The sequence below is a fragment of the Gobio gobio genome (assembly GCF_949357685.1).
Source record: "Gobio gobio genome assembly, chromosome: 22".
Taxonomy (NCBI): domain Eukaryota; kingdom Metazoa; phylum Chordata; class Actinopteri; order Cypriniformes; family Gobionidae; genus Gobio; species Gobio gobio.
In genome coordinates this window covers 40440077-40584255 of record NC_137118.1, presented here as the reverse complement: position 1 = coordinate 40584255, position 144179 = coordinate 40440077, and the positions used below count along the sequence as shown (strand labels likewise).

Genomic DNA, 144179 nt, shown 5'->3' with positions numbered 1-144179 from the left:
TTCAATAGGGAATCAAATATAATTGCTTTAGCTTTGGAAAGCACTGATTTACATGACGTTGGGTGAAATCTGAAAAAATATATGACATAAAACCCCTCTAATCAGCGCTTCATGGGCATCTCCAAACGTCATTGTCCACTGTGGAATCGATGCCTCCTGTTTGCCACCATCTTATGGCTTTGGCAGTGGAGACTGAGAGGGCAATCCCAAAATGTCTGCTGGCACACACACACACACACACGTCGCGCGCTTTGCATATGTCACATCACAATAGCTGCCCGTTACCATGAATACCAATTTTCTAATTAGCACCATTTTCATTGGTTTAGCACCCTGAGCTCCAGCGTATGATTGGTGGTAATCGCACTGCATGGAGATCCTCAGGAGATTCGCTTTTGATGAACGTTTGGCATCTTGTGTTTTGATTCGACGTTGCATGTATAAACCACAGCGATAACAAACATGACTTCTTTAGCTTTGTATTTCAGGCTAAATGCATTTTAAGTGCCTACATATGAGAATGAATTCTCTGTGCACACATTTCAAACATGCTCACATTGCACAAAGAGAGGAATTTCGATGACTTTTACGGAGTCACATCAGTGGCGTGCGTGCAATATAAGCAGAAGAGGAATTGATAGATGGCAGGCATGAGAAACGCTGTTAATTATTCATTCACATTTAAGATATTCATGCAACAATAGGTGCACTTGTGGAACAAATATTTTTTGCTAGTGGCCTTTATTCTTTTTCGACTACAATCCAATACTGTCCATTAAAAGTTAATGCATAACATTTTTCTGGTGTACTCTTAAAATAAAAAAGTTCTTTATTGGCATTGATGGTTCCATGAAGAACCTGTAAAATCCATGGAACCTTTCCATTGCACAAAAGGTATTTTAAAGTGGGAAAATGTTCACAGCGACTTATTTTTAAGAGTGTTATTTTTTACAACAAAGTGAAGGTTATGGGTTTGATTCCCAGAGAATGCATATAGAACAAATTTAGGTTGCTTTAGCTAGAAATGTCTGGCAAATGTAGATTTTAAATTTTTTTTTCGGACAGTCACACTACACTTTCCATGCCATTGACTTCCATTCATACACATGGAAACATGCAAAGAAGTCGAGGCATTCTAAAGTTCAAGTTTAGTGAATTCTGCGATCACGTGAAGACGTGTGAGCAATGGAAGATCAATACGGCATGACCTCTCGGCTAAATGAATGGACAAAGTATGCACATAACGAAAAAATACAGGGTAACACTTTATTTTACAATGTAATTGTTATGTTACTATAGTAATAACTATAAATTATGCATACATGCAACTAACCCTAAACCAAACCCTAACCCTATAGTAAGTACATGTATATTACCTAGTACTTAAATGTATATCTACACTGTAACAAGAACACCTTAATATAAAGTGTAACCAAATACAGGGGAGTACACATTTTACTTTTTTGATTTATTATGGTTGCACTTTATTTTACAGTACATGTACTTACAGTGTGTACTTACCTAAGAAAATACTGGGGTAACACTTTATTTTACAGTGTCATTGTTACATATGTTACATGTACACACAGAGAAAAAGGGTGTAAACATTTTTACCTGTAGGAGTACAACAGCTTGTCACTGGGGCAGTACCCTTAAAATGACATATTTGTACCTTTTTTACCCCAAAAAGGTTCATAGTAGTATCTTAAGCAACGTATTTGTACTCTACCAGTGACAAGCTGTTTGACAAGCATTTTGACACCGTTTTTCTCTGTGTTGTTACTAAATCATGCATAATTCCATGCAACTAATCTTAAACAAACCCTAACCCTACATGTAGTAACTTAATATTACTCAGTACTTAAATGTATTATTACAGTGTAACAAAGACACCTTATAAATAAAGTGTAACCAATACTGGCTATTATAAGCTAACTACAGGGTTTAAGGTTAGGTTCAGGGTTACTACCTAGTTATTACTGTTATTATAGTTATTGTAATAAGTACATATGTATACATGGAAACAGGGCTGTAACATAAAATGCTACCATTATTATTTGTCATATGTTGAATTTATGTTTATAAAAAAAGATCCCGCAGTGTGTAACATAATATCGTGAGCGTATAGTGTCAGTAGATATTTCACAAAATGGTTCTTTTAAGAACTGATCTCTAAAAGGTTCTTTGGGGAACCAAAAATGGTGCGAAAAACCCTTTGTTTTTAAGAATGTATGGTGTAAATGTAGCTCAAACAGTAGTACGTGGCACTAACAGAGTCAAGGTTACGGGTTCGATTCCCAGGGAATGCATAGACTAATAAAATGTGCATCTTGAATACATTTAGGTTGCTTTGGATAGAAATGTCTGGCAAATGTGAATCTAGACGTCATCTGTACCTCTGACATTGGGCTCACCATTATATAGTAAAGCCAACAGACTAGTAGACACAAAAATGTGTCTTTATTGTGGGTGTAACATGAAATCTCTGTGTTTCTCTGTGTGTGTTAGAGGCAGCTGGAGCTCGGAGTCGCCTGCAGGAGGAAGTGGAGGCAGCGCTGCCTCGTGAGGCTGATGCAACATGAGGTGAGTGGAGAGCCAGAGGGCAGAAAAAGGCATGTGAACATCCTCTGCGGACCCATCCATAGATACATGCACATGTGCGGGTTTGCTCAACATGCTTGTAGCATGTTTGAGATTTATTTTCCCAGTGGACACACACAATACAAAAACACAAAGATATTCATGCAAATGACCAATACGGACTAGCTACGAGAGAAACACGGGCAAAAAATAATAATATTGCGTGGTTCAAGTTGAGAGACACAACCCTACTGGCTGTAAATATTATTTTAAAGATAAGTTGCAGTGTTAATTGCAAAATCATGACTTTGTTGCATTATATAAGAATTATCCAGCTAATAGGAATCGTTCTGGCAAGCTTCTCTCAAAGTAACGCTCTTCCGGTAACGTTAATAGAATGTTTGTTCATAGTTATTTGGTCTTTAATAATGTTCTCAAAATGTTGAAACGTTTAAGTTGGACGTTCGTCTAACATTTTTTAAAGGTTACTACTTGTTCCAGAACATTCAAAAGTAACGTTCCCATAATGTTTGCGAAAGGATAAAATAGAATGTTCCCTTAAAGGGATAGTTCACCCCAAAAAAAAAATTCCCCTCATTATTTGCTCACCCTCAAGTTGTTCCAAACCTGTATGAATTTCTTTGTTCTGCTGAACTCAGAAGAAGATATTTTGAAGAATATGGGTAACCAAACAGGCCCAGGGCCACACTGACTTCCAAAGTATGGAGAGAAAAAAAAACTATGGAAATCAATGAGGTCCATCAACTGTTTGGTTAGCCATATTCTTCAAAATATCTTCTTTTGTGCTTAGCAGAAGACTTTAAACATTCAGGGAACATTCACAAATAACGTTTTCAAAGCGTTATGAGAACGTTAGAGAAACGTTCTTAGAATATATTTTCGTTCGCTGGGTACTTCGGTCAGGAGAAATGTTTATCGAGCCAGAAGACTCAACAATCACGGTGTGTGTGTGTCTGAATCAGGGTGGTTTAGAAAACCAGGCCAAAGGCAACATTAAACCCCTGACCTATTTCTTCAAATCAGGTCGGTCGTATTGGACCGTTACATTAGACTCCAATTGAAGTTCTCTGTGATAGCAGACTTTAATGATGTGATATTTCGGTTGTAATTATGAAACGGTGAGTCCGTGTGAAGCGTTTTGTGTGCGTGTTTGCATGGAAATAGGGTTAGTAATAGAATAAAACAGCATGCAAATATCAATACGTAACAACAAAACAGTTCCGCATTAAATAGATTCATATTTTTTCTACGGTTAATTTGTTGATTGTTGCACCGCTGTGCAAATATTAACAGCTCAGCTTTCATCAAAATCATGTTGTCCAAACGTAAATGTGTGTTTTTTGTGTGTGTGAGGTGGATTTGCACGGGTTCCATCTCTCTCCTTTTTTTTTTTTTTCCATGGTTCCCACCCAGGGAACAAAAGGCATGTGCATAATAAAATCATGCAAATGCATGCAAATTTCAAAGCCAAAATAGGGGTATGGACTTGGTGCTTTCCTTTGTGATGCAATCATCCCCCTCACTGTGTACTTAAAGTGCTGGGTTAAGCAGGAGACAAAATGCTTTGAATGGAGCAGAAAAGAGAACAAAAAAGAAAAACAGGTGTCTTTTCCTGTGCGCTAATGTTTTTTTTTTTAATGTAAAATATACATAAAAACATTGCTAATTATTGCTATTTAAAAAAATGCATGCACACACTAGCTGTATAAGACAATGTATATATTTATACACAAAAATAAAGGTTCCAAAAAAAGCAGGTTGCGCCATAAAAGAAGAGTTTTTTTTCTTAGTGTGAAGAACATTTTAATCATCTTTTTCAACCTTTTGTCGGTTGGAAAGGTTCTATGAATGTTAGTGTAATATAATGTGATGTTACATTCTCAGAGCAGATTTATGTTTGACTTTTAGTGGTGGTAAAAGAACAAGCACAAAATGCTTTCATATTTAGGCCACGTTGTAAACGTTTATCGGCACGTCTGTCCTTTGGCGCGTTAAGCTGCGTACAAACACAAAGTGGGTCTTCATACTCCAGACGAGAGGGGCTTCTCTCTCAGACACAATATGGCGAGATGTGCACAGGCCCAGCGTGCAGACAGACGCCTCACAAGCTTCTTATAATGCGTGTCGACATTAACATTCTTGCATGTCTAATGCCGGGGCTCGCAGCAGACACACGGTGTCCGGAGAGCGTGTGAATGGGGCCGTTATAGACAGCGCCGTCTTAATGATTTATTAATCTGTGCGGGCCTCATTTGAATATCGGAGCCTGGATGCTGAGCAGCTCTGCTGGGCAGATGGGCCGACTGCAGACGTTCAGTGTGTGTGTGTGTGCATGTCGCAGTGCTGACGGCCATACATGACCACAGAAACACTCACTGCATGCTATTTCAAAATGCAAAGTGCCTTCACACAGTTCATGTAGTGAGTGTTTTCAGTGTTGTTTGTTAATCAGTTGACACATTCATGAATTGAAGTGTCATTTTGAGTAGATTGATAAACTGACGCATTAGAAATTCAATTGAATGGGCAACGCTTGAATGCAAAAAAATCTTTATTGACTGCGTTTTAGATGATGCATTGAGTTTTAGCCCAACAGATATCATGTTTTCTTTTCTTCTGTGTTAAATGGCCTTCTGTTCCAGTGTGTGAAACTGGATCTAAATTTGCATGCTCTATAATACCAGGAACTTTAAACCCATTTTACCCAGGGATTTAATCTGAAATGTGTTATGTGTGTATCCAAATAATTGATAAAACATGGCTGGATGAATTATATGTACCAATATAAGTGAACGGAAACCATTTTGTGTATGTTCTGGTACAGTATAGCTACATGCAGCGCTTAGATTTAACTGATAAACTTATTTCCATTGCTGTAATGTATGCTGTGGGATACAGTATTCAAATATCGATACAGCTCTACCTTTCAAAAGTTTGGGTCAGTAAAAAAATTATCATTTTCAACAAGAACAAATATGTTTTTATAGCTGTTTTTTTAGCTTTCCATCAAAAAAATCCTGAAAATAATTGTATCAGCTTTCACAAAAATATTAATCAGAACATCGTTGATAATCATCATATTATAACGATTTCCGTAGGATCGTGTGACACTGAAGACTGGAGTAATCATGCTGAAAATCAAGCTTTGCGTCACTGGAATAAATTACATTTTAAAATATATATTAAATAGGTAACAGTTATTTTAAATTGTAATATTTTTTCCACAATATTAGTTATTTTACTGTATTTTTGATCAAATAAATATAGCCGTAGTGAGCATTAGAGGCAAGATAAAACATTTAAAAAAAATCTTACAGACCCCAAACTTTTAAATGGTAGCGTGCATTTATAATGTATTAATTTGAGTGATTTATGTAGCAATGCAACATATCTTTTGCATTGGCAAATGTCAGTTCTACGAGGTTACATGAGCAGTGAAAGGGCCTGAACATTGTGAATTATAAACTATATTTAACGCATGAGGACATAGTCAAACTTTTGTTAAATTGATGGATATTGTACTTCCTCATATTAGCAAGAATTTGGATGACTATTGAGCATACTAATGCATCCTTGTGTTGGTATGTACATGTGTAAAATTCGATAAGAAGTAATATGATGTGCAAACACACGCAAATCCAGATGTGACAGGAAAAGCCATTTTCAGCTTTTGCTAAACTTACATTAGATTACAAAGAAGCATTTTCACTTGATAGTCTCAGAAAACCTTTTGCACTTGACAAATAAAATATCCGCAGATGGTGTTTCAAACGCATGTTTTGGGATGCTTTTTTACAATACTAAAGTTCGAGTCCCTACTCTTAACGTCTCTCTGTTGAAGTGAGTGGCGATTATGCGGCGATATTTCAGCCCTATGAGAGACACTGCTCTCTCTCGGGTCCCATGATGGAGTTCTGTGTTAAGAGTGGTGATGGAGAGGAAAAAGTGAAGGAGGGGAGGACAAATTGGAGGGGGCTTACGGTGGCCCAGTCAAAGGGTCCATTGTGCTGGGGCGAGGAGCAGAGTTAATCAGGAGACCCAACAGTAATCAACGGTAGAGTTTGGGTCGGACAACTGCTTGGGTAAACATCCATTGTTCTTGGGCTGAGGTACCAAACAATGCCAGCATTGTCCCCGGGTCTCTCATTAGGGTGTGCTGGGGGTTACGAGCTCTCGGCTCGGGCTGTTAAGAGCCTCGGAAGCGGATGGGAACCAGAGGGGTAAAGCCGAGTGGAGGGGGAGAGGAACAGGCCTCTCACAGTCCCTTCGCCACAAAACCTTTTTGGCCATGGGCCGCACAAGCCGCAGGAAAGAGAGAAAGGCCAAGCTTGTCATGACATCTTCACGTCAAAATCTCACGGAAGGCTCTCGTTCGAGGGGGGGGGTGGGGTGGACGTTCACAACAAGAGAGGATGATGTGAAAATCAATTAGAGAAAGGAAGTTATGGCCATCTATAATCAATATGAATAAAATCCAGACAGTGTCTTCACTAAATATAGCCCATTTTCATTTTGTTGCTGTTTAAAAGTTGTTCATTTAAGCAAAACACCATGTGAGGCTCTTTTAACTTTTAAAAATCAACTGTTATATAACGACAAAAGCAAAAGCCTACTATTAGACAATATTCAAAATTATCAAATGTATCCTATTAATAATAAAAAAAACCTCAATAAACTGCCAAGTATAACTGTTAAAGCTTCACTGTGTTGCTACACCATGTGAGGCTCTTTTAACTTTTAAAAATAACTTAAAAAACGACAAAAACAAAAGCTATACTATTAGGCAATATTCAATAAATTATCAAATGTAAGCTATATATTAGTTATAAAAATCTCAATGAACTGCCAAACACCTTGTAGGCCCTACGCGTTTGTTAAAAACTTACAAAATGTCCTTAATAAAGAGATTACACTAAAAATCTGTTTTTCAAAACGTGTTTTACCTCACCCAGATTCATTGTAAGCCTATAATACTATTGTAGCGATGTCGGGGAGGATTTGCTGGGAATTTGCATACTTCCGTCATTCATCCGTTCGTCATTTACGTCATGTCCAAGAGTCTTGTCAAGTAAATAAAGAAAAAAGATTCGGTTATAGCACGTGTATAGCATGGTGGTGTGGAAGGTGGAGGAGTTTTGAGGTTGCAGACGTACAGAATTCATCAAAACAACGTTCCTCCGCAAGTAACTTGCAGTTGTATGATTCAACCACTAGAGGGCCGTTACAGGTAACATTACATAAATGTGCATTAACATACAAGGTTGTGCCTACATAGCCTATACTAGCGGTTGTTTTACATCAGCGTGGTCTTTAAATTTCAGTTTATTTAACATGGTGGTGCAAAAGTAAAACTGTACAGGGGTGAAAATCCTGTTCAGTGAAATCAAGAAGTTTTTTTTTTCAGAGTTTTCTCCATTTCGTTTGTATGTGCCTTTGTTAGCAGTGCTGCGGACGTGGATTAGCTGTATCTTATGTTTTCCAACATAACTGTCAAAAACACTCTTTGTACATTTTGAAAGCAGCAAAACAGTTCTGAGTGGTTGGCTATTAACTCAAGATTTTTCATAACTCGAGATGCTTCATATTTTACTATTTGTAATGTTTCCTATTAACTAGCCTATGAATCATACAAATATTCAAATTAAAGGTCCATATGTCAGAAGGATGAATATTAACAAAACTGTAAATGCTTAAATTATGTGGAAACGTCCAAGATAGCATAGACTTGGCTATAGCCTATAGGTATATTCACTATCCAAAGCATGTGACACTGACAGCATCATTTTTTAATAGTGATTTCTGTGTATGTGTGTGTCCTGGTTAACCCCATGAGGACAAAATATTCCCACAAAGATGGCAATATCCAAACTCCTTGTACTCGTGGGCACATTTTTTTGGTCCCCATGAGGAAAATAGCTTATAAATCATATTAAGTGATGTGTTTTGTAAATGTAAAAATGCAGGAAGTTTTCTGTTATGGGTAGGTTTAGGATAGAATATACAGTTTGAACAGTATAAAAATCATTACATCTATGGAAAGTCCCCATAAAACATGAAAACACAACATGTGTGTGACCACCTGATTTATGGACCATCTGAATTATAGATTCACGAATCCGGGTGCCAGCTGCACACCTTTGGCACACATTTACAGTAGATCCCATTCTAACCTTTCAGCAGAGAGAGAGAGAGAGAGAGAGAGAGAGAGAGAGAGAGAGAGAGAGAGAGAGGGGTTCATGTAACACTCTTCCATGAAGAAAGCATGTTACTGTAATTAGACAGCGGACGAGTTTGGCGCAAGGATAATTTCCACTCCCCAAACCCTTTCATCTTCCTGTTCTCTCCCCCACCTAATTTTACATAATAGTAAGACTCGGTAGGCATAAAATCTCTCCTTAAAGTCATGACATGGCCTCTATATGTGTGCTTAATGAGTATGTATGTGCTGAAAATGGGGGTCTTTTGTTCGTTTTAGAATCGGGGAAATTTCTGAGCACTGCGAACCATTTATCTACTATTTTGTGTGAGAAAATGGACACTCTTTCGTTCCATTGCTTCAGTCGGTGGTATCTCTGTTATCTCAGAAAGCACATTGGGTCGTTCTTGTGGGGATAAAATTCGGCTAGTGTGTGAAATGGGAAAAGAGGAACTAGCGCCCGCCACCCCGAGCCATTAAACAAGGACAGTGCTCAGAGAAAGGGAACTCGGCGCTCTGGTTTGTGATTAGCTGTTTTGCTCTAGATATTTTGAGGTTCGCTGGTCTCAGATAATGTTCCCTAATGAGTTCACATGAGCTTATAGAGGTTATATAAGGTCTCACCGAATCCTGCATGATACAATGTAAATGACTAATGCCCAGTCAGTGTCAGCATACCAAAGACATTCTTGCTAATTTCAACGCTGTCGCATTTTTCTCAATCGCTTTGGCTCAATTCTTGAAGGAGGTTTTTTTTTTTAATCACTGAACAATAAGTTTCATGTTCACATTGAATTATTGACTTAAGCATCCGTTTTGGCACATAGCTAAATGCATATGGTTTGTTGATCAAAACTGATTAAACATTCTTTTAAACATTCTTTCATTGCGTGAGCCATCACATGCAAAATGATCCAGGTATCAAAATCGGTCCGACTTGTATATTCCATAAATATCTGACATGGAATGTTTGTAATATCTGCAAAACTGGCAAAAGGCCTGCCATTGTAATGAAATAGGAATCCCAATCTTATCAATCAACCAATCAAGTTTGGCAGCATATATATTGAGTTAGCCCAGCACAATCACTATTTTTGAGCATGGAGGAACGTCACAAGCTTAAACATCAGCAGCCACAGCAGTACTGTCTAAATACTTTTGTATGTATACAGTACATTTATTTTTGTTGAAATGTGTTAAATGTAAACTGAAAACTCACAGTTGCAGAGGAAGAGCAATAGAAAGATATGTAAGAATGAGAGAGTGTAAAAATGAACAAGCAACTGTGAATTTTCAGTTTACATGTAACACATTTCTGCAAAAATAAATGCACTGAAAGCAGTATAACAAATATTTCCATGGTGAAAAAACATCTAAATCTTTTGACCAGTGTGGCTCACTCAATGACAAAAACACGTTTTATTTTAGTGGCATTGGCCAATTTAACGACAGAGTTCTGATGTCAATTGCACTTCCAGTTTAGAGAATGTGCCAAAAAATGTGCCAAAGCCAGAGCTGTACAGAGAGACATGTATCGCATGTGCTGTGAGAAAATGGGTTTGTGCAATGAATAAATTAATCACAGTATCACATGTGCTACAAAACTTTCAACCTCTTTAACAGTATGTGCAAAAAAAAGTTACCGCACAGCCCTGTCCAAAGCGATTGAGGAACTGTACTGGTTAATAAAAATTTTTCCCGTTGCACTGATTAATCACTCTACTTTATATACTTTAGTTGGCCCCACTTTATATTAGGTGGCCTTAAGTACTATGTACTTACATCAAAAAATAAGTACAATGTACTTACTGTGTTCAAATTGTATTGCAAAACACCTTTGCTGATATTGAGGTTAGGGCTGGGTATCGATTCAGATGTTCCGATTCGATTCGATTTCGATTCGCAAGCTCTCAAATCGATTCGATTCTCGATTCGATTTTCGATTCAATTTCGATTCATCTCAATGAATATAGATTTAATTCAAATAGCCTACTATATTTATAAAAAAGAACAGTGAACATGAGTTTACAAGTGGGTAATTAAAAAGAAATTAAGAGCCACAAACCTGTACATTAAATTCTTTTTATTTTAGGTACACTTGGGTAGGCCTACATTAAAACAGAACCCATCTCTATATTTCAAATACATACAATTATGTTAAATACAATACAATTTAGTTTTTATGGATATTTTGATACACTTATTCTAAAACATAAAAAGGATATTGGATGATTTTCAGCAATTTTTAGTAAAGGACAAGCATTTCTTGCGATTTAGCCGACCTTCATTCAGACTCTGTCCGTTTTTATGGAGGCTTTTTCCTCCACGGGCATCTGAGCTTTGATTCATGCCCCGGATGATGCATTATATTTTGTCACTATCTCTGTTATTTGCGTGCCTTCCTTAGATGCGATTGCCATTCGATTTTATCTTAACGACAAGTATATAGGCGATACCGGGCAGGATCGACTGGAAACCCCCGGGGGAAAAAAAAAAATCGATTCTTGGCCTTGAAAATCGATTTTGAATCGACCACATTTTAAAAAACGATTAATCGAAAAATCAATTTTTTGCCCAGCCCTAATTGAGGTGGGATACGGGTAGAGTTAGCGACAGGTGTGGTGATATGGGTAAGTTTAAGGGTTGACTTAGGTGTAAGGGAAGTGTCAACTGTGTAATTATAAATGTAACTACAGAAATTAATTACAGATGCAGGTATTTTTTAAAATGTAAGTACAATGTAAAAACATGTTTGTACACAATAAGTGTATTGTATCAAATGATTAATTAAAATGTTAGTACATAGTAGTTAAGGCCACCTAATATAAAGTGGGACCCTTTAGTTTATGAAAACAAAGATTTCTCCTCTTTAGATTTTTTTTTGAATGTGCATTTCACAATAATTATTAAAAAAAAACTGTTAATAAAATATAAACTGTGTGTGTGTGTTTGTTTTTGTGATTTATGAGGACAAATTCTATAATGACACGGGTATTACACTGGTATAACGATGTAGACATGAAATATGAGAACATTTCATATGTCCTCATATTTAAAATAGCTTTAAAAACATACTAAACGAAGTAAAAATGCAGAATGTTTCCTGTGATGGGTAGGTTTAGGGTTAGTGTAGGGGGATAGAATGTACAGTTTGTACAGTATAAAAACCATCACGCCTATGGAATGTCCTCCCTTAGATAGCAAAACAAACGTGTGTGTGTGTGTGTGTGTGTGTGTGTGTGTGTGTGTGTGTGTGTGTGTGTGTGTGTGTGTGTGTGTAGATATACATATAAATACATTTTGCACAGTTTCTGACCAGATAGATTTATGAATATACTATAGATCCTTGTTCCTTCCATGACAATTGTCATCAAAAACGACAAACCAAACAATAATTCCTTAAATACGCAGTAAAACATATTTCTGATCATATGCAAATTTACAGTCAGTAATTGCTTCGATAATCATCTTTATTTTGAGAATACTCAGATACATATAAAGTACAGTATAAATATAAATTAAGAGCGTTAAAAAGCATTATAAGCCTTATTAGATAGATAGATAGATAGATAGATAGATAGATAGATAGATAGATAGATAGATAGATAGATAGATAGATAGATAGATAGATAGATAGATAGATAGATAGATAGATAGATAGATAGATAGATAGATAGATAGATAGATAGATAGATAGATAGATAGATAGATAGATAGATAGATAGATAGATATAATGTTAATAAATTAATGTAACATTACAGATATACGTATCTATAGATTTTACATATTTGCACATTATATTACAAAACTCTAATTTCACAGAAAGACGTGAACCATTATATATTATAACTTGTTAGCTATATATATATATATATTTATAATATTTACTCGCGTCTTTCTGTGAAGCGAGAGGTTTTTTTGGAAACACTTCCTGTTGTTGTGACCTCACGGCTGGTGTTTGGCATGAACCGAGAGATAAACATTAATTATGACATCACTTTCTCAAGCTGGCTCCGTTTTGACTGCTGTATGGTGTATTCAGACTTGAGAAAATGACATAAGCTAGCAAAGCACAATGAAAAGAAAGGTGTTTGTGTGTGTGTGTGTGTGTGTGTGTGTGTGTGTGTGTGTGTGTGTGTGTGTGTGTGTGTGTGTGTGTGTGTGTGTGTCGTCGGAGGGGGTGGTGTTACACTACACCAGTGTTGTATGCGTTATGCTGGATTAGAGTGGACAAAAGTATGCAAATATTGTTGCTCAGTTCTTATAGGCTTTGTGAGACAGTTTGACAGAGAGTAAAAGGAGACGGGATGCATGTGAGGTTGTGTCGCCATCTGCGATGCTAACCTTGGGAAACTGTACCCTAATTAGCATAAGAATAATTGATACATTAAATTAGTCTGACAATGTCAGGGTTGTGTACGAGACGTGTACAGATGCACACAAAAGGGAAAAGAAACACACCATTTGAACAATGATCAATTATATACATAAATCAAAAAAAGCTATTCATTTTAAAACAATACGAGAATAAAAGAACCAGTGAAACCAACTAAAACAAACTAAAACTTTTTGATTTAAAAAAAAAAGAGAAAACACTAAGGTCTGGTTTCACAGACAGGGCCAGGATTTAGTTTTTTATTGTAGCTTTATCTCATAAATGCCGCTTTTTCTTTGTCTAATGCATCAGTATGTGATGATCTGAGAAGAATCAAGAGACCATAGCACTTTATATTCGTAATGTTTGAGATATTTGTGACTCAACTGCATCAAGTAGATTTCGCTAAGACATACACACACACACACACACACACACACACTCGCTCTCTGAAAGGATGGCGGTGGTTAGGTGTGAAATCACGATGTGTTAACAAGACTGACTCCTTCTGTGAGCAGCACACACACATACACACACACTCACTCAGATTCATAACCCTTAAAATAGCATTTGTACCTGTAAAAGCTTCTCATGTTGGCTTCAGCTAAGCAATATATTTCTCTGTCGCAATCCAGAGGCGTTTCATTCACCTGACACAACACAGGGTCTGTTGAAATGGAAAAGCATGCAGCATTAAGTCTTTTTTTATATATATTTATCCTGACCAAAATGAAAGCGAGAATTTAAAGTGATCGCTTTCCCTCGTCATGATCAATGACGGTTTAATTTCACTCAGAAATGAATATTTCCGCATCTCATTCCCATGTCTAATGTAATGGCTGAACATGGCAAGTTCACCATAGCCAAAGGCCAAATGGACTCAATTTTTCAGGATAGAAATCATTTTAAAATAAGGCAAACGTCAAGGGATGGTGCTAGAAAATGAGTTTCTGCTGATCTGTCAAGCTCATATTTGTCTTCTGTGGAAGTGGATAGCAGTACATCAGGAATTCAGTTTCCTCTTCTAAACTTCCTCCCGAGTTAATCACAGCGTGTTCATTAATTATAAGGAAGCTCAGCGTATGTGCCGTGTGGATATGAACATCATACAGTTTTTAACTAGAGCCGTCGCATTTGTGTAACGTGTGATGTTTCAGAGGAGACGGGGAGTGAGATCCAATTGCAGTGTTCACAGTTTAGTGACAGAATAACAAAAGATAAATCCAGGTACAGAGAGAGACAGGGAAAACAGAACTGACAACAAGACATCCACAATGGGCAACACCAGACACTGAAGAACCCAAAAATGAAAATTCTGTCATAATTTACTGACCCTCAAGAATGTTTGTAACCAAGCAGATCTCGGCAGCCATTGACTACCATAATATATTATGTTCCCACTATGATAGTCAATGGCTGCCGAGATCTGCTTGGTTACAAACATTCTTCCAAATATCTTCCTTTGTGTTCAGCAAAACAATAACATTCATACAGGTTTGGAACAACTTGAGCGTGATGACAGAATTTTAATTGTTGGGTGAACTTTCCCTTTAAGGAGAGGCTAACCAGGAACAGGTGAAGGTAATCAATAACTATGGCAACAAACAAGGGTAACTATAGAAACGAAGTAAAACAGGAACTAAACACAGGATGTGAACACTAGGAACAGAAATACACCTCAAAATAAAGGTCCAAATAGCAAAAACAAGAAACAAATCCAGGAACATGTAGGAAAATGTCATAGCAAAAAATCAGGTAGAATGCATGTACTTTGACTCTGAAACTGTGTGTACGTTGCATTTATAGCGCATTGTTTTATTTTGTGTCTTTCTAGGGTTGGCAGACAAATGAAGGATGATAAAGGAATCATGGGAAGAACTTCAGCGATTGTGAAAGTAACATCAATCAGAGCTTACAGATCATCTTGCGAAGATGCTTCAATCACAAGTGGTAAAATATATAATATATAATAAATCCTACAAATAATGTGTATTTTATAGATAATAGTGCTATCGAATTGATTAATCACTTCCGAAATAAAAGTATGTGTTTACATAATATATGAGTGTACTTTATATAATTATTATGTATATATAAATACACACACATGCATGTATATATATATTTAAGAAAAATGTGTTATATTTATATATGATATAAATATATATATACAGTATATACATGCAAATATTTAATAAATATATACATGTATGTGTATATTCAAATATAAATAATTATACACATTACACATACATATGTTACGTAAGCAAACTTTTCGCGATTAATCGATTTGACATCACTATTTCTGTAAATATAAATATATTTAATGGGTATATGTCTGCATGATATATATATACACATGTCTGTACAAATATTTGCTTTTTTTTTTTTTTCAAATAAAAAATTATATTTATTCAAAATATGTTCATGTTTCTTTTCTATGTGTGTGACGGCCCAAATATCACAGATCATAAGAGCATGTCAGTTTGAATGAATTATATGAATCTAGCCTTCATACTTCACTATATGTTACAAAAATGGAATAAAACTGAATAAAATAAAAGCTTTTATTTTGCATTTATAAGCGTACAAAATTTGGACTTCTTTTTATTGCTCATTATAGATAGGTGGTTTTAGTGGGAGAGACATTCTTTTGTTTGTGTTTGATTGGTCAACAATTTGAATATGCCCCTGTGAAGTTATTGATATTTAATATAAGATTAATGTTAATAATATAAGAGAAAAAAATCTATATGAAGAAAAATTCTATAATCACTAAATGTGGGACTAAATAGGCTTTAAGAAATGTATTTCAAATTGTTCACCATATACATTTTTTTTTTTACATAAAACTTTTAAGAACATGACTGTGTTGTGCTAGAAAAAATGGTCGGGGGGTCTACATTCTGACTGAAATATGTTGGAAAACCAGTAAAAGCTATTAAAAATACTGTCATTGAAGCGAAAAGAAAAACATAGTCCCTAGATTATTAACACAAAGTAATGAATTATTAAACAATATCAGCATCATTGAGTTGAGAGAGGCGCTCACGCTCTAGTATGTGGTCAGTGAGTGGACACTGGTCCTCATGTTAACAGCCTCCTCTCATCCTCTCAGGAAGCCCTTGTTAGATGAGGTGCCACTGAAATTAATTAGCGCGATTCACAACCGACTCCACAGCCTGGAGGTGAGGAGGACTGTCATGTCTCTTTGTGAAGACTGTGCCTGTCCGGACGAGCCTGTATTTACTCTCATTAAACTCTAAACAAGCCAACATGGTTAAATAACCTGCAGACGTTAACAATGCACTTCCAGTAATTCATTTACAACTCTTAAAAATGGAGAAGCCAGCAGTGGGCAGCACATTAGCCGTCTCAGGACAAATGTGAGCAATTCTGCACTATTGCAATAATTATGTTTTTGAACATGGTTAAAGTGCCCCTATTATGCCTTTTCAGATATTATCCTTCATGTTGTGTGTAATAGAGCTGTTTGTGAATGTAAAATATCTACAAAGTTTCAAAGATGATTGTTATTTTCTCCCAAAAGAAACAACGGATTCTGAACTGCTGAAATGAGTCATCAGTAATTCCAGTCTTACTTTCTGTACAAACCATAGACCGTAAAAAAATATGGACGACGTGTCTTCACTACCTTCCTCTGAAGAAAAGTAAAGCCGGTAACATATGAATATGGCGCTGACATCTTGCGCAGATTTGGGACCAACTCTGCGCAGTAGACAGCAGGAAGTAGAGCTGCGATATCAAAAGCCCGCCCACACTCTCGCAGATGCAGACCAATTCATTATGTCAGTGTGAAATAACAGTTATGGAAATGTAGAAATTAAAACTAAAGCTCCAATCTCCTCCCGATAATCCCGAAAAAAGTCTGTTAGTGCCTCAGTTACAAAGCTGTCAATCTCAGCTGTCAATCATGAAGTCACACCCCCGTTTTTATAGCATCAAATAACTAACTAAAACTAAACTTATATAAAAAACGAACACTTGAAATGAAATCATCGTGATAAAAACTGCCTAAAATGAAAGAAAGCGTCTTTGGGGAAAAGATTATTTGAAGTGTAATTTGATTGTTTAGTTTGTCTCGCATCCATTAGAATACATGGAGGGGTGGGGGTTATGAGCTACACTGGGACCAACCACCGAGGGGCGATCGAGACGTTTTGGCTTCAGTTTTCAACACGAGTGCGGCACGCTTGGTACAAACCATAGACTGTAAAAAAATATGGACGTAGTGTCCGTAACGTTGTAACAATCGGTCTTACTGGTAGAAGTTACATGTATTAAAATGGGGTCAGATTCTACTGTGAGAGATATTGAAGTGTTTAAAAGGATTAGACAAACAACAGTTGTAAAGTGGAAAACCAACGGTGTATTTACAATGTACACAAGAGACTTAAAACAACCCAGTAAAACTAGGAAACCTCAGTCTGTTAAAAGCATAGAATCCATAATACCCTACCCTAAAACAGTCCGAATGAGTCCCAGTGTATTGATAGTCCTTATGCAAGTGTCCAACCGTGTATATACAATCCAAGTGAGAGTGAATCCAAATGCGTGGAACTGGAAAGGTGAGACAATAAAAACTCCACAGTCCAGGTTAGGTGATCACCAGTGCATTTGTAGTCCCCTTTGGTTTTCCATGCTGCCATCTTTATGCTGGTCTACTTCCTGTTTCCTGTCATGGGATCAGTCACATGACAGATGGACCCCGTAACATTTAAAGACATACACACATTAAAACAGATAAGAGGACTAAAATGGACTAAAATGTCTAAGACAACATGTAAACCTATTAAAACTCTAATATACATAAAATCATTATAATATAAAGAGTGGTTAAAACAAGCGTCTTGTGTGACAGTGTCACAACGTCACCCATAGGATTCTGAAGAGCAGTTTTGAAGCATAAAGTAGGGTCGAGCTGGCCGTTGCCATCATCGCGCGTCACTCTCGGATAACAGTAAATGGGCAAAGAGGCGGGACGTGGGTGGACAGACAGCAGATAAATAGCTATCCACCTGTCACTCGAAGGGGCCACGCCCTTAATTATGCAAAACTTTAAGCCTTTATATAATGTAAACTAGGGCTGGGTAAAAAATATCGATTTCTCGATTTTAATCGATTCTCACTTTTACAAAACAATATCGATTCTTAAATCCCAAGAATCGATTAGTCTATTTTTTTTTACGAAATTCAAAAACATAAATACCGTTGGCGCTGTGGCGTGAGATCGCTCTGCTGCAGCTCAGCTCAAAAGAACCAGCAGCGCGGAGCAAACATGAACGGATCTTCTCTTCCCCTTTAATACCAGTAACAGCGCGAAATAAACACGAATGAGCTTCTGAAAGTGTGTTAAAAGATACAGGACAACTTACCGAAATCCGTATCATGTCACATAGAATCGCTCAATCAGTGTTTCAACTGCTGAAAGATGGAAGTAAAACGGCTTACAAGTAAACAATGTCACGTAACGTCACAGTTACCTCAGAAAAACCATATCCAGTGTCCATAAACTCGTTAGTCAGCTAGAAAAATGAACTCTAGAGAGGAGCATTTTGCTAATTATATGCACCACATTACATAGGATATTCATTGTTAATGTTCTTCAATATTTAATAAATCTGGCAAGTTTTTATGACAGCCACCCTTTAAATGTTTATATTTCAAAAAAACTAATTGGAGTAGAATTATGATTATGTAATTTTAAAGTTAATATTATAACTTTACAGTTTTTTACGATTGTTTACACACTAAAATTAAAATTTCCACACAATTAGCAAAACTTTACTCCAATGAGCAAAACACCTCCACAGATTTGCACAACATTACACTCAATGTCTGCTTCACCCTTTTTGCAAAACATTACACACAGTGATTTGTAAAACTCTACACACATTTTCACACCTTAGACACAGATAAGGATTGTGAGGTTACTTCCTTGTAATTACAAAGCACCGGATTGCCAATTACCACACTAATGAACCAATTGGATAAACACATCTACCAGGTGTGGAAGCACACATGTGCTAATTTGAAAACGCAGCACTCAGGTGTGCTATAAAAGGCAGCAGGTGAGTTCACCTGTCTTCAACAAAAATGGAAGGAGTTAGAAGAAGAAGAAGAGTGAAAATGAGAGGGGGAGCTCAAAGAGGAGATGAAGGAGGTAGAGGTAGAGGTAGAGGAGAAGGAGGTAGAGGAGAAGAAGGTAGAGGAAGAGGAGAAGGAGGAAGAGGAAGAGGTAGAGAAGGACTTGAAGAGGTGATAGAACCTGAACAAAGAAGACGAGGACCAAATTTGACTCGAGAAATCCGTGCAACACTTATTGACCATGTTATCAACCATGGACTGACACTGATGGAAGCTGGACAAAGAGTTCAACCAAATCTCAGCAGAAATACTGTTGCGTCAGTAATTCGGACATTTCATCGAGAAAACAGGTAAGCTAACCACACAGTATACATTGAAACTGAAGCTTGTATAATCAATATTGTTTACTGTGACATTTGACAGTATATTTGATTATATATATATATATATATATATATATATATATATATATATATATATATATATATATATATATATATATATATATATATATATATTATATATATTATTATATATATATATATATTATATATATATTATATATATAATATATATATATATATATTATATATATATTATATATATATATATATATATATATATATTATATATATATTATATATATATTATATATATATATATATATATATATATATATATATATTATATATATTATATATATATATATATATAGATATATATATATATATATATATATATTATATATATATATATATATAGATATATATATATATATATATAGATATATATATATAGATATATATAGATATATATATATAGATATATATAGATATATATAGATATATATATATAGATATATATAGATATATAGAATCTTTTTTTTTTTTTTTTTTTTTTTTTTTTTTTTTTTTTACATAGGATTTTTTTTTTTACATAGGATTGAGGGTCGAGGACACCAAGGTGGAAGGGGCCCTATGTTTAGTCGTGCACAAGAGGCCGCCATTGTGAACATTGTTTTGGCCAATAATTGTATCAGGCTACGAGAAATCCAAGCCAATATCATCAATGATGACAATATTTTCAATAACATCCAACGAGTCTCTCTGTCAACATTAGGTCGAATCCTAAAGAAAAATCAAATAAACATGACGCAACTGTATCGGGTACCATTTGACAGAAATTCAGAGAGAGTGAAACATCTGCGCAATAAGTATGTGGAGGTATGCATTGTTCATCTGACTATGGTGTGGTATCATGCACTGCTCATAATGTTCTGTCACAAAAAAAATACTGTGCTATAGATATTGAATAGCATCCTATTTTCTTTAATGTGTTTCAGAGAGTCTTGCAAATGGATGCTGCTGAAATTCAACATGAATTTATATATGTGGATGAGGCTGGATTTAACCTTGCAAAAACAAGAAGAGGGAGAAATGTAATTGGGCACAGGGCAATCACCAATGTGCCAGGGCAGCGAGGGGGTAACATCACCCTTTGCGCTGCTATCACACAAAATGGGGTCCTCCACCACCATGTAAATCTGGGACCCTATAATGCAAATCTGATACTTGCATTTCTTGACCGATTGCATGAGATTGTCACAGCATTACACCAAGTGGACCAGATGCGGTACATTGTCGTTTGGGACAATGTCTCATTTCATCGGGCTGCTCTGGTCCAGAACTGGTTCCATGATCACCCTGATTTTGAAGTTTTATACCTTCCCCCATACTCCCCCTTCCTGAATCCTATAGAAGAATTTTTTTCAGCGTGGCGGTGGAAGGTATATGACCTGCGGCCTTATGACCGTTTGCCCCTCATTCAGGCCATGGAAAAGGCATGTGATAGTTGCAGTATTCTTGTTGTTTTGAGTTTTCTTTCATTTCTGTTTACTTTTACTTTACTTTTCTTCAGAGTCAAAGTGTATGTACTGTAATTCATGCAGTAATTTTTATTTGTCTATAGATTTTATTTGTTTACAGTAATTGATATCATTGTTGGTTGATTACTGTAACTTACAATACTGTAAGTATTGAAATAAATACTTGAAATATTCAGTCTGCAGCATCAAGTGTTGTGCAGTGCAGTAAGTTTATAGTAGGCCTACAGTATTTGTCTATATTCTCCTATCTCAAAACAAATCATGAATAATGTTGGGAGTTTCTCACTATTTTTTGTCACCTAAATTATCTCTTACATACAGTAAGAATGTCTGGCCAAAAATCTTTTTTTTTTTTTTTTACAAATGTGTTTTTTTATTTATCACAGCAGTGTCAAACTGGCTGCAATAGTGTATGATCATTGATGACTGTGTTGGTTAAATGAAAACAAATAGCATTTTCACAAATATGTGTATATGTTTTGACTGAAGTGTGTATGTTTTGACTGAAGTGTGTCATTTTGCAAACAATCTAGGAATTTTGCTAATTGAGTGTGGTGTTTGGATAATTGTGATTATATTTTGACAAAAAGAACTGTTTTCAAAATTGCGTGTAAACAATTGAAAAAAACTATTATATAAAAAAAAATTGTTGGTAAATTTAGTGTCATTTAAGTGTTTGTATACAAATCAGTTAATTTTTACCTTCAATATTAGTAGGCTAATGTAGTATCAACTGACTCCCATAGTTTACAACATTAGTTCAGAAATAAATTTTCCTTGAGAATTTTCCATGTATTATACTTGATACAAATAAAAAATTATCGACATTGAATTGAATTGAAAATCGAATCGAAATCGAATTGTGAAATGTGTGTCAATAACTCAATACCCAGCCCTAATGTAAACGAATGAGTTATAAAAAAATTCACCCCCCTCACAGTTGTCATGAAAGGCAAAATTAGCCGTATAGACCAAAACCACAATTTGTACCAGGCTGTAAACATGTTTTCTTCTGCTGTAAAGTTGGGCATTTTAACATACATTTACATTTACATTTAGTCATTTAGCAGACGCTTTTATCCAAAGCGACTTACAAATGAGAGCAATAGAAGCAACTACAACAGTCAGAGGCTACAGTATGCAAGTGCTGTAACAGTCAACAACATGGGGCTCAATGAGATTCTGCTTCCTTCTGGAGCCTGCCCCTAGCGGCCAGTCGATGAATTGCAGTTTGAGTCACTTCCGTATTGGCTTCAAGAGAAACTGCGGGAGGTTGCTGCTTGTTAAAAACCTGCATATGTAAAAAATTTGCATAATGTCAGTCTATGGTACTCATTGGCTGCTTGCGAACAATGTCTACTTTGCCCCGCCCACAAACACTGTAGTTGTAGCTGAGACTGGAAGAGTTTGGTTTGTGTTGTGACATGTCGAGAAGACGCCGTTTACTGTGCTGCAGAAGTTAATACACTACATGTAATTCCAAAGGATGATGTCTTAGGCTGGAATTGATACGGTAAAACCATAGACTGCTAAAAAATATGGACGTAGTGTCCGTGGCGTCACCCATAGGATTCTGAAGAGCCGTTTTGAAGCGCAAAGTAGGGTCGAGCTGGCCGTTGCCATCTTGTCAGCGTGTCATCGCGTGTCACTCCCGGACAGTGTTGGGCACGTTACTTTAAAAAAGTAATTAGTTATAGTTACTAGTTACTTCTTACAAATAGTAACTGAGTTAGTAACTGAGTTACATCATTATAAAAGTAACTAATTACCAGGGAAAGTAACTACTGTGTTACTTTTTTTTTTCAAATGTTCAAATATGTAAAATAACTTGGATTCCCCCAATATTAGATATGTTAAATGAATGAATTGGACACTAAATTATAAAACATTAATGTACACTATTGTAATGTTGCTGTGGGACAATGTGAGAGACACCAATCAAATTCAATAGATTATTGTAAATATTATCAGTAGACCTACTATAGTGTAAATATTGTGTAAATATTATCAGTACTATACTACTCCTTTGGTAGTGGAGCTCACGTTATCACCTGGGGTTTTAGCCACTAATTTTGTGGCGGCATATGATGATGTGAGGCTTCATTAGATTAGAATTACTTGCCACCGATGTGGAGAAACTCTTTCTTCCTGGGCATAAGTTGCACGTTACATTAACATTCTTACCTTTCACCTCAACGAGGGAAAAGTAGCGCTTATACTTCCAGTTTGCGAAAGCTACCTTTGAAGTCGTTGGACTTGCCATCGCTGACTGTGCATATGCGTGTGCGTCATAATGTGTGTGTGTGTGTGTGTGTGTGTGTGTGTGTGTGTGTGTGTGTGTGTGTTTGCATACGTAACTCCGCCTCACCGCGTGAGTATATAAGGAAGTACGTGGCAATATCGCATTATGTTACCTGCTTGAGGAGCCAAGACTGAACTCCTGCACAGCTGAAGTGGCAACGGGATGTTACGTCTCCGTTCCCTCCTCAGGGAACGAGGGTTACATCCGTAACCGAGACGTTCCCTTTCTTTAAGTCACTACGACGTAACGTTAGTGACTAACGAATGGGGGTCCCAATATAATCCCGCCACTCAGCTGTCTTCCAGTGCCCTGCGTAAGTGTGAGTACCGTCGTAAGACTAGTACGGACGAAGGACTCCCACTTAACACAGGAATACCAAGGTACACTGGGAAGCATATCCCAGGGAGGGAATGCCAAGATGCCTACCCGTGGGGAGGACTTAAGAGTACACATATGACCCGCTAAGGGCTGCATATGGGAAAACTCTAGGGTGCCAGCCGAAGGTGGATTTTTAACCCTAGGGGTGGCGGGGACACGCCAAGGGAAGAAACCCGCTCACTGCGGAGACTTACTGTGAAATACACATGTGGGGGTCGCCGGAGGGAACCATGCACACGGGGCACCTAGCCGGACATGAGGGTCTGGGCTCGAAGGGCAGACTGAACTGATGTCGGCGTCGACAGTGCTGGAGGAGCTCAGGGCTCTCGGGGAGCTCACCTGAGGAGAATATCGCACGTATCCAGTCCGTGGAGTGGAGTGGCGAGCAAGCGAAGACACCTGAGTCTGGCCCCTTACCGGCCCCTCGGGGGGGCGAGTACATAGTCGGACACTGGCTCCACTCAGAGATTGTAGAATCTGGCGAATGTGTTAGGTGTCGCCCAGCCTGCAGCTCTGCAGATGTCTGCTAGCGAGGCGCCATGCGCTAGAGCCCAAGAGGAGGCCACACTCCGGGTGGAGTGTGCCCTCACACCAAGGGGACATGGTCGACCTTGCTGCTGGTAAGCCAAAACAATGGTGTCCACTATCCAGTGAGACAGCCTTTGCTTTGAGAGAGCACTTCCCTTCCGCTTTCCACCATAACAGACAAAGAGCTGGTCTGAGGTCCTGAAACACTGCGTCATGTCTACGTAGGCGCGGAGAGCGCGTACTGGACAGAGCAATGCCAAGGCTGGGTCTGCCTCCTCCAAAGGCAGCGCTTGCAGGTTCACCACCTGGTCCTTAAATGGAGTGGTGGGAACCTTGGGCACATATCCAGGCCGGGGTCTCAGGATCACGTGAGAGTTAGCCGGCCCGAACTCCAGGCACGCTTCGTCAACCGAAAATGCCTGCAGGTCCCCGACCCTCTTAACTGAGGCCAATGCGGTCAGCAGAGCCGTCTTCATAGACAGGAACTTAATATCAACCGACCGCAAAGGCTCAAAGGGAGGCCTCTGCAGAGCACTTAAAACTACTGCGAGGTCCCAAGAGGGTACGAGAGGAGAGCGAGGAGGATTCTCCTCGCTCCCCTCAGGAACCTGATGACCAGGTCGTGCTGACTTACCTTTTTGTTCTCCAAGAGATCGTGGTGGGCAGATATTGCGGCCACATATACTTTGAGGGTGGAGGGAGACAGCCTTCGCTCCAACCCCTCTTGGAGAAACTCAAGCACGGACCCGATCGGGCATTTCCAGGGGTCTTCTTTGCGGGAAGAGCACCAGGTGACGAAGAGGTCCCACTTCAATGCATAGGCATGCCTAGTGGACTCTGCCCTAGCGGAAGTGATGGTGGCGACCACCGTAGGTGGCAGGCCACTCAAACCTGCCGCGTCCCGTCCAGGAGCCACACGTGGAGGTTCCACAGGTCGGGACGCGGGTGCCATAGGGTGCCCCGTCTCTGAGTAAGGAGGTCCGGTCTCAGAGGAATAGGCCAGGGAGGGGCTGTCGCAAGGAGTATGAGTTCGGGGAACCAGGTCCGGCCGTGCCAGTACGGGGCGACCAAAAGGACCTGCTCCTTGTCCTCCCTGATCTTGCACAGGAACTGTCGCCGAACTGTTCCCAAATCAGCTGGACCGTCTGGGGATGGAGTCTCCATTCTCCCGGGAGAGGCTGAAACCGCGAGAGCTCGTCGGCTGCGTGGTTCAGGACCCCCGGAATATGGACAGCACGAAGGGACCTCAGGCGCTTCTGACTCCATAAAACGAGATGGCGGGCGAGTTGAGACTTACGGCGGGAGCGTAGACCACCCTGGTGGTTGATGTACGCTACTACGGCCGTGTTGTCTGTCCGGACAAGCACATGTTGATCCTTCAGCAACGCTCGGAAGCGGTGCAGGGCGAACCGTACTGCCAGCAACTCGAGGCAATTGACATGCAGGAGGCGCTGGGGTCCTGTCCAGGAGCCCGCGGCTGCTTGTCCATTGCACATGGCACCCCAGCCCGTGGCAGAGGCATCCGTCGATACGACAACATGCCTGGAAACTCGTTCTAAGGGCACACCGGCCCATAGAAAACTGAGGTTCGACCACGGGGTGAGCGTCTGTAAGCAGGCCCGAGTCACTTGGATCCGGAGTGTGCCAGACTGCCATGTCCATCTCGGGACTCGATCGCGAAGCCAGTGCTGAAGCGGTCTCATATGAAGCAATCCGAGCCGTTACCGCGGCTGCAGATGCCATATGCCCCAGGAGCCTCTGAAATAGTTTCAGTGGGACCGCACTCTTGCTCTCGATTTGACGGAGGCAAGTCAGCAGAGACTGCGCGCGCTCGCTCGTAAGCTGCGCACACATGGCAACCGAGTCGATCTCCATACCGAGAAAAGAGATCCTCTGCACGGGGCAAAGTTTGCTCTTTTCCCAGTTGACCCGAAGGCCCAGACGGGCTAAGTGGTGGAGAACCAGATCTCTGTGTCCGCAAACCTGCTCTCGAGAGTGGCCCAGTATGAGCCAGTCGTCGAGGTAGTTCAGGATGCGGACCCCGTGCTGCCGAAGGGGCGCAAGGGCTGCCTCGGCAATCTTCGTGAAGACGCGAGGGGACAGAGATAGCCCGAATGGAGAGCGAGGTCGGTGGCGGCACGCAACTCATTGCTGAGTCCTGGGTCAGCCCCCCCCCTCGTGCATATCACACAGCAACTTGGCTTGGTAAGCCTGAAGAGTTGCCATGGTATGCAAAGAAGCAGCGGCCTGCCCCGCAGCTCTATAGGACTTCGCCACCAGGGATGACGAAAACCTACAGGCCTTGGAGGGGTGCTTTGGGTCACCGCGCCAGGTCGAAGCGCTCTGCGGACACAGTTGCATCGCAACAGAGCGCTCGACTGGGGGGACCCCAGTGTACCCACGAGCCGCGGCTCCATCGAGGGAGGTGAAGGCGGAAGAGTTCGCCAAACGTTCGTGGGAAGACAACGGGGACTTCCAGGAATGCGCGATCTCTTCATGCACCTCGGGAAAGAAAGGAATTGGAGGAGCGGCCGGACGGGTGTCCGAGCGCGCTGCCCCCAAAAACCAATCATCCAACCACGAACGCTCAGGCTGTGGCGGAGGGTTCCACTCCAACCCAAGCGCTGCGGCGGCCCGAGACAGCATGGCTGTCAATTCTGGGTCCGACTCGGGCAATGCTGGCGCACCCGAAGGTGGCAGCACAGCCGAATCATCATCCTCAGATGACTCCAGCCCACCTTGTGATGCGGCGATAGACATCTCTTCGTCCTCCGCTGCGCCAAACGCCACTGTCGGGACGGCAGGAGCCGGCCCCGATGTAGACGCCTGAACACGGGCCGGGTCAGGTGCATGAGAGGGGGGTGTGGGCCGAGGCATGAGCGTCGGAGCTTTGTTCCACACCGTCACCCTCAGATCACCCTGGCCACCAGCCAAAGTGCCGCCTCCAGGGGAGACCGCAGATTGGGGGGTGACAGAGGGGACTCTCGCTCCGGCATCCGCACGGAGTTCACGGAGTCTTGATCGAAGCACCGAGATGGCCATGTTCCCGCAGAGAGAACATGAGTCATCCACGAGCGCCGCCTGAGCGTGCTGAAAGCCCAAACACGTCACGCAGCGCTCGTGCCCGTCGAAAGGCAGAAGAGATCTACCGCACCCAGAAGTGCACGGGCGAAACATCCTGAAAAGGACGTGCCACGTGCAAGCTCTTTTATGAGAGGAAACCTTGCAGTCGATGCCGAAGCGCCCAGGGAAACACACACCAGCTGTCAAACGGACCACTGCACAGATCAGCAGGCAGGAAGTATGCGATCACTGGAACGCGCCGTCACACCAACACCGACTGGAAAGCTGCTCGTCTTGAAGAAGCTGACAGAGTCTCAGAAGGCTGTAGGAGTGAAGAGGTAGAGTACTCTTGGCTCCGAAAGCAGAAAAATAATGCGATATTGTGGGAGGTTGCCGCTTGGGTAAAACCAACACCATTGTTACTGTTCGTATCACTGTGTATCAAGTGCTGAGGAAGATCTGGAGCTGAAATTCTGATATGGTAATAGGCGTTTTGTTTACGACACGTAATGTAAGTGGTCGACCAATCACAACAGACAGGGCCATCTGACCAATCAGAGCAGAGTAGGCTCTCAGAAAGAAGGGCCGAATCCTTTATCAAACCATTTCAGACACTGATAGAAAAGAGCTGATTCAAAACAAAATTAGGATCCTTTAAAATAGCATAATAGGTGCACATTAAAGATATTTTTGTGTGTGAGGCAAAGTACAATAATCTATTATAGCTCATTTATTTTGGCTCGCTGTAAAATCTGACCACATGAACTGTCCAAATGTTACTGGTTGCAGCCTGTGTCCATGTTCTCCACACATGACCCTAATAAGTACTTAAAGCTGTAACTTTTTTTGGTTAAAAATGATCCAAAATCAATTTGAGCAAGTTCACAATGAGCCAGTATTCAAAACTATCTCCCTACCTTAGCCCCAGTCACAACGGTAAGCTTATAATAATGTGTTATAATATGAGCAGTATGGTGGATTTCCGCAGGAAATTCAATCAAGCATGTCTTTGTGTCATTATGGCAGTCCTTCCAGAAATTTTTTACAGAGGTAGCTATACAAAACAGACATTTGAGTGCTTCCAATGCACAAAGTGCAATCTATTAAAGGGTTAGTTCACCCAAAAATGAAAATTCTGTCTTTAATGACTCCCCCTCATGTCATTGGACACCCGTAAGACCTCCGTTCATCTTCGGAACACAAATGAAGATATTTTAGTTGAAATCCGAAAGGCCTCCATTGACACAATGCACTTTACACTCTCAAGACCCATAAAAGGTACTAAAGACGTTTTTATAAAGTTCTATAATAAAAAACAGCATCATGAAGCTTCGAAGCGTTATGAATCAGCGAGTCGATTCATGATTCGGATTGCGTGTCAAACTGCTGAAATGGCTGAAATACATGACTTTCTGGCCATATGCTAGCCCCGCATATTTTGCACCCGGAAATAGGCAATTTACGTGGCGGAAGTGTGGCGTATTTGAAAAAATGCGGCCCCCGCATAAATATGCGGACTTTGGCTGATTGTGCATTAAATCATGCGATCGCATAATCGCGTTTTTCTGGAGGGACTGTCAAGTCTGTATACATAAAGAAGGAGTCCGGCTGGTAGTAGCAACGCATGTGAGGAGCATGTTCTTCAACGGATCATTTATAGTCTTTTCTCACAGCAGATGGAGTAATTAAATTTATAATTTTGATTGTAATCCAGAAAGGCCCAAATGACATCATCAGTGACAATTCACCTACGGTGGCCCAGTAGTGCACAACATAACGAAATATAAAAAGCAAACATAAGTTCACAACACAACGAAATCAAGCCACAACACAACGGAAAAGCCACAACACAAATAAATCAAGCCACAACACAACGGAAACAAGCCACAACACAATGAAAAAGCCACAACACAACGAAAATGCTTGAAACGTATAATTTCATAATTTGTATGAATTAAAATTGCTTTTAACATTTAAAAACAGACATGTTAAAAGTCCACAGCTTGATTGGTATATTGGTAAAACTGACTTAATAATGCACAACACAACATTAAAATTTGAAAAAAAGATAATTTAATTCATACAAATTATATGTTTCAACTTGGTGGAATTGGCAGACGCTCCCTTAGCGCCGTGGCAGCGGGTCAAAGCGTTCTCGAGTATAAATATGCAGCTATTATGCACGTAGGTGATTTTGATATTTCATGTCGATATACAACTGCATACTTAAAACTGATCGTAGTGTTTAAATATTTGTAAGATTGGCGAATCTATAGAACAATGCCAGGAAAACTAACTTTACCGCACTCCGAGAGTCCCCTAGTGGTCGGGAGCATTTCCGTTGTGTTGTGGCTATTTCATTGTGTTGTGGATTTTTCGTTGTGTTGTGGCTTGATTTCGTTGTGTTGTGGATTTTTCGTTGTGTTGTGGATTTTTCGTTGTGTTGTGGCTTCATTCCGTTGTGTTGTGGCTTTATTTCGTTGTGTTGTGAACTTCTGTATGCTTTTTAAATTTCATTGTGTTGTGCACTACTGGGCCACCGTATTCACCCGTAGTCTAAAGCAAAATATTAGACTGTATGGAATCTACAGGTAACGCTAACACACACTAAATACACATAGTCACGCAATGCTAATGCTGTTAACATTAACAATTTGAGAACAAAGTATAACAATAATAATAATTTGAAGAGTTTGATGTTAGGCTATATGAGCAATCATTAGATATAATTACCGTTGGTAGCGCGATTTATTTTAATGTTTTGTTCCAAAAAAGTGTCAGACATGTTACTTACTTTGTCCCGGGGAAAATTCGTATTTAGGTTATTCCAAGACGTAGAATCTGTTATTCTGAAGTACAGTATCCACACCGGTGAGTGACTGACAGCAGCACAAAACATTAGATTCATCCGCAGCCCACGCTAAGGAGTCCTGACGATGCACAACTCACGTACAGATGATAACTCCGCAAATAACTGCAATTGCACGTTTCAAACAGAGATGGCGACAAAGAAGCAGTCCGAAACTTTTCTATGTCGACGCTGAACATTCACACTTCCGGTTTAAAAAAGGTTCAGGATTCAAGGTTCATGTTCTAAATAGCCAGTCATGGAACAATACACTGAATAAAATACTCTGCCCCTTACCCAGCATGCAAAGTATATGAAACAAGTTTGGGAGAAGAGTGGAATTTGCTGTTATCCTGGATGTTCGGATGTGTGTTCGCTGGAACTTCATAATACAAACAAAAAAGTGCCTGATGATTACAAATCATGTTTCTCTATGGTTGTTATCACATTTATGAGTTGACCACATATAATTGCAAGATTTTTGAAAATAGTAATACAAAATGTATTTTTACATATACACACATATGTTAAATCATATATGTTGTGTGTAGTTTTACTTTTAGAATTTTTGGGGAGAAAATGTATATTTAATAACATGATACAGATATACGTATTTTTAAAAGGATGTCTGAGGTGATTCATAAATGTTTTATATTAAGTTTTTACAAGTATATTTATATATAAAATTAGTTATATATGCATCCACTGGAGTTATAAATAAAGCCAACAAAACTGGGGTCATTTCATCAGTTTTGACTAAACATTCACTATTTCAATGAAACAAAAAGAGATTTTTGTGTATTAACTTTATATTAGGAATAAAAAAGCATATGATTTATATGTTAATTTTGCAAGTGTATATCATTTATCTAAACAAAAACTGCAAAACCCGTCATATATTCCCATGAGCTACGAGGAAGCTAAGCTATGGCTTAACATATCCAGAGAACATTAAAGTTGGACATCTCAATGGACAGAGGGTGGGACGGGCTGTCTGGTTGTGTGCAGAGAGGTTCAGAGATAGACTATTGTCCCGTCACAGTCTCGAACCCCACTAGAGTCTCTCCCCCATTCTTAGAGTCAGACAAGGCTAAGAGGTTTCCACATTCACGTCCACCTCAACTCGCTCCCCACTTCACCGCAGCAATGCATGATACCGGCTCACTTCAGCCCGGGGAGGAGGCCAGACTGCAGCTGCCCGTCTGGGGCCGCATGAAAGAATGGGGTGTTTTTCGGTTGGGGCGGAGAGGGAAGCTGTGAATGCCCTCCCAAAGAGAGATGAGGCATATTGAAAACTATATTAAATTACCCTGATTAACAATTTAGCCACGAACAGGAGAGGCAGGGAGGGGTTCTATTGGCAGAGCCAAAGCCTATTCACCGCCAGAGCTGCGGGGTCGAAAGGTCCCCCAAGTTCACAGGCTCTGCGGCTTTGTTATGCTAACACACAATCTCAAATCAGCAGCCAAGTGGAGTGTGAAATAGAAATGATTCCTTGAGAACTTTCAGCGAGTTTGTCGTCCACACCACCACCCCCTCTCCCAATACCAGAGGTCCGTCTGCTCCAATGCCTGTTAAAAACTACTGCATCCACCCATGGGACATAAAACGACTTCAAGTGACGACGGCAAAAATGCCAGAAGCAGTCATTTGATGAGTAGTTTATTAAATAGCTTTTTGTCTCAAATTATATTTGTATTTTTGCATGCTGCATTCATGACAAACAATTGTAAAAGGGTGATTCACTTTAGAAACTAAAAGATTTAATTGTTTTCTATTTTCTTTTTTATTTTATATATATATATATATTATAGGGTACACTGTAAACCCAAATAAGTTGGCAAAACAAAATAATCGAGGCAATCAGTTACATCAAATTTTTTTAATTAAAGGGTTAGTTCACCCAAAAATGAAAATTCTGTCATTAATTACTCACCCTCATGTCGTTCGACACCCGTAAGACCTCCGTTCATCTTCAGAACACAAATGAAGATATTTTTGTTGAAAGCTGATGGCTGAGAAAGGCTTCAGATAGGCCTCCATTGGCATTCAGTACATTTACACTCCCAAGACCCATAAAAGGCACTTAAAACGTTGTTACAAAGTCCATCTCACCACAGTGACTCTACAATAATTTTACGATGCGACGACAATAGTTTTTGTGCGCAAAAAAAAATCTAAATAACACCTTTATCCAACTTGTTCTTGTCTTCCGTGTGTGCCTCCACGACGCATGCGCGAGAATATGACGCAAATCTGGCGTTCGGACACATGACCCAGAAGCGATTTGTTTACAAGCAGAGGAAGACGCGCGTATCTAAGCTGTTGAATTCTACATTGATCGTGCTTTAGATCTCGGCGTAGATCTCAAAATCGGGCTAAAGTGTGCATTTCATGGATTCCCGAACCCCGGCGCTACGTCATTCTCGCGCATGCGTCGTGGAGGCACACACGGAAGACAAGAAGAGGTTGAATAAAGTCGTTATTTTGATTTTTTTTTGCGCACAAAAACTATTGTCGTCGCATCGTAAAATTATTGTAGAGTCACTGTGGTGAGATGGACTTTGTAACAACGTTTTAAGTGCCTTTTATGGGTCTTGTGAGTTTAAATGTACTGAATGCCAATGGAGGCCTATCTGAAGCCTTTCTCAGCCATCAGCTTTCAACAAAAATATCTTCATTTGTGTTCCGAAGATGAACGGAGGTCTTACGGGTGTCGAACGACATGAGGGTAAGTAATTAATGACAGAATTTTCATTTTTGGGTGAACTAACCCTTTAAGAAAATTAAAGTTTAAGTAAGCAGAACTTGCAGATTTTTATTTTGTACTCATACATTTGAATTGCTATTAACTTCAAATATTTGAGTAAGCTAATTCATACATTTAAATAAAAAAAATCTACTTAATATTTTTAAACTTGGCTAGCTTTAACTGGCTAATTCAATAAATGCTCCCTTGCTAATTGGTGACACAATGCTTTGATAGCATTAGCATATAGTGTAGCACTTGAACAGCAATATAGAACATTTAACATACTGTATATCTGTTCTCAAACTAACCCCATGCTCCACTCGCGTGGTAATTGGGCAGAGATTGGATGAACATGTTATTGTCCTACTCCTTCCACAGTATATATTTATACACACCTTTCGACCACAACCAGCATAACAAAAAGGTTTCTGGAACAAATCACCTGCCTTGCCTTTAAGGTCACATTAAAACTGACATTTTACTATGCCTTCATCAATTAATTTTTCTACTTTTTAAAGTGCTTTTTTTGTGTGTAGATAGCATTGTTTTACTCTTGTTACCAAACACCGACTGTCAATCAGAAAATCCATCGTATATGATTTTTTAAAATTGTTATACATTTTGTCATAAAATGCTAGCCACAAAAGTATCTTTAGCAAGAAAAAGGTGTCAGTAATTTGATCTCAAAATGTTTATATTGTCATTCCTTACACAAAATGTTGGGTGCATTTGAGCAAAATTTAGAGCAAAAACGACAGATTCCTCTGGTAATGCATATATATAAATGCTCAGTGGTCCAGTTCTTATGCTCACATGCCCACTGTTGGTGCTTTCAGCGGTGGACAGGGGTCAGCATGGGCACCCTGACTGGTCTGCGGCTCTGCAGCCCCATACAGAAAAAATACTGCGATGTACTGTGTATCTGACACCTTTCTATCAGAACCAGCATTAACTTCTTCAGCAATTTGAGCTACAGTAGCTCGTCTGTTTGATCGGACCACACAGGCCAGCCTTCGCTCCTCACATGCATCAGTGAACCTTGGCCGCCCATGACCCTGTCGCCGGTTCACCACTGTTCCTTCCTTGGACCACTTTTGATAGATACTGACCACTGCAGACCGCGAACACCCCACAAGAGCTGCAGTTTTGGACAATCACAATTAGGCCCATTTTTCCTGTTTCTAACACATCAACTTTGAGGACAATATGTTCAGTTTGCCTAATATATCCCACCCACTAACAGGTGCTGTGATGAAGAGAGAATCGGTGTTATTCACTTCACCTGTCATAATGTTATGCCTGATTGGTGTATGTATATATATTATATATATATATTTATATATAGCCCTATACCTAACCCTACACACACACCTGGGCATTGTTAGACAAAATACATAAACTAAAAGTGTACTTTAAAGGAGCTTATTTTCCACAGTTTATTTTTCCACGCGGTTGAAGAGAAACCCACCAATTATTGTTATATATAGAATATAATCATTTTTAAGAGCGGATGTCTTAGTCTATGCAATTTTAATGCTGAATGTTGAAGGATTCTCTCTCCCCTGGGAACCGTTTCACGTCCTTGGGGAACCATAGAGCCGCTCCACACTACAAGTAAACGATGGGTCAACCATTGTTCAAATCCAGGTCAACATGGCTTGCCCTCATAGGTCAAATTCAGTGATAATCAATGACCCTCTATGATCTTCAGTGGATGATGTCTCTCTTGGGTCTCATTTGTAAGGCATTAATTGATAGCAGAAGGTGGATGTCAGTGTCAGCAATGGATCAAGGAGATGGACATCCACTATGGCAATAATCTAGTCTGGAATTTTAGACATATTTAGAACAGAAATACTGCTGAATATAAAGTCTGCAAATACACTTTTTGGATGAGCATCCCGATTTTTTTTCATCCCGATTTTTGAAATGTTCTGGGGTTAGCGTCGGGTTAGTGTTGTTATTTTGCTTTCTGTAAAAGTAATGATAATGACAGAGAGGAACAATATCGTTGAAATCACTTTCAGAGCAATTCAAGCTCAAACCAGTGCACAGCGTTTTGCTACGGTTTCCGGGTTGAATGTCATGTTTCCTGGAAACGGTGTGCAACGGGGTTTGAGATACGTTTTCCCTTGTTTGGTGGGTGTGTCAAAAATGTCAGCCCAATCAGCAGCAACATATCTATAAACCGTGCGGTGTTAAAGAGACAGCTCGCACAATGGGTCCAAGTAAAGTCGTTTACAAATGTGTCCGCTGCAGCTCGGTATACGCAACAATTGAAGATATTAGAAGACATGTTTGTCTTTTCATCCTGAAATGCGAGACAAATTTTGGATCACAATAATTAGGAACCACAGTTTCCACAAATCCCTTCACTCTTTTATTCTGGACAGCAAGGGCAATGACTGTAACATCGAGTGTGTATTGCAGTATTAAACATGCATTTATACCGATTTCATCAGGCTGAGAAAATTATTAAAAAAGAACACAAAGAATGGCCTTCTCAGCTGCCATAGTTGCAACTCCTGCGTCATCAGAACAGGGTGTTCAAACCAAGCGGCAGCCTCACGCAGTTTCTCTTGAAGCCAATACGGAAGTGACTTAAGGCCTGTACACACCGGGACGAATATCGCGCGCGCTTATCGCCAGCGTTTTTCGTGCCGTTTTTCGGCGCGTCTTGAGTGTTCACACCCAAGCGATTTTCACTGGCGCTGCGCCGAGTGAACGTGCACATTCAGTCGATGCGCTCCCGGTACACAAGATGGTGCTGCGGCACTTTAAGCCTCTGACACTCGCTTGTCACACAGAAGGAGAAGAGAGACAGTATTTACGTGCTTGCCAAAACCATAGACATATTATGTATATGGACAAAACCATTCACACACTTTTTGCTAACTGGCAAGCAGCATTAGCAGTTCATCTTCTTCTTTGTCTACTTACTACTTCTTCGTCGTATCAATGTGTGCACGGCAAGACTGTTTTGTGCTTGAGCGCCACCAAGTCGTGTTTTACTGTCACTTCAGCAGCTCCAGGCACGTGAACAAAAGCGCCGATCTCATTGGTCGGACAGTTTTTTACGCGCCGCGTCAAAATAAAAAAACGAACCCGAGGCGTTTTTTTAAAAATGACGCTTTTACGCCTGGCGTTTTGCGCGTCGGTGTGAACACTCACATTGGCGCCCATTGTTTAGTCCCGAGGCGTTAAACGTGTGCGAAAATCGTCCCGGTGTGAACAGGCCTTTAAACTGCAATTCATCGACTGGCCATTAGGGACCAGTCGATGAAATCGTACTCTCTTGAGTAGGTACTTTTGAATGAGTATGTGCTTAGCAAGTGCTAAAAAGTATGTTTTATATAGTATGAACAGTGTTGGGGAAAGTTACTTTGAAAAGTAATGCATTACAATATTGCGTTACTCCCTTAAAAAGTAACTTATTGAGTTACTTCGTTACTTTTTAAGAAAAGTAATGTGTTACGTTACTTTTGCGTTACTTTTTCTCACCTGGGCTGGGCTTGTTTTTGGGGTTTTTTATAACAAAAGTTATATTTTTGTAAAGACCTCTTCATACCAAAATTGAAATAATAAGCCCCAGGCTGAGGTAAAAATGCAAATTCACGCATGAACAGTAGAGGGCGCAGCTTTGCTTTGCTGCCATTCTGGATAATGGTAAAATAGGATGCAGGAGAAAAAAGTTTTACCAATAAAAACAAAAAAATCTAGTAATTTTCATCATCAAAGGTCAGCAGCAAGACATTGGTAAATTAAATATAAAGGTAGATTAAATGCATAAAAATAGTTGTTTTATTTAACATTTAATTATTGGAGGTTTGCATAGTATTCTGATTTTGCATTTGACTGATTTTATTCATTTTGAGGAGAACAGAATCATTATTGTGCAAGTGAGATAAATAAATGCTCACATTTAGTCTGGAACTACAATAACCATCATGTTTACACACACACGCCTCTGCACTTATTTTTCTCAACATGGGGACAGGAGAGCTGTCAGTCAAATTAATGTGAAAACGTAACTCAGATATTGTGTTGTAAATTTGAAAAGTAATGCGTTACTTTACTAGTTACTTGGAAAAAGTAATATTATTACGTAACTCAAGTTACTTGTAATGCGTTACCCCCAACACTGAGTATGAATGTGTGTAGTATGAATATAATCTAGAAGTACTACATTCGCCAAGTTGTCATTACCAGCATCAGTTACGTGGCTTCACTTGCATTCCACAAATCCTCTCCCGTGGCCTCATGGGATAGTAAAGTGTCCATCACTTCAGAATCTCGCCGGAAGTAGTAGGTCATCCAAGTACTTTTTTATGAGTACTATCAATTCGGACATAGACCTACATCTTTTTTATCATATACTGTTTTTCACCCACTATATAGTAGGGAAGTATGTGATTTCAGACTGTCTTGAATCTATTTCTGTAATGTTGCGCTGTGTAGCTCCTCCCACAGTGAAATTTCATTGGTCTAAAATCCTGCTCTATGTTATAATTTGCTGTGAATGTTTACTACAAATGAACCAATCAGCTATAAGCATGAGGATAGAATTCAGGTAAATATTAAAATAGGTGAATTCATTTGTTTTCAATGAAAATGTGAAATGAAATGTGAAAACAGTGAAATGATTTAAAACATATTGTCAATTGCCTATACATTTGGTTAGAATGTATAGAAGTAGGTCATTTTTTATATAATTGCAAAAAGTAATTTGAATATATAATAATTACATTTTAATTGCTTAGAATGGGAGTGCCCTAGTTTTGTCCTAGTTTCGCGTTGCTCGTTTTCAGTGTAGACAGGGTGTTAGTTACCCCCCTTTTTCTTCTTACATTCTCCTCTCTATCTTTTTTGGGATAATTGCCAGAGAAAATTGCGCAGCAATTTCAGATTTATGTAGCACTTTGAATACATCCTCCCCCTCTCAAGTCTGATTGGTATCCAACCGCCTGTTACCATGGTAATGACAAGATCATTTTCCTGTAGCTCTTTGTGAGGTGGCCTTTCTCAGATGACAGGTTAAGCAGACGTGCTTGACCTGTGGGGGCAGATCTATTGCCACCCTTACATTATTTTATCTTGCCAAGGAGACGAAATAAGGAGAACAAAATTACATCAAAAGTTCAAGAATTTACTTGTTATCCAGATGAAACTAAATGCAGCAACAGTTCCTCTTAGATTTACAGTAGAAATGCCACGGTACAGGAGTGGTATCAGCTGGTAATATCTGATATGTATACACTGCTATTGTACTCAAAGAATACCATTGTACATGCCTAAAAATATGGTACTTCCATCTTTGTTAGTGTCCTGTGCAGTGTTATTTTAGTTTTAAAGCAATTATTACATTTATATATCAATTATTACACAAACATTAGCTTTTTACATTTATTTTCAGTTTTTTTGTTTAAGTTTAGTAGTTTTGTTATGTGTTGTTGTATTGTTACGGTGCATATCCCTAACACAAATTTACCAGGGTAACCTCATTTCTACCATAATAGAGTTCTACATTTATAAACCATTGTAAAACCATATTAAATGAATATTGGTCAAGTGTAAAAAGCTTTCAGAATGTTTTGTCTTGTATTTTTCATGACACTGTTGGCTAATCCTGTGATACTATAGTTTTTCTATGGTATTTTGGTGGAAACTAAAGGTATCATTGTCATTTTTGTCACAGGTAAATAAGCAATATTATCATGACATCAACAATATTACTCATGTGTTGGGGGGGGGGGGTAACGCATTCAAAGTAAAGCAAGTTACGTAATCAGATTACTTTTGTAACTTGTAAAGTAACGCATTGCTTTTACAACAAAATACTTACAAAATAGTTACCTTTGCAAATAAGTAACACATGTTACTTTTTCACCATTTATTGACTGACACCTCTCCTGTCCCCATGTTGAGAGTAAGTGCAGAGGCGTTAACATGATGGTTATTGTAGTTCTAGACTTAATATGAATTTGCATTTACTCATCTCACTTGCACAAAAACAGATTCAGTATTCCTCAACCTTGATATAAACAGTGGAATGCAAACCTGCAATGTTAAATAAAATAAATTTGTATTTAATCTCACTTTATTAACCAATTCCTTGCTGCCGACCTTTGATGATCCAATTCAACTACTAATAAGCAAAAATGTCTTTAGATAATCATCACATATGTGTTTCATTTTGTTGTTTTTATTGCTGAAGTAAGAGTGTTGGAAATTGCCCCCCATACCCTTAAATAGGGCACTATTTGAGGGAACAGCCATTTGTAGTGGTGTCCGAAACCATAGTGGATGTTATCAAGTGCACTCATTCAATCCCACAATGCACCACAATAACGAGTGTACAACCGACGTACAATCGACAGCTAGAGAACACACATAATGAACGGTGAAGGTTGCGCTGAATGAATTCCCGCGTCTCGCCAGAAGAATCAATGTGCGTACAGCGTAATATCATACAGGTATAAATTCCTTTTTAATTGATTATTACATTGTTTAACTAAGGTGTATGCATGGTTTCCATGACAGAGTTCAAGATAAATCTTTTCATTATTACTGGAGCTGTCAGTTTGCCAAGTTTCAAATGATACAAACTATGCAAAAGCAGCAGCCCGGTGTACTCAGTGTCTAAATTCACTTATTTGTTTTCATTCACTCCTTCAAGTGAACTATATTAGTGGACTAATGTTAGCCTGACGTCGTCATACTCAGATTCTAGTCAGAATATGAGTCTGATACTGCTCCATTGGGCTGTGATTATGGGGCGTGTTTCAACCGAACCAGGAAAAAAAATGCCTCTGCACTCAATTGGATAGACCTACAACCAATTAGAGCAACGGAGTAAGTGACGTGTTGAGCGACGCATAGTTGTCAACAGAACTCAACTGCACGCTGGAAGAAGTAGAAGAAAATGAGTGTAAACGATCTTTGCCGGTGTTGTAAAAAGAATTTAAGGATACACGGAGTACTTACCAACACGATCATTATTTTTGAGAGAAATAGTAAAGATGAACGCATATACGATCAAGTTTTCCATTTAGTAAACAAATTTAACCCAAGCGCTCTTTGGTGACATGGATGATTACATTACTGTTGATCATCGTATAAAGCCCGCCCTGACAATTTGATTGGTCCGAACAGCTCTGGTTCAAGCATAGTTGCTCCACAACGGATCAAGTCCAGACCGAACTTCCCGACCTCAAATGTTGTGGGCGGGGCTAAGTTCGGCTGGCATCCAGGCTAGACTAATGTAGGTATAGGGGGCGATTTCGGCCACAGCCTTGAACTTTAATCTCCTGTGTGCTATTCATTGCGATCCAGGGGTGCGTTTCCCAAAACCATAGTTGCTAACTAAGTTAGCAACTTTGATGGTTGCAATGCAATTTCCCATTGCCAACGACCTAAGTTGCTAACAGGTTAGCAACTATGGTTTTGGGAAACGCACCCCAGAATAGCAGCAACGCTGAAAGGTTTATTCGAGCTGCGCCCTCTACTGTACAGGCGTGAATTTGCATTTCCTGTGGTTTATTTATTTCACTTTTAGCGTGGAAGGGCCTTTACATTTGCCAAAAGTTCATTTTTGTATTTAAAAAGCAAACAAGCAAGCCCAGCCCATATGAGAAAAAGTAACACAAAAGTAAAGTAACACATTACTTTCTATAAAAAGTAACTAATTAGTTACTTTTTTAGGAAGTAATGCAAAATTGTAATATTGTGCGGGGAAAGTAGCTTTTCCCCACACTCCTCATGATGCTGGCTTTCATTAACTCAATATTTGTTTGTATACTTGCAAAGGTTTTCATATTATATAACAAAGCAAGTAACCATGCTTACCATGGTAATTTCTTTTTTTAAATAGTTTTCAAAAGGTTGATATTGCTTTAATAAGACATCGGATTAGCCTTTCATGAGGAAAGTCACGGCTATTGACCATACATGGTTTACAATCTCCGTAGCAACAACTGGATCTCTTACTGTTTAAAGGGGGCCCTTGGGCCCCCGCTGACTTAAACCCAAGCCTGGGGCCAATATAATGAGCCTGTGATCGGCTCGTCAAACAAGAGCTTCATACCCCATGAGCTCAAGAACACTGCAGTGAATCTACAGCCGCTACACAATTAGAGCAGAGTTTTTCCAGTGGTTTAGCTGAAGCCGAACCAGTTGGTGACACATTATAGAAAGAAAATGCAGCCTATTTGTACTTGGTGTTTGGTGTGGTTTCTGAGAAGAATAACCTTCATGGATGTTCATTGTATTCCAGCCAACGGAAAGGTTTGGAACAAAGGAATCGCTTACTGTAGGCAGTATCACATGAGCACTAATATCCGCACTCTTGGGATGTCTCTGGCCTGTCAAAGACAGATCTTCATGATATGTTGTCACAGGCCCAGGTCAGACGAGTGAATGAGCGCTTGAAGAGGTGAGAGGTGACGTGTCTAAGAAATTTGCAGCCTTCAATTATCCGTGAGTAGAGTCAAGTCGCTTAACTTCACTAATGTATCGAGATGTTGCCATTACCTCTGGGATCTAGATCGCAACTAATGGACACTCGAGCATCCGAGGGTGCTTGACGCCTGGCGGAAGTGACATGTGAGATGACGGCCTATTTTTGGCGTTTGGAGAATTCGGACACAAGAACAGAGATTGTGATGGTGTAATTTGAGGGTTTTGCTTTTTGAAGTTTCAAGACCTGTTTAAAGGAAGAATTTTATCAAAAAAGCATTTAAGATTCTAATATAGTGTACGACTCTCTCACCTTTCAGAGGGGTCGACTTTTTTAAAAGGAATTTTTTGTAGGAAATGCAGCTAACTTAAAGCTAGTGCCTTTTCCTGTTTTTGTCAAATGATAGGTTTCTTGTGTAGCTAGACCTTCAGACGGACTGCAGAAGGTCTGGACTCCATCGCAGCTTTCATTGGCCAAGGACCGCCCAGAGGTCATCTGACTTAGCCTGGTCCTACCAGACTCTCGTACATTTCATTTGTACAGAGAGTCTGGCCACTCTCCATTGACAAGCATTAACTTCCTTGAAGGCAAGTACTCTGTTGAAGTTTAAAACTATTGGATCTGCCCAGAGCCACTCTGGATATGGTCAAGACGCATGTCATCTCAAACCAGCGCACGACATCAACGTCATCGTTCTCAGCCACTCCCTCTGTTAACTCCCTACATCAACTTAAACTACATTTTTTTTTCAATTGCTAAGAAGCATTTGCCAATTCTTAAAATACTTTTTCTAAACTGTTAACACAGCAACACACCAACATCACAATTAGCCAAATAGTTAATTTTCTGCCCAAAACCACATTTTCTTAAATAAAAGACAAACTCTACATTTCAAAATTCAAAAAAACTTTTTCAATATACACTAACTCTATCAAAACACTGCAAACCCATTTCAAAATCGAATCATTTGGTTAAAACTCTAGCACTTGTTTTCTATCCAACATGAACACATGGTCAATAGTGCAATGACTGTCAAAATACTAACAGTTGGTGGCATTACAAAAACTGCATAACTTGTCATGTTTCAGCTCTATCTGTTTAGAACATACAGAATGAAATCCATTTTTTTTTTATTCAGTCAGCTGTGTGTGTGTGTGTGTGTGTGTGTGTGTGTGTGTGTGTGTGTGTGTGTGTGTGTGTGTGTGTGTGTGTGTGTGTGTGTGTGTGTGTGTGTGTGTGTGTGTGTGTGTGTGTGTGTGTGTGTGTGTGTGTGTGTGTGTGTGTGTGTGAATTCATGGTGCATTAGATAGTATTTTGTACACATACTATCTAAATGTGATGGAGTCATCAATACTTTATAGAATGTACAACTGAAAATAAAAACAGTAAGTGACATATTTGCTGCAGTAAAGGCTTTATTAGCAATATGAAATTGCTGTCAGTGATCAACAAAACGAAACAAAAAAGACAAACATACATGGCCTTTGGTTTGCTAAAATGTGTAAACATTTTTTTTTTTTTTACATAAGCCCAGGCTCACACTTCTCAGCCTCCCCGGGAAAGTCTATGCCAGGGTACTGGAGAGGAGAATACGGCCGATTGTAGAACCTCGAATTCAGGAGGAACAGTCTGGTTTTCGTACGGGCCGTGGTACACTGGACCAGCTCTATACCCTCTACAGGGTGCTGGAGGGTTCATGGGAGTTTGCCCAACCAGTCCACATGTGTTTTGTGGATTTGGAGAAGGCATTCGACTGTGTCCCTCGCGGCGTCCTGTGGAGGGTGCTCGGGGAGCATGGGGTCTGGGGTCTTTTGCTAAGGGCTGTCCGGTCCCTGTATGACCGAAGCAGGAGTTTGGTCCGCATTGCCGGCAGTAAGTCAGACTTGTTCCCGGTGCATGTTGGACTCCGGCAGGGCTGCCCTTTGTCGCCGGTTCTGTTCATAATTTTTATGGACAGAATTTCTAGGCGCAGCCAACGGCCGGAGGGTGTCAGGTTTGGGGACCACACGGTTTCGTCTCTGCTCTTTGCGGATGACGTTGTCGTGTTGGCCCCTTCTAACCAGGACCTTCAGCATGCACTGGGACGGTTTGCAGCCGAGTGTGAAGCGGCTGGGATGAGGATCAGCACCTCCAAATCCGAGGCCATGGTCCTCAGTCGGAAAAGGGTGGTTTGACCACTTCAGGTTGGTGGAGAGTTCCTGCCTCAAGTGGAGCAGTTCAAGTATCTAGGGGTCTTGTTCACGAGTGAGGGGAGGATGGAACGGGAGATTGACAGACGGATCGGTGCAGGAAAGTCGTGGTGAAGAAAGAGTTAAGCCGTAAGGCGAAGCTCTCGATTTACCGGTCAATCTACGTTCCTACTCTCACCTATGGTCATGAGCTTTGGGTCATGACCAAAAGGACAAGATCCCGGATACAGGCGGCCGAAATGAGCGTTCTCCGCAGGGTGGCTGGGCGCTCCCTTAGAGATAGGGTGAGGAGTTCAGTCACTCGGGAGGAACTCGGAGTAGAGCCGCTGCTCCTCCACATCGAGAGGGGTCAGCTGAGGTGGCTCGGGCATCTGTTCCGGATGCCTCCTGAACGCCTTCCCTTGGAAGGTGTTTCGGGCATGTCCAACCGGGAGGAGGCCCTGGGGAAGACCAAGGACACGCTGGAGGGACTATGTCTCCCGGCTGGCCTGGAAACGCCTCGGTGTAACCCCGGAAGAGCTAGAGGAAGTGTCTAGGGAGAGGGAAGTCTGGGCATCTCTGCTTAGACTGCTGCCCCAGCCCTGGATAAAGCGGAGGATGGAATTTTTACATAAATGCTTTTCACTATGTGGGTATGTTTACTTGTAGAGTAGCTATAGAGAATAGTGAAAAAAAGTAGTGTGGAATAGTCACTGTAGAATCAGACATGGTGTATAGACATCATACCTGGACGTATTGGTGCCGGAGTTCCTTGACTCGCTCACTGTTTCTCTCAAAGGGAACCGTGTACAGCGGTTTCATCCAAATTCTGTGTTTGTTCAGAGTCCGAACAATGGTAGCCAGGCTGATGCTTTCCACATTCTGGAATACCAGGTTGTCCTCTACAATTCTGGTCTGAATTTCTTGCAGTCTTATTGCATTGTCAGCAATGACCCATCCAGAATGGCATGTTCTTGGTCTTCACTGTGAAGCTCTCTTCTTCCCCCAGAGCGAGGAAGTCCTTGTGTCCTTTAGAAGAACAAAAATACATACACAAAAAATACACATCTGTATTTGTAACTCCTGGTGGCCAGCAGTTACTGTAATACAGTAAATAGCAACTGCATTTATAGCCCTCATGAAATGCATGACTTACCTGTTGGTTTGTTGAAATATCCGGATAATGGAAGCAACAGTTGACCGTCTGAGATTAGGCTGGACTCTTTCACCAGCCTCTCTCAATGATAGTCCTTGTGTTGTGAATTCTCTTCCTTTAAGTTTAAAGTTGGCTGTGTGTGTGAGGTTTAAGTTATGACTTGCGTAAGTAACGTAGTGCAGCGTTTCCAGCACGTACAGTCTTAGCGTATCTGCCTATTCACTTACTCCAGCGGAGGAGTCAGATCGCGCGCTCTCACTCAGCTGCAGCGTTTATGTGCAAGAGAAAGTTCATGATGAAGTAAGTTTATTGACATGTATATTGTTAATAACCCAGATGGTTACACTGTATAACAGCGGTGCTACGTTAGACCAGCTTAATGACGATGTTGATGTTTAGCGATCTTTCTGAGTGTAATTTGATCCTGATTAACAAGCGGATTCGTCCCGCTAGCATCACGGCTCGTATAGTTCATGTTTACAAAGTTATTATCTGCAACATTTCCAGTGTTATAATATCCTTCACGTTTACTGCCTGTATGAATGATCCAGTTCATTTTATATATAATCTATATTTGGTTGGTTCTGTCAATTTCATTGCACTATACAGTTGTTATTATTGTGGATTCATGCTAATATATATTTCTTGATTATAATTATGCATCAGTGCATTATATGGGGTTATTATTGAGGCTGCAATTTATCGTACTGTTATTGTATTGAACAGTATGCAGAAAGTCTGTATTTATTTGGTTTATTTTATTTATTTCAGAAACTACCTCAACTACGCTAATGTGTATATGGTCACATCTTGTACAATAAACATCCAAATTCAATCTGATGACTCCGACTCCCTGACCAGAGTTCTGTAGCGGTCAATAACATATTCACCAGCATTCAGTGGGGCAATCCCCAACATTGGTCCTTCGAGCCGGAGCTATTGACTACTACAGTGATGTCATCAGAAGAGCGATCAACTTCATTCCCTCATGCTGAGACTTCAGACAGACCCTCACGGCAGCGTCGCATACCCAAGCATCTGGAGGAATATCTTCTTGACTATAGCCATCACCGACCTGCCCTTTCCTCCCCACCTACAGCAGAGGTGCCAGCGGAGCAGAGAGGAGCAGCAGCCGCAGTGGGCATAACTAGTCAGTCACGACCAGTCTCCAGCCAGGGTGAGCATCCGGACACAAGTTCATTGGACATGTTGAGCATGAGTTCATTGAGGAAAATCTTGACGTCTATTTCTGAAAAGGAAAGGGATGAGGCTGCCGATATGACTGTGCTTCACAGTAAGCTTAAACAATATGAAAACCGACAGCGTCGGCGCAAAGAGCTGATGGAACATATCACATCGTTCCTGAGGGAGGAAGAAGATGAGGAGGATGATCAATTTGAAAAGCCTGCTACATCACCACTAAGATCTCATTTAGTAACTCCTTTACATCCACCTCCCTCCAGTCATTCTTCCTCTGCATCACAGTCACCTGATGTTGAGTTACTTACCCAGGGACATGCGAGTGCCACACAGATAAGTTCAAGTACACCTGCAGCAGCGGCAGAGCACTTCAACCCTGGTTTTGTGCCAATACAGCCAGGCGCTTCACTCCCTTTGTACTCGCCAATTTCATCTGGGATGTTACCTGGCGCCGTAGCCCATGCTACAAGAGCAGAGACTGTGCCATTACGGCTTAATAAACAGTTTTACCCTTATGACGATGCTGGAAATGCTTTTCTGCCTCAGGTGCAGCCACAGTTAGTAGCTCCCACGCCAACCTACCAGCATCCCAGTGTGCCTTACCTCTACACCACAGTGGCACCTTCTCCACGACAACCTGTCGACACGCTGCCTACACGTTTTTCAATTCCTCATTATACTCCAGTGCCTCCAGTGGTGTCAGTGCCGCAAACCCTGCACAGCGCTTCAGTTCCTGTTGTAAACATGCCCGCCCGTGCAGACAATTCTCTAATGTCATTGAACCAGCCACTGAAGCAACCAGAATACTTTGTGCCTCACCGCTCTTTACATGCTGCTCCCCAACCAAAGATTCCTGATTTTGTGGATGACAACGAGAGGGAATTTGCTAACCTGAAGTTGGCACTGGACAACCTTCTGGAACCTCATGCAGAGCTAGATGAAAAATACAAGTACCACATCTTGCTGGAACATCTCAAATTGCCTGAGGCACAGATGATTGGACAGTCTTGTCGCCACCATCCATACCCATATTCAGCAGCTATGCAAGCTCTTCAGTTGCAATATGGTCAACCACACCAGCTGGCTCAGAGCGAAATAGCAGCAATCCTCACAGCACCAGAGGTAAAATCGAATGACGCTCGCAGTTTCCAGAGTTTCGCTCTCCGCGTCCATCTCCTAGTAAGCATGCTGTTGTCTTTGGAGGGGCCCAGAGGGATGGAGTTGAACTGCTGCTCGCATGTAGATCGCTTGCTCAGTAAGCTGCCCAAGTACTTAAGAGATGGCTTCATAGAGTTTCTCCAGTTGCAAGGGAAGCTCAACTCACCAAATATTAACCCATACAACCTACAAGACTTTGCGGGATGGCTCCAAGTCAAAGCTCAGCAACAGAGATTGTCCAGTAGGTTAGTGCAGCGCTACCAATACGAGAAATCTCTAATCAGTCCAAAGGAGAAGACTGTGGTTAAACCTAGAAGCCAAAGTACAGCCTTGTATCATGGTGCAGCATCTACAGAGGCTAAAGCCTACCTCAGTCCTAAGGTGTCTCAGAAGAGAATGCCACCCAAAGTCAACTGTCTCTTCTGTAGCAGCAAAGACCACTACATCACACGATGCAACAGTATCAAAGAACAGTCAGTTGATGAACTTTGCAAATGGATCTCAGAGGGAAAGCGCTGCTGGAAATGTGCTCGTTCCCATGCACCTGAAGTATGCAGTTTAAAGAAACCCTGCGGTGACTGTGGTGGTATCCACCTTCAGGTGCTTCATGGTGTGGCCCGAAGACATGCAACTGAAACATTATCAGATACCTCTGAGAGTCGTATCTACCTCCTACCCTCCATTACATCTGGCAGAGTCCTCCTGAAAGTGGTACCAGTTCTGCTACACCACAAATCAAGGACATTGGAGACATATGCTATATTAGATGACGGAGCACAGCGCACCATGATCCTACCCAATGCCATCCAACAGCTCCAGCTGAAAGGTGAACCTGAGACTCTAGCCCTTCGTACCGTCCGACCTGACACTACGCATCTCAGTGGCTCCAGGGTCACCTTTGAAATCTCCCCAAGAGGTAACCCAGAGAAACGCTATCAAGTGTTTGGAGCATTCACAGCTTCTGGTCTAGATCTGGTGGAACAGTCATACCCTGTTCAGACTCTTCAGAGACGGTATGCACATCTAAGGGGAATTCCGCTACAGCCATTTCACAAGGTACGTCCACTGGTGCTCATAGGTTCAGACCAAGTTCACCTCATTACAGCAGAAGAGCCTATTCGCCAAGGCACCAAAGGGGGTCCAGTAGCAGTCCATACAGCTCTCGGGTGGGCTCTGCAAGGAGCAGTAATGTGCACCACAGACCATTCACCATTGCAGCAATGTTTCTTTCTCTCCACTGCTCACCCAGACGATCTTCTGTACAGAAATGTGGAAAGGCTATGGCAACTGGACGTGCTACCCTTTCACAACGAAAAACTGGTTGTCCGATCTAGACAAGACAAAGAGGCTATACAGCTGCTTGAGTCCCAAACAAAACAAGTCCGTGTAAAGGGTGTACAACGTTACGCCACTCCTCTTTTGTGGAAACCAGGCGCTCTTAAACTCAAAGGCTCCATGCAATCTGTTCTTGCAAATCTGAGGAGCACTGAAAGGAGACTCCAGAAAGATTCTGAAAGGGCCTCAATCTACTCAGGAGAGATTGCCAAGCTTATCGAGGCAGGATACGTAGCCAAGCTCAACCAAAGAGAAGCAGCCCAGACAGAGGAGTCATGGTACCTACCCCACCATCTGGTAAGCCATAACAACAAATCAAGACTGGTTTTCAACTGTTCGTTCACACACCATGGTCTATCTCTTAATGATCAACTCCTGCCAGGTCCTGCTCTTGGACCATCACTTTTGGGCGTCCTGCTAAGATTCAGGCAGTATCAGGTGGCTGTAAGTGCAGATATCAAGGGCATGTTCCATCAGGTCCGTCTCCTGCCGAAAGACAAACCCTTTCTCCGTTTCATCTGGAGAGACCTACACAGTGAGAACCCTCCAGATGTATACGAATGGCAGGTTCTACCCTTCGGTACAACAAGCAGTCCATGCTGTGCCATCTTTGCTCTGCAGCATCATGCTCACAATTTGGAAGCCAAATATCCAGGGTTGCAAGACATGGTACATCAGAGCTTCTACGTGGACAACTGCCTAACAAGTTTTCCTACTGTGGTGGCAGCCAAACAAACAGTGGACCAACTACGCAGTATGCTAGCAGAAGGAGGGTTTGATCTCAGACAGTGGGCTAGTAGTCACCCAGCCGTGGTCGCTCATCTTCCTGCTGAAGCCCGCTCCTCTGCCACAGAACAGTGGTTAGTTCAAACCCATGTTGACCCAGTGGAGCCCACATTGGGCCTCAGGTGGAACTGTGCAACTGATACTCTTGGCTATCATTACCGGCCCATTGAGCATGCAGCACTGACTATGAGAACAGCCTACCAGGTGCTGGCATCTCAATATGATCCATTGGGGTTCATATTACCGTTCACCACCAGGGCTAAGGTGATCATCCAACAGTTGTGGACTAAAAAGAGAGACTGGGATGACTCGGATCTACCCACAAACCTTCAGGCCTCCTGGATCAACTGGGAAAGCGAGCTTAAACATCTCCGTGCAGTATCCATTCCTCGCTGTTACACACCAGCTTCCACAACTGCAACAGAACAGCACAGTTCCCTCCATGTGTTCTGCGATGCCTCTGAAAGAGCATATGGGGCAGTGGCATATTTGGCAGTTCAAATTGGAAGTGATGTGCATGTTTCCTTCGTAATGGCTAGATCGAGGGTTGCTCCTAAGAGGCAGCAGTCTATACCTCGCCTGGAGCTTTGCGCTGCCTTAGCTGGAGCTCAGCTGGCCAAACTGGTGAGGGAGGAGATCACTCTCTCCATCTGTCAGACAATGTGGACAGACTCCATGACTGTGCTGGAGTGGATTCAGTCAGACTCCTGTCGATATAAAGTGTTCGTGGGAACACGAATCTCCGAGATACAGGAATTAACAGACCAGAGATCATGGAGGTATGTAAATACGCAGGAGAACCCAGCTGATGACATAACAAGAGGTACATCTCTCCAAAGTTTGGCTGAGCCTTGTCGATGGAGTCAAGGGCCTCCATTCTTGAAACAGAGCCCAGAGCACTGGCCTAAGAAACCTGAAGTTGCACAGTCAGAGGGAGTCTCCGAACAGAAAGGCTTCTCCTGCTACTGCTTAATGGCACAGGAAACTGCTTCCAACCTCCCTGACGCCACACAATTCAACACATGGCGTGAATTAGTGGAGACAACTCAACAAAACAGTCAAGGTGCGTCCACATCAAACTCTACAAACAGTGAGCCTGTGACCAGTAGAGAAGCTGAAGCTGTTCTGCTTAGAGCATGCCAACTTCAGAGTTTTCCCGAAGAAGTTGCTGCCCTCCAGGCGCAGAAACCAGTTCCTGCACATAGTCGGTTAGTCAGTCTTGCTCCGGAATGGGATCCACTGACTAACATGATTAGAGTTGGGGGCCGCTTAAGGAGGCTGGAAAACTTAGACCCAGAGCAAATCCACCCCATTGTGCTAGACCCAAGACACGCAGTAACAAAGCTACTTATCAAAGAGTTTGATGAGCGACTGCTACACCCAGGAGCAGAGAGAGTCTATGCTGAGATACGAAGACAGTACTGGATTCTTAGAGGACGCCAGGCTATAAAGCACCATCAACATCTTTTTCTGGCCTGTCAGCGCTGGAGAGCACAGCCAAAGGTCCCCCAAATGGCAGACTTGCCACCAGAACGCCTCCGACTGCTCTGTCCACCTTTCTACTCCACCGGCGTTGATTGCTTTGGCCCATACTTGGTCAAAATAGGAAGGCGGAATGAGAAACGCTGGGGTCTGATCTTCAAATGTCTCACAACTAGGGCAGTTCACACTGAGCTCCTCAATTCGATGGATACAGACGCTTTCCTTCTTGCACTCCGCCGGTTCATAGCCAGAAGGGGTAAACCACACGAAATTCGTTCGGATTGCGGCACCAACTTCCGCGGAGCTGACAGAGAATTACGGGAAGCTTTCTCAATGATGGAGCCAGAGCTCAAGACTCAGCTTTCAAAATATCAGATTAACTTCAAATTTAATCCCCCCGGTGCTCCACACTTTGGCGGAATATGGGAACGTGAAGTCCGTTCCATAAAGAATGCTCTCCAGGTAGCTGTCGGAACCCAAGCTGTCACAGAGGATGTCCTGTCCACCGTCCTAGTGGAGGTGGAGGGAATTCTTAATTCAAAACCACTTGGATATGTGACAAGACGTCGCTGACATTGATCCTATCACTCCAAATATTCTCCTTATGGGGCGGCGGGATGCATCACTTCCTCAGGTGGCATACACTTTAGGAGATATGGGGCGGCGAAGATGGCGTCACTGCCAGAATATGGTGGACCAATTCTGGATACAGTTCACGAGAAACTACCTGCCTACTCTCCAGACTCGACAGAAGTGGCAAAAATCATCAGAAAATCTGGAAGCAGACTCTGTTGTATTGATCGTAGATCCCCAACTCGCAAGAGCTCAGTGGCCCATAGGCAGAGTTCGAAAGACATTGCCTAGTAGTGACGGATGTGTGCGGACTGCTGAAATTGTCATTGATGGTAAAACTTACCTCAGACCAGTTGCCCGGCTGATAAAGTTGCCAACATTAGAAGGGAACACTACAGACCTTTAGAGAATTCCTTTGATTACCCATTTGCTGTTCAAATGTGGGGGCGGCTGTTGTGAATTCTCTTCCTTTAAGTTTAAAGTTGGCTGTGTGTGTGAGGTTTAAGTTATGACTTGCGTAAGTAACGTAGTGCAGCGTTTCCAGCACGTACAGTCTTAGCGTATCTGCCTATTCACTTACTCCAGCGGAGGAGTCAGATCGCGCGCTCTCACTCAGCTGCAGCGTTTATGTGCAAGAGAAAGTTCATGATGAAGTAAGTTTATTGACATGTATATTGTTAATAACCCAGATGGTTACACTGTATAACAGCGGTGCTACGTTAGACCAGCTTAATGACGATGTTGATGTTTAGCGATCTTTCTGAGTGTAATTTGATCCTGATTAACGAGCGGATTCGTCCCGCTAGCATCACGGCTCGTATAGTTCATGTTTACAAAGTTATTATCTGCAACATTTCCAGTGTTATAATATCCTTCACGTTTACTGCCTGTATGAATGATCCAGTTCATTTTATATATAATCTATATTTGGTTGGTTCTGTCAATTTCATTGCACTATACAGTTGTTATTATTGCGGATTCATGCTAATATATATTTCTTGATTATAATTATGCATCAGTGCATTATATGGGGTTATTATTGAGGCTGCAATTTATCGTACTGTTATTGTATTGAACAGTATGCAGAAAGTCTGTATTTATTTGGTTTATTTTATTTATTTCAGAAACTACCTCAACTACGCTAATGTGTATATGGTCACATCTTGTACAATAAACATCCAAATTCAATCTGATGACTCCGACTCCCTGACCAGAGTTCTGTAGCGGTCAATAACATATTCACCAGCATTCAGTGGGGCAATCCCCAACACCTTGGTTTATCACATGGTCTATGATGGTGGCGCTTATTTCATCCGTGACAACAGCTCTTACTCTGCTTACAGCAGCATGCATTCTTACTCCTCTCCCCCTACCTCTCCTTCTCCCTTGTCCTGGTCCAACTAGTTCTCCTCTCCCTGGTCCAACTAGTTCTCTCCCTGGTCCAACTAGTTCTCCTCTCCCTGGTCCAACTAGTACTCCTCTCCCTGGTCCAACTAGTACTCCTCTCCCTGGTCCAACTAGTACTCCTCTCCCTGGTCCAACTAGTACTCCTCTCCCTGGTCCAACGAGTACTCCTCTCCCTGGTCCAACTAGTTCTCCTCTCCCTGGTCCAACTAGTCCTCCTCTCCCTGGTCCAACTAGTCCTCCTCTCCCTGGTCCAAATAGTCCTCTCCCTCGACCATCTAGTCCTCTTCCTCGTCTAACTAGTCTTCTCCCTCGTCCAGACATTTTCCTTCTTTTTTTTTCTCCTCTGTGTTGTTCTTTGTTGCTTTGAACAAAACCAATCCAAAGAGTGCTTTTTTATTGTTTATGTCCATGTAATGGAAAGTCTTCAACACCTGGCTATGTCTCTGATTGAGATTGGAATCAGCTATTTCTTACTCTAATGATCAGTTAATTTAAAAATGCTTATCAGCTGATAACTCAATGCTTTTTTAAAAAAATATTTGTTTTAATACTTTTGAGCTGATATTGTTGCAGAAGTAGAGACTTTATACTATATCTATGGTTTGGAACATTAGGTCTTCATTTTTGGCATGTTGCGTTTAAGCATTTGTAAAAAAGACTATAAAGATCTATGATTTTGGTATTGGGTGTGCATATATGTAAAGAAAATGTAGGCATTCTAGAAACGTGTTAATTGACTGCATTTTGTGTGAAAACAACATGAATTGTGTTAATGGTATTGTCACAACAGACAGATGTTGTGCTAATTGTGTTTAGAGTTTTGAAAATGTGACTACAGATTGGACAAAAGAATGGTAGCAATTGAAAAAAACTGTAAATGAAAATGGGAAATAGTCTATTTGCTGAAGTCTATTTTAGCTAGTTTATTGTTTTGTTTTTATTTGTTTGGTTACATTTTATTTTATTATGTTGGCTTGACCAAGCCATGCTAACAACATGCTAACAAATGCTAGAAATGCCAGCAATATGTTAAATCATTCTAGTGATCAAGATCAAGAACTTGAACATGATCAAGTTCGCAATATGCTAAACCTGCTAATTCATGAAAGCAAAATGTAATGTGGCAAAAAATGCTAGCAAAATGCTAATTCATGTTAGTAATGTGCTAAAACTTTCAAATTCATACTAACAAACTTAGTAAAATGAATCTTCTTTTTCCACAGAATTTTTCCCCCACTTTATAACAATTCTTCTGTCCTGATTTTACACATTAGGTCAGTAGGTGGAGAGTAGGCGGTCTTTTGTGGCTGTTTTAACACATTTCACCACATTAGCATCATAGCGTCAAAATAGTCATAATTGCGAGTTTATATCACACAATTCTGACTTTATAACTCGCAAATGCAAGTTTATATCACGCAATTCTGACTTTATAATTCGCAAATGCGACTTTATAACTCGCAATTCTCTTTATATCTCACAATTCTCTTTATATCTCGCAATTCTGACTTTATATCTCAAATTCTCTTTATATCTCACAATTCTCTTTATATCTCACAATTCTCACTATATATCTTGCAATTCTGACTTTATATCTCACAATTCTCTTTATATCTCACAATTCTCTTTATATCTCGCAATTCTGACTTTATATCTCGAATTCTCTTTATATTTCGCAATTCTCTTTATATCTCACAATTCTGACTTTATATCTCACAATTCTCTTTATATCTCGCAATTCTCACTATATATCTTGCAATTCTGACTTTATATCTCGCAATTCTCTTTATATCTTGCAATTCTGACTTTATATCTCGCAATTCTCTTTATATCTCGCAATTCTCTTTATATCTCGCAATTCTGACTTTATATCTTGCAATTCTCTTTATATCTCGCAATTCTCTTTATATCTCGCAATTTTGACTTTATATCTCACAATTCTGACTTTATATCTCACAATTCTCTTTATATCCCGCAATTCTCTTTATATCTCGCAATTCTGAATTTATATCTCACAATTCTCTTTATATCTCGCAATTCTCTTTATATCTCGCAATTCTGACTTTATATCTCACAATTCTCTTTATATCTCGCAATTCTCTTTATATCTCGCAATTCTGACTTTATATCTTGCAATTCTCTTTATATCTCGCAATTCTCTTTATATCTCGCAATACTCTTTATATCTCGCAATTCTCTTTATATCTCGCAATTTTGACTTTATATCTCACAATTCTCTTTATATATCGCAATTCTGACTTTATATCTTGCAATTCTCGCAATTAAAATTGCGAGTATTAATCTCATAAAAGACAAAATAATTACTGGAATACTGGATTCTAAACAACAAAGAAATGCCACAATTAGGAGAGAGAAACACCCAGAAACTCTTCATACCATTCCCAAGTATAAGGGGCTTTCCTTGCCATTAAAGATTGGATAACACGTCTACATCTTCATTGATTAAAAACTAACATCATATTACTAACATCTGTCACCATGATTTTTTGGAATGACTTATTGTGAGAAGGAAAAAACTGTTTTAGTCACATGCCATCGGTTAATGGAAACGCAGACATTTCGCAATTGGTTTTGGCATTTAGAAAATTTGGCAAAAAGTTTTGCACAGAACTCTAATGAAAACCAGCCTACTGTCACATATGTGAACATGAGTTTTCTTCTTACACACGTCTCCTGTAAATCCTGTAGAATTCAACTAATCAGATGACGACTTCGGAACTCCTGAAGTGTTTCCCATTTTTAGCAAACAGTGACTTTGCTAATGCTAGTAATGTGTAATGAAGTCTTCAGAGTTATTTAAAGTGTTATGGGCTAGTTTTCAATGAAATTCCAACAGGTTTGAAACAACAACTGATTTTAAGCATTGCTAAATAGTGCTAAACAACTCTGTATTTGATCGTTCTGTATTTTACCAATGGACAAATGCATCTATGCACTGTTTAAGATATTCTGTCTTTAGCAGACTTTGATTTCAGGTTGAGAATTGGGAGTCCTGTCCCACAAATCTGTGTGCCACCGGTGTTACTGATCTCCCCGCGGGAGGTAACAGCCCTGGATCTGGAGGGCGGTTTCTGACAGCTTGTGCACATTCACTCAAAGTGCTGCTTCACAAAAGACCTCGGCAGCAGCTCTACAGACCTAATTGTTAAGAAAAGCCAATCCTGAGAGCAGAGGCGACCCTCACCGGCACTCAGTAATTATCACTGTCCAGTCTTTCTGCAGCAAAATCTACAGCGCTGCTTCCCGGCTTCTTTGGCTTTTCGGACATCAAGTGGTGACCCAACACAGTACTAAGGATTTTTTTTTTGTCGTACAAAAGTGAACAAATGTTATCCAAGTCAAACATTGGCATTTATTAATATTACTCGGAACTCTTCAGACCCAAGTATGCAAAATTACTGAATTTTTTGTTTCTAAATGTCTCTTGATTAGTTTCATGCTCTCAGCGGCCGATTAATTCACTGCACAAAACTCAATGTGGTCGGACAGTTAACCCGCGCTTGACTCTGTCATATTCATTTGCTTTGTGTAGTTTTTAATCATGGTTTTTGTACCGAGCGACTGCTGCAAAATATTGAAGCGTTTAATGAACACACAGCCTTTGGTGTCAACAACAAAATATATAATGCTTTCTTCTCTTTTAAAGGTTTTAAAAGTGTATAAGCATGGTTATATTTCTATCATAACATGTTAGATTATTATTAGTTTGGACTTTACAATTTAGTATTTTTTCTACTGTCCATGACCGACCAGTTGAGAACCGCTCATCTCGTTCATTCGTTCATTCCACCGTCCGTCCGTCCATCCATTCATCATTCCATTGTTTGACCTATCTATCGATTGCTCGATCAATCGTTCGTTCATTCCATCCACCCATCCATTGTTTTCTATCTATCTATCTATCTATCTATCTATCTATCTATCTATCTATCTATCTATCTATCTATCTATCTATCTATCTATCTATCTATCTATCTATCTATCTATCTATCTATCTATCTATCTATCTATCTATCTATCTATCTATCTATCTATCTATCTATCGATTGATCAGTTTGTTCCTTCCTTCCATCCATCCATCCATTGTTCTATCTATCCATCCATCTATCCAGCCATCCATCCACCGTTGGGGTCGGTGAGTTTTCTCATTTCTTTGAACAAGTTGCAAAAACTTGTGTACATCCATGCAAATGATTATGTACAATTCTCTGCTGTTCCCATTATCAGTTGCTTATGTCATGTTGATCAAAATGTATTATAATGGGTCTCTGTTGAATAATCTCACCCCCCACAACATTTAGGCATTAGTTCATAGCATAAGTCTTCACATGCAAAATGGTTGAACAAGTTGTCATAATATTTCAAGCATATTTCCATACATTTCCGTTAGATGTTCACATTTCTACTTTTGTTTTTATTTGTGCTATGCAGTGCTGTCTTTTCCTTCCTGTATCACAATGACATGGTCTGTCAACAAATTACAGTACAAACAGTAAAAGTGTACATGTGAATCTTGTCCGTCAAACTCCCACATACACTAAGGTGTAACCTACAATTTAAAATAATTGTCATCAAAATTTTAGCCATATTTACATCAGAACATCCCTCCAGAGTAAACTGTTATATTGACAACATGACTAAGCATTTTGACTGTCTTATTCATACACAATGACACAAGGACTTGTAATTCTGATGGCACTGACATGCTCATTGACACAGATATTTACTTTTGAGAGACGAACTAAGGATTTTAAGCAGGTAATCCATGGTGTTTTGCTCTTTGTACGAATTGTTTTGAGAAATGCACTTACTGTTTTGCAAATGTCGAGGATGATTCGAGAAATGTACCAAAGCGACTGAGAATTCTGTGGGAAAAAGCATGATACGTTTTCTCAGGATTCTTTGGTAATTAGAAAGTTCAAAAGAACTGCATTTACTGTATTTGAAACCAAATTCTTTTACGACAAAGTCCTTACTGTTACTTTTGATTAATTGAATGCTTCCTTGCACAATGCATTTTCTTTCTTTCAAACAAAAAGACCCCAAACTTTTGAAACGTATTGTAACATGACGCATATGCACAGATGAAAAATAAACATTCTTCAATAGAAATCCATAGGATTTCCAGATCACGCTGCATCATAAAAGAACTGGCCTTTTGATGGCGCCCCTTTACTCACGTCCCTCCAGCTGTGCAGAACCTAAAGGTTTTTGTCCATCGCAGACGGCTTTTAATACTACAGCCCGGGTGTTTTCACCCAACACAATGCCTGATTGTAAATTGTGACATCAGCAGCCATCCCGCTACATGGTGCGACTGTCATAATATATAACAGAACGAGCCGACGGCAGAGACGGATGCTGGAACTTTGCTAGAAAGGCCTGTCAGATTTATTTCAAACATCAAGGGCTCGATTATTTCACCCGGGCCACATTCATCAGAGGCCTGTCTGAGCTCCAGCGCGGCCTCGGCCCGGGAAAGGGGAGTCTGTAGCCGTTGACCCGCTGTCTCCGGGGACAGTTGCCAGGGTACGAGGGCCAAAACTATCTTTCCCGTCTGGCCTCCCACAGCGTGACTCTTGGCATGATCTAGACAAGGTATGGTCGGAGGTATAAAGGCTGTCTTTGGGAATTAATGCACTGGCCTCTCGTCTGGCCCGGCGAGGACAAAGAGCAGGAAAAAGCTCACGCAGTGGTATAACTGTACTAATGTGTGTACAAGAGAGCGCGCTACGCAGATCTCTAATGCATTAGCGAAATGTAAAGAGGCTTTAAAAAGGCTGAGGCCTCGCACATTAGACATTCACATCACACCGAGACTCGCGGCCCCCGTCCCGACGTGCGCGCTAATTAGCGCTCGGCTAACGAGCTAGGTCCTCCATTAGCACCCCGAGGGTGATTAGCATTATGGAGGTTTGTATGGCCGGGTCCGGCTTTCTCTCGCTCTGCCGCTGATTAAAAGGGAGCGTGTTTCCTGTCGGAGAGACTCCACTTCCGTCATTATGTTCTGCTGTAGCCTCGGAAAAGCTGACAGAGACTGTGAGTGAACGCTTTGCTCCCTCTCTTGGCCGCGTCTCGCTTAGATGTGTCAAACGTAGCCGGAAAAGAAAGTGAAAAAGAGAAGGGATGGGAATTATGTGAGTATATTGAAAATATTTTGCATCTTAATAAATGGCTATGGACATATTGTGCACATTATGAAATGCGTTATGGCTAAAATCATGGTAACCGTATTTAAAAATAATTAGATGAGATTTTTGCTGGGAATTTTTTTCACATTTATTTCATCTCATTCATGTCGTTCATTCTCTCTCTTCTCAACCTAAAGATAAGATTCATAACAAATGTTCCACCCATCTTTTTATAGACTCATCAACCAATCGTTTGTTTGTTTGTTAGCTCGTTTCCATCCATCCATGCATCTATCAATTGATCAACCAATCATTCGTTTCTTTGTTCCATCCATCCATCCATCCATCCATCCATCATTTTATCTATCTATCAATTGATCAACCAATCGTTTGTTTGTTTGTTCCTTCATTCATTTGTTCCATCCATCCATAGTTTAATCTATCGATTGATCAACCAATCGTTTGTTTGTTCATTAGCTCGTTCCATCCATCCATCCATTGTTTTATCTTTCGATTGATCAACCAATTGTTTGTTTGTTCATTCCATCCTTCCATTGTTTTATCTACCTATCAATTGATCAACCAATCATTCATTTCTGTTCCATCCATCCATCCATCCATCCATCATTTTACCTATCTATCAATTGATCAACCAATCGTTTGTTTGTTTGTTCCTTCGTTCATTTGTTCCATCCATCCATAGTTTTATCTATCGATTGATCAACCAATCGTTTGTTTGTTCATTAGCTCGTTCCATCCATCCATCCATCCATCCTTTGTTTTATCTATCTATCGATCGATCGATCAATCAATCGATTGATCAACCAATCATTTGTTTGTTTGTTCATTGGCTCGTTCCATCCATCATCCATCCATCCATCCATCCATCGTTTTATCTATCGATTGATCAACCAATCGTTTGTTTGCTATCTATCTATCTATCTATCTATCTATCTATCTATCTATCTATCTATCTATCTATCTATCTATCTATCTATCTATCTATCTATCTATCTATCTATCTATCTATCTATCTATCTATCTATCTATCTATCTATCTATCTATCTATCTATCTATCTATCTATCAATTGATCAACGAATCGTTTGTTCATCCATCCATCCATCTCGTTTGTTTGTTCGTTAATTTGTTTCATCCATCTATTGTTTTATCTACCTATCAATTGATCAACCAATCATTTGTTCGTTTGCTCGTTCATCATCCATCCATCCATCCATCCATCCATCCATCCATCCATCCATCCATCCATCCATCCATCCATCCATCCATCCATCCATCCATCCATCCATCCATCCATCCGTCCATCCATCCATCGTTAATTTCTTCTTCGTTCCATCCATCCGTTGTTTTATCTATCTATCTATCTATCTATCTATCTATCTATCTATCTATCTATCTATCTATCTATCTATCTATCTATCTATCTATCTATCTATCTATCTATCTATCTATCTATCTATCTATCTATCCATCCATCCATCCATCCATCCATCCATCCATCCATCCATCCATCCATCCATCCATCCATCCATCCATCCATCCATCCATCCATCCATCCATCCATCCATCCATCCATCCATCCATCCATCCATCCATCCATCCATCCATCCATCCATCCATCCATCCATCCATCCATCCATCTATCTATCTATCTATCTATCTATCTATCTATCTATCTATCTATCTATCAATTGATCAACGAATCGTTTGTTCATCCATCCATCCATCTCGTTTGTTTGTTCGTTAATTTGTTTCATCCATCTATTGTTTTATCTACCTATCAATTGATCAACCAATCATTTGTTCGTTTGCTCGTTCATCATCCATCCATCCATCCATCCATCCATCCATCCATCCATCCATCCATCCATCCATCCATCCATCCATCCATCCATCCATCCGTCCATCCATCCATCGTCAATTTCTTCTTCGTTCCATCCATCCATTGTTTTATCTATCTATCTATCTATCTATCTATCTATCTATCTATCTATCTATCTATCTATCTATCTATCTATCTATCTATCTATCTATCTATCTATCTATCTATCTATCTATCTATCTATCTATCTATCTATCTATCTATCTATCTATCTATCTATCTATCTATCTATCTATCTATCTATCTATCTATCTATCTATCTATCGTTTTTTACAAACTCTCGCTCCGAAATCTGTGTCGTTCCCTCTCACACAAACACCCCATTGAAAACTCCTCGGCTCCAGTCGTGTGTTCCAGAAAAACCCCTTACAGACTCAGCAGGCCGGAAAATTGGCCCACGCTGTCACAGTTAGCTTAGCTGATCCTTATTATCCACATTTCCAAGGGAGCTATTGGTGGGTTTTTATCTAACGGACCAGGGAGACACCCTGCGACCCAGTGGCCGACTGCAGCAGTCCAAAAGGGAAGGTTCAAACGTTAATGGCAGCTCTCGGCATGGGACAAAGAGCTTTACAACGCGTGGGAAAAAGTGGTCCATCAGCTTCCTGGTACTGGGAGAGTTTGCACTGACCCAAAAGGTCAGCCAGCGACAATGCTTCATCCCAACAGGGCCGTTTGAGACAAAGCCTTTCTTTTACAACTATATTCATCACTCAGGGGTGGTTTCTGTTGCTGTCTGGCGCGCTGTCGCTAACACAAGAACATACACACACACACAAACTATGAACACATTTTTTTTAATACTATGTTTAAAAAATGTCACTGTTCAGTGTTCAAATCAAAGTAAACTCACTTCTGCCTTTTAGATTTCAAATACTAATCATTTAATGCATGCAAGTCAACAAGGGCCTGTAAATGTGTGTCGTCCACTTCCCCTCTGGCCCCAGGGACGCCTGGACAACATGCTTTTTGGCATGTCCATATGGAGAGACAATGAAACAGGTCAAGTGAGTGCTGGTGAGTGTCTTAATTTTGGACCACAAAGTGAAGTGACCACTGCTCACAGAGAGTCATTGAAATCCACTTGGTCAACTATTGGTTTGACCTGCTGACCGGCCAGCCTTGTTCATGACCGCATAATCGGTCGCACCACATACTGGTGCATAACCTCTTTCTGTTGACCACAATTACAAGCATAAAATAATACAACGGTCATTTAAATATTTTTAAAAAGTGACTAGTCTATAAGAGATATGTTTTGTGATCAAATGAAAGTTGAACCCATTCCAAATCTGACAATTTAAAAATATATATATTTTAAATATGTGCACTTAAAAAATAACCAAAGAGTAAAACATTTTTTTTATTGTTTTTTAATGCAAAATGAAATGCATGTGCAAACTAAGGTAACAAAATGTAAATAATTACACAAATGTATTATCATTAAAATTATTAAAATGTGTTAAATTAAAAATTAGCACTTTTTAAAAAAATAATAATATGAGACTATATTATAAAATGAGACAAATAGAAAATATTTATTTCATGCAAAATTAAATGCATGGTTCATTATTTGCATTGCTTAGTTATAGTAGAAGTTCAATTTAAAATGAAATAAAAATATATATTTTTTTCCCAAATAGTACACATTTTTAAATGTCAGCTAGAATTACAGACAATAAATGAGTGACTCTGTGAGACATGAGTGTCTCCCATGGCTGTCTCCCTAAAATGCAAATTTGAACATATTGTTAAAACCATCTGTGAGCAATAATTATGCATTGAATAGCTGACGTCAATGTCGCCATTACGTTCCCAGAGTCCTAAAATCCTGCTTGTTCTAAGGTAATTCCAGCTCTTGTGGGAAGTGTGCTCAAAAAAATTAACCACAATGCACTGCTTTACCCAGAATTCATTTATTTGTTACATTGTTAAATTGCCAGCACAAAATATGTTGCTGAAAATGCTTTCCTAAAAATATCTTCGATGTATATACTGAGATAATGATATTATTTAAAGGTGTTTTTTGTTCGTAGTCTATTAAGTCAGTTCTGTCCTCTTTTGTGAAACATACAGGCCGGACAGCGGGATGTTGTAAACTCAGGACTCAATGACTAGTCCCCTGAAGTGGAGGGCAGGTCTGTTGGTTTTGACTTCAATGGATTAAGCAGGTTGTTAGTGCGTGGACTGAGAGGGCAGCTGCTCGCGGTACTTCGGCCATTCACAGCGTGTGGATTACAAGGTGGTAGTAACGCTCGGCCCAGCAGTAGGCAGTCCGGCTGCCCTAAGGGAGGTCAGGGGTTAAATGGTTTGTGTTAGAGGGGCCGAAACCCATAATTGAAAATAGACCTTGCCCTCCTTTAGTTCACAAAACCAGTAGAGTGGTTAAGGGCATGGGGTCTGCTCTCGGGGTGACATATGTAGTTCACAGGGCACGAGGTCATGGGCTAAAGATATTTATAGACATGCATTTCCACATTCCATCAATCATCCTTTTTCTTTTTGCATGTTATTCCACAATCCTCTACAGTAAGTGCAAACCTACAGGCCCACGTTTTTATACTCCCAACTGATGACACACAGGGGTGTAATGCATCTAAAGCACATCATCTGACGTTCCTATCCAATGGAAATTATTTTCCACCTTGAAATGATCCATGGATAATGTGTCCCATAACGTCTCATTTGTAATTTACATGGTCAAAACAGCACTTCTGCTCTTTTCATTTGCTCTCGTGTTGATTTTAGTTGTGCTGACATTGATTTAATCATTGCTGGGAAAAGATAAACGTTCATCTTTTGTTCACTGCCTGAAAAGTTAGTAGGAAGACGTTCTTTCAGGTCTCTTTACTCAAACCTGCTGGGCTCTATTTGGGCCCTTTGAAAGAGGCAAATAATAAGAAAACTGAGGCAGGAATAGAGGGCATAGAGTCCCTTCTGCTGGCCAACTGTGCTGTCGGTGGGTGCTTGTAATCTCTATTGTGCCTCGTTACAGGACAATTAAATCACTCCACCGGAGTCCTGCAGCTCTGTCGGGCCTGCGGGTTTGGGTTGGACCGAACGCGGACTGGAGAGATGTCGCGATAGGGTCGAGTACAGAATGAAAAATAAGGTCATAGGCGTATGTGTGTGTGAATATATGCGTGTATATATATACACACACACACACACACACCTAACCGTGTTGTCAACGTAAAGTTCAGCCACGCTAAAACACCTAGACGACTAATCTGCCTCACTGCGCTGCACTGTTTACTATTACCCTTAATGCCCCGGATCTATGTCTTCAAGCGGAAGGATTGCACTTGTATAATTTGCTTTTATATTACATTTCAATAATGTTCTTATATTTTTTAGTAAACGTTTTATAAAAGCATAATTCACAACATAGTACAGCTTTGAATTCATTGTAAGGCACAGAGGACTCAATTTCGACATATCATTGATCCTGAGAATGAAGTGAAATGCTGCCATCTTGAGGTAAAACTGTAAACATTTTTCAAGACGACAAGATTTTTTTATCTTAAGGCTGGAATACACTATTTGACTTTTGCGCATTCACAACCAGTCATATTTTGGGCAGTCGGAGGTGACGAACTTGACGCGTTTTCAGATCACATTGGTTTCATGCGCAATGTGTTTAATTTACAACGCCAGCAAGTGTGTTCAGATTTTAAAGTTGTGTAGTGTATTCCAGCCTTTAGTTAAACAAGAACTGTTACAAAACAACAAAATACTTTAAGGCTTATCTGAATAGTCATTGATTTATTCCTGAGAGAAAACCATCTTAAATATAAAATTTTAAACGACACAGAATGAACACTGTAAATAAAAATGGTAAGAAATAAAACTGACAAACAAATGACAAATCCTATGATTTATTTGCATATATATATATATTAGAAAACAATTATTGTATTTTTACAAGAATGTATTAAATGAGTGCATGCATACTTGATAGTGTAATGTCACCCACATCTTTATGCATATTGTCGGGGAATCATTTTAGAACAATCCAAAAGCAAAATGCATTATTTTCAATTCCATGATTCCAAGTATGAAAATAGTTTTGATACAAAATAGCTTCTTTTGCACTTCTTGGTAGTTCCTATAGATATATGAAATCAGATATAAAGAACGTTTTTCTCTTGATGAAAGAAAACAGTTCATAAAGCATATTTGGTCTTCTAAGCATGTTTTCCGCAGCTTCAGTTAGATAAATGATTTTTCTTTTCTTATTTATCCACTTGTCAAGCCAGACTTCTCAGTAAAATGTAGGTTTTAGTTTGTTCTCAGAGCAAAAACTGTAATAGTGTTTAACATTACAGAAAACAAACACTGGAAACATCACTCTGTCCTTTTTATGACAGCTCTTGCTTCATATGCGTTTCTCTCTATGAAAACATCCTGTGAATAAGGCTGTGCAGATAAACACAAACATTCACTCTGTCCACACTGCCTTGTGATGCTTCTGATCAAAAGTGGTTTATAATGTCACAGAACAGACATGTAAAAGCTTTTAAAGGGTGTGGGACTGTCTATCGGCCGCTGTTGGTCACTGCATACTGCGTTTGGGTCTGCTGCAGAAGTTCAGTGACTGCCAAGAGTTTTTTCAAGATGTGCTGTGACAAAAACACAACGTGAGACACAAGTACTGGCTCTCAGTATGAAATATGTCATATGTGTCATATAATGTTACCTGCTGCGTGCCTCTCTCATTACTGAGTATCCTCAGTTCATTTAAGTGTGTGACGCAGAGCTGGTGAAGGGCAGCGAGGTCACGGGCCAGGTCAGTGTTAAAGTGCTCTGTGGGTTCAGGCAGCTCGGGGACGTTCTGAAAAGAGCAAAAATAATTGAAGATGAAGATGACTTCATTGTTGTGCTTATACACATTTTCATATAAATATTGCATAAAGAAAGCTGGATGGAAGCGTTAAGATGCACATTAATTCTAAACATGCTCAATTGAGGCCAATTTTTTTTTTGTTTTAAATAATAAACTACGATGGAAACACATTAACCAAATAAATCCCTCAAAGCACGTGACTTTTGCCTCAACAACAGTGAATGTGATTAGAGAACTGGACTAACCAGCAGACCAATTTCATTGCACACGCACAACATCTCAAATGTTGGTTTGATCATTCCGAAATGCCTGAGCCAAAGTCTGTCATCTGAATGATTTGGGTACAACAGCATTTATTGAGTTTCGTCTGCACACTCAATGCAAGTCATTGTTGAGCGTGCAGCCACAGTGGCTTCCCTGAATGCAGAATCTTCCATTTTTATTAAATATTTTGTGCCAATTTCCCAGGAAGTGACCATTTCGTTCTCTTAAACGCTTAGGAAGGAAACGGTGCTTTATTCTCTTTATTCTTAAATTTGCAATCTGGCAACTTGCAAATTTGGATGGAAACAGCTGTAGTGTATTTCCATATTGATGAATATGGATCATGGAGGATTTGCGCCCCCTGGTGGAAGTCCAATTTGAGTGAATGTGTTACACAGCAAAAAAATATTTCTAAGTTGTAAAAAGAATACATATTATTTGATTATGTTTGAAAATAAAATACTATTTCAGTCTTTCTACCTCAAAATGTCATGTTTAATTTAATGTATTAACGTTTCTCTGTAATTATTTGTGAAATTTCCTTGCAATTTCTGTAAATCCTACAGCTTTTTTTTAGGACTGTCAAAAGATTAATCGCGATTAATCGCATCCAAAATAAAAGTTTGTGTTTACATAATATATGTGTGTGTACTCTGTTAATTATTATTTATATATAAATACACACACATTCATGTATATATTTAAGAATGTATATACTTGAATATACATATTTGCATGTATATACTGTATATACATTTATATAATCTATAATCTATATAAATGTTTTATATATAAAAATAATGTTTTATACATAAAATAATATTTATTTCTTAAATATATACATGCTTGTGTGTGCATTTATATATAAATAATAATTAACAGAGTACACACACATATATTATGTAAACACAAACTTTTATTTTGGATGCGATTAATCGCGATTAATCTTTTGACAGCCCTACTTTTTTTCAATGTACTAGCAACATTTGCAGCAAAATAAGAGATTAGACCATTAGAGATGCTGACAAACCCCAAGCTCGTCCAAAAACATGATCATTCTGTGTTTGTTGCTCTTGATGAATGGATTCACTCCTTCCATGTACGGCTCCTGAGAAGGGGGAAAAAATAAGAATTTGAAGAAAGCAATGATTATAGAGCCTGGAAAGTCTACAATTGAAATACACTTAAGAGCTTGTTTTTACTTTGGCACCAAATTCCACCAGGTTGGCCAGATTCTGGACTGCTTTGGCCACTAATGTGAGTGTCCGGGATGTGATAGGGGAAGGAGGGTCTGCAGAAATAGACATGCCAGGATTAAGAATATGTTGTTCATGCCTGTTTAATAAAAACATAATTTAAACAATTTGAATTGGTCATTCACAGCTCACCAGCAATGATGTTAAAAATTCTTGGGTTGACAATAGCAGGACAGATCAATCTGAGGAAGACAAATCCACTGAAAGAAACAACACATTACTTTAATACATATATTACATTTTATATTTGTTGATATATTTATACTAATTCATAATTTAAAAAAGATATAATTGCAAGGTTTTTCAGCGATCATTTTCCAGGACATTTTCAATTTTACTACGAGGGAAATAAAAGACAAGGATCTTTAAAAGACATATACAGTTTATTGCCATGACTTAACTATCATTTTTAATATGAGCTCTTAATCATACATTATGACTATGGAAGCTTGTTTCCGCCACGGGATAAAAAAAAGAAAAGGTCATTGTGACTTTTTATCTCGCTATTCTGACTTTGTCTCGCAATTGCGAGTTTATTAATTGTGATATAAACTCGCAATTCTTTTTTTCTTCAGATTTGGACTTTATAACTTGCAGTTGACTGAGAAAAGTCAAGAACTGCAAGATATAAAAATCGCAATTGTGCAAAAAAAATTTGAATTGCGAAAAAAAGTCAGAATTGCGAGATATAAACTTTTCCCCACATTTGTGGGTTTATATCACGCAACGCTATTACCTGCTCAAATGTATCAAAACATACATTTGAGCAGTTGATAGCATTAGCTAACTACCGCAAGTGGCAACACAAGACTAAACATCATCATTGAAAATACTACTCTCGTGTCAAAACTCAGCATTCCTGAACATTGCTCATCTCTTTGTACTCGGATAAAGAAAAACTGAAGAATAAAAAAAAAAAGATATATATATATATATATATATATATATATATATATATATATATATATATATATATATATATATATATATATATATATAAACATTTTCCAGGACAAGATTTTCCAGGACATTTTCTCTAATTTTCCATGTGTTTACCAGGACTGGAACATTTGTCAGGATGAGTGTGAACCCTGATTTGTGTTAAACTCATTTGATTATTATTTATTCATGTTATTAAATAATAATAAAAAACAATCCATACCTCACAACTCTAGTTTTCATGGTTGTGTTTCTAGGCCACTTTTGCTGTACAGCTTTCTGTAAACACCCATAAATAAACCTGAGAGTTCTGCAAAAAAAAGGCAACAATACGTGTAAAAACTCCATTCTCTCACATTATATCATGATTGAAGGGTTTATTGGCTGAATTCCTTAAAAGTCATGTCAGAGACTCACGGAGGCAGGATTTCAGCAGCCATGAATATTTTCTCCACCAGCTCAGACACGATGCTAAGAAGATGAGCGAGATTCACGTTCACATCCTCATTCTTCTCCAGTTTAGAGGGATTGAGCTAATTTATAGTGGAAACAAGATATATTTACCAGGCAGGCATAAAAAGGTTACTGAACATTTCTAATGACATTCACAAATGACCATCAAATTAGGACGCATCAGCTGCAAAAACAGCTTTTTGAAGCATATTGATAGCGTCATTTGACGGTCATAAAACAATGGTTATTTAGATATTTAAGTATTTAAGACCCTGTTTACATGTAATTCTAAAAGGTTAACGAGTGGATCGAACTGTTCATTTCATATAAAGTACAAATAATGACACTTAATTAAATACAATATAATTATAACTAACAAGTAAATAATTGTTTTTAATGCAAGAAACCTTGACTAACATCATTAGCAGACCTCAGTAGAAAAAAAAGAAAGTGCTACAAAAGGAGGATATGATCATCTATATGCTAGTACTGTCAAATATTCATTGAATTTAAAATAAAAATCCATTTTATGGTGCATTATGGTGTAAGGCAGCCTTATCAGTGGCGCACGGGATGTGATGATGATGTAGTAGTGTTGTGTGTTAATGTTTTTGTTAGAATATCCAGTTGAACCCACTTGATGTGGTGGTGCTGTGATGTTCACTTAACATTGCAGAAATAAGCCCCTTTCACACAGAGCATTGATCCCGGGATGGGAACCTAAAAACATTGCTGAGATCAGTCCCAGAAAACGCCATGTGTGAACAAAAGCCAGGACCAATGCCGTAAGGGTGTGTGTTGTAGTGATGACGCTGAAGCTGAGATCGTTAGAAATCTTGAAACTGGATTTGTTCCCATTCCACTGCATCTCAAAAAGTACTCTGGCGCTCCGGCTCTTTGTATTAAAATATGCATAAGTACATGATGCTGTATTGTTCAGAATTGTTTATGCAATATACAAAATTATATTTGATTTATAAACGTGATTTATGAACAGTATGCACTTTTTTTGCACAAACAGTCATGTTAATTCATTGTTTTGAATAAACAATTTAATGTGGTGCGTTAATATTTTGCTCATTGCGCCCTCTTGTGGCCTCAGGAGACAAGTCAAAAGCTTTTCCCCTCTAACTGAAATGACGCCTTTGAATAAAAGTTGTAGTTTTTCAGCCATTTTGACAGCCCTACAATATGCCACTTAACCAATACCTCACAGGACTGTCTAGACTCCATGATCTTCAGTATGGTGTCTTTAAGAGCGTGGTGAACGAATGGAGTGGCCGTGGCCTTCATGTACTGCTCCATCAGAGTACTGGCCAGAGTGGTGGCGCGAAAAAGAGTTGTAGCTTCATCTGGAAAAACAAGCAACTCTGTGAAGTTCTGAGAATTCAGCCTTGCAACATCAGAGGAATAAACTAAAGTACCTTCAGCACTGATCTCACGGTCATTGAGCTCTCTGAGCAGCTGGGCCTCCAGGTTCTCGTGTCTGAATATCCTGAGCAGAACGCTGGCCAGAAGAGTGCGGTTCTGTCCACAAACGTGGGCCAAAGCGTTGATCACGTGCAACTCCTTCAGCAGAACCAGCTGTAAAGGATCAAATATTACATAAACCACGGCATATTTGTTTGTTGTTAACTAAAACTATTAAAAACCTTTTTTAATTGAAAAAATACACTGGCGGTCAAAAGTTTGGAATAATAAAGACTTTGTAAATGTTTTTGAAAGAAGTGTCTTATGCTCACCAAGGCTGTATTTATTTAATGACAAATACAGTAAAAACAGTAATGTTGTGAAATATTATTACAATTTATAATAATAAAATATTAAATTCAAACAGAAAACAGTTCTGTTTGATTTCATTTAAATGTATATTCCTCAAATAATCCTGAAAAAAGAGCAAAACTCTTTTCAATATTGATAATAATTAACAACTATTATTAATAAATGAGCACCAATAATCACTAATAATAATTGGAGCTCTAATGTTTTTTTAATGCATTTGGCATACACTTTTATCCAAAGCGACTTACAGTGCCCTTGTTACAGGGACAATCCCCCTGGAGCAACATGGAGTAATGTGCCTTGCTCAAGGACACACTGGTGGTGACCGCTGGGATCGAACCAGCAACCTTCTGCGTATAAGTTCCATGCTTTAACCCACTGGACCACCATCTCACACAATATTACAATTATTTATGAAATAAATACAAACTAAAACGGAACTACAATTATAATTTAATAAAAATCAATCTAAATAGTATTAACAATAATAAAAAAACCAATAAAGATGACAAAAGCACAACAAAATTACCAAAAAAAACAAATTAAAACAAAAATAAAAACCAATTCAAAATATTAATAAAAACTATAATAGTATATAAATAATACTAGAAACACTAAAATGCTATGAATATTTCTCAATTACTCTGTATTTTCTATCATTTCAATAAAAATTATGCCACTTTCATCAGCACTAACATTCTAACATTGTGATTTAAATGTAATATGTTGTAATTTCTAAAAACAATTACTAGCCAATTGGCCTAATTTATATGACATGTATATTCCCAATGAAAATCCCACCTCTTTTAACTCACTGTACACCTCCACAGGCATGATCTTCTCCACAGAGTAGCGCACTCTCAGGCGGAGTGAGCTGGGCACCACGTTCTTCAGGGGCACGTGAGAGCTCAGGGGAAACCACTCGTCAATCATCTGACCCCTTTGGAGCCGACACAGCGGGCAGCACATGAACACTGCGGGAGAGCACAAGACCACCGTACATTATTCCTTATACAAAACAATATTGAAAGTCTGAGCATGAAGTAATAAAGAGGAACATACAAATATCATTCTCTTTGCTTTTTTTCGTCTTGTTGCTCAGGCTGATCTCAAACCTGTTGATTTCACTGGACAGGTCACTGCAGGAATATGCAAGAAGCACGTTAATAAAGATACACAGTTGTACAGAATTAATATCAACATCTGAGGAAGAGGCTTACTCGAAAATAAATTCCTCTGTCCACACAGGGTTCTGGCCCTCCCGCGGATGGGTCTTTGCTACCTGAATGCTGTTCAGGTATATGTTGCAGTAAGCATTTGTGAAATGTTTACTGGGCAGTTTGTGAGCCTCTTCAACATTCAGAAATAAACTGCTGACCTGTAAAGACACGTGAGAAACACATGAGGGGAGCACTGTGGAGATTCATTGACATTAGATGTCAAGAAGCAACTGAGATTTTACCTGGCGCAGGCGTTTGTTTGAGCACGGCTGGCTGGGTTTCCTCAAGTTACTGCAAAAGGTTTGCAGACATTTCATCCAGTCCTACACAGTTCAGAAAGAACAGATGAAGGGTGTGAGAACAGAGCAAGAATAAATGTAACAATCGTATTCAGTTTTCTACTGTGCGACACAAGTCATATATAACTTACTCTTGCAGAACATCTCAACTCAACTTTTATTTATAAAGCACTTTCAAAACCATTAAAATGGACCAAAGTGCTGTCCATAAATAACAAATAAATCAACAATACAAACATAAAATAGCAACAGACATGCCACCAGAATAAATCATACAACCAATCACCCACATTTCTCAGACCTAATCAAACACCGAAAGCCTGTTAAAATAAGCAAATCCTCAAGTCCTTTTTTAAAACTGTCCATGCTTGCTGAGGATTTTATAGATAATGGCAACACATTCCAAAGTGCAGGAGCCACAAGCTGTCACGGCTAGGAACATGCTGAGAGGAGCGTAGATGTTGTCGAGACTGGTAAGGAATTAACATGTCCTTTATATACTCGATCATGCAATGCTTTGTAGACAAACATTAACACCTTGTATTGTACTCTATATTTTATAGGTAGCCAGTGAAGAGATATCAATACAGGTGTTATATGATCCCGTTTCCTGGTACTTGTTAACATTTTGGACATACTGAAGACGAGTAACCAGAGATTCGCTTATGCCTAGATATAGAGCATTACAATAATCCAACCATGTGGACAAAATTAGCCAGGTCACGGTGTGATGCTGATGGAGGAAAATATTTCCAGACTAAACAGCCCAAAGTAACTCGATAATATTCAGATCTGGTGACTGTGCAGGCTATGGGAGATGTTTAAAGGATTAGTTCCCTTCAAAATGATAACATTCCAGGATTTTTCTCCCCATCATAGACTTCCATGGCAACCAAAATGTTGAAGGTCCAAATCAATGCATTTTCAAAGTGCTTCGAAGGGCTTCAGAGGCTCTGCGCGATCCCAGACGAGGAATAGGGTCTTGTCTAGCGAAACGATCGGTAATTTCAAAAATAAAATAATTAATATACTTTTTAACCTAAATTGCTCATCAAATTGCTGCCCTGCGACGTGCCAATGATTATGTAATCACGTTGTAAAGGCCACAATAGACGTAGGCAGTACCGCCCGTGTTTACAAAGCACACACGCGAAGACTAATACAAACGCCCTTTAGCTAGCCCGAGAAGCCAGACCCACATCAAGATGTTGGGTCTGGGAACTCACCATTATCAGGGCTCAATCCGAGGGGCGGGATAAACGATTGTCTTTCAAATTCCCTCTGCACGCAATAGGATAGCGCTACAACCAACCAGAGCAACGAAGAAGGTGAAGCGGAGCTAGTTGATGGATTAAACTTATGCGGTATCCGGTCAGCAAAACTCCGAACACATCTGCCTTTCTTAAGAATGACTTCAGTGCTGTTCTTTGTTCTTTTCTTAAAGAAAAGCTTAACTCCAAGTCTTCCAGAGTCGTGGCCAAAGCCGATTCGAAAGACCGCTGTTCGCCAGCTTCGTTTACAAGTATCACGCGGAATCGCGGCAACTCTGCCGTCATTATGTTAAGCCCGCCCACCGACTCTATACACGATGTGATTGGCCTGACCAGAGTTTGGGTTTTCCAGCTCGCACGCCAACGGAGAGTTGCTAGACTACCCTGGCTGCAAATTAGATTTGCTGCCGCTAGGGTGCGTCTAGATTTCTAGGCTACCTTTTAGCAAAAATGGTAAAACAACAATGTCGGACGATTTTGAAGTTGAAGATGGGAGTATTTTTTGGTAAAGAGCATTTGTATTAGTCCTCGCACATTCGCTTGGGGCGGTACTTCCGCCTATGTCTAGTGTGACCTTTTCGACGTGATTGCACAATAATTGGCACGTCGCAGATCAGCGCAAGATGAGCAATTTAGGTTAAAAAGTATGTTAATTTTTAATATATATATATTTTTAACAACCGGTCGCTTCGCTAGATAAGACCCTATTCCTTGTCTGGGATTGTGCAGAGCCACTGAAGCCCATTATCATGCTGATACACGGCACCTCCTTCAGGGTACAATGTTTGAACCATCGGGTGCACATGGTCCTCCAGAATGGCAGTCCTTGGCAGTGACGCCCATCAAGCAGAGTAGGGAATGCCATGATATTGCAGCCCAAACCATCACCGATCCACCCCCATGTTTAACTCTGGGCAGCAACAGTCCGGGTGTTGAGCCTCATTTTGGGGCTTCTCCACACCGTAACTCTCCCGGATGTGTAAAAGACAGTGAAGATGGATGAAGATCAGAGAACAATACGTTTCACATTGTCCACAAGCCAAGATTTGTGCTGCTGGCACCATTGAAACCGACATTAGACATTGGCACGAGTGACCAAAGGTTTGGCAATAGCAGCCTGACCGTGAATATTGACCCTGTGGAGCTCCAGACGAACAGTTTTGGGGGAAACAGGAGAGCTGAGGCGCGCATTTGATTCTGCAGTGAATTGGAAAGCGGTGTTGTTTTTTTGGATGCAATCCGGGTTAGTACCTAGACATCCCTTTCAGACAGCTTCCTCTTGTGTCCCCAGTTACTCCTGTTGGAAGTTGTTCATCCTATGAGGTGGAAATGCCGACATTACCCTGGATACCATAGCTCTCGATACAACACCAGGGTATATACAGAACTTCTTAAGTTGAATTTAATACCTTTTACTACCTTTTTTACTACCTTAAAAATATTTTTTAATACCAGCGCGACTTCAAGCTGCAACTATAGTAGCGTAAATTAAATATCTTTCCAAATGGAATAACATATTGCATCACAATGTAACGAGGTCATTATAACTTAACATCAACTGCCCACAGAGATGAGAATAGAAATAAAGACAGAAGAGGAAGGAGACATCTTCTTCATAGTTTGTGCAGTGTACAGAGGGAAACGAGAGCAATTTTCACGGCGCAATATAGATTTTTTTTCTTTTTCGTTTTAAATCATTAAGGCGAGTCAGTCAGTGGATATCACAAAAACGCAAAGTGCACGAGAGTCGGTGAAGTCTCAAACCTAGTCAATTATTCACTACAGAAAGTGAAAGCAAAATATGACAAGCTTTCGGCGCATATTCTCACAGAGACAAGAGATTTTATTTATATTTATATAAATCTGCTTTAACATATGCTGATAACGTATAGCCTATAACTGTCTGAATTTATATTCTAAATATTTCTCTTGTGGCCCATATTGTGAAACAAATTAGAAGAGAAGTATAGGCCCATTTCGTGTTAAACAAGTTGTTTTTAAAATAAAGCTGCTCTTACTTTCTGATAATACTGATATTATTGTAGTGTTCTGACATATTATAGACTGATAATCATTTTAATTATAGGCCTATAATTCCTTGTTTAATTGGGTAAAATGTATTTAAATAATGAGGAGTAAGCAAATCTATCTATTATTTTATTATGCAGCGTGTCGGTTATGCATTGATACATTACGAAATTATCACAGGGGCAAATTAAATGTAATATCAATTTAATAATAAAAGTAGGCCTACCCTAATAATAATAATAATAATAATCATTTATATACATAAATTGTAAATGCTAAATCCTCTTGATATCGATAGCTGATGCATTTGATAGGCTATCTCTCTGTTATAGGTTTTTCGCGCATATTTCACTCGTATAGTGAGCAGACAAATCGCGCTCGACGATCCGAGCCATGGTGTGAGCACAAACCGTGAGCTTTGGCTTTACATCCCATGCGATCTACTCGTACAGTGTGAGTAGGTAAGCTTGCTGAAATCGCACCGTGTATGCCTAGCTTTAAGCAACTTGCATATATCGAAACAGCTTTTCAATGCCATCGCTCAAATATAAAGAGTGGTGTTTAGTTGCAAGGTTTAAACACCTCAGCTTGCAATGTAGCGGTGGTGATGGGGCATAGCGTCTGCAGTCTGACACGCACCTGTTGATGCTGCTAGGACTAACGTTACTGCTGACTGCAATGGTGTGAATCGGGAGAGCAGTCGGGGTTGAGGGCAAAGCAGTGGAGGTTGAGGTCGTTGATGCATCCGTAGCGCAGAACATTGATATGGGAAGCTGCTCGCTATGTCCGCGCATCCTAGCTTGGTGGCTGCTACATGATTACATATGCGATTTGACGCCATTCACCCCCACCCAGGTTATATTAATTGTCTTCCTCGCGGCTGTTGCAAACTAAAGACCTAATCCAGTCTTTAAATCGTGAGTCCTCCAGCCAGAGGTCCGAGAACTTGCATTTCCTCATGCTTTATTTTCTGAATGGAAGCGAGCTTGCGTAACGTTACATGCTTGGCAGCAAGCCAGCCGTGGACCCAGTTTGTTTCAGCGCGCGCACGAATGAACATCACCTCACATGATATCGCGCAGGTCCTACTCTCAACATATAAATAAATCCACGCAAATTGTAGAAAAAAAAGGCCTGTACTTAACACTAATTGAAAATGTATCTAAAAATAATTGGGCTCGAAAATGTAATACCTCGTCAGATGACGTTTACAACTTTTTAATGACTTTTCTTAATTTTGGCTAATTTAATTTACTACCTTTTACTACCTTTTACAACCCCGCGGACACCCTGAACACAAAAACTTGCTGTCCTGGTCATAGATGAGCCAGCGAGATGCGCACCAACATGTCCTCTTTTGAACTCCGAAATGTCTCCTATTATGCTGTGTTCATTGCAATATTTTATGTACAGCTGTGCTATTTCTCTGGTAATTCAACCTTCACACGCTGCTCTTACTGATGGAATGCGAAATCAGTGAAGGTAGTCCACCAGACCACGCATATATAGGCATGAAGCCTCCAACAGTATATTGGACAGTGTTTTGGGAGATGGATTTTAGACCAATGAAATTTCACTGCAGGACTGAAACCGATTGACTTACTAATGCATTATTTCTCATGCTAAACTCAAGACAAAAACTCTGATAAACATGGAAGATGTGTGATTTAACACTTGGACACAAACTCTGATGAAAGTGTATTAGCCAGCATTGCTAATGAAAGAATCATTACCTGAGCTTGTTCTGGCGTCTCGCCCGCAAAGTAAAAGATACACTGCTCTTCGCTAAAGTGCTGCACAACTATCTGGAAACAGTTTGGCCTGCAAAAAAATACTTATTTGTAATTCAAGTTAATTTTAAGTTGAACTACTATCAGCACGTAATACAGTGAGAAACAAACCTGCCAAACATGCTGTCATGGACCTCATACACGGAACACACACTCAAATCAATTAAACCCTTTGGTTTAGTCGCTCGTTTCTCACTCTCGAAGTAGATCAGCTGGGAATCATTACCCTCAAGGATGAAATATAGATTTTTCCATCTTTTTCCTTTTCCTATGAAAGACACAAGACAATGCCTTAGTAAAATGAGTTTGAAAATGCCTTCAACGTAAATCTACTCTGAAATGTTGGAGATACCTTTATTGAACAGGACATAACCTTTCTTCACAATGTTTTTATAGAAAGCATCCTTGGTCTTTCGACGGATGGTGTTGTAGATTTCTTTGCCTTCGACAGTGTCTGTAAGCACCTGCTCCTGGTGCTGATGAAATCAGACATTTCAAATCATTTGACACAATAACATTAAAAAAATGAAGAGTTTTCCTAAATGGTTGTCGCACGTACTTGGACAGATAGAGCATCCTTAAGGTTGTGGCCCTCAACTATCTGTTCCTTCCTGTAGTGTGCAATGATGTCATCAATACTGTATAAACACAAACAATAAAACACAAGCAATGCGTGTCATGAAACTCCATTTTATACATTCCAAAAGCCTTAAAACACTTGCAGATAGCATTTACCTGTTGTAGTAACGGCCTCCCATCATGAACTGGTTGCTGGGGGTGGGGCTGATTTTGAAGCGCTGGATGGTCTCGGTGGTGCGGAAGTACAGCGAATAGTCCCCAGGTGTGCTGTCGGATGGCCGTACTAAAAAACTGCCCACCTGCCCAACTAGAGAGAGCGATTAGAGAAAGTTTAGTAGTTTGCTTTTAAACGTTTATTTTCTCTTTTTCTGACAGACCTGTCATCAGTAGATTATAAGCCTCTTGCTTGCTGATCTTGCCATGAAACCAGCTAAAACAGACAAAAGATGATGAGCAGATCATAAATCAAGAGATGCATGAATATAATTAAATATTATGTTGTACATAGTTTGCATTACTACTTCTCAACTAGAAATTAAAACAAATTAAACTCACGCTTTTCCCTCATGTGGGTCTTCCTCACGTCCCTGTGAAAGTATCAATACAAGGACAACTTCTGTCATTGTACTGTATCTTTTGATATTCTTCCAATAATTGACTCATATTTTTGAAATCTGAAGCGTTTCCACTCACCACTTCCTTCACCAGGTCCTCAACTATGAGTCCCTGTTCATCTGTTCGGACATTTGTCACCCACAACCAGCCATCCTCCAGTTCATTATGAACTATAAATGTGTCGCCTTTGAAGAAACTTTGAGCAAAAGATGTCCATTTAAGTAAACTTTAATCACAATGACATGGAATTTGTTCTATCACATATTTTATTTAAACGAAAATTCACAATCACTTTAATTACTAAATGGACAAACTAAGACTGAACCTAAACCCAAATTTAAAAAAATCACTAAACCTAAATAGGAATGTAAAAAACACAATCTAAACAAATGTACTAAAAGTTTAACTATTATATAAAATTAAACTGAAAACAAAATATAAACATAATACCCAAAAATATATAATTATTAATAAATACTATAATTGTATATAAATAGTGTCAGTAAAGATTTTTTATAATGCATACAGTGCTACTTGAAAGTTTGTAAACCCCTTGCAGAATCTGTGAAAATGTGAATTTTTTTTTTTTTTTTCTGAAGAATGGACAAACAAGGGACTCAAGAACAACCATCACAAAACAAAGAAACAGCCATGGATCATCCAGGTAACGACACACAGAATTAATAATCAAGGGATCATAAACTTTTGAACAGGATCATTTAAAGGGTTGATGAATTGAGAAACTTTCAACTTTCCCTTGAGACTTTGATATATAAAAGTTAATCGTGATATAAGAATATCCTGTAAGTTTTGGAGCTGAAAACTTCCTTGTTAGTCAAAGAAAAGCTTTTATTGACACCAGGTCCAGCAAACGATCGATTTCAGAATATGTCGACCATTAACGTCATAGAATGCAGAAACGCTGCCTCAACAGATATATATGTACGCCTTAGGGATGCAACAATACAGTTAGTCCACGGTTCAATACATACCTCGGTTTTTAACCATGGTTTTCGGTTCGGTTCGGTTCTAATGGCTTGTCACATCAGTTTTTTGTTATTCTATTCTTAGGCAACAGGAACAGCAAGAGGTTAAGGAGAAAAAAAGGCTGTTTTTTATTGCAATACTCTTTCTTTATTTTACTTAAAAGAATTGAAAACCCTTACTTAAACTTAAAACTTTACTTTAAAAAAAACCCTTGTACACATTCCTAGTGTATTGTAAAATATAAAATAAATATATATAAAGATTTACACTGGCAGAATTACAACAGTAGTATAGCAGCATTTAAGTATGAAATTGAATAAATAAATGCAAAAATAAAACACTACATAGACTTCACTATAAAATATACATTGATTCTTATTAAAGCTACTGTATTAGTTTTTTTCAGTCAAGAGCAGCGAGTGATTTTCTCTTTGTCTTTTGTTGTTGTATTAACATTAAACAGATAGTTTATTCAAAAATGAAAATTCTTTCATCGAGAAATGAATACAGGTTTGGAACAATATTAGAGTGAGTAAATAATGACATAATTTTAGAGGTGAACTGTCTCTTTAAGGACCGCGTGTTCACTACTGCCCTGTTGTCCATTTAAGACCTCCGTGCATCTAATATACAGACACACGCGATTTTACTTTCACTTTAGACATAACCGACTTTGTTTGTGTTAACCTTGTGTGTATTTGACAGTATTATTAGCACAGTAAGACGACTACTTAGTTCAGTAATCACGTGTTTGACAGGCGTTTAGTGCGCGCGCTCGGAAAAGCGCATGTTAAAACAGTGCACGCGAATGTTACCTGCAAGGCTTTTAAAACACATGCAAATCATGAACTTTCTTGATTGTGAATTACTATAGTGTTCCGTGAGTATAACTCTACCACTAACGTGTGATGTGAATGTATGTCTCGTTGTTCAGTAGGCTATTGGGATGGAGGCAAATCATAGCATTTGTAGAAAAATTATTATTTAATGAAAAACCGAAATTCACAAGCGCGTATTGAACCGTGAATGCCGTACCGAACGGTTCAATATTATATTGAGAATTGTGGCATCCCTAGTACGCCTGCTTATGTAGCCACGCCCACCGACTCGTGGAGCTAAATGGGTCGCGCTACCGAGCAATAATCCAGCTCACTTGCGTAAAACATTACGCGTTTGTTTGCTTAATTTCACCACGGAATCGATTGTATACAAGTCGAGACTGGATTTGCAGACATATTGAGATTAAAACACAATGCTGTGCCTTCTATATTGGATCCGACAGGAATGATGCAACACACTTATGTGAGTAAAACATGTTTTTATATGTGATAGTATTGCATTGTTACAGATCGTATTGATTACCTTAGCGCGCTGTCACGGGCTGGAGAATCCTTTATTTGAGGTGTTATTGGTTCATTCGTGATCAGACTCGGACTTGTAACATTATGGGCTAGGGTTCGCAAAGCCCAACGTCCCAGGCCTATGTGTTTTTCAGACGGGCTACCAAATCTTAAATAGTGAAATAACATTCCTTTCTTGCGCGGTGTGTGTGTGTGTGTATGGGTCGTGGTTATTCACCGACCGGGCCGGCCAAGTAATTAAAAAAAAACCATTCCAATCAATCGCGGGTGGATGAGAGATGAATCATTGTGTTTGTTTGATAAAAGACCTCAATATTAAAACAGCTTGTAAACAATGTCATGTTGCATCACATTTACCTCAGGCAGTCATTCAGTGTCCACGGCTGTTAATTCACTGGAGAAATCAACTATTTTGCTGAATATATGCACTATATTAGCCTATATATTCATTATATTCTACCTAACCTGTTAGTGATATCTTGATTATTTAATGTATGTTTAAATAAACCGGTCATGAAAATTAGGGATGCACCGAATATTCGGCCACCGAAAATTTTCGGCCGAAAATGCCCCAAAAGTGCATTTTCGGTTTTCGTCCGAAAGACTTTTATCACCGAAACAACACGGCCGAAATGTTGTGATGACGCAAACAGAAACCGCGACCTGCACGTGCTTGTCTGAAGCAACATGTCTGCGGTGTGGACGTATTTCAGTATATCTGAGAAACACCCACGTCTGCTCCACGCACAGGCACTGACAGCGAGAGCTCATGTTGAGAAGAGCTCATGATGAGAAGAGCTCATGATGAGAAGAGGACCAGACTTCACTGTGAAACCGAACGCAATCTTTAACAGTGGGCATGTTTTAAGCGCGGAACACACTTCAATCTGGCGGCAGCGCGCGCGCGTGAACGCGATCATTTGTGAGCGCGATCGATCATCTCTTCCTTAAGAATAAACATGAATGAACATCTAAGGTGTGTTGAGGATACATTACAACTTACTGTCACGTATCATATGTGGTGTAATCGCTCAGTCAGTGTTTCAACGGCAGAAAGACCCTCAATATAACTGCTGTAAACTAAACAGTCATGTAGCATCATTTACCTCAGGCACCTCAGTGTCCACAGCTGTTAGTTCACTAGAGAAATCAACTCTTTCACTAAATATATGACCTATATTAGCCGTTATATTCATTATATTCTACTTAACCTGTTAATGATGTCTTGATTTTTTCATGTATGTTTAAATAAAATGACAGACACTGTGTATAAATGATTATATTTCAACAACGAATTGGATAAAAAACTATTTTATAATTAGATTTAGAAGTTATTGCAAAAACTGCCTTATGTGAAGTGTACATGTTTGTGTACGATGTTATTTGAGTGTTGATTATTAGACCTAAAAATACATAGCAACTGAATTTAGGCTAATAGTTTGGGCTCTGTTTTTAACCTTTAATATTAATGTGCAAGTAAGGGCTCCCTATATAGTTTAGAGCAATATATTCAATAAACTTTTAGTTATAATTTAATTCATTTAAGGAAAGACTTTTTTTTTCAGTAAACCAATAAAAATAAATAAAAAGCCATTTTGTAAAACTGCTGTACCGAACCGTCAGTTTTGTGTACCGTTACACCCCTATTCTACAGTTAACATATGGGCTATGGCAGTCTTTGCTTTGATACACTATGTTGAAGGCCTACAGAGAAAATAGTTTTATCTTTAAGCAGTTGCACTTGTTCTGAATGCACTTTCTTGTAGTAGTCCTACAGAGAAAATTTTTAAATGCACTAGACCTAAATGCACTTTGTTTTTATGAGAGAACATTTAATTTAAAAACCTTTCTGTAGGCCTGTACATTATTATTTAATGTACAAATGAGTGGGGTCAAGTTAAACATTTTAGTTTGAATTTTATTTTATACTGTGCATTGTTGCAATGTGCTAAATAAATATTGGCATAACTTGTAATTGATTTATTCTTTGAAACGTTAATATTAATGTATGCAATTGCAATGCCTTGATTTTAGTAAAGTTAGTACACAGTCATAGCCATAAATGCTATGGTACTAATATTTGGCATAATTTATTTCGGTGTTTCGGTTTTCGGCCTTGGTTTCCTCTTTTTCGGTTTTCGGTTTCGGCCAAGAATTTTCATTTCGGTGCATCCCTAATGAAAATGACACTCACTGTGTATAAATGATTATCTTTCAACAACGAATTGGAGAAAAAACATAATTTTAGAAATTAGATTTAGAAATTAATGCAAAAACAGCCTTATGTGAAGCTTATGGGTGTTGATTATTATACCTAAAAATAAATAGCAACTGAATTTAGGCTAATAGTTTTGGTTCTGTTGTTAACCTTAAATATTAATGTGCAAGTAGGGCTCCCTATATAGTTTACACAGCAATATCTTCAATAAACTTTTAGTTATAATTTAATTAATTTAAGGACAGACACTTTTTTTTTCAGTAAACCACTGTTTAATAAAAATAAATAAAAAGCAATTTTGTAAAACTGCTGTACCGAACCTGTACCGAACCGTGACTTCAAAAACGAGGTACGTACCGAACCGTCAGTTTTGTGTACCGTTACACCCCTATTACTTATTCATTATGAAGTTTTTGAATGTAACAACCACACAAATGTCATAAGTTGACCTCAGACAACAGTTTAAATTAAAAGAAAAAAGCCAGTTCATGACCCCTTTAATAAATTCAGCTATTTTTTCATCTTGGGGACTATATGTAAACATCTTTTATGAAAAATATCTTATTCAGGACAGCACCATGCGTTTTTGTATGATACCTCTTATTTTGTTAAAATTATTCACATTTTAACAGATTCTGCAAGGGGTTCACAAACTTTAAAGTAGCACTGTATAAATATTTATATATATAATATATAACAATACATGTATCTACTGTCACTTTTGACCTAAATAAAGTTTCCTTGCTTAATAAATGTTATTTCCTATAAGAAAATTCAAACTTTTAAATGTTAGTGTACATACAGTATTTGAAAATAACATGAAATCAAATTACCTGATCTCATCAGTTTCGGGTACTTTGGTGTATGGGAGAATTGCTCGCACCCTCCTGCGGTCTTCAACAGGCTTACAAAAAAAAAAAACATTTGTTTTTTATATAATGTGGAAATTACATCATCAGTTTTTCTAAATAATACAAAATGTGTGCATTGCGTGTCTACCTCTGGAGGGGCGACTGGTGATATCAACTTCTCTCCTTTCAGCAGACAGGACACATAACTGTAATAACCAATCAGATCTGACAGAGAGGAGAAACGACGGCCTCCAATGTAGTAATCGCCACACATGGCGATGATCCTGCGAACATTCATTACTCCGGTCACCACAGACACCATCTCAGTATCAATGCATACAATCTTTTAGATTAAAAATATATATTTTTTAATTGTCATTATGGTTAAATAGAAAGATGTGCTTCGATTAGACTCTGAAGCTATGGAGAAAGATTAGGAGAAAAAAAACAAACACCTGAAATGACTGACTGTGTTGGTCATGCTAAGGAAAGATAACACAAATGAGCCGGGGCGGCGATCACTCTCCCTGATGAGGTAGCTGCCGGCCTCCCGGGCCTGAAGCAAACGCTCCTCTGCAATCATCCGGTCCAGCTTCCCATGATACCACCTGTCGAGTTACAAACTCCATTACGTACTTGCCAAATTATCTTTTACTATTTGCATCAGTTATGATATACACCGATAGGATACAAAATGTCATATTACAGTGACTCACTGATTAGGAGGTGGTGCAGTGAGGGTTAAAACAACTTCCTCATCCTCTCCAATTTCCTGCACATCCAGAGAATCACCTTCTTCAACTATACCCAGCGAGTGAAACGAAGGGGTTGCCAGGCCCACCTCGGGGCTCAGGGATGTGGATGGTATTCGACCGACAGCACCTTCCAGTGTAGGATCTGACATCCCCCTCCCAACTCCTGAAAAAGACCCCAATATAACATGTCCAGCACTAATACCACCCCCCTTTGAGGCAAACATGACTGTTCCAGGTCTCGGATCCTTCCTAAAGATGGAATATGTGACCCCAGGAGGCTGTTTAGGTGGTAAAACCGTGGTATGGACGGACAAAGTTGAGCTCAGGTCTGAGATCTGTATGCCCTGGCTGCAACAGGCTGGTAAATGGGTGGTCCCGTCCCCTCCTGCCCCAGTCATCCGGGTCACCACAGAAAAGGGATCAGGCTCCTCGCCGCCACCCTGGGTTGCCATCATTGTCACCCTGGGACAGTTGACAATGAAAGTTCAGGAGGGTTTCCCCTCCTGAAACCCACAACTACACCTTTATTCCCTTTTAGGAGACAGTTTCCCTCTATTTTAGTGTGTTGGTTTGAATCTAACACAAGAGAGATAGCTTCAGGTCTTCATTGTTTGATTTTCTCCTTATCTGAAAATTGGAAATGACACAGTAACTCAAAAACTGAAATATGGCTTAGAAATATCATTATGTTTACACATGATGCTAGCACATTTTGCCTTTGTAATCACAAGATATTATTTATCTGGCAATAAACATTCAAAACTATTATGAGGAACTGTAAAACTGCGTTTCAGCAAGAATACGCCAAAAGAAAAACAGAATAAAATCAAATGTGCATACAAATGACGGCTATGTGCGTTAGCTCGTTAGCTTAGTTTGGTTCTGGCCAGGTTTGACACCACAGAAGTCCAGCGTTTGAGGTTAGTTGAGCGCTCAGGCTTATATACAGTCAGGCAGGAGTGTTAAAAAGTGGGGAAGAGATGTTAAAAGCGACGTTAAGGAAGTTTATCGTTACTTTTGTTTCACTCACTTTGGCTAGTTTCATGCTGAGAGTTGTGTTGTGAAGTCTCGCGGAGCCCTCGCGCCCCTCAAACACACTCCCACCTCGCGTGAGCCCGCCCGCCGCGCTCCTGACTGAGGCGCGTGCCCGTGCCTTGCCACCCTTCACACAAAATACCATGGTAACAATGATTTCTACCATACATAGTCACCTAAAATGAACGATAATACTGTAAAATCATAATAATAAATGATGTATATGGATTTATCATTGTATTTAAATATTATTAGCTAATTTATCTTTAAAGGTTGTGGTGGGAAATAAAGCCATGTTGTAGACTAGGCTATCACAGGTCTCTAATGTTTTCTACAAACTATTTTTCTCAGTTTTAGGGCAGCTTTTATACGTTTTAAATAATTAAAGATGAATTAGAATTATTGGCTGTTTATGCGTAATATGCACATTTCATCGGGTTAAAATAAATGAATTCGAAAATGCTTTAGGCATATTGTCGAATGTTGTCACTTCCTCTTGTTGACCTACAGAGGGCGTCACACACACACACACACACACACACACACACACACAACTTTGAGGCTATGGCATCAATCTATGTGCTACTGTAAATGTATAGCCTATATAAATGTGATATGAAGAACATCAATAGCCAATATGTGCAATAAATAAACATCTTTGTAGTCGTAATGAGAGCACACCATATAAAAAAACAGGTCTATTTTCAAAGTAAGACGTGATGTTTTTATTTTCTTGTAAAATAGCCAATAAAGTAGGCTAATATGGTGCATTATAAAATGTTAAATTTGCACGTGGGGATTTTACTTTGCACATAAACGTTGGAGAGTCAAATTAATTACGTAATCATATTTTTTCTTTCATTTCTTTGTTTGTTATTGTTTTACAGTAGCTATATTTAAATTCCCTATATGTCTAGATAATAAAGTTTATTGTTAGATAGATGAATGGATGAACGGATCAGTGGGTGCGTCTTCTTTGATGCTGTGAGTCCTGCCAGTGTCGAGTCTCCATCATCATCTTCATCACTGCAGTAAGAGCAGCATCACTGCTCGGAGTCACAGCATCCCCGAGTCTCTCTGCCATTATATCTGCATCACAGCGGAGACACGAGGCTTTACTGGAGAACCAGCGGACATACACAAGTTTCCTCGCGATGGTTCCTTTATTTTTGTTCCTGGTCGCCCGCATTGCCGCGTCCATCCCACATCCAACATCCACGGGTGAGTTCACTGAACACAACTCTGTGTGTTAAACATACGACTCACATTTGCACAAAACAAACATATATTAAGTTTATTACACACGTCAGAACTTCCCGACAACGTTTAATGCGTTTATCCACAGGTCGGACATAAGCGACATCACTTCTGTGTTTTATTCAAACGTCCTCAGACATAATTCATGAGGGAGATGATAATGAGATGTCGGGTTATTTCGGGCTTATGATCAGCGCCCTCTAACAGTCGTTCAATTAAATATGATATTAATCCAAGCACATGCAGCTGCTTGACACATAAAGAAGGCAATGAATAGTCAAACGCCTGCGTGCGCATGTTTCTTTGCTCTTAACGATGTTATGATCTGTGATAGTTGCTTGATATTACTTTGAGGTGATCCAGAGGTCATCTGCACAATAAAAAGGCATCAAAACACAATCATCTGCAAGCCTGAAACATCACCTTGTGTTTTTAATGGCTGAACCCAGAGTGATTGTTTAAATGTCATACTGTGTGCATAGCTGACCTTTCAGTAGAATGACTCAGGACTGTCACTGATGCCATTAGAAATCAACTGGGTTGGTGTTGTGGTGATAGAGTTTTATGTGTAAAATTACTAATTTTGTTTTTTCATACCTATACTTTATGTAACTTGAACAATGTACAGCCATAGGTCCCACCAAAATACCATATTTACTACAATTTTTAAAGTAAAATGTATAACAAATTATGGGAATCCAGTCAGTTTACTTCAAACAATATATTCTTTCAAAAACATATAATTTATTGAAACCTGTTGTTTTTTCATACCGACCATTTATTTAAATTACTATTACCGATGCTTACTAAAATGTACAATGGGTCACACTTTATATTAGGTGTCCTTAACTACTACTTACATCAGAATAAGTACATTTTACTGTGTTCATATTGTTTTGCAAAACACTTTTTCTATTTCGGCTAAGGTTAGAGATGGGTTTGGTTGTACTTATTTCTGTAATTACATCTATAAATACACTGTTTCAACAGTGTATTTATAGATGTTATTACAGAAATAGGTACAATGTAAAAACATGTATGTACACAATAAGTGCATTGTATCAAATTATTAATTTAAATGTTAGTACATAGTAGTTAAAGACACTTAATATAAAGTGGGACCGAACAGTACTTATGAACCATAGTTTCCACCAAAATACTATATTTACTAGGTTTTACAGTAAAATGTACAAACAATATAATTTACCGTGTAATAGGCTATAGTAAAAATACAGTAAGAAATATTTTAGCAATTCTAAGTTTTCTATTTTATTATAGCCTATTTTAAAATGATAAATATGTAATTTATTCCTGTGACCTGTGCCAGCATCATTACTCTGGTCTTCAGTGTCACATGATCCTTCCGAAATCATTCTAATATGCTGATTTGCTAACATTATCAATGTTGAAAACAGTTGTGCTGCTCAGTATTTTTGTGGAAACCGTAATGTTTTTTCATCTTCGATGAATAGAAGAGCAGCATTTATTTGAAATAGAAATCTTTTGTAACATTATAAATGTCTTTACTCTCACTTTTGATCAATTTAATGCATCCTTAAGTATTCATTTTGTTAAAAAAAAAAAAATAAATAAAAAAACACGTACAAAAAACATGATATTGACATATACCTGTTCCAACAACTACAGTATTTTGCATAGTACCATAGTACTTTTTTGTTAGTTAAGATAGAGTATGAAAGTTTTATTCCAGTAGCAATCACTAGACTTACTTGTTGGTGGAAACTGTGATTACCGTGGCACATTTCAGTAAGGGTTTTGTTAAAATAGAACTATAGGTTTTGAGGAATCATTCATTTCCTTCCCAATTCACTGTGCTATTCATAATCAAAATGCAGCAGGTTTTCAGTGCCAGTGTTTTTGTATAAATGCACATAGCACAACAAAGGTTCCTGGAATTGTGAAATTTATTGTGCTGGAAAGCACAAGACCGCGTGGATCGGGCTACTGTAATCCACTCTGAGCTTTATGCCCTCAGGATGTGTCGGGTCAGTGTGAATCTAGACAGCTCCATCAGCCGTGTTTCTTCTGAAACACAAAAGATTTTCTCTAACCTTCCATCTCACTTAACCTTACACGTTTCTGAAGCACTGACATTTTGTCATCTCCAAACATCTGTGCTGCAACTTTAAGCGCCAGCAAGTGTATTCCAAAGTTTGCCCGACACCGACACCTGTGTAAACACTCAAATTTCCACTCCAGATTCCTGTGGCTGAATAATTCAGGTCGAAATTATAGAGTGTCTGAGGATAGCATCACAAACTCATGAGCATCACTCTGCGACACACATTTCCAAGTTGTAGAGGCGACTTGTCTTTGGAAAAGAAGATGCATTCATTTCCTGTTTATATCTCTTCATGTTTTGTAGGTGAAGTATGTGAACCCGTTCCGTGTGAGAACGGTGCTGACTGTCCCAGTACACCAGCTGATGAAAATGTCTCCTGTGAGTTTTTAAGGCACATTTTAATGTGTCCTTTTGGCCTAAAGGCTCATGCAATTTTCCTTTGTAAGACCACATTTTAAAATGTATGGAGCGATACGTTAGCCTGGTCTTACCAGACTCTCGTACATTTCATTTGTACAGAGAGTCTGGCCACTCTCCATTGACAAGAGTTAACTTCCTTGAAGGCGGGTGCTCTGTTGAAGTTTAAAACTATTGGATCTGCCCAGAGCCATTCTGGATCTGCCATAACCAATCGCTAACGTTTGGTCGTGACGTATGTCATGCGCCGTTAAGTTCGCCTCTTTTTCTCACATGGAAATCCGTAAAAATAAATGTGCAGATTGTGCACGCCACCTCAGTGATAAAACCTAAAACTTGTGCATCCGGATTGTGATTTATTCACAGTGGAGGGGAGAGTTTTGTGATCGGGATCGCGCTGCTCACGTGGTCCGTAACATGATTGCTGTAAATAAAATTTCATACGCTTGGTATGATAAGAATATAATTAAATCATATAATGTAAATATATAATGTAAATAACGGCCCAATTCAAACGTTTACGTGCTTTTCTTCTTTTTATTTTTTGAGCGGTGATGAAATATATTGCTCTTGTAAATACTTGCCAGCATTTAACGAAATACAAGTCTAGAAATGCACCCAAATTACAGCGAAGCGCAACCGCACGGTGCTCTGCAGTTGTTAAAAAGGATATAAACAGTGAATTTTGAAGTGATATATTCTTGAAAACTCAGAGATGTGGATTCGGACAGCAATTCAATTACCACACGACCTTGGTGTTTGTCTAAAACAGTAGGTAATTCGGCTGGGGATTTTTACGCGGGTGGTGGGAGACGGACGGCAATAAAATCACTGACTAGCCCCTGTAAATGATGACAATACCTTCCGACCCCACAAGAAACAATTACCAACTCCTTCAACACTAATGGAGCGAGCTGGAAAGGCTTTAACTTCTGCAGCGGTGCCGCAATGGAACGAATGGCCGATAAAAATTGGTTCGGAGAAAACCTAAGAATATATCGCAGTCCCAGACGGAGTACTGAAGGAAAATTAAAATTGAGCAGAAGTACGTAGGAGGGCAGAGCCAGGCTAGCGATATGTGCCTCTGAGTTAAGTTTTATTAAGTTTGCCTATTCCTCATTATCTGACAATGTATCACGAGTTTGCAAGGCCCATTCACTCCAAAAGGAGCCGTTTACCTCCAGTCTTTGTGCTAAGCTAGGCTAGCGATGGGTGCGTCAGACTATGCCACGCACGGAGATGCGAATGGTATGTATGGACTTATCTAACTCTGGGGGATATGGTGAATAAGCCAGTCCCAAAAAGTCGGTGTGTTCCTTTAATGAAAAATAAATTCCCTTCATCTAAATGGCATGAGACTTTGTGATGTTTCCTGTTCTTGCCATCATACTTCAGAACAAAATTAAAGTACTAAAGTTTGCTATAATAGTCATTTAATAATCTGTGAAAATAATTATGGCAAATGAGCTAATGAGTGGTCCTCTGCAGCCATCCACTGGTTATACTGATAATTTCATGCCATTTTCATTTTAAAAGTGCTTGTTTACCAACAGGTGGTAGAAACCGTACACTATGTGTGGCACATTTTCCATGTTATCATCATTAATTAAAATCGAGAAATGTAGATCTTCTTTAAATTGAATGTTACTTAAGTTTAATGTTGTTGTGAGGTTGGATTGTGACTGGATGTTGTTTGGATTGTAGTCAGAGATATTGGGCTATATAAACAAAATTGACAATGTTGAGCAATAAGTGTTAAGTTCCTGCAGTTTGCCATTTTGGGCAAAGAAAGAAAATGTCTGAAAAGTTCTCTTGTTAAGGGTTGGATTTTGCGTGCCCTGAATAAGACATTATCAGTCCTTTTACCAGTCACCCGCCTGTTTAAGCGACGAACTGTGCTACTTGTGGTTGTTTTATGAGACGTAACGTACGTTTTATACTTGTGCTACAATTGTGCTGACCTGTGCTGCAAAACGTTCAACCTCTGCTCTCCTGTGCAAAAAAAGTTATATCTCATCAAGAATCATTTTTGGCTGTTCTTGAGTTTCTATATGGTTCTTCAGATCAGAATTGTGGCTTAAAATGTAGAAAATGCAACACAAAACATCTTAATGTGCATTACTGGTCAAAATGAAAAGAAACTAAATTATTTATACAAAATATAATCATATGTGGTGTCAGACAGAGACTTATGGGAATGTCCTTTAACTGATTTTTACTGTATAATATATATGGTAGTTTAAGTCCGTTTTTATTTGACAGTATTTTACAGTACAATTACATATAATAAACATGTACAGTATGGTAAGCTAACTAACGTAAGTAGCAAGTTAACCAAATAACAGGTTTTTACTGTAGCATTTTTTCTCTCCTTTAAATGAATAAAAAGTTTGTATTGGAACTTTAGAAGGTTCTACTGTTTCATCTAATAGGAAACTTTTTTAATAGTGCAGATAGCATATGTCAGAATCTCACACAAACTGTACATTCTGCTCTCTCAACAGCATCAGGCTGGGAAGAGCAATCTGTAACTGGTGAGTTTGTTTATTTCAAGTCTCCTTTAATGGTCTGTTCTCCTCATTTTATGAAATGTTCAAAAGAGCTTGCTCATTGAGACTCCAGATATGAATGCCATATTAAGCAGATGGCTCACGTTCGGCTTATGAGCCGTGAACATAAAATGATGTCAGCCTCGATTTACATTCATTTGTTAATTCATATTTAAACATCAGCTTAGAGTTCATTAGGAAGTCATTCTTTCTGGAATCGTCTTTTACAGCTAATGCAGTATTTAGTGTGAGGTTCAGACTGAGCTGAAAGACATGAAATAATAATCACCTTGTGGGAATAGTGCATGTGATCAAGCACACTGAACATCAAGTTCACTTATACATGAACCTGCAAGTAGAACTGTAAATACCACTTCAAATGAATCCTGCAGATTTCAGAGACTGTGTGTTTTCCTGATTCAGGGCCCTGCCGCCCGAACCCGTGTCACAACGGAGGGGTGTGTGAACTCAGCGAGACCTACCGTGGTGACACTTTTGTCGGATATTTGTGCAGATGTCCACTTGGCTTCGATGGTGTCCACTGCCAACACAGTAAGAAACGTATTTTTTAGGCACATTTATTTCAGTATAGTTTCAGTTACTGAGGAAAAATCAATATGAGTGTACCTTATCAGTGGAGATGTTTCTATCCTATCTATATACAGTGCTGGGGAAAGTTACTGTGTGTATATACATATATATACTGTATATACACACACACAGTATATATACAGTAGTGTACACAAGTGTGCAGGTGCGCATGCGTGACCAAAATAAAAAATGTGCTGGGTAAATATGTTCAGACCACTCATTTGCATACCAGCATGATTGGCAGCTGTTAATGCACAATCACCATTTTAGATCGACTAACTGTAATACTGTATATATATAAGATGAATAAATCTGCCGGTTTCAGAGCAAAACACAAAGCTCTGATATTTACTGACGCTCTTTACTCTGCCGTTCTAAAACCGACAGTGCATATACTAACTTCCTGGCAGCCCGCCAAAATAAAAGCTTGCTGATTTTAGGATTGAAAATGTTGAAAATTCATATAAAAGAAAAAAAATGAAAATGTAAATATTAGCATAGTATTTTTAAATGTACTATAAATAATTGTATTTTTTTTATTTTAGAACAACAGTATTATCACACTTTATTTATTTTGTATTATTATTTTTTTAAAAAAACGAACTAAATAAAGTGCAATAAGGCTATTATTAATTATTTTATAGTTATATTTAATGGGTCACACTATGTACAGTGTGAGCACCAAACCAAATCTCCAGGTGCTCTCATGACAGCCAGACTGAAAAACCTACATGCACCCCTGTATATATATATATATACATACAGGGCTTGACATTAACTTTTTTGCTCACCAGCCAATGTGGCTAGTGGTTTTCCAAAGTTACTAGCTACTCAGCATTTCCACTGGCCACAATTTTGACATCGATACCATGGGAAAAAACTGCCATATACTGTAGATATTTTTAATATTATCTTATAATTTGGCAGCAGGTATATTAGGCTGCTGTCACTTTAAGACCTAACGCACAGCACGGATCCATTATACTGTTACACATGCACTTTCTTTCTCAACTCTTTATGTCTTTACATTTTGACATTATTTTGTGTGTATTTGACTGTTTAAGCGCAATGAGCAGTGGAAAAGAACTCAATTTAGTATTTAGAGTCAAATCATTATGCGCAATACGCCCAATCCCACGCAGAAATTCAAGCCCTGTAACAACAACAATATTCATCCGGAGCATATACAAATTCTTGTTTTTCTGCTTCATTTCATCTCAAAAAACTTTTATAGCGTATTGTACCAGAACACTTAGCAAAGTGACAGGAACATAATTAACAAAAAGCTATTTTTTGTCTGTTTGCTGCAAGAGCTTGTTATTATTTGTTTTGTTTTGCTGTCTTGATTCCCCTGTTTCTGTGGTTACCTCACACCTCCTGCATTTTTCATGGATTGGGAGAAAGAATATTGTGCTCTGTTCTACACTGCCCGCACAGCCTAATACACATCACACATGTGCATCAGTGACCTTAATTTGCACCGTCTCCTGAATTGACTTCAAAACGTAGTTTATAATTAATGCCAGAGTGAAAGTACAGCTGAGAAAGATAAGACACTGAGGCTTGGTTAGCAGCTGGAGGCTCCGTTTCTTTGGTTGGATAATGGGTGAATGACATTTAGTCTCATTATCTGCCCCGGTCCCCATGACCTGCTCAGTTTTGTTTTTCATAACAATTAGACTTCAGAGCATTGGTCTAATGTAGGATGTTTAGCAGAGTGTGACGTTTAAAAAAAACAGGGTCACTAGACATAAATGACATCGGGTGCTTAGACCATTGGGTTAGTTCCAAAAATGAAAATTCTGTCATTAATTACTTACCCTCATGTCGTTTGACACCCGTAAGACCTCCGTTCATCTTCAGAACACAAATTAAGATATTTTAGTTGAAATCTGATGGCTCTGAAAGGCCTCCATTGGCACAATGCACGGTTCACTCTCAAGACCCTTAAAAGGTACTAAAGACGTTGTTACAAAGTCCATCTCACTACAGTGGTTCTACAATAACTTTACGGAGTGATGAGAATAGTTTTTGTGCGCAAAAAACCCCTAAATAACGACTTATAAAGTGATGACGATTTCAAAACACGGCATCATGAAGCTTCGAAGCGTTATGAATCAGTGAGTCGAATCATGATTCGGATCGCGTGTCAAACCGTGTGACTTTGGCGATCCAAACTGCTGAATCAACTCACTGATTCATCCAAAGATGATCGGAGGACTTACGGGTGTCGAACGAAATGAGGGTAAGTAATTAATGACAGAATTTTCATTTTTGGGTGAACGAACCCTTTAACCCATTATAATGCAAAGCTTGTGCAAAACATAACATAACCCCATGTAGACATAGTAAATACGTTCAAACTGAGCATCAGAATGGGGAAGAAATGTGATTTAAGTGACTTTGAATGTGGCATGGTTGTTGGTGCCAGACTGGCTGGTCTGAGTATTTCAGAAACTGCTGATCTACTGGGATTTTCATGCACAATCATCTAGGATTTACAGTGAATGATCAGAAAAAGAGAAAATATCCAGTGAGCAGCAGTTCTGTGGTCGAAAATGCCTTGTTGATGTCAGAGGAGAACAGACTGGTTCAGCTGATAGAAAGGCAACAGCAACTCAAATAATCTCTTGTTACAACCGAGGTGCAGAAGAGCATCTCTGAACGCACAACCTTGAAGCAGACGGACTACAGCAGCAGAAGAAACACCGGTGACACTCCTGTCAGCTGAGAACAGGAAACTGAGGCTATAATTCACACGGGCTCAACAAAACTGGACAGTAGAAGATTGAAAAAAACGTTGCCTGTCCTATTTCTGCTGGGACATTCAGATTGTAGGGTCAGAATTTGGCATAAAAGTCCTGTAAGTTGTGAGGTGGGGCCTCCATGGATCAGACTTGTTTGTTCAGCACATCCCACAGATGCTCGATTGGATTGAGATCTGGGGAATTTGGAAGTCAAGTCAACACCTCAAACTCGTTGTTGTGCTCCTCAAACCATTCCTGAACCATTTTTGCTTTGTGGCAGAGCGCATTATATCCTGCTGAAAGAGGCCACAGCCACCAGGGAATACCGTTTCCATGAAAGGATGTACATGGTCTGCAACAATGCTTAGGTAGGTGTTACGTGTCAAAGTAATATGCACATGGATGGCAGGACCCAAGGTTTCCCAGCAGAACATTGTCCAAAGCATCACACCTTCTTCCCATACTGTGCATCCTGGTGCCATGTGTTCCCCAGGTAAGTGACTCACACGTACCCAGCCATCCATGTGATGTAAAAGAAAACATGATTCATCAGACCAGGCCACCTTCTTCCATTGCTCTGTGGTCCAGTTCTGATGCTTACGTGCCCACTGTTGGTGCTTTCGGCGGTGGACAGGGGTCAGCATGGGCACCCCGACTGGTTTGCAGCTATGCAGCCCCATACGCAACAAACTGCGATGCAGTGTGTATTCTAAAACCTTTATATCAGAACCAGCAATAACTGAGCAATTTGAGCTACACAGCTTGTCTATTTGATTGGACCAAACGGGTCAACCTTCGCTCCTAATGTGCATCAATGAGCCTTGACCGCCCATGACCCTGTCGCCGGTTCACCACTGTTCCTTTCTTGGACCACTTTTGATAGATACTGACCACTGCAGACCGGGAACACCCCACAAGAACTGCAGTTTTGGAGATGCTCTGACCCAGTCGTCTAGCCATCACAAATTGTCCCTTGTCAAACTCGCTCAAATAGAAAGAAACTGTGGTGTTACATCTTCAGTTGAATTCTTAAAGAATATATATTGTACTTTTTTTTAATAGACCAAGGAAAATTGCAACAGTATGCCGGTGGCTTTTACCATGAGCAGCCAGACAGATTGCAGCAGAAGGGAGAGGGGGCGAGAAAGTGTAGCACAGGGAAAAAGTTACCTGCTGGATAACAATTCATTTTCAATAAGAGGTTCACAGGAGAACTGGTGCAATCCCTTGAAACAGTTGTAGAGGAGGCATAAAGAAGTGAAGTACATGCCACCTCGGGGAGTGCTGCCGTCCTCCTGTATATCGGCAATGCCAGGATCTGACGCTGGTTCTGACTTAGTGTACATACTGTTTGAAGCACCACTGACTTCATTAACCTAGTTGCCTTGGCACAACAGAGCACAATGTATTTGCATTTCTTAAGAAATGGAATGCTGAAATCAGCATGTGTTCAACAATGGCACGATCTCTGATCAGGAGAAGAAGCAACCAAAAGGAACTTCGGCATCTCAAAATGACATTTATTAGGTCAGAGGCTCTGTGTTTTACTATGGAAGAAGCGTACAGTACCACAAATCCAGCGTGACAGCTGACCAACCCCCCTCTGCTCCTCACACCAATTTACTTGCTTGACTGGCTGGACTTTGGCCCCACGGAGGGAATCCCACCAATCAGAACGTGTTTGTTCTATCGCAACTGACAGCGATGCTTGGATGCACATGACTAGCATGAAGGCTGAATGCCAATGGTCGTTCCCCACTATAAATGTGCCAAAGTAAAAAAAAAAAAAATGCTTTGTGTTGGGGGTCATATCATAGAAACTGTTTTCCTTCTGTTTTGAAATAAAAGAGTTCAATGAATTACTACAATTGTTTCATAAGTTTAGGTTGGTATGATTTTTAAAATGTTTTTGGAAAAAAAATTATCCTATGCATTGTCTTAGTCTCTCATGCAACCAAGGCTGCATTTATTTGTTCAAAAATACAGTAAAACAGTAATATGGTAAAATATGATGTCTTGTATTTTAATATATTTTAAAATGTATTTTATTCCTTTGATGCAAAGCTGAATTCTCAGCATCATTACTCCAGTCTTCAGTGTCACATGGTCCTTCAGAAATCATTCTAATATGCTGATTTGCTGCTCAAGAAACATTTATTTTTATTATCAATGTTGAAAATATTTATTGCTTAATACTTTTGAGGAAACCCTGATTATTTGTCAAAAAGTAAGTTAAAAGGAACAGCATTTATTTGAAATATAAATAATTTGTAACAATTTATACAGTTGCAAGAAAAAGTATGTGAGCCGCTTGCAGAATCTGTAAAAATTTGAATAATTTTGACAAAATAAGAGAGATCATACAAAATGCATGTTATTTTTTATTTAGTACTGTCCTGAATAAGATATTTTACATAATTATTTTTTACATATAGTCCACAAGACGAAAAAATAGAATTATTTATTAAAATGACCCTGTTCAAAAGTTTATGAACCATTCATTCTTAAGCAGATAAACATCAAATTTAAATTTAATACTGTGTGTCGTTCCCTGATCCACAGCATGAATGTTTTGTGATGGATGTTCATGAGTCTCTTGTTTGTCCTGAGCAGTTAAACTGCCTAAAGTTCTTCAGAAAAATCCTCCAGGTCCTGCACATTCTTCAGTTTTCCAGCATCTTTTGCATATTTGAACCCTCTCCATCGGGGATTATATGATTTTGAGATCCATCTTTTCACACTGAGGACAATTGAGGGACTCAAAACTATTAAAAAAAGGTTGAAACATTCACTGATGCTCCAGAAGGAAACGCATTAAGAGCTGGGGGGTGAAAACTTTTTGAATTTGAAGATCAAGGTAAATTGTACTTAATTTGTCTTCTGGGAATCATGTAAGTATCTTCTGTTGCTTCCGAAGGACAGTACTAAAGGAAAAAAAAATATTTTAAAACAAAATAAGAAAAATTTGGACACATTCATATTGTTCAAAAGTTTTAGCCCCCTTGCTCTTAAAGGGATAGTTCACCCAAAAAAATTATGTTTATCTGCTTACCCCCAGGGCATCCAAGATATAGGTGACTTTGTTTCTTCAGTAGAACACAAATGAAGATTTTTAACTCCAACCGTTGCAGTCTGTCAGTCGTATAATGCATGTGAATGGTAACACACGAGAGTATGAGAACTATGAGAGTAAAAAACAAGCACATACAAATCCATATTAAACCCTGTGGCTCGTGACGACACGTTGATGTCTTAAGACACAAAACATAACGCTGTTCGGTTTATGCTGTTGGACATAGTGGCGTATTAGAGGTAAAAAATACCATTCACATGCATTATACGACTGACAGACTGCAACATCTTAATCTTAATCTTAATTTGTGTTCTACTGAAACAAAGTCACCTATAACTTGGATGCCCTGGGGGTAAGCAGATAAACATCACATTTTCATTTTTGGGTGAACTATCCTTTTAATGCATCGTGTTTCATTCTGGAGCATCAGTGAATGTTTGAACCTTTTATAATAGTTGCGTTTGAGTCCCTCAATTGTCCTCAGTGTGAAAAGATGGATCTCAAACTCATATACACTGCTGGAAAGGGTTCAAATATGCAAAAGATGCTGGAAAACTGAAGAATTTGCAGGACCTGGAGGATTTTTCTGAAGAACGTTAGGCAGTTTAACTGCTCAGGACAAACAAGGGAATCATGAACATCCATCACAAAACACACACACAGCCGTGGATCATCCAGGGAACGACACACAGGATTAAGAATCAATGGTTCATAAACTTTTGAACGGGGTCATTTTAATAAATTCAGCAATTTTTTTGTCTTGTGGATATGTAAAAAAATGTTTTATGTAAAATATCTTATTCAAGACAGCGCTAAATAAAAAAAGAACACATTTTGTATGATTTCTCTTATTTAGTTAAAATTATTCACATTTTCTGCAAGCGGTTCACATACTTTTTCTTGCAACTGTAATGTCTTTTCTCTCGCTTTTGATCAGTTTAATGCATACTTGCTGAATTCAAGTATTAATAATTTCTTTCCTTACTACCCTAAACTTTTAAACGGTTGTATGTGACATATTCTAACATTCACAATGCAAAACTAATCTCTAAGGGCCAAATTTACTAACAGCTTGCGCCAACGCAAACCCTCTTTTGGCATTAAAAACTAGGATTTACTAAAAACAGAGAAATTAGCACTGAAAATTGTGGACACAGTTATTTTTGCACCATACTTTATTGCATATGCATTTGTATGAGTTTCCTTTTCAGACACAAAATGTATGGGTGGAGAGTATTTAAATGAATCATGCAAGGTGATTTACTTAGGTTTGTGGTATATTAATTTCAGTGGTATTTGCACCCGTACTAACAACGAAAGAAGAAATTTATTTAATATGTGCATTGTCAATAGATCACTCGCAGAACTTATCTCTCCCATCTGCGCTTTTATTAGATTGTGGCCGCATGCTAATTTTGCCCTGTTTAGGAAATCTGGCCCTTAATATGGGCATCATCACAAGTACAGTATGAACACATTGACATATGACCACCCACATTTACATATCAATGCATATTCATCACTGCACCCAGGTGAGAACAGTGAGAACTACAGCTTAGCACATCACAACAGAGGACATTTACACTGTAGGCATTAAAGGTGCATATATCAAATGCTTACGAAAAATAAGTTTATTCAAGTGTTCTATTAAAGAAAGTACACTTTCAATCTACTTTTTATATACTTCTCAGCACTGTAAAAAATGTTATGGTAACAATATTACACAATATTTTTGAGTAGTTTTTAAGGCTTGGTTTCTTTAATGGAATCTACCTGAATAAATTATGTAAAATCTCCTAAATTATTTAGTGTATGAAACAATTAATTTAATATTTTTAGTGAAATGTGCTTATTTTAAGTTGACTTAAAAAAAAGGGTATAAATTAGAGTGAATGGAAATGACCTGTTTATATTTGACTGCGTTACGTTACACAATTAATAGACTGTTAACTTAAAAGTTAACAAACTTGTTACTGCACTGGCATTAGCAAAGTTATTGCTCATTGAACGAAGCAACATGGTTTATAATGCAGTTATCCACAACCAAACCATAAGCTCTACTCTTCTGCACAATGGTTCAACATAAAGAAACTCTTTCAAATGTCAAACATAACTGAACATAACTGAAACACAGATGTTTCCCTTCACCCAAAAACACATAAAATAACACTTAATTTCAATAATAACTCTCAATTTCCAGCCATATGCAAAGCATGTTGGGAACTAACAATGGTTTCTCTAAATAAAACTGCACAATTGAGCTAATTCTCTTAAAATAAATAAGTAGCCTTTCCCCCCCTGTTTTTATCAGTTTAATCGGTTCCTCAATTCAAGCCTCAAAATGGTTTAAATTTCCTTAAAAAAAATTGGAAAATGTATCTCTTGGTTTTATTAGTGAAATGTTCTCAATATTTTCTCTACAACACTGAACTATAAGTATAATGTTATGTTCACATAAAAACTTACAAGTATACTTGCAGTATAGTAGTTTACTTAGAGTATACTTCAAAGTGTACTTTCATAAACTAAAAATGTACTATTTGTATTAAAATAGAAAACTACGAGTATACTTGTTCACTTGTAGTACAAATGCAGTACAAATGAGAAAACCTGGTTGTGCACTTAAAGTTTACTACTGTTACACTTATAGTACACTTAAACGTATACTTTTATATACTAAAAGGGCCAGTTTAGCCCCAAGCAGTATTGAAATAGTACACTGACAAGTTTATTATTAGTACACATTGACAATCCATTCTCACTCCCAAGTGGTCAAGTGCCTTCCACGTCACAATGAAGACGCTAAAGGTACCCTAGGCGTCACTATATTGATGCGCTGGGTACTCCATTCATTTCAGTTGTTTACCTAATGCATCAGATCAAGACGCATTGAATTCTTTGGTTTACTTCTTAATCCCGAGGTTTACTGCAGTCAGCCGGATCCAGGTCTTATCCAGATCAGATGGTGGACCTGCGCCCAGACATGACCAACACATGACCCTGAAGTGTCTGCAGAGACCATGTCAATTAGACTCCCCCTAAAACTGCCTCATCAACACGGCATCCTCAATAAACCCGTCTCCGGCGTGATGATCCGATTGTTCGAATATTACCATTTAATAATTATTTAATCGACACATCATCCTCAATAAACCCGTCTCCAGCTTGCTTTCTCAGATCTATTATGACCTCTGACCTGTAAAGTTGCCAGAATAATAATCATTCGCTGTTTGTTAATTGGCCAGAGGAAAACTGGCACCCCGACTGAGCCTGGTTTCTCCCAAGGTTTATTTTTCTCCATTAGGTCACCTGATGGGTTTTTGGTTTCCTTGCCACTGTCGCCTCTGGCTTGCTCAGTTGGGGACTCCAAATAATCTAATTATTAAACTAAATTAACCATATAAACTAAATTACTGATCTAATTACTGTTCTAATGCCCACATTGTCACTGTATGATAATTGAAATGAGCTGATGACATCACCGTTTTCTCTAGAACGGCTGTACAGCTGAATAAAAAGATGTTGCATTATTTTCCTGTTTAACACTGTGAAGCTGCTTTGAAACAATCATTGTTAAAAGCGCTGTAGAAATAAAGTTGACTTGACTTTGCATTTTTAAAAGCAGACATTATTTTATTAATATTTAAAGGCTACTTTTATATTTTGGAGCAACTAACTTTTTTTGTTGCCATTTTTGAAATTAGAATGTGTGGTGTGCATGATCTTTGGTGGATGGAGACGCTGATCGCTTTTGGGGATTTCCTTCACACAAATCAATCGTTTGGCCTCGGAGCACTTGGATTATTTGTACTTTTTGAATAAATTGTGCATGCAGTCATATCTGCCAGTTATATACTGTATTTAATATCATATAATACACAAATTGGTAGGTTCAGGGATGGGATGGGGTTGGGGTACATGTTCAAACATGTCTAAATAGCGTACATAAAATAAATGTAAATAAAATTAAGATGGCTGATTAAATTGAGAATCACACTCCAACATGTCATAATGGCAAAATCATAACCCAATATAATTTCATCATGTCGATAACGTTCCCATGCCCAACGCGTCTGTGTATGACGCCAAAGGTTTCTCATTGAAATGAATGGAGCTCCTAGCACGTCGAAAAATGACGCCTATGGTTACCTTTAGCGTCTTCATTGTGACTCGGAAGGCACTTGACCATGCTTCGGATTTTGACGCCTTGGGAGTGAGAACGGGTTGACATTGATATTTGTATACTTACTACATAAAGTATACTTAAAATATATATACTTGAACATTACTTAAGTATACTTCATAAAATGAACTTTAAATATATGTATTTTTCGTAAGGGAAGTAGAGCGAAGGTGGAGGAAAATTCTTTTTTGGTCCGAGAAATGTCTTTAAATGCACCTAAAATGCAATAAAATTGTAATATTCAGTATTAAACTGAACTACATTTGTGGGGTGATTGTGTCACCATTACTACTACTATTGTTCAGATAAAATGGGCAATGGGAGGGGAATTGGGGCATATCTAGAGACCAGAGTATATCAGACTGATTTAGGTATAGCAACCGCATAGCACCATACTCTAAACACCTTTGCAGAAAAGCGCTGGAAACCTTCCATAACCCTTCAGCATCGTGACAATGAGCAAGACCCACTCACATTTTCTTTTTTGAAAAGATTTTGAAAGTCCTATTCCTTTTCTTTTTCTTTTGACACCGCCCCATGAGAGGATCAGTGCAATCTAACTTCAGATCCTTAAATCCCACAGTTCTGTCCATCCGTACTTTCAGTGCTCATGAGGTGACGCTGTTTAAGCAGTGGATCTGGTTGTTGCCCTCCAGAGCTCTTCTGCTGTGGTAAACCCAAAGGTGTGGTTTATCTCTGCCAGATACCTGACACAATTGAGCCTATGCTCCACCTTGCAGATCCCTGAATTTCTGCTCGGATGACCCCACGGCTTTTTGTCTCTAACGAGTCTCTTGAGTTCCTTTCATGCTGCTTAAAAATCAAAGCGAGAGGTCAGTGCAGCGCAGGTCTAAGAAAGAACAATATGAGCTTTCCTACCAGGTGTCAATCTGGTATGAAGCCTGCTTAGGAAATTAACATCACACTTTCATGGCAATTCCTAACTATTTTACGTTTTGGCGGCAAATTTTGTCTTATGGGTAAATTTTCCTACAATCTGCTTAAGCTAAACATTTGATACAAAGTAGATACTTCAGTATCAAAATCTCCTATGAACAACATTTAAAGGGGACCTATTATGCTCATTTTTACAAGATGCAATATAAGTCTCAGGTGTCCCCAGTGTCAAGGTTTCTGAAACTGAGGACCCAGATGCAGATTGAACATCAAAGACTTTATTAACAAGACTCTAGACAGGGCACAACAAGGAAGTGGTAAGGTGTGAGTTCAAACAGCAGGGCAGGGGACAGACACCACGATGACAGGCAGGGAGGATGACCACTGAGACCAGTCCAGGGAGACCATGAAATTGACGACGCTTGGAGACCATGAAATTGACGACGCTTGGAAGGCAACACCAGGCAGATGGTGGGACAACCCAGGCTGGAACACCAGGAAACTGAGACTTGATGTCCTCTCCCAGAATCAGCTCCAGTCTTGATTGCCAGGGATAAGGAGACAGTGGCCAAGGGAACTCAGGACAGGAACCAACACAAGACACACACACACACACACACGACAAGACAACAATAAATAAACAAGAGCAAAAATAAAAACAAAGAATAGGGAAAATGCAACTAAGAAACAGAAATCTAAAAAGAAAACAAAAGAGACATAAATATATAATTTAAAAACAAACAAGATAAATACTAGAAATAAAAGACTGGAACTAGAACAAAAATAAAACAAAATTGCAAACTTGCAGGAAACTAGAGAGAGAAAAATAAGACCACTAAACTAGAGGGAAACAAAATCAAAGCTAGAGAAAACCAAAAAATAAGGCTAAGAACAATAACTAGGCAAGAGCAACAGCTATCACAAGGACAAGATAAGCCAGACAACAAATGCAAACAAACGCAACGAACCAGCAAGGACATGAGGGAAAGTAGCACAATATAAAGGGACCAGAGCACATGAGGATCAGGTGAGCACAATTAGTGAAATGAGGACTAGACAAGGACCAAACAAGGGGGCGTGGTAAAGGGAAACAAGGAGGCAGGACAAGAGGAACACACAAACAAAGACACAGCCATGTGCTCAAGCACAAGACAAACAAAGAAACACTAAACAAGGACAAAACAGACAAGACTGTCAGGGCAGGATCCTGACACCCAGAATGTGTCTGTGAAGTTTCAGCTCAAAAATACCCCACAGATCATTTATTCAATTTTTGAGTGGAAGGAAAAACATGCTGTTTTCATGCATATAGTTTTAAAAGCAAATGAGCTGCTGATCCCCGCTGCTTTCCAGAAGAGGGCGGAGCCTGAATAGCTCGTGCCTCGGATACTCTGCCAAAACCGAAACATTGCTTGGTTTTGATGATCATCTCTATCGCGGTCACACTCACGTGACATTGCAGTTCTTCATCATCATGGAAGTTTATTATCTGCATGCGTTTTAAAGCCATATCAGTCTAATCTTCTGATATATGGTTTTCTGAGCGCACACATCTGAAACAGGTGCACAGAAAGCTGGATGTCAGACGGCGCGTCCCGTAAATATTACGGGAACACGCCACTATTTTTGAAAATAGGGTCATTTTCCAACCCCCCTAAAGTTAAACAGTTGAGTTTTACCGTTTTCGAATCCTTTCAGCGGATCTTCGGGTCTGGCGGTAGCCCTTTTAGCATAGCTTAGCATAGATCATTGATTAGAACGTTAGCATCTCACTCAAGACGATTCAGAAGATATATTTACTTTAGCAGCAAATTTAATTGAGCCATATCGGTCTAGAAAATTGCAACTTTTCATTTTCCGGTCTTAGTACACGATGTAACTACAGAAGAGTCAAGTTTAAATAGGAAAAATATCGAAACTTTTTGGTAATTTTTTTGAGCGAGATGCTAACGGTCTAATCAGATTCAATGATCTATGCTAAGCTATGCTAAAAGTGCTACGGCCAGACCCGGAAATTGGTTGAATGGATTTGAAAACAGTAAAACTCAACTGTTAAACTCTAGGGGAGTTGGAAAATATTTTAAAAATAGTGGCGTGTTCCTTTAAACTAAGTTCTCTTTCATGTCTAATTGCACTTAAACTGTCAAATACACACAAGGTTATGTCAAAAACACACAAAATTCACATAAACACAGTCAGTTATGTCTGTGAATGTCTGTGATATCGCATGTGTATATTAGATCTGTGTATTAAAGTGAAAGTAGTGTAATATACAGTGCATACTGCTAAACATGCTGTTAACATGAATCAACAGAAGAAAAACAGAAAATCACTCACTGCTCTAGATTGAATAACTTTAGTAGCTTTAATAAGAATACATTTCTTACTGTTAAATGCGCTGGCGATGAGATAGACACGGCGGACTGTGTACATCTCACTCAGGGCAGGGTCTATGTTAACAGGGCAGAGTACGTCAGCCGTCATGGTCGAAGCTTAAAGGGTAACTCAACCCCTGAACAGAGCCTAACTCCACCCCCTGGCAATATTTGAAAAATGCTGGAAAAGTGGGCAGAGCCCAGCAGAGATAGAGGGGACGAACCGAGGGCGGGGCTGAGCAGGGGGCGTGCACCTGAGACCCGCAGTGACGGATTGATTGACAGCTGTCAGATATATTTTATGTACACAACCACTTGCGTGTCAAGGTTTGAAAGGTCTGTACATATGACGGGCGGCAAAAATATTGCAAGAAAAGCCTGACGTGTACTGACAACTGCATTATTTAACCGTTTTTTCTTCATTAGAATGTTAATAGTAAGTGTCAAGTAAGTTTCATTCATAATGTTTCTACTTCATGTAACATGGGAGTTCATACTGGAGTGAAGCCGTTCTCATGTGATAAATGCGGGAAAACATATCTTAAGGCGCATTGAGCTCGTGCCAGGGGCCGTTGGAAGAGCCAACATACGTCACGATGGCAAACAACGTCCAATAGGAAAATTCAACTGCAGTAGCCACTGTTAAAGCTTAAGAGGGCAGCACTCAGATGTTTTTACACCATATATTGTAAAATTAAAACACTTTATACCCAAATGTCAAAACATTAAGTCTTGCAGATCATAAACTAAAAAAAGTTGTTTTAGGGTTTAGTTACCCTTTAAGCATATGTCACATTGCATAGAAACTGCAAATGGCTTGTTCTGACACACTGCTTATGATTTATGGGGATTCTTACCATTATAGGGTGGTTGTGTACACAGACTGCTGACACATTTATGTTCAAGAACCGTGTAAAAGTGAATTTTGCATAATAGGTCCACTTTAATCAATAATATTTACCACTGTGTTTAGTTTTTCTTAGCAAGTAAATAAGCAGTTTCGATGTAAATCGGTACGATGAGAGAGATTTTTCATCACGGTGGCAAATCAACACATAATGAAAAACCATATTTGATCTTTTTTCAAGTTGTCGCTTTCGATAATTTCCTGAGGTGTCCGTGGATGTCTGCTTGTCTTTTCAGATGTTAACGAGTGCGAGAAAAATCCTTGCAAAAATGGAGGCAGCTGCACAGACCTGCGAGCGAACTACACCTGCCAATGTCCCGGCGAATTCATGGGGCGGAACTGTCAGTACAGTAAGTGAGAATCGACTTCATCACCTCATTTAATTAAACCCATGTGCATCAATATTTGTTATCATCTCTCGAGGAGCAAACTCAAACTAAAACTAGATTCTGCATGGGTCGGCTTGGGGATGAGAGCCATCTGCCTTCGAGAATCTGAGTGAATGAGGCCAATGTGACATTGACAGAGCAGGGTACCACATTGCTCATGAAATCATTCTGTCATTTCAAAGAATTCTGTTTTGCTTATTTTTGCCCATGCAACATTTCCTAGACGTTTGTGCTCCTGAGTGTACCAGAAACCCCACATAACTCATTGTGGTCTAGGACTCGAGAGAATACCAATACTTATATAACCATGACTTATTTGCTGGTATTTTTTGTGCTGACTCAAAACAAGTTATTCCCAGCTGTAGCTTAACACATCTATGAATGCATAATAGAATTAGTTGAAGATTACTATCACGCACTCTTACTTACACGGCCCTCAGAGGAGCGTATATAAAGTTACACCCCACGATAAGGTTTGGTTTGCGATCATGCTGTCCAAACATAGCAGGCAAAGCTCCCTAAGGGCAAGTCTGAACAGCCTGCGGCTCCTTTTTGAGTCTCCCCAGTCGGTGCGATCGTTAAGTGGAGATGGTTCAAGTACTCCATTAATGCCCCAGCGAGCAGGCGCCATCTCCGCAGGTGGACGGACCGATGACAGCAATGACCCTAGGGAGGACATCTTAGGCTTCGAGAGTGAAGACAGCATCTCTGTGTGTGAGAGCAAGGACACAATATCCATCGATGAATCCAAGGACGTTGCATCCAAAAGTTCAGACCTGCCAGATGTTTTTGAGGACAAAAAAGAGAAAGATGGCATTTCAGGGGCAGATACGGAGTCTGTGGCGGGAACCTGCGAGAGCAAGAATGATATTATCATATTATCATTTGAGACCAAAGAACACTGCGTTTGTGGTATTCATTTGAATTGCTTAATCTTCCCTTATTATATTTATTTTTAAAGAGAAAAAAACAACAACATTGTCTTTTAATAGTTCAGGAGACTTTTACAAATAAGATCATTTTGATAATAATTTGATTCAAATCAAGTTGTGTTTTTAGACTTTTTAAATATATTTTTAAGATACAATTTAATTATTGGTATTAGACAGTGTTATTATAGATAACTAAAACCATAAAACATTTAATTTCAAGTAAAATGTACGTTAACTGAAATAAAATTAAATATATTTAAAAAACGTAATTTCTCCTAGTTGCAAAGAAAATCTCAATTTCGTGTAGTTTAACTTGAATAACTAAAACTAAAACAGAAATAAGTTAATAAAAACAATAAAGACATTAATAAAAATGACAACAAATTCAAAAAATTTGAATACAATTAAAATGAAAATGGAAAAGTAGAATAGTATCTCAATAATATTAAAATAACACTTGTCTCTATATAGCCTAATAAATAACAATACCGAACAACATATTTCATTCATTTATTGTAACTGACAAAGCTCATAATGTGTATGTTTAACTTAACTACCTTAACATAACACAGTAAATTGTAAGCTGTACCGGATTGATTCAGTAAAAAGAACCAGCTCATAAGAGTCATTTTTGCGCTCAACTTCACTGGTCGAGCGGTATGTTGTTGATTTACTAAAAAGAACCGACTCATAAGAGTCATCCGTTCGTAAAGCCAACTACGCTAAATTGGCGCTGTATGTTTTGATTCACTTAAAAGAACCAGCTCATAAAAGTCCTTTTTGCGGGAATTGTGCTTCACTGGTCGAGCGGTATGTTGTTGATTTACTAAAAAGAACCGACTCATAAGAGTCATTTGTTCGTAAAGCGAACTACGCTAAATTGCCGTTGTATGTTTTGATTGACTTAAAAGAACCAGCTCATAAAAGTCATTTTTGCGGGAATTGTGCTTCACTGGTCGAGCGGTATGTTGTTGATTTACTAAAAAGAACCGACTCATAAGAGTCATCCGTTCGTAAAGCGAACTACGCTAAATTGGCGCTGTATATTTTGATTCACTTAAAAGAACCAGCTCATAAAAGTCATTTTTGCGGGAATTGTGCTTCACTGGTCCAGCGGTATGTTGTTGAATTACTAAAAAAGAACCGACTCATAAGAGTCATTTGTTCGTAAAGCGAACTACATTATTTTGGCGCTGTATGTTTTGATTCACCTAAAAGAACTGCTCATAAAAGTCATTTTTGCGGGAATTGTGCTTCACTGGTCGAGCGGTATGTTGTTGAATTACTAAAAAGAACGACTCATAAGAGTCAACTTTTCGTAAAGCGAACTACGCTAAATTGGCGCTGTATGTTTTGATTCACTTAAAAGAATCAGCTCATAGAAGTCATTTTTGCGGGAATTGTGCTTCACTGGTTAAGCGGTATGTTGTTGAATTACTAAAAAGAACCGACTCATAAGAGTCATATGTTCGTAAAGCGAACTACGCTAAATTGGCGCTGTATGTTTTGATTCACTTAAAAGAACCAGCTCATAAAAGTCATTTTTGCGGGAATTGTGGTTCACTGGTCGAGCGGTATGTTGTTGATTTACTAAAAAGAACCGACTCATAAGAGTCAACTGTTCGTAAAGCGAACTACGCTAAATTGCCGTTGTATGTTTTGATTGACTTAAAAGAAACAGCTCATAAAAGTCATTTTTGCGGGAATTGTGCTTCACTGGTCGAGCGGTATGTTGTTGATTTACTAAAAAGAACCGACTCATAAGAGTCAACTGTTCGTAAAGCGAACTACGCTAAATTGCCATTGTATGTTTTGATTGACTTAAAAGAACCAGCTCATAAAAGTCATTTTTGCGGGAATTGTGCTTCACTGGTCGAGCGGTATGTTGTTGATTTACTAAAAAGAACCGACTCATAAGTAATTTGTTCGTAAAGTGAACTTTGCTATTTTGGCGGGAAAAAAAAGTCTGCGTGCCAGGCGCATGATTCAAATGGGTCAATGTTTTGGGCGTAACGTGCAATAAACCAATCAGAGTCTCATCTCCCATTCCCTTTAAAAGCCAGTTGCGCTCGCTCTGGCTTTTTCGCTATTTACATGGCGGAATTTGCGAGCGGAAAGACTGAACGCTTCTCAAGAGATGAATCTTTTCATTTTTAACATTTAAAAATGTTTGTGTGCTGCTGCGCTTCCCTGTTTGTGTAATAAGCAGAGTGTACATATAGGCGCACATTACTAATGCAATCTTTAAATAACACAAAAATACTGCGCTATTGTGTTGTTTTTATGAAACGGGTTCGAATTTTTGACATACAGTAAAAGTATAGAGCTAATGAATGTGAACATTCAGTTTTGGAAGAATTTGATGAGGAACATTTCAGTTTATATATAAATATTTTACTTTTGATTGTATACTTTGGTCTTTTCTGAAACTCCCTATAGAGATATTATGTGTCTTTTTCTCAGGACAATCATTTGAAAAGGTCAAAAGAAGGCAAAATCTCTCCAGATACATGTCTATGAGAAGGAAACAACTGAATATTTTGAGATGAGAATATGTTATGTGCTTTTTCTTACCATCTCTTTGTATCTCTGTTCTGTCAGAATGTTCTGGACCTTTAGGGATGGAAGGGGGGATCATTTCGAACCAGCAGGTAACAGCTTCCTCCACACATCGAGCTCTGTTCGGCCTGCAGAAGTGGTTTCCGTACTTCGCCCGACTCAACAAGAAGGGCCTTGTCAATGCCTGGAGTGCAGCCGAGGCCGATCGATATCCGTGGATTCAGGTAATCCTGTCACATTTTGACTGCATTAAATGAAAATCGGCCAAGCTAACATAATTTAGGCTATTCGTTTCTTAATAGAGTACACATTCAAGTCTCATGCTTTTATACTTTTTGAAACTGAATAAAATAGTAATAGTGGTGCTTGCCTTAGCAAAACCACCATATAAAAATCTAACTTAACATGACTTTAAAGCTGTATACCAACCATCCAACACAGTAACCGCTTTCAAAGAAAATTGTAAACACCCCACAGTAATTAGTTTATACTTTGAGGCAAATTTCATCAGAGATTTTAGGACTTCTAAAGGCACAATTTCATTAGGAGACAGAAAGAACAGTGTGGGCGTTCACAGCCACCGTAATGACTTAAGTGGTAACCACACACTGCCACCAGCTATGCCCACACAATCCCAGCGTCCCTGGCCTTGTTCTGCTTGTCGTCCTGTGTCCGCATGACTCCATTTTTGTGCTTTCAAGATTAAAGAAGGCTTTGATGCCAATATGCTTTTAAACAAGACCTCAATTTGTTGCTGGAAAACAGCGTTACCTGTTTGTCTAGTCCTCAGATGTTCACTTTGCTGCTTTAGAGTTGTTTTTTTGCATCAGGACCCACATTTTATATTAGACATTAAGTGGTGATCCAACCCAGAATGGAGTTTCAAACGACAAGGTGGCAAGGACCCCTAATAAAAATTTGTGATTTTTTTTATTCATTTACAATTACAATTGTCATGGTACTAAAGCAAAAACAAATGTTTTAAATAAATCAGTAAAAATAGTTAATAGTTCAAAATAATAAATAAATAAATTACATTTAATTTGTTTTAAGTTCCTTAGTTCCCGCCAGTTGGAAATTTCAGCTGTGTTGGTTCCGGAAGCATTTTTTCCATTAATTTTTCTCATAGGTTTTTTAAAAAGTACTTAAAGGGTTAGTTCACCCAGAAATGAAAATGATCCCATAATTTACTCACCCTCAAGCCATCCTATGTGTATATGACTTTCTTCTTTCAGCCCAAAACGGAGTTATATTAAAAAATATCCTGGCTCTTCCCAGCTTTATAAAATGGGAGTGAACGGTACCACAGATTTTGAAGCCTTAAAAAAGCACATCATCCATCATAAAAGTAATCCATATGGCTCCAGGGGGTTAATAAAGGCCTGCTAAAGGGAAGCAATGCGTTTTTGAATGAAAAATATCACATTTTGGGGTGAACTATACCTTTAAGTACTTTTTTAAAAACCTATGAGAAAAACTTATGGAAAAAATGCTTCTGGAACCTTTTGGTTATGGAAAGAACTACAATCCCATCAGCAGGATAATGCGCCCTGCCATAAAGCAAAAATGTTGACTTGGCCTCCAAATTCCCCAGATCTCAATCCAATCGAGCATCTGTGGGATGTGCTGAACAAACAAGTCCAACAAGTAAATTAATTGTAAATGACAATTAATTTAAAACTATAGTGAAAAATAAAACTATTTATTCAAATTTGATGTTAATATCTAAACAAACAATATATTTCGGCGACTCGATTATGTGGTGCTTCATTGGGAGTGGGCGGTTCTTTTGTTGCGATTTTGTTATATACAGTTTATATACAACGATCAGCCATAACATTATGACAGGTGAAGTGAATATCACTGATTATCTCTTCATCACGGCACCTGTTAGTGGGTGGGATATATTAGGAAGCAAGTGAACATTTTGTCCTCAAAGTTGATGTGTTAGAAGCAGGAAAAATGGGCAAGCGTTAGGATTTGAGCGAGTTTGACAAGGGCCAAATTGTAATGGCTAGAAAACTGGGTCAGAGCATCTCCAAAACTGCAGTTCTTGTGGGGTGTTCCCGGTCTGCAGTGGTCAGTTTTTATCAAAAGTGCTCCAAGGAAGGAACAGTGGTGAACCGATGACAGGGTCATGGGCGGCCAAGGCTCATTGTTGCACGTGGGGGGCGAAGGCTGGCCTGGGGAACACATGGCACCAGGCTGCACTATGGGAAGAAGGAAAGCCGGCGGAGGCAGTGTGACAGTGGCCCTCCAGGACTGGAATTGCCCACACCCTTTCATGGAAACGGTATTCCCTGGTGGCTGTGGCCTCTTTCAGCAGGATAATGCGCCCTGCCATAAAGCAAAAATGTTGACTTGGCCTCCAAATTCCCCAGATCTCAATCCAATCGAGCATCTGTGGGATGTGCTGAACAAACAAGTCCAACAAGTAAATTAATTGTAAATGACAATTAATTTAAAACTATAGTGAAAAATAAAACTATTTATTCAAATTTGATGTTAATATCTAAACAAACAATATATTTCGGCGACTCGATTATGTGGTGCTTCATTGGGAGTGGGCGGTTCTTTTGTTGCGATTTTGTTATATACAGTTTATATACAACGATCAGCCATAACATTATGACAGGTGAAGTGAATATCACTGATTATCTCTTCATCACGGCACCTGTTAGTGGGTGGGATATATTAGGAAGCAAGTGAACATTTTGTCCTCAAAGTTGATGTGTTAGAAGCAGGAAAAATGGGCAAGCGTTAGGATTTGAGCGAGTTTGACAAGGGCCAAATTGTAATGGCTAGAAAACTGGGTCAGAGCATCTCCAAAACTGCAGTTCTTGTGGGGTGTTCCCGGTCTGCAGTGGTCAGTTTTTATCAAAAGTGCTCCAAGGAAGGAACAGTGGTGAACCGATGACAGGGTCATGGGCGGCCAAGGCTCATTGTTGCACGTGGGGGGCGAAGGCTGGCCTGGGGAACACATGGCACCAGGCTGCACTATGGGAAGAAGGAAAGCCGGCGGAGGCAGTGTGACAGTGGCCCTCCAGGACTGGAATTGCCCACACCCTTTCATGGAAACGGTATTCCCTGGTGGCTGTGGCCTCTTTCAGCAGGATAATGCGCCCTGCCATAAAGCAAAAATGTTGACTTGGCCTCCAAATTCCCCAGATCTCAATCCAATCGAGCATCTGTGGGATGTGCTGAACAAACAAGTCCAATCCATGGAGGCCCCACCTCGCAACTTACAGGACTTAAAGGATCTGCTGCTAACATCTTGGTGCCGAATTCCACAGCACACCTTCAGGGGTCTAGTGGAGTTGTTTTGGCAGCAAAAGGGGGACCAACACAGTATTAGGAGGTCATAATGTAATGTCTGATCGGTGTATATATATATATATAAACAACAGTGCAAACTTATAGCTAACTTCCACACAGTCCCTCTCAAGGTACACTGCCATTATTGTCTCTACCACAGCAATTTCTGATAGGGACAAATTATTACTCCCCAGCCCACAAGGCTTCACTCGTTCATCTTCTGAGCTGAGGCCATCGATTTTGTGCTGTACCCTCACAGATAAATCTACAGCGGAGGATGAGGGTGACCGGACTGATAACACAGGGTGCCAAGCGAATCGGAAGCCCTGAGTATGTGAAATCATATAAAGTGGCGTACAGCGACGACGGGAAGGCCTGGAGCATGTTTAAAGTCAAGGACACAGATGAGGACATGGTAAGACGGGACACACCGTTCGTTCCAGATGAGATGAGAGAGCCCGAGGGGGATTTTTTTAAATTAAGAAACTGTCCGCTTAAGAACTTCTCCTGCCAACTCGGCCCTCTTTCCAGTTTTTATTTTTATCAGTCAGATTCTTCTTATTTTATATATCTGCAACAAATCTGTCTGAGAACTATTTATCCCTTCACTGTAGCATTTATCATAATTTAGGCAAGCCATATTTGAATTCTTGCTTTATAATGATAATTAAATAAATGTACATATTGATTTGACTTTAAATTATATAATTAAAATGATAATATAGTATTAAATCATTAAAATATGTTATTGTTTAACATTTTGTGGTAAAAACTTTTTTTTTTTTTTAAATGTTTTTAATGAAAAAAATCTCTTATTCTCACCAAGGCTGCATTTATTTGATCAAAAATACAGGACAAACAGTAATATTGTGAAATATGATTACAATTTAAAATAACTGTTTTCTATTTAAATATATTTCAAAATGTACTTTATTCCTGTGATGCAAAGCTGAATTCTCAGCATCATTTCTCCAGTCTTCAGTGTCACATGATCCTTTAGAAATCATTCTAATATGATGATTCGCTCAAGAAACATTTATGATTATCAGTGTTGAAAACAGTTGTGCTGCTTCATATTTTTGTGGAAACCATGACTCATTTGTTTACGGATTCAGAAAGTTGCAAAAAGAGCAGCATTTATTTGAAATAGAAATCTTTTGTAACATTATAAATCTCTTTAATGTCACTTTTTGATCAATTTATTGCATCCTTGCTGAATATAAGCATACAATTTTTTTTTTTTTTACTAACCCCAAACTTTTGAACCGTATTGTATGTGGGTAAAAACAGTGCAGAGTGATATGAGAGACATTAAACTAAATTATTGTATGATTTTACATTATTGTACATGAATATTTGACCTGCGAATGCCATTACTGACTAATCTGAATTTGAGTATAAGCAAATGTTTTTGGTGGTTTATAGTATTTGTAAACATTTACATAATTCATGAAGCATTTTCAAACTATTTTGCATTTGTTTTTTATTTTTGTTATTAAAAGTTTTGTTATTTTAATACAGATATTCACAGGAAATGCCGATAACAACGCCCCCTCTGCCAACTCCTTCAGCCCACCGATCGAAGCGCAGTATGTCCGCATTTACCCACAAGTCTGCAGGAAACACTGCACACTGCGAATGGAGCTCCTGGGCTGTGAGCTCACAGGTCTGTGATTTGACACTATGGGCGCAGTGTTCGACACAGTCATGAGTCCTGAGAATAATGTTCACTCTTGCAATTGTTTTTTTCAGGATGCTCAGAGCCCATGGGGATGAAAGCCGGACACATCCAGGACTATCAAATAACCTCCTCCAGTGTGTTTCAGACCCTGAACATGGACATGTTCTCCTGGGAACCCTCCAAGGCCAGACTGGACAAACAGGGCAAGGTCAACGCATGGACGTCAGCCCATAATGACCAATCACAGTGGCTGCAGGTGAGACTTTAGACTTTCATGCTGTATATATTGTGGTGTATATACTGTACACTCACCAGCCACTTTATTAGGTACACCTTGCTAGAACCGGGTTGGACCCCCTTATTCCTTCAGGTGCTGGAAACATTCCTGAGATGTTGCTCCATATTGACATGATAGCATCACGCATGGCTGCAGATTTATCGGCTGCACATCCATAATGCAAATCTCCCGTTCCACCACATCCCAATGGTGCGCTATTGGATTGAGATCTGGTGGAGGTCATTTGAGTTTAGTGAACTCAGTCATGTTCAAGAAAGCAGTTGAGATGATTTGAGCTTTGTGACATGGAGCGTTATCCTGCTGGAAGGAGCCATCAGAAGAACACTGATCATAAAGGGATGGACATGGTCAGCAACAATACTCGGGTCGACTGTGGTGTTTAAACGATGCTCAATTGACCTATCGGTAAGCCCCTCCCCTCGAACGCAGATGAGCCAATAGCAGTTGAGTATCAGTTGCGCCGGGACCGGAACTCGGACATCTTTAGGCGTCAGCGCCATAGAGAAACATTGGAAAATCCGAAGCTCTCATCGGTTTGATGGTGTTTATGCTACAAAAATGCTAAAATGCCATGCCTGAGGTACTGTAACACTGGTTCCAGGGATCCTGAGAGGATTTTCTGTTTGTCATACTCTCGTTAAGTTACGATTAAAGTCCCTGATAACATACAAACTGTAATAACTAGCTGTTCTCACGTCATGTAACACTGTAGGTCAAAAACACGAAGGTCTACATTTCAGTGCCTCTCCATATTAAACTGGTTATATGTAAATTAATTTAATTTGAGATATGTTTAAGGTCTACATTATCTGTCCTACTAAGGAGGACTCCTATTTTGATGGGTATTATAGTTTACGGGTGGTGAAAGGGAGAGCTCGCACGCAGTTTTTCGGAATTGTTTTGCAGATCATACAAAGTGTAACGTTACCAGTTATTAACTGCACCCTCGAAAAGGCATAAGCTCTGTGTATATGTTTGTTTACTGTGAGTTTTATGAGTGTTTTTGTGTAGTTTGCTGTGTATGTTAATGGTAATGCAACGGTGAGAGATAGTTTGTGAATGAGACGTTAGTGCGCACTTATGCTTTGTTTGTTCAGCTCTTACGATGATTTTTTGGAGGGAAAAAGGACATAATAAACTTGATAAACCATCAGTAAAGTTTGCCCATCATTCGGATGGGGTATGCTACATTCTGTGTCCAAAAACATCTTGGGATAAGGTTTTCACACTGACGGCTGTCATTGTAAGATATAGCAACTCCGTTTGTCCGAGTTAGCAACAGTAACTAAGGGGGGCGGGGCTTACCGATAGGTCAATTGGTACTAAGGGGCTCAAAAGTGTGCCAAGGAAATATCCCTCACACCATGACACCACCACCATTAGCCTGAACCGTTGATACAAGGCAGGATGGATCCATGCTTTCATGTTGTTTAAGCCAAATTCTGACCCTACCATCTGAACGTCGCAGCAGAAATCAAGACTCATCATATCAGGCAACGTTTTTTCAATCTTCTACTGTCCAGTTTTGTTGAGCCCGTGTGAATTATAGCCTCAGTTTCCTGTTCTCAGCTGACAGGAGTGTCACCGGTGTGTCTTCTGCTGCTGTAGTCCGTCTGCTTCAAGGTTGTGCGTTCAGAGATGCTCTTCTGCACCTCGGTTGTAACGAGAGATTATTTGAGTTGCTGTTGCCTTTCTATCAGCTGAACCAGTCTGTTCTCCTCTGACCTCTGGCATCAACAAGGCATTTTTGCCCACAGAACTGCCGTACACTGGATATTTTCTCTTTTTCTGACCATTCACAGTAAATCCTAGAGATGATTGTGTATGAAAATCCCAGTAGATCAGCAGTTTCTGAAATACTCAGACCAGCCAGTCTGGCACCAACAACCATGCCATGTTTAAAGTCTCATTTCTTCCCCATTTTCTTCCTCAGTTTGAACTTCAGCAGATCGTCTTGGCCATGTCTAGTCTACATGTCAAAAAGCATTGAGTTGCTGCCATGTGATTGGCTGATTAGATGTTTTAATGAATGATCAGTTGAACAGGTGTACCTAATAAAGTGGCTGGTGAGTGTATATATACTACTTCTGTATATATCTACTGTTCAAAAGTTTTTGAAAGGTATTAATACTTTTATTCAGCAAGGACACATTAAATTGATCAAAAGTGAAAAAATATAGATTTTGCTCATTAAGAAGATCAGCAAGCTATAAGGTTTTTCTTTATGTTCTCGCTGTTTTTTTTTCTGTTTATTATCATCATTTTTTATACCCATAGTTAAAAACACTCTAAATTCTGGTTTATGAATCCCTCTCTGGAATTGTGGTGCCAAAGGTGCTCTAATGTAATGTCGAGTTATTAAGCAACAGACAACCAATCATGAACTAAACAATGTCTGCCCCATTAAATATTCATGACTTTGTAGCCGCAGAAACTTTCATGTTGAGTTTCTGCCTCTGAAGGAGTTCAAAAGTCACAGTGACAAGCACAAACTAGAGTGATAAACAGCTGGTATTATTTTTAAGACATCCAGAGAATATTTATGTGGTGATTTTAGAATTTTTAAGTAGGAACCAAATAGAATACCATATCAAAAAAGTTATTTCAGCCAATGGGATCATTTAGAAATCCAAGTGGGCTGAATTTGACACATGGTGGGTGGTAGGATGTGGCATCAACCTTGTTCTGTATATGATTTTAGCCTAAATTTTCCATGCCATATAAACATATTCATCCTCATGCAATCAATATAATGCAGGATAATCTTTCATTTCTTCCATAATCCTCCATGTACTCTCCGGTCAGTTTGAGGTCAGCTACTGTACCGCCAGCATCACTAATCTAGCTGCTCGTTGTGTTCGCCCTGCCATTATAACAAACCGTAAATCTGAACTTGGTCTCAGAACTGAGAGCCGTGATGTTTTTAAATGGCTGAGTCTGTATCCATTGAACTGAGATTGGGAAATTGGATCCGAGGGAACAGCCTAATGTATATATTATATTACACCTGCACGCTTGCAGAGCCGAGCCCAGCCGCTCAAACCCTCCTCTGAGATTGCAGAGCTGCTATGAATGCCGCTCACGTCAGTCCAGGTCAGAAAGCAGAACCTCGGTCCTCATGAAAAAATAATACAGAGGCAGGAGGAGAGAGAGAGAGAGAGAGAGAGAGAGAGAGAGAGAGAGAGAGAGAGAGAGAGAGAGAGAGTGAGAGAGAGAGAAACTGACTGCACAGTTGTGTCCCGCTCAGGATGTAGAAAACAGAATAAAAACATTCATATAACAGCTGTATATTTTAATAATTTGCCAACATTTCATTATTTAATATGAATGATCCATAAATATGTCATCGTATTAGGTATTTCCAGAGATATTAAATTATATTAATTATTATGCCTAATGCCAACATTTCATTATATCAAATGAATTATCTCTACATATGTTATCGTAGGAGGTATTTCCAGAAATATTAAATTATATAATTCATTATAAGTAGATATTTCTCTTAACCAATTTCAATACTATAAAAACAATTAAGAATAAAAATTCTATTTTAAAATAAAAATAATACAAATATAGTTTGTGATGTGAATGTATTAAATATAATAAAGTGCTTTATTGTACATTTCAACTTATCTAAGTATATTTAATACATTTTAATTCATTATTTATTTTAAGAGATATTTCTCTAAACTAATTTCAACACTGTAAAAACAATTAAGAATAAACATTTTATTTTAAAATAAAAAGAATAAAAATATAAATTATGATTTTATTAAATATAATGAAATAAGTACAAATGTGCTTATTGTACTTATAAGTAAATTTGAACTTATTTCATGATATTTAATAAATATTTATTTACTCGATATACCAATTATACTGTATAATAAATCATGAGAAATATTGTGTCATTATTTTATAGAGCTATTAGAAAACAATTTGGCGCTTTGACATATTTACATTCTGCTTTGATGGCTGTGTTTATTATTTTTAAAATTAATTAATGAATCTCCAGCTGAAAAAAGGCTAGAGTTATAGAGTTAAGGCTATAAAATAAAGTTATTCAACCTATTATGCCTAAATGATCAGGTATAAATGGTTTAAATTGTAATTTTTGTAATGATTTTAATACATATGTATTTACATAAACATGCCCTGTGGGTGTGGCCAATTCAATTAATGAATTGAAAAATATGAAAATGATAAGTTCTGTTTTACTCAACCCTAACCATCCAGAAATGCATGTGCCGAATTTTGACAGAAGCACACTGTAGTTTCAGGCCTTTGGGCATCACGTCATTTTTTATTTTCTTGAGGCATGGCTATTTTAATAAAAGCCAAGTTTATTAGTCAGGATTGGCTGTTTTAGCAAAAACAAGAAGCTCCAGAGCAGTTCATTACAGCAGCCCTGAAATCCTGTAATACCGCTAAAGAAATAGACTTACAAAATCCAGCAGCATGAAAATGTTCCTGCGGTGTCAGAGGCACTGATTTACTCCGGTCCTCCGAGGGGAAACTCTGCAGTGCAGACGAGCGCTGTGATTTAGTCTGACGTCCATCATCCCATGAAGGGCACTAAATTCAAGCTGTATTACACAGATAACAGGTTGAGAGACAGTCCAAAGCAGGTGTGAGATTTGTTTTACCTTCAGACACCTTTCTAGTCATTTGCAGAGGTATAACCTACTTTACAATGACACTTTTAGTCTACATTGCAAGAGCCCGACACAGCACGCTTGCAGTCGGATGCCCCGTTTCTATTTTTGCGCAGCTACTCCGGCCATTTTCCCTTTCATAATTTTATTTTATTGTTGCTGAAATCTACCTTCGAGCTCACTACACCATTTTCTCCATTGACTGCCATTCAAAATGAGCTGTGTAAGCTGATGAAATAAATAAAAAAAATTCTGCTACTAACATACAAATTGGGGGTGTAACGGTTCAAATTGCTCACGGTTTGGTTTGTATCACGGCTTTCAGGTACAGAAATTGAATTAAGTAATCAAATGTAAAATAGCATTGCATATTCGGCTGTATAAATTAAAGATTAATCCTTATTAAAGTTACAAAAGCTATTCAATCAAGAGCAGTGAGTGATGTCCTTGTCTTTTGTTGTTTGAATAACATTAAAGGGTACATAACACACACAGTTTCTGCCAGTCTCATGTTAATCTTGAGTACCTATAGAGTAGTATTGCATCCTTCATATCTCCGAAGAGTCTTTAGTTTTATCATATTTATAAAAGACAGATATGCTGTATTGATTCTTTCCGAAAACAGCCGAGCTTGTGCAGGTGTGCAGTGGGTGGAGCTAATGAGACACGAGCGCGCACACACACACACACACACACAGGTTTGTTTTGCTATCTAAGTGAGGACATTCCATAGGCGTGATGGTTTTTATACTGTACAAACTGTACATTCTATCCCCCTACACTACCCCTAAACCTACCCATCACAGGAAACATTCTGCATTTTTACATTTTTAATAAAACATTGTTTATGTTTTTAAAGCTATTTTTTTACGTTTACGTCGTAATACTAGTGTATTACCTGTGTCATTATACAAATTTTGTCCTCATAAAATACAAAAAAACAAACACACACAGACACACACTTAATACATCATGGCATTATCCCTGGATAACTTTCGATTCACTATACGTTTGTGTTGTTGACATTATATGCACTTGCGCAACAAAACACAGACATTTGATGCAGTTTCACTCACTGTCTGCAGTTTCGACTCATGACCGGTGTAAATCTCCATCCATTAGCCCAAAAACCGAAAACTAATGACGTGGTCAAAAGGAATTCTGCGTGTAAGCCTTTTCAGCCTTTCTGTGAAGTTCTCCTAATTTATTGATATCTCATTTTAAATCTGACTCCATTAATAATTTTATCTGACTCCAATTCTAAGTGACTCCATAAAGTGTGCTACATTTAGAGTTTATCAGCTGATTTTACGATTAGTTGCGATTTAATTTAGATCGTTGATTTTCTTTATATCTTCCTAGTTTTTATATTCGTTCATCGAGAGACCCTAAATCGCACAGAGACATGACGCGTCCGGATCCGCGCGCTCACGGGCACAAAACGGTTACTTCTGTGATTAGTCAGAGGGTGCAGGGTGAATATTTTACCTTTAAGTGGTTGCACATGCTCACTCAACAAAAAGTGTAATTTTAGCAATATTCACGGACTACAACTTGCTAACCCAGCGATAGTCAGAAATCGGAATATCGCACACGCTGCGCTCCATGCTTCAGTCGTGGCGTCATCGGTTTGATCTATCATAACCCTAGATTTTGCGGTAATAAAGGACTCTACATCGATCCATACTAGAATAACGATTTCGGAACCATACAAGAGAAATCAAGGTTAACATTTATTTTGGCCAGACAGGAAAAGTAAATACGTAAACAAGAATCCATGGTACACAACTGATCAGCGTAAAAACATAAAACACAATTGCAAAGCAATATGAAAATAATTTAAAAGAGTCATCATGTCTGGCACATCTACATGCAGTTTGCACGGGGGGTCTGATTGCAGAATATTCCCCCAGAGAGTTAGAACATCCAGCCTTAAATACTCCAACTAGAACAAAAGGTTTGTAAATATTTGCAACACCCCCACCTGGTTTTGGGGGAGTGGATCAGATATCTTTGAAGAGACTACTCAAAGGAGAACTGAATTCTCATTAGTTTTCCAATCTTTCTAATACTACCAGTGACTGCAGTGAAACTGGGACCATTTTACCATTCGCACTGAGACCTTTAAAAAGACATCAAACATGAAAAGGATAAAACAATAAATTTACAAATAACATCATCACTGATATATCTGCATTTGGTGACTTGAAACCAGGACAAGGAGAGGGCAAAATGGGGAGGGGGGAGGAATGTTTGTCAGGGTGTTGTCACAGTTTCTGTGAGATCTTTTCCTCAAGATTAGTGACTTTTATTGTTCAATTGCTGAGGTATGTATCTCAGCTTTTGTCTTAGCACCAAAACCGACTCTTACACCGGGAACAAACAAACACACTTGCAGAACTCTGTTGTTGCTCCAGGAAAACAAACTGCATCCACTGTTTCCTTAACGCTGGGTTGTTTGGGAAGCTGAACAAGCTTATCTTTCCTTCACAACCAAAAATACACTTCTGTAGTGACATTGTTGATTTCCTGGTCCAAAAACAAAATTACAGTGCTGCCGACGGCTTCTGTAACCTGAACGAAGCTCGTTGATGGGCGTGCTCTTGCTGTGGTTGACGTGCGTACACGGGTCGCAACGGGTCGGGTACCCGTGGGCAATTTTGGCTTCGGTACGGTACCACAATCTAATACCGAAGTACCGATATTAAATCGATACCATACAGGGTCTGAATTTTGGCGTGGGTATTGCGCATCATTTTACTCACTCTCGCAAGTTTGGGGTATGAAGCGGGAAATTACAGCAAATGTTTATTATTAAATTAATCAACAAAGATCAATCACATCAAATCAGGCATTTGGAAACTATTTTGTGAGAAGTAATTTCAGCAATACTCCCTTCTCTAGCTCTCAAAATGAGCAAATTGCTTCTGGCTTCAAAAGATCGCACCTGCACTTTAAAAGCAATCTGTGCGCTCAGATTCAACACTTTCGCTTTCGTTTCGGGACAGCTGACGGAAATCCCTTCCCACGTCTTTTTAAACCTTGCCAATTTAAAGCAATTTTATAGCATTTCGTGAAACATTGTATGGGAGCTCTTTAAGAGAGAGTTTTCTTTGCGCTCATACCAACAACAAACACACAAGCCTAAAGAGCTCGCACATTCCTAATTAAGCTGTTTTTCCTTAGTCAAATACACACAAAATTATGTAAAAATGTCCATCTTTGTGAGCAGTCACATAAACGCAGTCGGTTATGTCTTTCGCGAATGTAAATAGTGCAATAGTATTAATAGTAAATAGGCAATAGTGCAAATATTATGAAATTTAAACGTCACTGGTTGAAACGAACGCTGGAGATTTTGTTATGTTTAAACGATACGATCTTATGTATGTGCGTTTATCAGTGTTAATAAAATAATTAGATAGTTTGAATTATGCACTCACCTGTCGATCTCTTAATGTCTGGTACAAGTCAGGAATGGCAAGTGACCGATGCTTGGCAAGGTTTGATGGTTCTTCATTAGTTTTATAAGCAAAGTAATTCCATATTTCACGTCTAATACTCTATTTATTCATTCGTTTGGGTTTGTGGAGTGAGATTCAACTGCTGTATTTTTTTTTGTTCCTCTATGTTGCCACATTTGCCGGTTTCGCGTCAGTTTGGGTAGCGCACTGCCACGTAGCGGTGAACTTCGGAACAGCAGCATATACCGAAATGAGCAAAATCATGATATTGTACCCTTTGAAATAAAATATATCCCGGTATTTTCCCAGTACCAGTATACTGCGCATCCCTAGTACCCGCATAAAAGTGGCTAAAACGGGTGGATTGTGACATTCCTAAAATTCACGGGCGGGGATGCGGGCGGGTAATAGCCCGGTACAATATTTGTATGTCTAAATTACCATTACACATACGCAACAACAATATGACATTTGACCCATGACGTCACCACCACTGCGACAGTGCGACTTTTGTTGATGCTTCTCGTAGCCTAGTTGGAGCGGGCATTGCAGAAGTAGCTATGGATGAAGTAAACGTAAAGTTGGCGAGTGGAGTATATAAAATTATTGACAACGAGTCTTTAAAGGCAAAATCGGATGTGTGGAGAAAGTGTGGTGTAATACAAGATCAGGAAAATAACATCATAAGCGGCTTTGCGGCTTGTAAAACATGCCATAAAGTTTTGCCGTTTGATAGGTGGAAGCTGGGTACGTCTTCCATAGCCTATTTAGGTGCCAGTGGTAGGCTACTTGAATGGCGCAAAACAAAGCGCACTTCAGCCTGTTTCATTAGCCCATTCATGACGCTGTTGTGATGTTGAGAGAGGTGCGAGATAAAAAAATCAAGCACTTTAATTGGAATGATTTTAGCGTGTGTGATTTATCGCGGGCACGGATCGGGTAACGGGCCAAATATTAACGGGTCTGGGCGGGTGCAGATTTAATTTTGATATTATCACGGGTGACGGGTTGGACCTGGTGCAGTACTTTGCCGGTACGGGCGGGGGCGGGTCTCCAAAAATGGACCCGTGCAGGACTCTGGTGCCCATACAAGCAATTCCGCCCTTTATGCCATCATACAGGGCCATATTTGAAAAAACATTTCTGAAACTTATTTGAATCCTGAAGGAGTGTTTTTGGCACACAACAAACTAGGTTTTTTTTTACATTTTGGCCATGTTTAGCATGAGAATCCAACTCTTGAACAGTGTAAATAAGTCAGAATGCATGAAATAGCATTAGACCCCCCCTTTTAAAACAGCATAGGCTGCTGTCACTTTAAGACATAATGCACGGATCCAGTGCACTGATACTGATACACGTGTTGTCTTTCTCCACTGTATAAGTTCACTCAAGGCATAACTCGCATTGAACAAAAGAGTTACAAAGAGGAATGCGTATGCATCGACAGAAACATAGATTAGCCGAATTATGTCTGTTTTACGTGTTATTTTCAAGAAAGCATTATAGATGCGTCGTCAGATTTGAGATGGAGCGCAGTGCAAGTGTGTGGGTGAAGAACCGTATAGGAGAACTGTTACACCCCTAATACAAATCGTAAATATTTCACTCTAATATAGATGTTTTATAAGTTTTTTTTTAGCATAATATGTTCTACTTAAAGGTGCTCTAAGCGATGTCATGCATTTTTTTAGGCCAAAAATGTTTTTGTCACATACAGCAAACATCGCTGTAACATAGATTTCATCGCTATCCGCTAGCTGCCTGTCCCCTGAACACACTGTAAAAAAACGCGGTCTCTGTAGTCCGCCTAAGCTCCACAAACTGGTGCAGGCTGGACCATGAAGCACAACAAACAGTGCTCCAGCCAATAGCCGACAAGAATGATTTTGGGTGGAATTTGGTGTTTTGGCCTAAAAAACGTGTGACATTGCTTAGGGCACCTTTAAGTGATATATCTGGGCTGCTGTTTTCTTCAGAGAAAAGTCTGTAGAAACTCTCTCTCTCTCTCTCTCTCTCTCTCTCTCTCTCTCTCTCTCTCTCATTATCACCAGGTGGATTTGCTAATTACAACCAAAATCACTGGAATTATCACCCAAGGAGCCAAAGATTTCGGGCATGTGCAGTTTGTCGGTTCCTTTAAATTGGCATTCAGTAATGATGGAGAGAGATGGCTCATATATCAGGATGAGAAACAACAGAAGGATAAGGTAGGACACTTGCTGTGTTTTGAACAAACCTGTACGTTTCATTTTTGGTATTTGATTCTATTTGAAGGAGATACCATTCTTTTTTTATTTATTTACCTTCTTTACCGTAATGTCATTATATAAAATCACTCAGCTGATTGATTGTAAGGAGTAGATGGAGCCTCTCACACAAACTCAGTGAAGGACATGACATTGGCATTAGCCGTGAGAAATTTTCAACCTCTCAGCATTTTTATGACAATCTCCCACCTCCAGCTGAAGAATCACCTCCATGCTTCCCGTCCGGAGCGGCAGCAGCTGACAAGACGAAATCTTTTGTCAGACACAAAACTCCAGCAGGAGTCCTTCTATGGAGAAGGGAGACACAGTCACACTTTAGTTTAGGGTCCAATTCTCGCTATTAACTAACTATTAACTATGACTTTTGCCTCAATAAACTCCTAATTACTGCTTATTAATAGTCAGTAAGGTAGTTGTTAAGTTTAGGTATGGGGTAGGATTAAAGGCACAATGTGTAAGATTAATGAATTAAAATATCCAAAAACCACTAGAACAATGTTATATATTTTGTTTTGTTGATCCCAAATGCAAGAATGTTTAAATCCAGAGAAATAAGCTATTTTAACCAGGACACGGACCGTGTCCGTGCGTTACCCATTAATGACATCATACTCGCGTTACCCTCGTTTTATTTAGTAGAAACCATGGAAACACCAAAGACGCTTTAATATATGATGTGTTTTATTAGACAGGTGAGCAACTGTTTGGATTCATTCGTCGACAGAAAACAAATTATTGTACAGTAATACAGCATTTTCTCCGTCATACAATATGTTTTAAAATGAATTGCATTTTAGCAACACAAGCCATCCAGCATTTATTAATATGATATCATTAATATGATGTGTGCAAAAAGTGTCTCATAGTAGCCGTCGAGCAAACGCACAGAGTAACGTTTTAACATAATTTTCAACACACTCAAATGTAACTAATAAGATAAAACAGCGCTGCGTTACCACACATACGCATGAGCAGAAGAAGCAGAAGCGGCGACTGTGGCATAATAAAAGTTTGGCTGCTGTCGAGCCGTGTGTCGCGCTCATCTCTCATTAGCAATCGCTTCAGCGACCACGTTCAGCTCCCACAACACTCTGCCCTGCTCTGCTTCATACTACAGTAACGGTAATAATCTCATCCATGAACATGATTTCTGCCCGGGTCCCATCCCGATTCTTTTCCACCGGCTGTGAGGTGAAGATGACGACTCCCAAGATTCCATGCTCAATTTCGCATCATCAAACAATGCCTTTGTTTTGAATACGCGACCTCTAGCGGCAAAAAACTACATAGTGTGCCTTTAAGGAATGTTGAATATGGTCATGCATTTTAGGTATTAATATGTGCTTTATAAGTACTAATAAACAGCCAATATCATAGTAATATGCATGTTAATAAGCAACTAGTTAAAAGTGAGAATTGGACCCTGATCTAAAGTGTTACCTTTATTTCTATTTAATATTCATTAGACAAATAAAACTTGAATGATGCCAGTGTTGCCATGTGATTTCTAAGGTGTTCTGAGTGCATTGATTGATTATTGATTTAGTATTTTTAAATGAAATATAATATGTGACCCTGGAGCACAATACCAGTCATAAATCGCACCGGTATATTTGTGGTAATAGTGAACAATTCATTGTATGGGTAAAAATGATAAAGTAAAGATCATGTTCCATGAAGATATTTAGTAAATTCCCTGCCGTAAATATATATAAAAATGTATTATTAGTAGTAATTTGCATTGCTAAGGACTTCAGATTCAAAATATCGGCCAAATATTGTCCTATTCTAACCAACCATACATAAATGGAAAGCTTATTTATTCAGCATATGATGTATAAACATTTTAATATTTTTTTTAACCAATATGACTGATTTAGTGGTCCAGGGTCACATATGAAATATTAAATATAAATTAAATATTTTTCAGATTTTTTACTATATTCAATATATAACACAATATTATTTTTAACAGCCACTGTAGCGAGGTAGATTGTTTTAAATATGAACTAAAATGCAGTGAAAGTTTAGAAATAATCACAGCATGTTTTCCATAGTTTTTAATTAAATAAACACAAAAATAATTTTATACATAATAATATATAAGCACACTAGCGTTCAAAAGTATGAAGTCATTAAGATTAAAATAAATTAACAACAAAAGATTACAGGCGCTTTTTTAAACCTTGTTTGGCCTAACCAGTCATTTTTAGGTGGAGCTAGTGCAAATAGTGATAGATGCTATTTACACTAAGTGCAAATGACATATTTTCTTAGCGATAGATGATATTTACACTAAGTGCAAATAGCTGTAGATGCTATTTTCTAAGTGAAAATAGTGATATATTCTATTTACACCATATAAAAGCAGCAGTTCTTTGCAATATGTGTATTGTTGTACATTAACAGGATGCAGTAATAACAGAGTGTAAATTATTATATTTATTAAAATTATTAAATAGATGCTGCCTTAATGGGACAATAAAATCCCTCACTACACCTACCCCTACCCAATAAATGCTTTTATTATTATTAAACATTTTGTTATGCTCTTTATTTCCACTTTTAGAACATGTTCTTAATTTTTATTGGAAGTAAATGCCTTTCCGATGGGATATGTGATGAGAAAAGGGATAAGAGCGAACTCTGCAAAAGGCGGATTCAAACCCACATTTATCGCATCAAAACCTAGATCCTTAAGCCTTATGCTTTACTGACTACGCCACTGAAGACATTGAAATGCAGCCGTTTTTCCAGTGGCAGCCTGTGCATTTCACACCTAGGCCTTCAGATGTTTTATCTTATGCGGTTTGCTGGTTATTCTGACTAGGCTTCTAGTACGCTCTCTGACCATCCAATCAAAGGACGTGAAAATGTTGACGTTATTGTACGCCAGCTAGATGGCCCCGCTGTCGCCAACTCGAAATCTGATTGGCTGATTAAATCGGAGTGGTTATCTGATTGGTTAAAGCGCAAAGTTTCATTGCCATTCATTTTAAGCTTGCGGCGCATGCAATATTGATTCTGAAGGCCTCAAGGCAGATTTTTTAGACCTGGCAACACATGATGGCTGAAATGTGATTGGTTAAAAGCTCTGACATAAACAAACACTACTGGAAGCAGTGCAACCAAGTTAAAAAGCTATTAATTTAAGAAAATAGACTATTGGGAATAATTTAACCCACATTCATGGAAAAAATATATTAAAATTTAAGCCCGTGATTCTGATAGTGATTAGGCCAGCAGAGAAGGCCTTGCTGGCCCTGACGGCCCACCACTGCGTTTTTCTAATCTTTTTTGGCCCAACCAGTCCCTGTTAGGCGGAGCTAGTGCGAATGGCACTTGCCAACAAGGCACGTTTTTTGCACTTGGTGTGAATAGATACTCCGAAAATATTAAGCAGCACAACTGCTTTCAACATAATCAGAAATGTTTCATGAGCAGCAAATCAGCTTATTAGAATGATTTCTGAAGCATCATGTGACACTGAAGACTGGAGTAATGATGCTGAAAATTCAGCTTTGATCACAGGAATACATTTTATTTTACAATATATGAAAATAGAAACCAGGTCTTTTAAATTAATAAATATTTAATTCACAATATTTCAGTTTTTACTGTATTTTTTGATCAAATAAATGCAGCCATAAGAGACTTCTTTTTTTCTTTTTGCTGACTCTAAAGTTTTTAATGGTGGTTTAGTTAAATATAATGAAAAATAAAAAAATGCCCCAAGGTGACTTCCGAATGATGACGCAAATGAATCACTAGCCCATTTTTCAAAACTGTATGTTCCACGGGATGAAGTCATACAGGTTTACTTATGAGGGTGAACAAATAAGTGAGCAATCAATTTTGTCATGTTTTTAGCCATGTGATGTGATGTGTGATCTTATCTCCTCATAACCCTCTTCCTTCCCTCTGAACGCAGACAGTGTTTGTCCTCTAAATACACACACACACACTGTAAGGTCATTAGTGTCATGGTTGGGGGTTGTTAGTGGTGTTGGGTGGGTAATCTATTCTGACAGGGCTGATAAGAGACGGTCTACTGGAATAGATTCTCTCTGAGGACTAATCTGTGACCGACGTCCTTTAACGAGTGCTATTAAAAGAGCGCAGGTTAAGGGAGTATGAAAGCCAAATGGTTGCATTAAATGGCCTATTTTACCACCACATTATTGTGCACTTTTACATGACATCAGAACTCGCTTTCAACTGATGCAGCATTTTTAATAATTCATTGTCCTTCCGTGTCATTGGCAGATCTTCCAAGGAAACTTTGACAATGAAACACACAGAAAGAACGTGATTGACCCGCCAATCTACGCCCGAGTCATCCGGATTCTTCCGTGGTCGTGGTACGGACGCATCACTATGAGGGCGGAGCTTCTGGGGTGTCCGGAGGAACAGTGAAAGTTTGCCACATTTATGACGGACTGTGTAAAAATAACTTTAATGGTGATCTTTCAAGAAACGAAAGATCTTTTGGTTACAGTCGATGATGATTGTGATGACTTTGAATGGATTTTTTTCTCTGGAAAAATCACAACGCTTTTAAATGTTTCTGTCACTGTACAACGGACTACTTTTATTTCAGAGTATAAACAGCTGAAATAGGTCAATTGAATCCACTCAGGTCAAAGGTCACCTGCTAGAATAGTACTTTGAGTTTACGATTTATGAATATTAGAAGGAGGTTCTGAGAACATTTATGTGTATTAACTACTGAATGGTGTCATTTGTAATTTATTCATATTCAGTCGTAGCAAAATTAAGAATGATAAGTAGGGGAGAGTGGGGTAAACTGTGCCGCTTATCAAGATTTATTTTACACAAACACAAGACTAAAGGTTTTGTCAATCTTGACAAACAGTTTTTACTATTTTTCTTTCAATTGCAAGTTTATATATCACAATTCTGACTTTTTATCTCCGAATTCTGAGAAAAAAAATCTGAATTGCAAGATATAAAGATATAAAAATGATATGTTTTTGTCTTGCAAATGCGAGTGCATATCTATCATATTTTTCTTACAATTGCAGGTTTATATCCCGCAATTCTGACTTAATAACTCCCAATTATGAGCTTATATCTGACTAAAAAAGTTGTGAGAGGTAAACTCGCAATTCAGATTTTTTCTCCTAATGAATGAGTTAAACTGAGGGGGGAAAAGAATGTCATAATAAAGTCTCAATTTCCTCTTTTCCAATAAAGTAAATATGAGTATAAATTAAAAATAATAATTTACTACTGCGTAATCCCATTGTAAAGCCTATGGGCCCTATCATACACCCGGTGCAATGCAACGCCAGGCGCGACACAAGTGTTTTTTGCTAGTTTCAGCTCCGACACAGTTATCATTTTCATGTCCAGCGCCCACGCTGTTTAAATAGCAAATTCACTCACACCCATCTGCTCGTCCATGGAACGAGGTGTGTTCAGGCGCATTGTTGGCGCGTTGCTATTTTGAGGCAACTGAAACCGACTGCACCATTAACCAACAAAAAACAGGTCTAAAGGCGCAGTATTTTTGTGTTATTTAAAGGGCTCGTTTGTAATTTGCGCCTAATAGGCGGGTGCACAACACACTTACAATCTGCTTATTACACACACAGGGAAGCGCAGCAGCACACAAACATTTTTAAATATTAAAATATACTCTCTGGAGAAGCTTTTCGCTCGTAAATTCTGCCATGTAAATAGCGAATCCCTCACGGTGCGAGAGCAAATGGCTTTAAAAGGGAATGGGAGATGAGACTCTGATTGGTTTATTGCACGTTACGCCCAAAACACACCCATGACTCATTAAGAGACTAGGTACAACCCTTTTGGACCACACTCTCAAAAAAAGAGTACAAAATTGTACCTTTTAAAACATTTTATTTTAGGATTGCTTTTATTTGAATATTCATTTTATTTGTTGTACTTAAAGTGTGTTGTTTTTTTCTGTTTTATGTAAGCTTGTAAAGCGCTTTGAGAAAGCCACTTTTAAAGGCGCTATATAAAATAAATGTATTATTATTATTATTACAAGTGGCCGTCAATGGGGTGGTTTTTTTACCTCTAAGTCAGGGGTAGGCAAGTTCGGTCCTATAGAGCTGATGAACCAACCAACCCTACTAAGCCACCATAGTATAAAAATCGTGGCTCCCAGCATGCATTGCAGCATTAAGTATGTCACAATTGTTGAGATTCATATGCTGATTCTTGATATCTGTGTGCGTCTAAACTTTTTCCCCTAGAATGTATTGAAAAATCAGAATTCAGAATATCTGATCTGATCAAACATTTTTCTTCATGATATTTTTTGTTTATAGCTTCTTTTGATTTGAACAGATTATGTGTTTTCTTAACACTAACAAAAACCACAAACTCATATAAAAAGCAAAGAGTCAAACTGCCCAACTAATTAAAACACTGATCACCATAATGGTGATCATTTTCAATAAAACATCAACATCTAAACCTCTTTTAATTCTCAATAAGAGCTTCTATAGAGTTCTTTCAGGGTTGGAGCCAAACTCTGCAGGACTCACTAGGACCGAACTTGCCTACCCCAGCTCTAAGTAGAGGGAAACTATGGTATAATTGGACCCTAAGGACCAATTGTGTACCTTTAAAGGTACAGTTATACGTTTTGTTCCCCAAGGAACAAAATTGTACCTCCACTGTACCTTTTTTTCTGAGAGTGCATGTGCCTGACGGGCAGACTGTTTTTTCTGTCGTTAAACTAGCAAAAGTGGATTCGGACACGTCCTAAGTGCACCTGCACCATGCGCTCAGATCGTTAAAATAGGGACCTATATGTTGCTGCACATAATTAGCATTTTCATAACCCAGTCCAAAAAAAGGCTTGAATACTCCAAATATTTTTACTGCTTATCACTTTTCTACAAAAATTATGCACAGTTTGCTAGAATAAAGGGGTGACACATCTTATCCCACTCTCCCTACATACAGCTACAGGTAGAATTATTTCAACACAATATAGCGTTCAGTATTTCATATATATTCAGTCAAATATCCATGAAATCGAAATCAAATTAGTTCCATGATGGGAGAAAACTTTTGTACCGTCGAATATCACGTTTCACAACATAGAAGTGAAATGGGTTGCAGGCTGCGTTTCATGTCGACTTGTAGCAAGCATATAATTTGTCCTTTATGTTGTTCTTTTGTAGTTTCTAAAACATGTAAATATAATACAGTATACAGCAAGGGCAGTTTGTTATAAGCATATCTATACTAGCTTTCTATTTCTTCATTGCAGTATTCACTGGACAGTTACTGAACAGATCTGATTATAATGTAAAATAGTGTTACTGAACTCTTAGTGGTCATTTTAAAAAATAAAATCCAAACTGTGAGACCTTTCATGCACAGCTACAGTTCTATATCCTCTGAGTCTGAATATGTATAAGGACATTTAGTTGCTGGTCTATTCCGTTTTCGCTGATGTTTTCACTTTGCATACTTCAATAACCACAACAAGCACACACAGCCTGACCTTGAGCACACAATCACTTTCATAAAATACAGTATCCACAGTGTAAGGTGGAAAATAATCAAAGATATTTGAAATGGAACAAAATCCTCTGCTTTGCTGTTAACTGCCATCGTCGTGATCAAGATATTGAAATTGACTCAACCCCTTCCCCCTTAACGCCATCAGAAGGGCCAGGTTGAGTTAGAAAGACAAAAGAATGATTGGCCGGCTGGCCAACAGGTTTTCGCACCTTTGATACAATGGGGGAAGTTTTGTCTGATTGGTTATTTTCAAATGTCTCACGGGTTGGTCTGATTGGTCAGTTTTACAAGAGTCAGATTTGAATTTGGTGACATCAGGGAAGAGTATAAAAGAGGATTTCATCGGTAGCTCGCTCTCTTTGGTTTCTCTGGCTTTCTCTGGAGAGAGCTGTTCTTTAGCTCTCTCCCTTTCTCTCTCTCTCTCTCTCTCTCTATCTCTCTCTTTCTCTCTCTCTATCTCACAGGTAACATTCTAGGCAGAGGCCTACAGAGCATAATTAATGGTTTATGTTTTACATTTATTTGAAACGATTTTAAGTGTAACCATAACCAGAATTTGTGTTTCCTTTTAGAAGAGATTTATGTCTATGATGTAATTGACATTTTACATTTACTTGATTGTTAATAAATTGTTACATTTTGATCCTTTCTGAATTAATCTGTAATTATTAACTATCTCCAATGTGGAACGTTATAATTGTAACAAAGGGTTAAAACAGAACGATCAAATGTATGATTAACTACCAAATATAGATGACCAAACAATCGGTTGGGATTCTCTTCTAAATGCGACCACTATGATAAATGGAGTCAGATAAAGAATATTATAATCAAATCCATTCTTCCAGCTGAGACACTGAACGCGTGCGGCCTTCACCGCGGTTCGCTACCGATCATTGGAGCGAATTCATGCGGTCTTACAACAGGAAAAGCTATTGGGTGAGGATTGGAGTATTCTGTAACACACGTCAGATTTGACAAAGACTTTGTATGTATAAATTCTGATCCATACCAGCTTAAGATGACCAAACTGCTTTTTAGATCCTGACACGTGGTTTATTGCTGGTCCAAAGTGGTCAACCAGGTCCACCTGCCTCATATAAACCAGCTTGGACAAATTAGAAACCATGTAAACCAGCTACCACCTATAGTTGGATTTTCCTGCACTGTAAACCAGAATAAGTTGGCAAATGTAAAAACAATTGAGGTAATCAGTTGTTTAAGTTAAGAAATTCAAAGTTTAAGCAAGCAGAACTCTTCTAAATAGCATAGAAAACATTAAACACTACTAACTCTCCCACTTAACATTAATCTTGCAGAAAAAAACCCGTTATATAGCACTTAATATATAAATTATATATCACTTAATTTTAGCATTTACTCTCCCTTCCGAGAGTCATGACAAAGCATGCTGGGAAATAGAAATCCCAGCCCAGTTTTTAGTTAAATTTAAGTTTGTCTAAATTAAAAGAATCAAGTTCTTTAAAACGCAAAACAGTGAAAGATTACTTAAAGGGTTAGTTCACCCAAAAATGAAAATTAGCCCATGATTTATTCACCCTCAAGTCATCCTAGTTGTATATGACATTCTTCTTTCAGATGATTAAAATCGGAGTTATATTAAAAAAACCCTGGCTCTTCAAAGCTTTTTAATGGCAGTGAATGATTGTGTCGTTTTTGAAGTCCATAAAAGTGCATCTATCCATGCACGGCGCCAGAATATTTTCTCTACCGGTGCTAAGGGGGGGCTAGACCAATATGTGGGGGTGCTAAGAAAATAATCAGTATTCATGACGTCATAGTTACTTCATAAAGAAATTGTCGTTTTCTTTTTTTAAATAAAAGCAGCTATGGTACACACCACATTCATCAGAAGTGTAGTTTAAAATTATATATGGTCAAAGAATAGGCATATTCAACAAAATAGATTTTTTATTTAGGTGACCACAAGACAACGACAAAAACCTTTTATATGCAAAGGTGACAAAATTTTGAAAAGAAGAAAAAATATATTGTCATTTTACTTATCTAGTAAATGCATCTTGATTTAAGAATGTTTAGATATTTAGATTAGGAAAAAAGACAAAAATTATAAGAAGAACATTTTTTGCAGTACGATTGCGTTTAGATGAATAGCCTATATAAGAAATGTAGGCTATTAAAAACAGAAAGACATATTGTTTCAGTCTTAAAGGCCGCGGAAACAGGCAGGTTTCGTTAAGCATGTCAATCCATTCCGAACATTCTTGGTTGGTTTGCTTCTTTATTGATTCAAGTAAAGATACAATTTAAACAAAACGAAATTCACTTTAAAAAAATGGCTTTCTGCATAACAAAACGTAATGAAGTCAAAATCATGTCTGATCCGCATGTCCCCCGACATATTGGGCATCTTAGTCTTATGATGTAGTGATCTTGCTCAAGCTGTTCACTTTTTTAACATAGATGAAATAATATATTTTTTTTAATATAGTAGAGCCCTGCACGGGCCTCAAAACTAAGCCCGGCCCGTGTCCGACAGCTCATCAAAATGATCAGCCCGACTGGATCCCGTGTTTTTTTTTATCCTCCCTATTACACATTAGTTGCAGCCATTAAAATATTTCAGTTTTGTTATTAATGTCAAAGTAGTTATATTTCGTTTTGTTTCTTTATTAAGTTTATTTAGAAAAATATTTGAAGCATTTTGTTGCTTGTTAAATTAAAGTTTTTGTTATTTAAAGTGACGACCAAGCGGCCAGCGGCCGACAGTGAGTTAACCCAACACTTTAGCCTCTCAAATCAACACTTGACTTCTCTTGCTTATAAAATCCATATAAACACTTAAAGCATCGTTTAAACGTTTAGCCTACTATCACCACCATCACAATAAAAATATTTTTTGACAAGATGAGGCAGGCAGATCGCAACGGCGCGCGCAAATGAAACGGGCTACACAATCTAAACAAATAATAAATAAAAAAAACATGGTTGTCTTGCCTACCTCTCCGTGAAATGAATATAAATCCGATCTTCAATTCCAGCGCTATATGCACATTTAACGGAGTTCATGTCAACGAAAGCAACAGATATGAGCATTTTATTCATCAGCTCATTTCAACATCAAAGACCGCATTATGGGAAAGAGCGACCTGAACACTGGTAAGAGCCTTTAGTCTCATTAGTTTTAATGAAGATGGTTGTGTTTTTGAACATCTCAGACTTGGCTTATTTTCAGTATCACTTGCGGCAGTTTGCGTGTTGGCTTGCTTTACTCATTTGTGGGCTCGTGTAGGCATAGCACCGTCCTCTAAACATTGCGCGAGTCAGTCTTGACAGTTGCGGACTCGCGATATCATGGTCTCATGTTGTTTCCACCAGCGCAGCATATCTCATTGTTTCTTTTAATTCTTGAATGTCTAAAATATAAAATGAAGGAGAAGCCTAAAAAGGCCCGAAGCCCGGCCCGCGTTTGAGGTATGACGGGACAATTGGCCCGAAGCCCGGCCCTATAGGGGTGTAAAAAAGTCGGGACCGTCGGGCTTGGGCAGAAATGCAGGGCTCTATAATATAGGCTACTATTTAAACATAAATATGAAACTAAATAGGCTATACGTTTTCTTTAACCCTCTGGTCGACGAAAGCGGCGGCACATTCTGATGGATTTTTTTCCTCATGACAGCGGGAAAAACTCACTTTAGCCTACTGCATAATTTTTGGCCATAATGTGCTTGAGACATAATTATAAATTATAGGCTAGATTGTCTACTTTTATTTGTATACATGCTCACAATAACAACAGTGGTCGTCAGTAAGTGCCATTAATGCGCATTGTATGTCACAAATCCTGCGGAGTCACTTCGTCGTCGTATTAACGGATTAGATTAGATTTACCGGTAGTTAGATTAAAGTGTGTACACAGTCCCGCCGCTGGCCGTTTTGATGCCCTAAGCGTGATCACTTAGAGTCATTTAGGTAGAGAGAGCATTTTCTTGTGGTGCCCTACGCATCGCGTGTGATGCATGGTGGGAGCGGCAGCACTGTGTGTATGTCTGTAGCCTAATGGTCTTCGATAAGGGCATTTCTCTCTCTGACTCCTCTTTCTTTTCTCCTTTTGGACCCCATCAGAGACAGGGTTTCGGCCTGCACTCTGTATTCTTTATCAAAAAACGGTCCATTTGATTCTCAACTGCTTGGGGGGGCTAAACCGGGGCTATTCAAAATTCTGACGGGGCTTTAGCCCCCCCTAGCCCCGGTGTAGCGCCGTCACTGCATCTATCCATCATATAACTGCTCCACACGGCTCCAGGGGGTTAATAAAGGCCTTCTGAAGTGGAGTGGCGCTTTTGTGTAAGAAAAATATCCATATTTACAACTTTATAGACTAAAATCACTAGCTTCCGGCAGTCAGCGGTACGCGAGTCGAAAGAGTAACCCCTGACGCGATGTACAGGAGCATCGCAAGCTTTGACGCCTCTCGCGGATAGGGCTGGGCATCAAGCCCCTCTTCTCCAATATTGAAATCCTCCGCCATTTCTCTTAAAAAAATTCTCGTTTTAGACTCTAATTCATGACTGGTGTTTTGTTTTGCTCTATCCTCTTCGCTTCTGCGTTCGTCAATACGCATGCGTCAAGGGTTCAAGAGTCAGGGGTTACTCTTTTTAGCGCAAGTCGACTCGCGTACCGCTGACCGCCCGAAGTTATTTTAGTCTATAAAGTTTTGAATATGGATATTTTTCTTACACAAACTCGCCACTTCGCTTCAGAAGGCATTTATTAAAGGGATAGTTCACCCAAAAAACGAAAATTTGGTGTTTATCTGCTTATCCCCAGGGCATCCAAGATATAGGTGTCTTTGTTTCTTCAGTAGAACACAAGTGAAGATTTTTAACTCCAACCGTTGCCGTCTGTCAGTCGTATAATGCATGTGAATGGGGTCCAATTCTATTAGAGTAAAAAAAAACATGCACAGACAACTTCAAATTAAACCCTGCGGCACACATTGATGTCTTAAGACACGAAACGATAGGTTTCTGCGAGAAACCGAACAGTATTTATGCTATTTTTTCACCTCATATCAGACGAATGTCATCAGCTCTCCAGACCACCATAACTTCCTGCGAGTAAGGTCAAAATACCAGCGTGATCATAGAAATATATATACGTAGATTCCTCATTCGACCAATCCGCACGGGCACTAATGAGGCATCTATGTATACATCTATGACCGCGCTGGTATTTTGACTTTATTTGCAGGAAGTTATGGTGGTCTGGAGAGCTGATGACATTCGTCTGATAATAGGTGCAATAATAGCATAAATACTGCTCGGTTTTTCGCAGAAACCTATCGTTTCGTGTCTTAAAGGTCCTGTTCTTCGTGATCCCATTTTTCAAACTTTAGTTAGTGTGTAATGTTGCTGTTAGAGCATTTATAATACCTGTAAAATTATAAAGCTCAAAGTTCAATGCCAAGCGAGATATTTTATTTAACAGAAGTTCCCTTTCAAAGCCTACAGCGAACGGCCGGTTAGGACTACATCCTGGTATTTCCTGCTTTAATTACGTCAGTAGAGCAGTATGTCGACTAACCTCCGCCCACAAGAACACGCGAAAAAGGGGGCGTGGTCTTGTTGCTCCCGCGTGGAGAATAGGAAGTGTTGCGTTCGGTTGCGTTCGTATAGTTTGTTTGTCGCCATGTCGTCGAGACGCTGTTATTTTCATCCCGGAGTCAAATCACCTTTGTTTGGCTTTCCCAGGGACGCTGTACTTAGAGATCATTGAGCGCATGCATCCCCGTTATGGTAAGAGGCGTGACCTTTCCGCACAATCAGAACTCCTTACGTATTTCTGAAGGAGGGACTTCATAGAACAGGGAAATCTTTCAAGCCGTTTTGAGGACAGTGAAAACAGCAGTATACAGATAAGTAAATTGTGTGAAAAATACTGTGTTTTTTTTACACGCGAAACATGAACACATGTTATATTGCACACTGTAAACACAATCAAAGCTTCAAAAAAACACGAAAAACGGGACCTTTAAGACACCAATGTGTCGCCGCGAGCCGCAGGGTTTAATTTGAAGTTGTCTGTGCATGTTTTTTTTTACTCTAATAGAATTGGACCCCATTCACATGCATTATACGACTGACGGCAACGGTTGGAGGTAAAAATCTTCACTTGTGTTCTACTGAAGAAACAAAGTCACCTAGATCTTGGATGCCTTAGGGCAGGGGTGCTCAACCAGTCGATATGTAGCTGCTGTTGTGCGTTTCTAAATCATTTCTGTAGTTCCTCAAATTCAGTATTATATTTTAGAGGACTAACAGGCTAGAGTAGGCGCCCTCATAAGATTCCATAATAGAATTTTGGATAATAATGGAATATCGCGAGTGGGCGCGCCTGGCGGAGGCGCTGGCGGCGAGCTAAAGTGTTCATATAGGCTACGCTTGGGCGGGCGTCTGATTGCGCATTGACAGCGTGCGATTTGACAGCATTTGACGCTTCAAAGCGCACGTCCTCGACGCGTGATTTGCTATTTAAAAAACGCGCATTTCCGTTTTCCGTGACCCCAGAGCTCAAGTTAAGAACGCACGCTATGGTAAATCACGCGTCAAGGACGCGCACTATGAGTCGGACAAAACGCACGTTATTTAGGCTCAACAGGTAACTCAAACAGGCAGTGCAAACTTGTGTTTGAAGTATAAAGAACGCGCTCTTTCCTTGGTGTTCTCAAAATTGCATGCTCACTTTTTAGGGCACACCTCTTATAAAGTAAAGTTACATATTGTTGACAATCTTTTTAAGTCATTACACTATTTACCACGATAGACTATGGCTGCTAAGAATTAAATTAAATCAGTATCAACAAAATCCATCTTACCATTTATCAAAATCCAATTAATTACAATTTCCCTTAATAATGTAATGATATTTTTAGATTTATGTTCTAAATATAATATTTTAATTATAGAAATATGAAATGTAGGGAAAATTTCAATTATTCCAGGCCTATAAAACTATAAAACAGTAGCCTATATTTGGCGGCATAAGTGGATTCTAGAATCATTCAACTATTTAGTTCTAACCGACTGTTCAAAAACGGTGAATTATTCGAGAACGAAACCTATACTTTTGTTTGAATCTATTTTTGTTCGAAAAATAGAGCACAACTGTAAAAAATGACAACTTGTTGTTTATTGAACTGCTGTATAAAATTAATACTGCATTTTGCAATTGTGCTGATATAGGCTAGGCTACTCTGGAAAATAGCACTCTTGCTCGTATGATATTGCATAATTTCCTCTTTAATTACTTTCAAACGAATGTTTATTTTTTTGTTCGTTATTAGCCTATTTTTAATGAAAATACAACAACAATAAAATAGTACAATAAAAAAATTAAACTTTTGTTAAAAAAAACCCTGAATAAGATGACATAAAATTGCTATACCCGAATTATAACAAGTAAATAAAATATATTTGGAAATTCCTATTTAAAACGGGGAACCCTCAGTTTGTGTTTTTTTTTTATTAACAAAAGTGATCTTGCGCTTGTGCCGCAGCTATCGTCCTGTCAATCATCTCACTCGTGCCTATGATTTAAGTTACAGTCAAATTGTAATTCACCATCATCGGTTCCCATCCTCAGCCGATCTGCATGACAGTTTTTGCAATGACCATCAATAAATGGGCAAGTGAAAAGACACGCCATGTTACAATTTAGTAGGAACTAAAGAGCGCTCTAGAATGTTTGGTAGCAACATGGGCATCGAGAACCGGTTCATATTCGAAAAACACATATTCTACCCGTCAAACGCAAATTTTTACCGGAGAACCCCCCTGAAACGCGATTGGCCTTGTTTTGGGCTAGTTTTGAGTACAATTGGACGGGTTTTGTTTTGAAAACCTGGCAACCCTGTGTGAGGAGTTGTCTGACAAGCAATGGAGTAACGAGATTTAACAAGCTCGTTTAATGCCTTTCATTGGTTAAATATTTGTAAAATCCACTGACAGACGTAAAGGGGGACCAATAGCATTGCTTTATGGAAAAAAAAAATAAAAAAAATAGTAACACTTAATAATAACGTTCAGTTTTGTCACTTGAGTTAGTTAATGATGAACTAATCATTTACACAGGACTACATTCATAAATTATTAATAACTAACATGCTAACATTTTATGATCATTAATGGTTTGTTCATCATTTGTTCAAGATTAACCATTGTTTATTGAGATGATAATAAAACAATTTTGACCTACATCAGTGATTTATAAATGATAGTGTATCAACTAATAACTCATCAAACATCTACTATGGATCTGTTTTAATTTATTTCAAGATTTTTTTTTTTAAAGATAACTTGCAGCACATTTGTAAATTGTTAACATGCCACTGATTAATAAGCTATAAAAATATAGTCATGTTTTGTAAATAATTAGTTCATCATTAACTAATAATTTATAATACAAAAAATTCACGTGGGATTGTGTACCTGTGCTTTTAGTTGATATTTTTATTCCTATTTTTGCTGTTTCTTTTCTCTCTCTCTCTCTCTCTTTTGTCTTTGGTGTGTTATATTTGATGCTCTGTTCTTGTTTTTCTTTTGTTTTTGACTTTTTAACATTTCTGTCAAGGGTCTGCAGATTAAAAATAACCCTTTGGGCTAATTCTGGCACATTTACATTCATGTTTATTAATGTGCACAGCCCCTGTAAACAAAATAAACTAAACTAAACAAATTACTCATATTGTTACAATCAGGTTCTTGGGAGATGAAGACGGAGACGAAGTCGATGAAGACATCTCAGGGTTTTAATAATAAGTCTCAAAATACAGCAAACATGTGAAACAGTGTGCTCGTGCACAGACAATACCAGACAATGAACTGAAGACGAACTAGAACTAAATACACAGATGAATTAACACAGATGACGAACATCAGGTGACACTCAAATGACAAACAGCTGATGATGACGATTAGTGTCCATGGTGACTGAAGATGGCGGGAAAACAGAACAAAGGAAGACATGTGACGGATGAGACCAAACTGAATGTGCATGAAAACAAAACCAAACAGAACATAACTGTGACACATATACAAAGCGACTCATAACTGAACGTTATTGACAACAACGAAATTAGGGGTTTAATTTGAATAGCAAGAGTAGTATGCTAGTACGCTAATTTGAATTCAGCCAGGGTAGATCTCGGCACACTGAAAAATTTCAAAGTAGATCTTTGTTCAAAAAAGGTTGGACACCCCTGCCTTAGGGGTTAGCAGAAAAACATCAAATTTTCGTTTTTGGGTGAACTATCCCTTTAACCCCCCGGAGCCGTGAGGAGCAGTTATATGATGGATAGATGCACTTCTATGGACTTCAAAAACGACACAACCATTCACTGCCATTATAAAGCTTGGATTAGCCAGGACTTTTTTTTAATATAACTATATTATTATGAATATTTTATTTGTCTGAAAGAAGAATGTCATATACACCTAGGATGACTTGAGGGGGAGTAAATCATGGGCTAATTTTCTTTTTTGGGTGGACTAACCCTTTAAAATGTGTCAGTTTTGTGAACTCAAAAGAAATACTCATAAAAGTTAATTTGATTGAACTAATTTGCTTAATTTAAGTTTACCCTACTCAAACTAAATAATTATTTTGAGCATTAGGGTTTACAGGGTATCTAGAAATAATTGTTTGTTTTATGAGGACGTTCCATAGACATAATAATTTGTATACAGTACAAACAGTATATTCTATCCCCTAACCCTAAACCTACCCATCACAGAAAACTTTCTGCATTCTTACATTAAAAAAAAAACATAATTTGGTGTGATTTATAAGCTATTTTCCTTATGGAGACCAAAAAAATGTCCCCATATAAGGACAAGGATTTCAGATATTGCCATCTTTGTGGGGACATTTTGACCCCATAATGTAGGGTTTATCAGGACCACACACACACACACACACACACAAACCTAATCTGAAATTCAAAGTGCAAATGTGCAAAGATGCAAATCCACTTCAAACATGTTAAAAAGCTAAAAAGGAAGAAAAAGTGTCAGACGTTAACACTTGAAGATTACACAGGCTCATAATCAGAACTGGCAGATGTGATAAACAGACTTTGACGTCATCTACACACGTGGCGCAACAATGTAAAGTTAAAACACACAAATGCGCAACGTGATCATACAGAATGTGAGATGATTTCAGTTCTCAGCTGAATGGACAGAGGTTGCCATGAACTCAGAGGTTTCTGAAGCAATTAAACACACTGTTATCTCGCAGACTCTTCCTCTGAGCTGAAGCACATGAAAAATGCATGAGCCAATCTTCTTCTGCATCTCCTGATAATGTCAACACTAAGAAAACCCACCGCGGCTCCCTGACATACATTCAGAAAGCTCACAAGCATCTGATGCTTTGCTAAATCACCTCAACTGAAACTCTAAGACTTTATATACACTGAAACTGGGCTGATTATTTTTTTGAAAAACATATTAAGATAGTTTCTTTGCATAAATGGATGTATAAGGTTACAATAACAATATGTTTTCACTTGTTAATATTAATAAACTTCAATAGTTCAATTGAACAGTATTTATCATTCTTAGTTAATGTTAATTTCAACATTTACTAATACATATTAAACAT

At 38.9% G+C, this 144179-nt stretch overlaps 2 protein-coding genes across 2 annotated transcripts; one reads left to right on the top strand and one right to left on the bottom strand.

Moving 5' to 3' along the window:
- Window positions 1-64562: 64562 nt before the first annotated feature.
- rasa1b (RAS p21 protein activator (GTPase activating protein) 1b) lies at window positions 64563-85455 on the bottom strand. Its single transcript, XM_079804884.1, has 26 exons — window positions 85356-85455; window positions 84287-84952; window positions 84026-84178; window positions 83719-83854; window positions 83553-83623; window positions 78232-78349; window positions 78094-78125; window positions 77916-77968; window positions 77695-77845; window positions 77519-77597; window positions 77312-77435; window positions 77071-77227; window positions 76903-76990; window positions 71814-71894; window positions 71572-71729; window positions 71414-71490; window positions 71153-71325; window positions 69994-70153; window positions 69779-69921; window positions 68534-68649; window positions 68340-68426; window positions 67310-67377; window positions 67124-67212; window positions 66952-67029; window positions 65511-65645; window positions 64563-65433 (listed from the first exon to the last, which is right to left on the bottom strand). The coding sequence occupies exons 2-26, from the start codon at window positions 84778-84780 to the stop codon at window positions 65350-65352; spliced, it is 3105 nt and encodes a 1034-aa protein (XP_079661010.1). The 5' UTR covers window positions 84781-84952; window positions 85356-85455; the 3' UTR covers window positions 64563-65349.
- Window positions 85456-86391: 936 nt separating this feature from the next.
- edil3b (EGF-like repeats and discoidin I-like domains 3b) lies at window positions 86392-131237 on the top strand. Its single transcript, XM_079804928.1, has 11 exons — window positions 86392-86581; window positions 89004-89078; window positions 91622-91651; window positions 92090-92218; window positions 106676-106789; window positions 110362-110543; window positions 113894-114049; window positions 115156-115300; window positions 115387-115571; window positions 125787-125942; window positions 130269-131237. Exons 1-11 carry the CDS (start codon window positions 86515-86517, stop codon window positions 130416-130418), a joined length of 1389 nt encoding a protein of 462 aa, XP_079661054.1. The 5' UTR covers window positions 86392-86514; the 3' UTR covers window positions 130419-131237.
- The last annotated feature ends 12942 nt before the right edge of the window (window positions 131238-144179 follow it).

Coding starts and splice junctions, on each gene's coding strand:
- rasa1b (XM_079804884.1), bottom strand. CDS start 84,780: ATGATGGCAACCCAGGGTGGCGGCGAGGAGCCTGATCCCTTTTCTGTG. Junction 77,228..77,311: donor TTATGTCCTGTTCAATAAAG/GTATCTCCAACA, acceptor TGTCTTTCATAG/GAAAAGGAAAAAGATGGAAA. Junction 67,378..68,339: donor ATGAAAACTAGAGTTGTGAG/GTATGGATTGTT, acceptor TGTTTCTTTCAG/TGGATTTGTCTTCCTCAGAT.
- edil3b (XM_079804928.1), top strand. CDS start 86,515: ATGGTTCCTTTATTTTTGTTCCTGGTCGCCCGCATTGCCGCGTCCATC. Junction 114,050..115,155: donor AGGACACAGATGAGGACATG/GTAAGACGGGAC, acceptor ATTTTAATACAG/ATATTCACAGGAAATGCCGA. Junction 115,301..115,386: donor CCTGGGCTGTGAGCTCACAG/GTCTGTGATTTG, acceptor TGTTTTTTTCAG/GATGCTCAGAGCCCATGGGG.